The sequence below is a fragment of the Salvelinus sp. IW2-2015 genome, linkage group LG19 (assembly GCF_002910315.2).
Source record: "Salvelinus sp. IW2-2015 linkage group LG19, ASM291031v2, whole genome shotgun sequence".
In the NCBI taxonomy this organism is placed as follows: Eukaryota; Metazoa; Chordata; class Actinopteri; order Salmoniformes; family Salmonidae; genus Salvelinus; species Salvelinus sp. IW2-2015.
Window position 1 is genome coordinate 5,051,915 of NC_036859.1, and position 129,793 is coordinate 5,181,707.

The 129,793-nt window shown below is 42.6% G+C and overlaps 2 protein-coding genes across 3 annotated transcripts in view; both read right to left on the bottom strand.

Moving 5' to 3' along the window:
• Nucleotides 1-6,048: 6,048 nt before the first annotated feature.
• LOC111979653 (zinc finger protein 512B-like) lies at nt 6,049-92,415 on the bottom strand. Of its 2 annotated transcripts, none has more exons than XM_024010269.3 (18): nt 92,160-92,415; nt 91,506-91,674; nt 76,290-76,411; nt 46,973-47,052; nt 46,754-46,882; nt 46,360-46,532; nt 46,016-46,272; nt 38,375-38,446; nt 37,107-37,238; nt 36,739-36,857; nt 24,227-24,319; nt 15,543-15,641; nt 14,536-14,745; nt 13,647-13,940; nt 13,457-13,558; nt 13,196-13,258; nt 12,982-13,080; nt 6,049-12,326 (listed from the first exon to the last, which is right to left on the bottom strand). In XM_024010269.3, exons 3-18 carry the CDS (start codon nt 76,408-76,410, stop codon nt 11,991-11,993), a joined length of 2,379 nt encoding a protein of 792 aa, XP_023866037.1. In that variant the 5' UTR covers nt 76,411; nt 91,506-91,674; nt 92,160-92,415; the 3' UTR covers nt 6,049-11,990. The 2 variants fall into 2 exon arrangements, with proteins under 2 accessions (XP_023866037.1, XP_023866036.1); XM_024010268.3 differs by having other exon boundaries at nt 92,095-92,415.
• A 12,980-nt stretch (nt 92,416-105,395) lies between these two features.
• Nucleotides 105,396-129,793, bottom strand: part of LOC111978946 (sterile alpha motif domain-containing protein 10-like) — a 146,691-nt gene continuing 122,293 nt past the window's right edge. The window contains 2 exon segments of the mRNA XM_024009194.1: nt 105,396-105,780; nt 111,914-112,054. Of these exon segments, the coding sequence (XP_023864962.1) occupies nt 105,758-105,780; nt 111,914-112,054 (164 nt within the window). The 3' untranslated portion in view covers nt 105,396-105,757.

Below are 129,793 nucleotides of genomic sequence, written 5' to 3' on the forward strand. Positions count from 1 at the left end.
AAAAAGAGAGAGATGAATCAACTCCTTTTTGCGCCAAAGAAAAAACAGCCTTGTGCCAGTATAAACCCAAATAACAGCTTGAGTTTTTCTACAGTTCTATCTAATTGTGGTAGCTCAACTTCTCATCCACCCAAACTCCCAGATATTTGTACATTTGATTGTTCTATAGAATGTCCTTCCTAGGTTAGTAATTATCATGTTTTCAGAGTGTTTAGTATTGGAAACCCAATGCATTTTGTTTTAAAGAGGAATTCAGAACGAGCTTCAATCGTACAGATTCTGTTGAATGATGTAAAAGCTGTTTGAGCTTTTTTCAAAAGCAAAGTCAACACGGCGCCTTTGGAATAGAGAACAGTAATCATCCGCATAAAATTGTACATCACTGTCTTAAATATGTTCTCCGAATGTTGTGGATATAGATAATAAAATCAAGGACTAAAATGTACTCCTTGTAGGCACTCCGAGCAAACTTCTACTGTTTGTCGACTTACAACTGTCTGCCTAACACAACTGGGTATAAAGGCATTTGATAGGTAGTTCACAAACCACTCAGAGTGCATGACCAGTAATCCCAACACTCTCTGCAGCAGAAATATGGTCAAGTGTCAAATAATGCCTTTGACAAGTCTATGAATACACGATACACACGCAGCTTCTATCCAGAGTACAGTAACATCATTCAAGCCTTCAAAAGTGTGCTGTGACAGTGCTTTTGGCCAGACTGAAAACCTGATTGCATAGCCTTCAAATATTGTTTTCCTGGAGGTAGGCTTAAACTGCTTAATTGACCAGGACTCCAATACCTTTTCCGGATAGACTATTTAGATATGGGTCGATAGTTATTCATAGAGTGGGAATACTTTCCCTTTTCAAAAGAGGTAGGACCAATGCTGATTTCCACAACCTGGGGATTTCATTGCATTTCTAGGGTGATGGTTTAAAAGATGCATGCCTTTTCTGCAATATAGGGGGTGCTTTTTCAAACGTTAGCATTTATCGTCTCCAAATTAAACTGCCTTCATACTCAATTCTGCTCGTCAATAATGCATATTATTGATTATTATTGGATAGAAAAGACTCCTAGTTTCTATAGCCGTTTGAATATGTCTCTGAAGAACAGAACTCATTCTACAAGCACTTTTCCTGATATGGAGTGAGATTTCAGAAAATGTTGGCCTCTGGTCCCAGGTCAGTTTTAAAGTCCCTGGAAATCCCCTATGAGGATACAAACACTGCCATGCCTTCCTCTAAGATTCAGTAAAGAGGTGACAATTTGAATGGAGTCGATTTGCGCAACTCAGGGCCTGTATAAAGCGAAAGACCGGATGTACGCGTTCTTTTCCTGCTGCGCCTGAAGCAAGAATGACGTCGGACTGGATCTCTTTCCAGCGTTGGTTTAGCCACTTTATATATCGCCGGTATGTTTTTACTCGTTATATGGTTTTGTAAAACATCATAAGGTAGTTAATTTAACGCGTTTTATAGCAACTTTATATCCGTTTAGTTGCGATTTTGAGGGCATTGCCTTGTTGTGATGCACTTTTGAATGCGCCGGGCCAACGTTTCGGGGTCCCCGTCGAAGTTGTAGTGGGCATTTGAGCGGACAAGAGGACAACTTTCGACCAAAAAAGAAGATTAGACACAAGAAGGAAGCATTGCCAAGATACTGATGGAAGAACAGCTCACAGTAAGAACTATTTATGAATGATAAATCGCTGTTCTGTTGAAAATTTTTTTTAAACGCATATATCGCCATTTTTGTTATGTGTAGCTTCGCTTGGCGGACCCGGTATTGCACAGTAAGGATAATTTAGAAATGTAAGTCAGCGATTGCATTAAGAACTAATTTGTCTTTCGATTCCTGTCAACCCTGTATTTTTTAGTCAAGTTTATGATTAGCTATCGATTAGACTAGATCACTCTAAAGATAGTTCCGCACATTTTCAGGCCAGTTTTTGCTACTATTCTCTTGTATAACCACATTTTTTGTGGCTAAATATATGCACATTTTCGAACAAACTCTATATGTATGTTGTAAATGATGTTACAGGAGTGTCATCGGAAGAATTCTGAGAAGGTTAGTGAAAAAATTAATATATTTTGGTGATCATAACGTTATCGCTCCCCCTTGCTTGGATTCATGCTGGGTAACGTTTGCACATGTGGTATGCTAATATAACGATTTTTGTGTTTTCGTTGTAAAACGCTTAGAAAATCTGAAATATTGTCTGAATTCACAAGATCTGTGTCTTCCATTGCTATGCTTTGTCTATTTTTATGAAATGTTTATGATGAGTAAATTGGTAATACACGTTGCTCTCTGTATTTATTCTAGTCGAGTTGTGATGGTGGGTGCAATTGTAAACTATGATTTCTACCTGAAATATGCAAAATTTTTCTACACAAAACTATCCTATACAATAAATATGTTATCAGACTGTCATCTGATGAGGTTTTTTCTTGGTTAGTGGCTATCAATATTTTATTTGGCCGAATTGGTGATAGCTACTGGTGGAGAGAAAAAATGGTGGACAAAGAAAAATGGTGTCTTTTGCTAACGTGGTTAGCTAATAGATTTACATATTGTGTCTTCCCTGTAAAACATTTTAAAAATCAGAAATGATTGCTGGATTCACAAGAAGTGGATCTTTCATCTGGTATCTTGGACTTGTGATTGAATGATATTTAGATGCTAACTATTTACTTGTGACGCTATGCTAGATATGCTATTCAGCTTTTTTACTGGTGGGGGTGGGGGTGCTCCCGGATCCGGGTTTCTGACTCGGTAGAAGTTAAAGGGGGAGCAATGATGTCTGCAGACGGGGATCTAGATCATCAGGGCCAGTTGATATTTTGACATCAATTGCTTTCAGGGCTCTATGGACCTCTGAGACAGAGAAGGGCGAGAAGGAGTGCTCAGGAGTGCAGTTAATTTCACAGGGGTCTTAAGGTTGACCTTTAACCCTATCAAATAATCCACCTGCATCGACAAAATGTTGATTTAAATAGTTCAGAAATACAGGTTCTCTCAGTTACCACCTTTTGAGACAACCAGTTGTCTAAGGAGCTGTGCATCATGTTTGTACTCAAAACTTTTCACTACTCGCCAACATGTAAGAAGGATTATTCAGATTATCAGTAGTAGATTTGAGGTAGTGTTCTGGTTTCAGCTTTCGGGTCATAGCCACGCCCTGATTCCGAAGGCGTTTAAAAGCCATCCAATCATCGGCTGAATCAGACCTTCTACTTAGCCCACAGCATTCCGTTTCCTTATGATTTCAGCTAGTTCATCTGAGAACCAAGGGTTCTCTCTGCCCTTAATTCTGTATTGTTTGAATGGGCATGCTTGTTGCATACATTCTGGAATTCTTTGTGGAAGTAAGAAAAGGTGTGTCAAACAGTGGTGGAAAAAGTACCCAATTATCATATTTGAGTAAAAGTAAATATACCTTAATAGAAAATGACTCAAGTAAAAGTGAGTCACCCAGTAGGAAGGAACAACTCCTTTAAAAAAAATCCTACCCCTTTTTCTCCCCAATTCCATGGTATCTAATTGGTAGTTACAGTCTTGTCCCCTGGCTGCAACTTCCGTATGGACTCGTGAGAGGCGAAAGTCGAGAGCCGTGCGTCCTCGAAACACAACCCAGCCAAGCCCATTGCCCGCTTAACCTGGAATGCAGCTGCACCAATGTGTCGGAGGAAACACCGTACACCTGGCTACCGTGTCAGCGTGCACTGCGCCCGGCCCGCCACAGGAGTCGCTAGTGCGCGATGGACCAGAACATCCCTGCCAGCCAACCCTCCCCTAACCCGGGCACGCTGGCCAATTGTACGCCGCCCATGGGTCTCCTGGTCGCGGCCGGCTTTGACTGAGCCTGAACTCGAACCAGGATCTCTAGTGGCACAGCTAGCACTGCGATGCAGTGCCTTAGACCACTGCGACTCGGGAGGTGGTAGGAACAACTTTGAACGATTAGCAGCAGACCTCTCTATACAGGAAGCCCGTTCACCAAAAGTTAGCTGACACTAACTTTCCTCCTTTTTTTGTGAACAGATAAACATTAGACATACTTGGGTGGTCTTGGACCAAGTTAAGGTAAAAGAAATTGTGAGAGCTGCTATGCATTAACCCCTAAAGCCTTCAAACTCAACTCTGGACAACGAAGCCAGTTCCACTGCATTTTTTCCATGGCTCGCCTCTAAGCAGGGACTGATTTACTCCCAGGTGTGTGTAATTAATTATCAGGTAGAACAGAAAACCAGCAGGCACCGGGCCATGTAGGGTATGATTTGAATACCCATGCCCTAAAGACTATGTGTTCCCAAAATATTATACGGGTGGAGTGTAGATTGGCCTTGGGATGAGAGGTGCGTGCCTGACTGAGTACTGGTAAATACTACCACAAATACCAACTGTGGCTGAACACAAGGGACTGGTCGAGGCTTTAGCTGGTAAAGATTGGCATGAGGTGAAACTGATTGAGGACAGAGGTATAGAGTGTACCGAGTGGCTATGGGAGGCAGAATAGAATGAAGTGAGAAGGACATGGTGAGGGAACACTTCTGTACATCTGCCGCCTGTGGGGTGCGAGTGAAAGCATGAGGAGCAAAATGTATACTTTATTCTTGCCAATCTCAGCAGACAAGCAGCCCCACAGGCTTAGAGCCAGGTCAGTCAGGAGGTGGAAGTGCCGGGTTCTTAAACGAGGGTGGGTGCAGTGGGAGATTTAAGATACTCTTTTAAGAGGTAGGGTTTCAGATGTTTTCGCGAAGATGGGCAGGAACTCTGCTGTCCTAGCTTCAAGGAGAAGCTGGTTCCACCATTGGGGCGCCAGACAGAGAAGAACTCGGATGTGTATCTTTAGGGATTGAATGTAGTAGTATTAGGTTTCAACTGACTATAGTTACTGAAGGAGTCTCTTCTGTCAGAAGGGTCCCATCTGAAACATTCCTGTTCAGTGGTGTAGAAACACCTCCTGCTGTGTTCAAATGTCAAATAATGACTTTTGACAGACCATTAATAACCATTATCAGTTAACATGTCAATGCTTATGTCAATTCCACGAAAGCCAGGTTTCGTCTTGTAGCTGAGGTTATCCCCATTACTTTCTAAATCAAAACACACGTGCACAGGTCGCAGCATAGGATAGCATTCACGTTCAGGACGATGTGACAGTAGTTTCTTTCACAGGCAACTTGATCAAGGGATGTGGATGACCTGCTGCTGGTCTTAGAGGGGTTGGGAAGAGGGCTGAGGAGGACCCTGCTGCTGTGTCTTAACCCTGTGATGTTCACCATGTCATGTGTGTCTTAGAGGGGTTGGGAAGCAGAAGACACTTCATTTTCTTACATAAAAACAGACAATAAAGCATTATTCTACCAACTCCTGAAGGTTCCTACTAATGACAAAGGCATCTTTGGACTGGGTTCCATGTTCGCTGTACCAGGGTGGGAGACCAGCTGTGTAGATAGTCCGTTTGGACCGTTTTCCTGTACTGCTAAGCATTCAAATTGTAACTAGTACTTTTGGGTGTCAGGCAAAATGTATGGAGTAAAAAGTACATACTTTTCTTTAGGAATGTAGTAATGTAAAAGTTGTCAAAAATATAAATGGTAAAGTACAGATACCCAAACAACTCCTTAAGTAGTACTTAAAAGTATTTTTACTTAAGTACTTTAACCACTGGTGGCAGGGAATAAAATATGTGACGGCCCGTATTACTGGTTGAGGTACATGACACTGTCATGCCATGTGATTCAAATATTAAATCAACAAAATCTAATTTCAATGCCTAACTTATAATAAAATGTTAACCTTAAAAGGGATTGTATCAGCTCCAATAATTCTGTCAGTTCACATGATGAACTTTACTGCATGTACAGTTATATACAGTACCAGTCAAAAGTTTGGACACACCTACTCATTCAAGGGTTTTTATATATTTTTACTATTTTCTACATTGTAGAATAATAGTGAAGACATCAAAACTATGAAATAACACATATAGAATCGTGTAGTACTGTATATATAATGGAAACAGTCATAAACTTAGTCAACAACATTTTTATTAATTAGTTGAGGGGTAATAATGCACAGGTAAAACAACACTTAAAAAAACATTTTTTTTAACAGTTCAGATTCAAAAGGTGTGGTGCCTCCCTAGTTAGGATATAGCTTCAGATCAGATCAACTCCAACATAGGAAAAACATTGTCTCATTTAGAACCAAACTAAGTATTCTCCTCAACATAACCAATCACCAAACGTTTTGCATCCACTCTATAACGGTCAATTTTCAAAACAAAGATTTATCGAAAGCTTGTTGAAATTGTAAATGTTTGTAAGATAAAACATTAAAGCGGGAAAATGGAATTTGTGAGAAAAAAAAAGGAAGACAGCTTAGCCTATGGACTTCCCAGGTACAAAAGTCACACCACACACAGTCCAGACTACTAAAAAGCTCCGGCGACAACACTCCTAATTCAAGCCTAGTTCAAGGGGTAGTAAGTGCACTAAATACAGAAACAAACACAGATACACACGCCTCCTTGTTGATCCTTAGATATCGACAAATGGTTTCTCAATAATTGTGTCCTGAAAATCAACATTTAAATGTGCATTATCAAACTTGTTAAAAACAGCGTACTTCTGAGAAAAAATTCAATAACTATTTCTTAAGCAAAGAAACAAAGGGATAGGGTAGGTGAATTTTTTCTCTCCATTAAATAAAGTAAATTAAAACAAAATATGGTGTTAACATATTTTTGCAGTTGCTGCTGTATTCTACGTTGGCTCAAACAGGATGTGTTTTCCACATCATCTCGGAAGACTGATAGGGTGAAGTATGAATATATGGTACCAGTCCATTGTGTGGACACACCAACTGTACTCACTGAAGGGTTTTTCTTTATTTTCACTAATTTCTACATTGTATAATAATAGTGAAGACATCAAAACTATGATATAACACATATAGAATCATGTAGTAACCAAAAAAGTGTTAAATATTTTATATCTTCAAAGTAGCCACCCTTTGCCCGGATGACAGCTTTGCATACTGTTGGCATTCTCTCAACCTGCTTCAAGAGGAATGCTTTTCCAACAGTCTTGAAGGAGTTCCCGCATATGCTGAGCACTTGTTGGCTGCTTTTCCTCCACTCTGCGGTCCAACTCATACCAAACCATCTCAATTGGGTTGAGGTCGGGTGATTGTGGAGGCCAGGTCATTTTATGCAGCACTCCATCACACTCCTTCTTGGTCAAATAGCCCTTACACAGCCTGGAGGTGTGTTTTGGGTCACTGTCCTGTTGAAAGACAAATGATAGTCCCACTAAGGGCAAAATAGATGGGATGGCATATCGCTGCAGGATGCTGTGGTAGCCATGCTGGTTAAGTGTGCTTTAAATTCTAAATAAATCACAGACAGTGTCACCGGCAAAGGCCCTCCACAACATCACACCTCCTCCTCCATGCTTCACGGTGGGAACCACACATGCAGAGATCATCCGTTCACCTACTCTGCATCTCACAAAGACACGGCGGTTGGAACCAAAAATCTCAGATTTGGAATCATCAGACCAAAGGACAGGTTTCCGCCAGTCCATTGTCAATTGCTTCTGTTTCTTGGCCCAAGCAAGTCTCTTATTATTGGTGTCCTTTAGTAGTGGTTTCTTTGCAGCAATTCGATCATGAAGGCCTGATTCACGCCGTCTCCTCTGAACAGTTGATGTTGAGATGTCTGTTACTTGAACTCTGCATTTTTTTGAGCTGCAATTTCTGAGGCTGGTAACTAATGAACTAATCCTCTGCAGCAGAGGTAACTCTGGGTCTTCCTTTCCATTGGCGGTCCTCATGAGAGCCAGTTTCATCATAGCGCTTGATGGTTTTTGAGACTGCACTTGAAATGTTCTATTTTGATTGACCTTCATGTTTTAAAGTAATGATGGACTGACGATTCTCTTTGCTTGTTTGAGCTGTTCTTGCCATATGGACTTTGTCTTTTATCAAATAGTGCTATCTTCTGCATACTACGCATACCGTGTCACAACACAACTTTAATGGCTCAAACTCATTAAGAAGGAAAGACATTCCACAAATGAACTTCTAACAAGGCACACCTGTTAATTGAAATGCATTGCAGGTGACTACCTCATGAAACTGGTTGAGAGAATGCCAAGAGTGGGCAAAGCTGTCAACTTTGAAGAATCTCAAATATAAAATATATTTTGATTTGTTTAAAACGTTTTTGGTTATTACATGATTTCAAATGTGTTATTTCATAGTTTTGATGTCTTCACTATTATACTACAATGTAAAAACAGTAAAAATAAAGAAAAACCCTGGAATGAGTAGGTGTCTCAACTTTTGACTGGTACTGTGTGTGTATAATATATATATATTGTAGATACAGTGCCTTTGAAAGTTCAGACCACTTGACTTTTTCCACATTTTGTTACATTACTGTGATATTCTAAAAGGGATATACACACACAATACAACATAATGACAAAGTGAAAACATGTTTTTAGAATTTTTTGCTAATTTATTAAAAATAACAGAAATACCTTATTTACATAAGTATTCAGACACTTTGCTATGAGACTCTAAATGGAGCTCAGGTGCCTCCTGTTTCCTTTGATCATCCTTGAGATGTTTCTACAACTTGATTGACAGTGCATGTCAGAGCAAAAACCAAGCCAAGATGTTGAAGGACTTGTCCGTAGAGCTCCGACACAGGATTGTGTCAAGGCACAGATCTGGGGAAGGGTACCAAAAAATGTCTGCAGCATTAAAGGTCCACAAGAACACAGTGGCCTCCATCATTCTTAAATGGAATAAGTTTGGAATCACCAAGACTCTTCCTAGAGCTGGTCACCCGGGGGAGAAGGGCCTTGGTCAGGGAGGAGACCAAGAACCCGATGGTCACACTGACAAGAGCTCTAGAGTTCCTCTGTGGAGATGGTTGTCCTTCTGGAAGTTTCTCCCATCTCTGCAGCAATCCACCAATCAAACCTTTATGGTACAGTGGCCAGACAGAAGCCACTCCTCAGAAAAAGGCACATGACAGCCCACTTGGAGTTTGCCAAAGGGCATGTAGAGGACTATCCAGACAATGAGAATCAAGATTCTCTGGTCTGATGAAACCAAGATTGAACTCTTTGGCCTGAATGCTAAGCGTCACATCTGGAGGAAACCTGACACCATCCCTAGAGTGAAGCATGGTGGTGGCAGCATCATGCTGTGGGAATGTTTTTCAGCAGCAGGGGCTGGGAGACTAGTTAGGATCGAGGGAAAGATGAACGGAGCAAAGTACAGAGAAATCCTTGATGAAAATCTGCTCCAGAGCGCTCAGGATCTCAGACTGGGCGAAGGTTCACCTTCCAACAGGACAATGACCCTAAGCACACAGCAAAGACAACACAGTAGTGGCTTCGGGACAAGTCTCTGACCGTCCTTGAGTGGCCCAGCCAGAGCCTGAATCGGATCGAAGATCTCTGCAGAGACCTGAAAATAGCTTGAGAGGATCTGCAGAGAAGAATGGGAGAAACTCCCCAAATACAGGTGTGCCAAGCTCGAGGCTGTAATCATGGATGTAATCACAATGTAATGAGTAAAGTGTCTGAATACTTCTGTAAATGTGATATTTACGTTATTTTGACATAATGGTTAAGATTGGTTGCATAACAGTATGAGTTTAGCACCTGTATTTATAGGACATATTGTAAAGTAATAACATTTCTGGAAAAACGGTCCTGGATGAACAAGCAGAGTAAATTGCACCATGTAACCATAACCTTTTCACAAACTGACACTACTTTCAGACTAACTAGATCATACACACAAGTGATTAGAAAAGAGATCTGCCGCTTTGAGAGAGCTATTCTGCTCTATTGATATAAATACACAGGAAACATTTCATGACATTTTGACTTAAATCAAATTATTACAATTGTTTTGTGAATTCAAGTATCTACTTTAAGTATTTATTATAGACAAAATATTAAAATGAGCTGATTGCACATTAGCATTTTCATAAATTAAAGACATTTCATTTAAACGTAATTTCCTTTTACGCTGAAATAGTTGACTGGCAGCACAGCCTAAAATGTATAGCATTTCTGAGGATCATTTATGGCTTAGTTTGGGTTTTGAATTCACTGAGGGGTGACATTTTTTTTATTTCACAGTCCTGGGTAACAACCCTCCATATAGGAGGTTTAGGTTCGAGTAGGGTGAAGCTGCCCCTTAGAAGCTGATCTATGGTCAGTTTTGTATCTTTACCCATAATTCTTAAGGTAAAAATTTAGGCAGGGCTGATTATAAATCTGTGTCTAAGGGCATCTTCTTCCCGGAGCGGAAAGTTTTTTTTTCTCTTTGCTCTTCATGTGCAAAAAGACAAAACGGACGGGAAGAGAGGAAAGGGGTTAGGGTTAAAGTGCAAGACAAGTCTTTTAATGACCGGGAATATGTCTTTATACATAACAACATCTAAGCCTTCATTTTAGGTTTTTATTTTGTACGTTTCATTAAAGATTAAACTAACTTAAACTTGTATTTAAAAAAAAAATTAACTGCAGCTCCCTTTTCTGAATTATTTAAATGCCCAGTGCAGTCAAAATTCACTTCCTCTTGTGTTTTGTATCATATTGTACCACAGCTGATGAAACTAACACTGTAAATGTGTGAAAACATTTGATCAGTGTTTTTTTCCTGATAGTTACTGGTAGAAAATTAAATCTACACAGAACCTTCTAATCAGCAGGTTTGCATGGGCGGGAGTTTCGGCTTGCTTGGTGACATCACCAGGCTAAATTGGTTAATACAACACTAACAAAGAGAGTTCCAAACCTCTCAGTTTTCCCCTCCCGACTCCGACAGTCCTAGGAAAATTCGAGCTTGAGAATTTTTGTCCATTTTAAAATGGGAACCTATTACTACAACATTCCCACATTTAATTCGGACTATGAGCTCCAATGGCGAAACCTATATTAAACAAAATCTACACATCTTCAAACTTTGTGGATATGCTGTTTACATTGCTTGGGTGTAGATATAGATTTTAGTGTAGAAATGTTTGCGTTAACATCCCCAATCACACGCCCCAAGGTCAAATAAAAAATTCAATAAAATCTCATATCATTTTGTGAAAATGGTGCTAACTTCCTACATTTCAGTGTAATTGAAACAAAGACTAACTACGTAGCTTAGCCAGAGCATCAGAACACAGTAAAGAATTTGATGTATGCGTTACAGTGTGGTCTTTCACTACTTTGAAAAGCCATAGAATACAAAGAGACAAAAACAAATTAGCATATTGCACTGTAGCAGACGGATCAAATAAACATCTCTACTTCGACATTCAGCTGCCACAATAAAAACGAACGAAAGACGCCAAAGTGTAAAACAACAAAAATGAAAAGGAGTGTGATCGCTTTAGACCAAATTTGACCTTCCTGCCTTGAAAGAAAGAGGGATGACGTCATTGCTTTGAGTATATACTGTATGTAGATAGATATAGTATATATACACAGTACACAGTATATCCATAAAAAAAAATCCCTAGCAGTACCTCACTATCCTAATAGAATATCCTTTGAAAAATCTCTCAAACACAACATGAATCTAAAGACATGAAGAGGGAATATGCGAACATTCATTTGAAATACTACTTTTGTTTACAAAAATAGATTTTTTACAGAGTAGGATTATAACTTTGATTACAATGAACCCCTGTTGTCAATAGTTTAACTGAAATGATGCTTGGAAATGGAATGGAGGAAACAAAATAAAATGACTGTCATATCAACATATACCAGTAGACAAACTGTATACAGTATATTTAATGTTAAAACGCAAAGATCTGAGTGCAGTTGTTTTTAGTTTTGTTCTCTGTCCGCCAGTCCTTGAGGTCTCCAAAACATCCTTGAGCTTACTGGCGTAATGTGGATAGATAGACATAGCCTCTCTGGCTCTTGGGTTGAAAGCAGAGCTACTCGGAGGGAGGGGGAACCCACTTGGGCTTACTCCTCCGTGTGGTGGGTTGGTTGGGCTGTCTGTTTAGCGTCAGGCTCCCTGGGTTTCCTGTCTCTGTCGGGACCGGGGTCGGGGCCATGTTCAGGGTGGGGGCTGAGTTTTGGGTGGTGCTGAAAAAAGTGTTTGTTTGGACGGGGGTGGCCTCAGGGGGGCGCTCTTTGGGCTTGCGGCCTCTCTTCTTTCCCATGGTGGCTCCGTTCTTAACCTCCGTTTTCTCGTGGTTGTCTGGCGGTTTGCTCCTGCTGCTGATGCTGCTGCTGGGCACCATGTGGCTGAAGGCTCGGAACCAGTTCTGTAACATGATAATGTTGAGGGGAAAACATTCAACTGCATGTTACTACAAGTGTATGACATCTACATGTGTGTTTTAAAATGTGTGTATGAATGAGTGAACATGTCATCTATGTGTTTTAAAATGTGTGTCTGAATGAGTGAACGTCTCACCTGTGTGTCTGAATGAGTGAACGTCTCACCTGTGTGATTTAAACTGTGTGTATGAATGAGTGAACGTTCTTTCACCTGTGTGTCTGGAAATGAAGTGACGTCTCCACACTGTGGTGTGTCTGATATTTGCCAGTGAACGTCTCACCTGTGTGTCTGAATGAGTGAACGTCTCACCTGTGTGTCTGAATGAGTGAACGTCTCACCTGTGTGTTTTAAACTGTGTGTATGAATGAGTGAACGTCTCACCTGTGTGTTTTACAATGTGTGTATGAATGAGTGAACGTGTCATCTGTGTTTTAAAATGTGTGTCTGAATGAGTGAACGTGTCACCTGTGTGTTTTAAAATGTGTGTATGAATGAGTGAACGTCTCAGCTGTGTGTATGAATGAGTGAACGTGTCACCTGTGTGTTTTAAAATGTGTGTATGAATGAGTGAACGTCTCACCTGTGAGTGTGTATATCAGGCCCACCTGTAAGGGACTGTTTTTGTATGTTCGTCTCACCTGTGAGTGTGTCTTGCTGATGTGGTATTTGACACCACTCTCTGAGCTGAATTCCTTCTGGCACAGTAAGCAGGTGTACTTCCCTGCATCGCCCTCTGCCTGCAGCACACAGAAACATACCCCAGGCAAGTGTAGGTACAAGTTGTCCCTGAACTCAACAGAGTGATACAGGGTCAGATATTTTTTTATCCATTTAAGGTCCTGATGGTCCTACCTGGTTACAGTTGGCTAGATGAGCTTTGAGTCCGGACACACTGGAGTAAACAGCTTCACAGCTCTGAAAACAGAGAGGAACAATAGCTGAGACACAACAATAGTAAACTGTGCCTATAAAACACGAACTTGTTCATTTTTAGAGACTGTTGAGCTCAGAATTTACAGCGCTGAAATGTATAAAAGCAACTGGATAACTTAAAATACCGGATTTATCTGAGATGGGTTTAATGTACAGAACATGTTGGCCAGAGATTCTTACTCCGTTGGAGCAGCAGATGAAGCCCTTCTCCTTGACCTCGTTCTTCCAGCTCTCCAGCAGCTTGGGACTGAACTTGGGAAGACCAGGACGAGTGTAGTTCAACTGGAGGAGGGAGACAGGGACCACATGTTAAATGTGTTTGTTTGTGGGTGTGTGTGTGTGTGTGTGTGTGTACCTGTCTATGTCTTACCCTTTTGCTGTCCGGTACCAGGTCATCTTTGATGCGACGCTTTGTGCCCCAGTCCTTGGCCAGTTCATCCTCTGCTATCTCCTGCAGGTGGAACACTGCTACCTGAGCAGACCGGCGTCTCACCCTGCCACTGGGAGTCCTCTCAAAGTCCTCCCCCAGCCCCTCTCTCTCCCTCTCTCTCCCATCCGTCTCCCTACCCGCAGACAACTCCTGACACTTTTCTTTTTCCTTCCTCTCTCTCTCCACGTGGTTCTGTTCCCTCCTTCCTGCAGGCTGTGGTGACTCTGTTCTCATCTGGAAGAGAGGAGGGACACAGCCCGGTCAGAGACCAATGACAAGAGGATTCACAGCGATTCAATCAATGACTATGGGTGTAATAAAGGACGAGAGGATGGGGAACAGAGAGCAATAGTAACTTTCTGTAGGGATAACTCTGTCACGGCTCGTTGGCCAAAGCCTATGGGGGAATGAATGGTTTCAAAAACAATTGGGATAAATGCAGAAAACAAGGTCTGTGGTCAACACAGGCTCAGGAGATCTTATACGTTTGGTTCTATGAGATAAATCTTCATAAGATAACGTCACTTTCTGTGAATTCGGAGCATTTATTTAATCAAAACAAGCACAGGAAGGCTTCAGAACTCATAAAGGTCATGTTAACTGACTGATATTATCATAGAACAAAACATATCTCCTAAGCCTGTGTTAACCTGACCTTATTTTCGGCTTTCATCCCAAAACCCCATTCTTTCTACGTACATTTCTGCCATAGGAATGGCTGAAACGAACCAGACCTAACTCATTTCCACAATTAACAGCATATATATGAAGTTTCAAGACACACTAGTCATAATAGTTTAATAGTAAACACAAACAGCTCTCCTCTTACCCCTCTGCCGGTGGTATTGTTGGTATTGCTGTTAGTGGTGGTGGTGGGGTGTTCAGTGCGGAGGTGGTAGTCTCTACCAGCCTTGGAGCGGTAGGTCTTCCCACAGTGCTGACACAGAAATACAGGCTTGTCCTCCTCTGATAGCTCTCTGCCACAGCGCTTCTGATGGTACTGGTATCCCATCAGACTGAAAAAATGGGCTGAGCAGCTCTGTGTGTGCAACATTTAAAAAGGGAGAAATAAAACATTCACATTAGACTGGAAATCAGGTCGGTGGAGCGGAGTATGGATTTGTCTAACGAAGGCAACCATCACATTGTGTCTATTATTCATCTAACGTTTTTTTTATTTTTTATATAGTCTAATTAACATAAACATATATTTCTCAGGAGAGATGGCCAACCATTTTTTTGTGGTTGTTTGACATAAGAATGAGATAGAGGTGGAGGAAAGTTTGAACATAAGAATGTCCATGGACGAAGAGAGGTTATTGTAAATGTCTCTGTCTCTGCAGCCCTGCCTCTTCCCCTCGCTGCACTGTAGTGTGAGGAATTGATAACAGAGTGTTGATGTATGTTTGGGCAGACTAACAAGAAAAACAGAGGAGAGGAGGGAGCGAAAAAGGAATGAGAGAAAGAGCGAGAGCGAGAGGGGTAAAGGGAGATGGAGGGGTGTTCAGCAGAAATAGAGAAGAACATTTTATACAATTGGAGAAGATAACAAGAGAAAGAAGTGGGGGTACAGAAAAGAGAGAGAAAGAAAGAAAACTTGTTGAATCAATGTCGATTCCATGTCATTTCAACCTAAAAAATTTGACGTTGAATTAACGTGGAATACTGATTGGATTTGCAAAAAGAAAGGGAAATGTCTTTTTTTCACCCAACCTAAATCCAATGACACGGTGACAATTTTAGTTGATTTAACATTAGTTGACAACTCAACCAAATGGAAATCCAAACTACACATTGAACTGACGTCTGTGCCCAGTTGGAGGAGAGAGTACATACCTCCCGAGGACACTTGATTCGTCCCATCTGTTTGAGTACTCTGCGCAGCCTCTCTCTCTCCTCCTGCCCGTCCCCCATCTGGTCCTCGCTCCCCAAAGCCTGAGGGAGGGGAAAACACAGCGTCGTACCAGTGTCCTGACTCCCCCGCCCCCCCCTCTCCTAAACCAGGCCTGGAAAATGTGATTTCCATCTGAGGCGTTTCGGGCGATGCCAGAATCATTAAACGGTTTCATGGCAATCCCGTTACTCTATGCATGTTATGACAGTTGTCAAACTAATGTTTTCACCAAGGTGTTTATCAGTGCCAAAAACATGCCTGATAAACACAGCAGCTGACTGCACAGCCAGAGAGAGGAGGAAAGGGTAGGGGGGCTACAGATTTGGGCAGTGATTAAGTGCATATGTGACCCGTTTCAAGAAGCTAGGCGTATGTCACATGTCACTACTTCACAAGAGAGGCCTTTAAATGTTTTTTTCATTTTTTATTTGATCAAGATGCGTTTTTTGGTCAGAAATGCCTTCTGGATCATGTGAACCTTCATTTGCCTTAATAACAAACTTGTATGCCGCCTGTAAATACAAATAAAATAGTTCAATTACGAGCCTAGTTGTTTTAGCCACGGGAAATTACAGGAACCTTCCTGCTAGCCATGATTGGCTGAAATAATGGATGGGCTGGACATGCCGAGAGATGAGTTCGGATTGGTCTGCCATGTAGCATGCTTCTGTCTATAACGTGAGCTGGTCAGTATATGTAGATAATCCTTTCTACCCCGGCTGTTTTTGAAAGATATCATGAAGAAGTGTTGCTACTGCTCTCAACATTACTACCCTGAAGTTGTGACAGACTACTTTCTGGAGGTCGGTCGCTGACTCTGAAAATGAATCAGACGATGAGGAAATCCCTGATTTAGGTAAAAACATTTTCACTGAACCAGACATTGTAGGGTCTCCTGATGACAGTGATGGGGAAGAAACGGCGATCAACAGTGTTGTTCACCGAGTTTTGAAATCAATGGAATGCTCGGTGGAAGCAGAGAGATGATTACCAAATGCATAGAGTCGAAAAGAGAACACAGAAGGCTGTTGTATAAAACACCTGACTCCGGATCACATCTTCAAAAAAATGGCAACCATGGCACCCATGACAGAGAGGGAGAAGCATTCATCAATTTATACAGGTAAGAGTCTAGCTGCATTTTCAGATATTATACGTTTCTAATTTAGTCAGAAAGTCATTTTCATTGCAAGTTAAAGCGTACTGTTAGCTAGCTAGCTAAGGTTAGCTGGCTGGCTGGCTAACATTACATGTATGAGCTGTGTAGTAATATTATATCTCAATAGCCATTTGTATTGCTAGTTATAACTTCATGTTAGCTAGCTAACATTGAACCTAGTTGGTTAGCTAGCTAACATTGAACCTAGTTGGTTAGCTTTACTTACCTGCAGATTCATGCATGGTAGTATAGGTTGGGATTATGGGTAAAAACAAAAGATTTCACTATGCAAGTAACCGTTTCACTGTACCGTTTACACTTTCTGTATCCTGTGCATGTGACAAATAAACTGAGATTTTATTTGATATAGTTTGTGTTTATCAGAGACGGTAAGGTGAAGAACAACATGACCTGCACCAAAGTCGGATTAGGAAATAGCCCAAGAACTAGATAGTGTATTTTTACTACTACTTTCTGCTACTACTTTCATCCCCTTTTAGTCTTAATCTTTGATTGTTTGCTACACTACCTTATTCACTCTGTTTAGCACACATGTGAGTTCTTAAAGAGATGGGTGGGGCTAAGGACTAAGAGGGTGTGAACGATGCTAAATGGTTGTAGACAAAGAAGAGCTCTCCAGTAGGTGTACCAAAACACTCATAGGCCATTTTCTGAAAAGTGTATCAACATTCCAAGCAGAATGACTTTCCCATTGTTTCTCAACTGCAGTGTATGATTTGCCATTTTCTAGCTCTGAGTGTATACTTTTATCCAATGTAAAAAACACAATTTCAAAAGTCAGAAGTTTACATACACCTTAGCCAAATACATTTAAACTCAGTTTTTCACAATTCCTGACATTTAATCCTAGTAAAAATTCCCTGATTTAGGGTCACAACTTTATTTTAAGAATGTGAAATGTCAGAATAATAGTAGAGAGAATTATTTATTTCAGCTTTTAATTATTTTATCACATTCCCAGTGGGTCAGAAGTTTACATACACTCAATTAGTATTTGGCAGCATTGCCTTTAAATGGTTTAACTTGGGTCAAATGTTTCAGGTAGCCTTCCACAAGCTTCCCACAATAAGTTTGGGTGAATTTGGCCCATTCCTCCTGACAGAGCTGGTGTAACTGAGTCAGGTTTGTAGGCCTCCTTGCTCGCACATGCTTTTTCAGTTCTGCCACACATTTTCTATAGGATTGAGGTCAGGGCTTTGTGATGGCCTCTCCAATAATTTGACTTTGATGTCCTTAAGCCATTTTGCCACAACTTTGGAAGTATGCTTGGGGTCATTGTCCATTTGGAAGACCCATTTGCGACCAAGCTTTAACTTCCTGACTGATGTCTTGAGATGTTGCTTCAATATATCCACATAATTTCCTCCTCATGATGACATCTATTTTGTGAAATGCACCTGTCCCTCCTGCAGCAAAGACCCCCAACACATGATGCTGCACCCCCGTGCTTCACGGTTGGGATGGTGTTTCTTCGGCTTGTAAGCTTCCCCCTTTTCCTCCAAACATAACGATGGTCATTATGGCATACAGTTCTATTTTTGTTTTCATCAGACTAGAGGACATTTCTCCAAAAAGTACAATCTTTGTCCCCATGTGCAGTTGCAAACCGTAGTCTGGCATTTTTATGGTGGTTTTGGAGCAGTGGCTTCTTCCTTGCTGAGCGGCTTTTCAGGTTATGTCGATATAGGACTTGTTTTACTGTGGATATAGATACTTTTGTACCTGTTTCCTCCAGCATCTTCACAAGGTCTTTTGCTGTTGTTCTGGGATTGATTTCCACTTTTCGCACCAAAGTACGTTCATCTCTAGGAGACAGAACACGTCTCCTTCCTGAGCGATATGACGGCTGCGTGGTCCCATGGTGTTTATACTTGCGTACTATTGTTTGTACAGATGAACGTGGTACCTTCAGGCGTTTGGAAATGGCTCCCAAGGATGAACCAGACTTGTGAAGGTCTACAATTTTTTCTGAGGTCTTGGCTGAATCTTTTTGATTTTCACATGATGATGTCAAGCAAAGATGCCATGAGTTTGAAGGTAGGCCTTGAAATACATCCACAGGTACACCTCCAATTGACTCAAATTATGTCGATTAGCCTATCAGAAGCTTCTAAAGCCATGACATTATTTTCTGGAATTTTCCAAAGCTGTTTAAGGGCACAGTTCAACTTAGTGTATGTAAACTTCTGACCCACTGGAATTATGATACAGTGAATTATAAGTGAAATAATCTGTCTGTAAACAATTGTTGGAAAAATTACTTGTGTCATGCACAAAGTAGATGTCCTAACTGACTTGCCAAAACTATAGTTTGTTAACAAGAAATTTGTGGAGTGGTTGAAAAACGAGTTTTAATGACTCCAACCTAAGTGTATGTAAACTTCCGACTTCAACTGTAGGTCCGAATCCAGGTGGTGGGTCACAGATATTGAGAGAACAACTCTCTGGATTGAAATGCAACTGTGGATACACACTCGGGTGCATCTTAATGGCCTAAATTAGCATCCACCGTTTTGGTTTCTCTTGTGTTTTTAGATCTGGACAGATCTACAGACTATTGAGATTGAGATACATCCTTAGTCTGCGAGGGAAAGGAGGGGGATAAAATGGTAGATCAGAGGAAGACATGTAAGTCCCACACTAAAGCAAAGCAAAGAGAATCATGTCACAGTCAGGCCCTGAGGCTAGAGAACACACACTCCCGCCAGCCTTAGATTCACCAGGGGACACGGCAGAACCACCAGCATTTCTTTTAAAAACCTATATCAGACATGAGAGAGAAGGAAAGGGGTGAGAGAATGAGAGAGAAAGAACGATATGGAAATGTGGTGAGAGAGAAAGAATGAGAGTGGGAAAGAACGATATGGAAATATGGTGAGAGAGAAAGAATGAGAGTGGGAAAGAACGATATGGAAATATGGTGAGAGAGAAAGAATGAGAGTGGGAAAGAACGATATGGAAATGTGGTGAGAGAGAAAGAATGAGAGTGGGAAAGAACGATATGGAAATGTGGTGAGAGTGTGAGAGGAAGAGAGAGAGAGGGAGGGAGAGACTGAGAAAGAGAGGGGGAGGGAGTACTAGAGAGAGGGATAGAGAGGAGAGAGAAAAATCAGGAGGTAGTGTATCACAGTGGCAGTTACAACAACAAGGTCAAAGCCAGCAGGTGACCTCTGTCACTGTGTCATCCTGCTGCTGTGTTTTCCCACGCTGCACTGGTGCTCAGCCATGTGACCAGAGGACACACACTGGGTACAGATTAGCAAGGATGCCACTTCTGCAGGTAATTCAGAACAACACAAACACACACACATACACCCACACAGACACAAACGAAAGTGTTTGGGACATGTTAGTTAATTAATATTTCATTATACTTTTTAAGATAGTCGTTTTGAATTATTCAACAAACTTAATTGGAGAGCCATTCCACTAACAAAGGATAGATATGTCTCTACTGCACCAGAATGTAATGTGCAGAGTCTGAAGACATAAGGTCTTAAACAGTTTTACTTCAGTTGTACAGAGGGCATAACTCCTCTTAGATTTAAACAAATCAGCTATGATGGCAAGGCTGAATGGAACACACACACACAACAGAGACTGTTTGGGACATGTCCGTTCATTAATATTTTATGATGGGGGCGGGAGGAGAAAACATGAAAGTTGTTGGTTCGAATCCCCGCGATGATAGGTGAAAAATCTGTCAAATCAAATCGCCATGTCCACTAAGGTGCTGACTTGTTGCACCCTCGACAACTACTGTGATTATTATTATTTGACCATGCTGGTCATTTATGAACATTTGAACATCTTGGCCATGTTCTGTTATAATCTCCACCCGGCACAGCCAGAAGAGGACTGGCCACCCCTCATAGCCTGGTTCCTCTCTAGGTTTCTTCCTAGGTTTTGGCCTTTCAAGGGAGTTTTTCCTAGCCACTGTGCTTCTACACCTGCATTGCTTGCTGTTTGGGGTTTTAGGCTGGGTTTCTGTACAGCACTTTGAAATATCAGCTGATGTAAGAAGGGCTATATAAATACATTTGATTTGATTAGTGCAGGAGAGAGGGGTTTGTTGATATATTAATGAGCCTCTCTACTTGAGCAAGGCACTTAACCCTAATTGCTCTGGCTACGAGTTTCTGCTAAATGTAAAATGATACCTTTTGAGATTGTAGTTTTGAATTATTCAACAAACTTAAATGGACCAGCATTCCACTAATGCAGGAGGGAGGGCCATGTTGATATCTTGACGAACCTCTCTACTGAGGAAGTTAACGCCATAATGTAATGTGCATCATAACAATCATAACATCAGCTGTGCCAAAAACAACAGTAGAAATCCATCTTTTAGAACAGGGGTGTCAAATTACTTTTGGACCACAGCCGCATTCGGTCTTCACCGAGGTCCGGAGGGCCGCACTTGAAATGGATTACTTCAATTAATAGCCCGAGAGTTTATTCGCTTCAATCCCTGAAAACAACCACCGCTTATAAGAGGCATGCTTCTATTTGAGCCAGGCGTCCATTTCCTTAATGCACCCGACCGTTGCTCAATAAAATGTAGAAAAGACTACCACAATGTTTATTGGGACCAGTATTACCCGTATAAACATAAGAACAAATCTATTGCGGATCAGACTTGCAAAGACTAGGCCGCCTATCATACACCCCCGATTTTAGTTTCAGTACCATTCTCACATTTGTTGCGCCTTGTATCCCCCCCGTAGTTGCAGCGGGATCACTGCAGATAGACTTCGGTGTTCGACATTTGTCCAGGTCCCCAGGACGTCGAGAGATGCCTTCAATACCATCCACTAGGGGCAACGTGAGCGCATATTGCTTTGTGCTTTACCGTCATTTTTGTTTTGTTTTAACAGCTGCTACTTTCACGTCACCAGTAGATGTTCATCCCCCCGACCATGTCAAACCACAGTACTGTCTCATCCGTGGCAATAATGTTTGCTCTCCTTTATCTTCTTTTGCGCAATCTTTACGGTGCTCACTGAAGTTCACTCACAAACAATTCATTGAGACATAACGTTTTTTTTAAACAGCCGTTTATTTGCTGAAATGTGTGCTGATCCCTGGCTATTAAAAAGGGACAGGTGGCTATTTGAGACTTTGCATTTAATTGAAGTTTCACAATATATTTCCTTGCTGTCAAAATTGGCAAAAAAAAGTTATTTATCCAACGCTGTTATAATTTTCGATGCTCCCTGACTGTCTAGCTTTCCTTTTGATGACCGTTGGCAAGCTGGGCAGAGTGACTATAAACGTAGCTCCATAATGTGGGTCCAATATCAGTTTCAAGTTCATTTTAGTCATTTCAATGTTCATTAATAAAACATTTCCTTGATAAAAATAAATAAAATACAAAATAAAAATGTTTTTACTCAACCCACTTGCAGTCCGGATCCGGTCCATGGACGGTATGTTTGACACCGTTGTTTTATAAACATTTTTAAAAAACTTTTTTTTTACCCACAATTATAATTGTTTGGTACATGGCCTTCTCAAGGGACTCTGTCTAAAATTGCCCATTCCTGAAACGATATCCATTCACACAATCAATCACAAGAAACAAGGTGCTTTTTCTGACAGGGGAAACCAGACACAAGCACACGGTAGGGTGTTGAAGTCCATATTGGTCAGAAGTGAAAATCCACTCTAATTTAGGGTCTGGTAGACATTTCGGGCTCTATTTTAACAAACCAAACACAATGGTAAATCTAAGCGCAGGCGCTATAGGTTCAGGGGTGTGTCCGAAATATTTTAGCTATTTTCACAACTACAATTATTGGGGCACTTGGTGCGAAAGGGTTGGGTATTCATGAATAAACAAGTTCTGGGTGTGTCGAGGCTTGGCCCCTCACTGGCCAATCAGATCCTGTTCCAAAGCGCAATATGTGGTTGCTTCACGTTGTGTATTTACGGTCTTATATGCATTGCCATGGAATCAAATCCAATTCCAATGTTAGTCGATTAAAGTTTGTTAAATGGCCTACAGAAACTAAATATCAAAATGTAGACCTATCCCATCTTTGCTAAATACGTTAACTTGAAACCATTTACAGTCCACATTGTTCTAAGTAATTGAATGGCTTCAATAGCATTCACACTGATATAAGGGCTAGGCCTACTGTACATTTCATTTTGGCTGAGCATGGACATGCCAAACATTGTTAAAAAGCCAGATTCAATTAATTAATGATGAGGCCTAAAAAGAGAACAAATAATTTGAATCAAATTCTAAACAAACAAAAACACGTTTAAATACTTTAAATACACTGACATGCCCCATCATTTCTCCCCGTGGGCATATAATATTATACGCAGACTATGGAGGGTTTTACGCACCACCAAACTTTTAACAGTAGCTGGATCCAACACAGATGTCCACTCACCGTTATAAAGTTAGCATGGCTAACATAATGTGGCCCTGCCAACAACGCATAGATTAAAAGGGAATGTCAGCTCACTATTTTGCTCCTCTCAAACGTCATATTTTAATAAAGCTTCAGTGTTTAAGATTTATTTCCAAGCATTCTCAGGAGTCAAACCTTTTATCAACATTCCTGACTACATTGGGCAGGACAAAAAAAAGCCTTCATTGCGAGGAGGGGAGGCAATGCTTGGTTTTAAATCCAATAAAACAAAATAGGATTTTTTTTTTTTTATGTTTCTAAATAAGTATACATGCACTAAAAGAAGATTAGGCTGCTCTTGTTCTATGTGAATATGGGCATTGTGCTAAAACTAGTGCAGCCTGAAATGATCACTTTGGGTTGTGTTTTAAAGGACACACCTCAAATATTTCCACCCCTCCCATGTGAGTGCAAGTGAGCTGATATAAAACAGGTATATTGCTGAACCTTGCATTAGGGCTGGAAAACTGAATGTCCGTTTAATACTTAATTCCAGCTGAAAACAGAGCCCTTGGTGTCGGTTGTTCAGAGGTGTCTATATTGGTCACTCAACAGTTCTAGGTAGGTAGTGGTGTAGTGGGTCACTGGGTCAGAGGTGTAACCTCTTTGACCAGGGCCGGATTACCGAACGGGCATGCAGGGGACATGCCCCGGGGCCCCTTCCTAAAATGTTTAGATTAGCAGGCAGTTACTTTTAAAACGGCTAAACTTTCTCTCAGCTTCATGGCAAAATGTGAACAAAAGCATGAGATGAGCTATAAAACAGCCAAAAAAAGAGAGGTCAGGAGAACAACCCTTCAATTGTCTGCCATGCCACCCACAATCCCAAATCAATCCCTCACGCCTACTTGCTAGGAACTCACAACAGAGCTCCCGCCACTAACATGTTGCAAATTAAACTCCCAACGGTTACTTTCAGATCGAATAGTTTCTGACTAGGGGATCAGAAGATTAATCAACTTTGGTTGTGTGTTCGTGTTTGTTTGTGTGTGTGCGCATGTTTGCATTTGTGTGTGTTTACCTTGCTGCTGTGCTCAGCCATTGTATGGTAGTTGAGTCCAGCCTTGGACCTGAACTGTTTCTGGCATTTCTGGCACTTCAGGGCATCCTGGAGCTGCAGGGTTAAAGGACAAAGGTCACACAGTAACTCAAAGCTCATTCATTCCTACTAGCTTATAAATATCGTGTATCCACTGGCAGTCAAGGTATTGGTCTTTCTGCTCACTGTTCCCCAGCATGACCTTCACATGAGTTAATGACACGGGACCATTTCACCTATAAATGGTCTTTGTCAGGTAATCATCAAGACCAATAATGGGAAAGAAGTCCTTTTAATGAGGAAGCAAATATTGATCTATCTGGCAGAGGAAGAGGTTTTACAGCGACTGACCCCCAGGGCTAATTTTACAGTGACTGACTCCTTAATGGTACAACTGTCACTTTTATAGTGACATTGTCCACCAGGCCATAAGCACCTACTGCCTTAGCTCTACATTACCAAAATAGTCTAAATTGTCTTCTTGTCCTTGTGTCCTTTCCTGATTGTTTTGACCTACCCGGCAGCCTGTAGCCTGCCTTTTCAAATTGGTACAGTTAAAGGAGAGGAAGCTACTTCAGAGTACTGAGACGCAGCCACAGTATAATTCCTCCAGCCCTCCAATCAATACTCTGCGTCTAATGGCCCACTGAGAGAGAAGCATCTAACAGCGTGCCTGACTTATTCTCATCCCCAGAGTACGCTAGTGGCCTGAACCCGATGAACAGGTTACAACTGCATTTAAGAAAGCAGTCCAAATGAATAAATAGCAAATGAAGAGTTTTATCCCAAAACATGATACAGTTGAAGTCGGAAGTTTACATACACTTAGGTTGGAGTCATTAAAACTCATTTTTCAACCACTCCACACATTTCTTGTTAACAAACTATAGTTTTGTCAAGTTGGTTAGGACATCTACTTTGTGCATGACACAAGTAAATTCACCAAACAATTGTTTACAGACAGATTATTTCACACATAATTCACTGTATCATAATTCCAGTGGGTCAGAAGTTTACATACACTAAATTGACTGTGCCTTTAAACAGCTTTGAACATTTCAGAAAATTAGGTCATGGCTTTAGAAGCTTCTGATAGGCTAATTAAAATCATTTGAGTCAATTGGAGGTGTACCTGTGGGGTGTACTTCAAGGCCTACCTTCAAACTCAGTGCCTCTTTGCTTGACATCATGGGAAAATAAACAAAAATCAGACAATACCTAAAAAAAAAAAAAATTGTAGACCACGCAGCCATCATACCGCTCAGGAAGGAGACGTCTCCCAGAGGTGAACGAAGTTTGGTGCGAAAAGTGCAAATCAATCACAAAACAACAGCAAAAGACCTTGTGAAGATGCTGGAGGAAACAGGTATAGAAGTATCTATATCCACAGTAAAACGAGTCCTATATCGACATAACCTGAAAGGCCGCTCAGCAAGGAAGAAGCCACTGCTCCAAAACCGCCATAAAAAAGCCAGACTACGGTTTGCAACTGCACATGGGAACAAAGATAGTACTTTTTGGAGAAATGTCCTCTAGTCTGATGAAACAAAAATAGAACTGTATGGCCATAATGACCATCGTTATGTTTGGAGGAAAAAATGGGAGGGAGAAAATGGGGATGCTTGCAAGCCGAAGAACACCATCCCAACTGTGAATGCAGCATGGGGGTGGCAGCATCATGTTGTGGTGGTGCTTTGCTGCAGGAGGGACGGGTGCACTTCACAAAATAGATGGTATCATGAGGGAGGAAAATTATGTGGATATATTGAAGCAACATCATAAGACATCAGTCAGAAAGTTAAAGCTTGGTCGCAAATGGGTCTTCCAAATGGACAATGACCCCAAGCATACTTCCAAAGTTGTGGCAAAATGGCTTAAGGACAACAATGTCAAGGTATTGGAGTGGCCATCGCAAAGCCCTGACCTTAATCCCATAGTAAATTTGTGGGCAGAACTGAAAAAGTGTGTGTGAGCAAGGAGGCCTACAAACCTGACTCAGTTACACCAGCTCTGTCATGAGGAATGGGCCAAAATTCACCCAACTTGTTGTGGGAAGCTTGTGGAAGGCTTCCCGAAACGTTTGACCCATGTTAAACAATCTAAAGGCAATCCTACCAAATACTAATTGAGTGTATGTAAACTTCTGACCCACTGGGAATGTGATGCAATAAATAAAAGCTGAAATAAATCATTCTCTCTACTATTATTCTGACATTTCACATTCTTAAAATAAAGTGGTGATCCTAAATGACCTAAGACAGGGAATTTTTACTAGGATTAAATGTCAGGAATTGTAAAAAACTGAATTTAATGTATTTGGCTAAGGTGTATGTAAACTTCGACTTTAACTGTATATATAAATTTTCAGAAATGGTGATAAATTGACATGAATTAAAATATGTGAAAGAGATAGATATTATTTCTTCATCATGACATGGCCTAGTGAAAAAACAGACATAATTTTGTTTGAAATATATTGCAAGGTCATTTTATTTTCAAGAGACAAATAATCATGTTTTGTGGCAAAACTCTAAATATCCACTTCAAACAACAGAAGTCCAATAGAAAAAGTATCCCAATTGGGTTTTAAACAGTCACATGTAATAAAGTATCAATACATAAATAATCTATTTATTTCAACAATATTGTGCAAAAATCACATAGCCAATGTATTCTCTGCAGAGGGTGAGCAGTGTATAACATGTGTTTTCGTTTAGGACATTTAAGCAACTTTTGGAAAAATTGTATGTGGGTTTTACAGGTTTGTTCGGTTGGACAAATCTGGGTTTCCCAAACTCGATCCTGGTGCCCCCCCCTGGGTGCACGTTTTGGTTTTGGGGAGGACCAGCTTTAGGAAATCCTGGGATAAATCAAGGGAAGAAGTTTTAGTTTAAATATATAGACCGTAGGAAAGGATTTAAGGACTAATAAGGACATTGAAAGTTTGTCGGAATTCATTTGCCGGTCACGGATGGATTGATTCTTATTTTTGGAGTGACACAGCCCAATATTTGTTTGCAGTGGGTAGGCTATTAGCCTAGGTTGTTTCCCTTCACCTAAGTGTCACTGGATCTAGGCTCTATCCTTGTCATGATGTGTTTGCAGTGGGTAGGCTTCTAGCCTAGGTTGTTTCCCGTCACCTAAGTGTCACTGGATCTAGGCTCTATCCTTGTCATGATATTTGTTTGCAGTGGGTAGGCTTCTAGCCTAGGTTGTTTCCCGTCACCTAAGTGTCACTGGATCTAGGCTCTATCCTTGTCATGATATGTGTTTGCAGTGGGTAGGCTTCTAGCCTAGGTTGTTTCCCTTCACATAAGTGTCACTGGATCTAGGCTCTATCCTTGTCATGAGCTTGTTTAGAAATGCTCCTTTTTGGGCCAACAGGAACAGATACCCCAGGCTCTAATAAACTGTCGATGCGATCCATCATCAAAAGGACCATGATACACAAGAGCTCAAAGCTAACGTAACGCTAGCTAGCCAACGCGAATAGCTGAGAGTGCCAGCTGTCAATCACCACATCTGACCAGGGGTTAACTTAATGAAATAAGGATTTGATTAAGTGTGTAAAATAGAATAATGCAGTGTCATGTAAAAATATCATAATGCCAAAAACGCAATAGCCCAACTCTCTAAATACATGGTTCCGGATATAGCACATTTTGGTATGAAACACATTTTAAAGGGTTCTAGAACACCAGCTTGCTGTAACTGTAAATCTCCATTTTTATTTTGTTCATTTTGGATTGTTGATTTGTGATGGCCTGTAATGCTTGTTGCTCAAGTTGTTTGCAGGTCATTCTATTTCTCTAATGGTTTTCTAACTCTGTTGAATCAGTTGGGCTATGATCCCTGCCTGTCCGGTGCATCCTGTCACTGTGAAAATGTATAAATTCATCATCACCGTCAGATGTCATCACACCATTGCGCACTCTCCCCTTTCAAACATTTCCCAGTCAGTTAAGTAGTACCTTCAGCCGTCCCAAATATATAAAGCTTTGATTGAAGTGACCGGCTAAGCTCGCACCGATGTGACCAATTAAAAATGTAACTCACAGCCGAGCCATAGTGTCACAAAATGCGAGTAAATGGTTGCACTGAGACCTGCTGATGGCCACTTATAGGCTATGTTATTCAGGATCTAACATGATTATACCACAGTAAATGGAGAAATAGGGATTGGAATCTATTTGGTTTGTTGTTGTATATGTCACAATTTAAAATCGACTCAAAGTTCTGTCAAAGTCACCAAACTATTTCTAAAGGTCATTAGCCTACAGCCTGGTGAAAATGACATTTGTTTTAGCTTACCTTTGAAAGATGTCAGCCAGCTTGTTGGCCCTTTTCTCTCCCCTTGCACCTGGCTATCAGGGGGATTTCGGAAGGTTGTGGCTGTTCTTACTTTACGATAACCCGCTTATTGTGGTGACTGTCACAGGGAACATATCCGATTCTCCATTAAACAAACACGCAAGCAATTTAGGCCTAGAGGCTGAGATTCAGCACTATAGATAGTGCCGCGGTTGATCAAATTCTCACCAATCCGACTAGTCAAGGCCATGCACTCGCTTTTGTTATTGTAACATCGTGGAACAATCTTGCAAGTGTCTGTTTCCACAAACGCTCTCGAGGAAATAATGTGTAGGCCTATCAACTGTTTTGTTAACAGTGAGTAGCCTAGCTGCAACTTATATTTGGAGTAGGCTTACCACAAAGCTATAGTTTGGAGATTTGCGAACGTGAGATGGAGATAGCCTTCAGTAACTGTGTAGAGGATAATTGTGGCCTACACATGATAGTCAGCAATGCAATTTCATAAAAGTCATGCAAGTAGGCCTAAGTTAAGGTTTCTATTGGTGACTTTACATGGACTCTGGCTAAATATGGTAGGCTCCTAGCATTGTGGCGACTGGTCTAATGTACACTGCTCAAAAAATAAAGGGAACACTAAAATAACACATCGTAGATCTGAATGAATGAAATATTCTTATTAAATACTTTTTTCTTTACATAGTTGAATGTGCTGACAACAAAATCACACAAAAATTATCAATGGAAATCAAATTTATCAACCCATGGAGGTCTGGATTTGGAGTCACACAAAATTAAAGTGGAAAACCACACTACAGGCTGATCCAACTTTGATGTAAGTCCGTAAAACAAGTTCAAAATGAGGCTCAGTAGTGTGTGTGGCCTCCACGTGCCTGTATGACCTCCCTACAACGCCTGGGCATGCTCCTGATGAGGTGGCGGATGGTCTCCTGAGGGATCTCCTCCCAACCTGGACTAAAGCATCCGCCAACTCCTGGACAGTCTGTGGTGCAACGTGGCGTTGGTGGATGGACATGATGTCCCAGATGTGCTCAATTGGATTCAGGTCGGGAACGGCGGTCCATAGCATCAATGCCTCCTCTTGCAGGAACTGCTGACACACTCCAGCCACATAGGTCTAGCATTGTTCTTGCATTAGGAGGAACCCAGGGCCAACCGCACCAGCATATGGTGTCACAAGGGGTCTGAGGATCTTCATCGGTCACCTAATGCAGTCAGGCTACCTCTGGCGAGCACATTGAGGGCTGTGCGGCCCCCGCAAAGAAATGCCACAACCACACCATGACTGACCCACCGCCAAACCGGTTCATGCTGGAGGATGTTGCAGGCAGCAGAACGTTCTCCACGGCGTCTCCAGACTCTGTCACATGTGAACCTGCTTTCATCTGTGAAGAGCACAGGGCACCAGTGGCGAATTTGCCAATCTTGGTGTTCTCTGGCAAATGCCAAACGTCCTGCACGGTGTTGGCTGTAAGCACAAACCCCCACCTGTGGATGTCGGGCCCTCATACCACCCTCATGGAGTCTGTTTCTGACCGTTTGAGCAGACACATGCACATGTGTGGCCTGCTGGAGGTCATTTTGCAGGCTCTGGCAGTGCTTCTCCTTGCACAAAGGCGGAGGTAGCGGTCTTACTGTGGGGTTGTTGGCCCTCCTACGCCCCTCCATGTCTCCTGATGTACTGGGCCTGTCTCCTGGTAGCGCCTCCATGCTCTGGACACTACGCTGACAGACACAGCAACCTTCTTGCCCACAGCTCACACTGATGTGCCATCCTGGATGAGCTGCTACTACCCTGAACCACTTGTGTGGGTTGTAGACTCCGTCTCAGCTACCACTAAGAGTGAAAGCAACCGCCAGCATTCAAAAGTGACCAAAACATCAGCCAGGAAGCATAGGAACCTAGAAGTGGTCTGTGGTCCCACCTGCAGAACCACTCCTTTATTGGAGGTGTATCTGGGTAATTGCCTATAATTTCCACCTTTTGTCTATTCCATTTGCACAACAGCATGTGAAATTTATTGTCAATCAGTGTTGCTTCCTAAGTGGACAGTTTGATTTCACAGAAGTGTGATTGACTTGGAGTTACATTGTGTTGTTTAAGTGTTCCCTTTATTTTTTTGAGCAGTGTATGATTGAAGCCAGAGAGTTGATATGTCCGGTTTATGCAGTTTTTTGCATGCATATTTTAGATTTTTGCATTACTGCGGCATAATTTTGCTCTGGAAACGGGAAGAAGTTTGGTCGGGAAGTCTGCTCACCGATATTCAACAGCAATATGGAGCCACCCATCCACAGGCCAGAGCCAGCTATAGGCCTAAGCCTATTTATGGGTTGCGTGTTTCCTCACAATATTGTTCTGAACGTTCGTTTTGGACTGATGCCCGACTGAGCATTCTACTCAATGCATTGTCAATGAGCGCTGATGAAGATTTCATCAAAAGTGCATTAAAGTATCTTTGAAATACTATGACGTTCAAAAGAAGGCAAATAATTAGTAGGAACACCTTTTGTCATTTTGATGTTGCCAAATTGAGTTTAGATGTAGTATAACGTTAGCTAGCTAATATTCGGGGGGGGGGGGGCACTGGATTTTAGCTAGCTAACATGAGCATTTCTAGCTATTTTTGACAAACTTTGCTAGCTAATGACAACATTACCATCTGTCTGAAACAAATTTGACGACATGATAATGCCGGCAAAGTTTTCCTACTAGATATTTGACTACTTTAGCAATGTCATCGTATTTCCAGGCACTATCGTGTAATTTCGACTAAATAGTAGTTAGCCACTTTAGGGCACCACTATGGCGGCTTGAGAACGTTCATAAGAATGGCATAACGCGACCGAGTGACGGAGGTACAACCTATGAATAGCCTACTGGAGCGGTAGGTTACTGCAATAATAAAAAGCGACTATTGTTTAGGCTACTCTGCAGTTTAAAAAGGCTTAGCTATATTCTACAATGGACATCAAGGGTTTAATGCAAATACATCTTGCATTTCATGGTAATTTTGATTAATATTGACAAGTGAGAGCTTTCACTCCCTTTACTGCAATCTCAACCCTTGTGTTGTCTTAATGGTCAAAAATGACTCGCCACTATGTTTAACAGCAGAGAAAACCCCCTCAATGATATTTTTTCTACTTGAAATTTGATGACTTTTCCTAGAGTGACCCCAACATTAGAAGAAGTGAAACAACGCCTTTGTTCATATTTCCATGAAAGCTGTACACCACCAGGGTACAAAGATAGTCTTAGGGTCATTTGTGACCCGGCAGTTATAAAATCATTTACACACCACAAAAACCAAAGACACACACACAATGAGAAATTGAGATGTGTTCTACTGATTGAACTCAGACAAAACTAAAACTTTCTTGTGCATGTTCAGCATCTCCCCTCCACGACCCCACACATAACTCAAGTTCACAGACAAAATAAAAACTATTTCAGACTAAATAAACATTTATTGAAATCAGTTTACTAAATGGGGAATGGAGTCAGAGGCTATAAAGGTGCTGCAGATGACAGTCCCCCCAGTTCTCGCTTTGCTGAAGCCATGAGTGCACGTTTCAGTGCCCAACAGGTCGTAGATCAGATTTTTTCAGATGTCCAGGAGGAACAAGAGAACAATGATTTAGAAGAGGAGGAGGTATCTGAAGAAGAAGATGAAGAAATCCCCCGAGCTGAAAGACATTTTTGTCAAAGAACAGCAACAACGATGGCAGCACAAAATGTCATAAGGATGACCCCAGGGCCCACAAGACATGCAGTTGCACATGCCCAGGACAACGTCTCAACATTCTACATGTTCATCACACCAGCCATCGAAAAAATCATCCTGGAGATGACAAAATTTGGAGGGTTTCTGTAAATATGGAGACAACTGGAAAAGGATGGATGGGGTTGACCTGCATGCCTACATAGGGCTGCTAATCTTAGCGGGTGTGTACACATCCCGAGGCGAGGCTACATGTAATCTCTGGGATGCAGAGAGTGGAAGGGCGATTTTCCGTGCCACGATGCCACTGAAAGTTTTTCACACTTTCTCAAGAATACCACGATTTGATAATGTTGAGTCAAGACCTGCAAGATGTGTGAGAGACGAACTGGCGACCTTAAGAGAGGTCTGGGAGAAGTGGGTGGAGCATCTGCCATACCTCTACAACCCTGGGCCTGAAGTAACAGTGGATGAGCAACCGGTTCCATTCAGAGGTACATTTTTATTTTCATATCTGTAAATTAACCATTTTCACTGTTCATTTTATTATGTATTGCAGTAATATAATTGATTTATGTGATTGTTTTCTGTGACACTGATACTAATTACTGATAGTAATCACTTTTGTCAAAAAGTCGCTGTCCTTTCCGGCAGTATATCCCCTGCAAGCCAGCAAAGTATGGCATCAAGATATGGGTGGCCTGTGACGCACAATCCAGATACGCTTGGAAGATGCAAGTCTACAAAGGGAAGCCGACCAGTGGAGGACCGGAGAAGAACCAGGGGATGCGGGTTGTGCTTGATGTGAACGATGGACTGAGGGGGTACAATGTCACGTGACAATTTCTTCACCTCTAATGAACTCAGCCAGCAGCTCCTGAAGAGGAATATCACCATGGTTGGCACAGTTAGAAAGAACAAGCCTGAGAGAGGTCTTCTCATCAAAGTTTGCCTTCACCCCCACCACAACTCTAGTTTCTAACCTCCCAAAGAGGAACAAGAATGTGGTCCTCCTGAGCACACTGCACAAAACGGCTGAGATCAGTGATCGTGAGGACAGGAAGCCAGCCATCATCCTGAACTACAACCACAACAAAGGAGGCGTGGACAACCTGGACAAGGTGATTGGAACTTACAGCTGCAGGAGGATGATTGCCCGCTGGCCCCTGGTCATCTCCATAATATCATTGATGTGTCCTCATACAATGCCTTCGTGATATGGAACAAAATCAACCCTACCTGGATGCCTGATAAGCGGAACAAGAAGAGGGTGTTCCTGGAGCAGCTGTGAAAGGCACTTGGAACCCCACACATTCAAAGAAGGGAGTGCCTCCCTCGCACAGCAGCCTCTGCAGCGCTTGTGAAAGCTGTTCATGGGGGTGAATCTTGTCCTGATCGACCTGAGGCTGCAGCTGGGGCAGGCAAGAGGAGGAGATGCCAATTCTGCACCCCAAAGAAGGACCGTAAAACAAATACTATGTGCTGCACATGTGAGAAATACATCTGCATACTGTCCTACATGTGCTAATTAGAGTTTATTGATTTATGTTCTTCACGTTTTTTTTAATATCTATTATCTTCTTTTATTCTTATTCATCGTTGTTGTTTATACACCTTGTGGGTGGGGGCAATGGTAAAAAAAAATGGGAGAAGACTAGTATTTGGTAGTTGAATTCCTCATTGTACAGTATATAAGAATATATCACTATGTTGTCAAAGAGTTCAAGACTGTTATTGTTTCCCTTCAATAAAATTGCACATTTGTGCTATACAAGTGCTATTTCTTGTACCTTTAGCAATAATAACAATAAACCTCTACCCTCCTCTCTAAAAACGAGTGGAGTCCACTGATTATATGCAGTCTTTCTGCATTGTGAAGAGGGAAAACCCAGATATTCACAAAGTTTGTGATGAATGACAGGTTGTTTCTTCATGAAAAATGGATTTGGTGTTTAAAATTAAATTAAGCTGCTTTATTTTAGAGGTTTACTGAAAACAACCATAATTCATACACATACAGAAGTTTACATACACCTTAGCCAAATACATTTAAACACACTTTTTCACAATTCCTGACATTTAATCCTGGTAAAAATACCCTGTCTTAGGTCAGTTAGGATCACCACTTTATTTTAAGAATGTGAAATGTCAGAATAATAGTAGAGAGAATGATTTGTTTCAGCTTTTATTTCTTTCATCACATTCCCAGTGGGTCAGAAGTTTACATCCACTCAATTAATATTTGGTAGCATTGCCTTTAAATTGTTTAACTTGGGTCAAACATTTTGAGTAGCCTTCCACAAGCTTTCCACAATAAATTGGGTGAATTTTGGCCCATTCCTCCTGACAGAAATGGTGTAACTGAGTCAGGTTTGTAGGCCTCCTAGCTCGCACACGCTTTTTCAGTTCTGCCCACAAATTTTCTATAAGATTGAGGTCAGGGCTTTGTATTGGCCACTATAATACCTTGACTTTGTTGTCCTTACGCTATTTTGCCACAACTTTGGAAGTATGCTTGGGTCATTGTCTATTTGGAAGACCCATTAGCGACCAAGCTTTAACTTCCTGGCTGATGTGTTGAGATGTTGCTTGAATATATCCACATAATTTTCCTTCCTCGTGATGCCGTCTATTTGTGAAGTGCACCTGTCCCTCCTGCAGCAAAGCACCCCCACAACATGATGCTGCCACCCCCGTGCTTCACAGTTGGGACGGTGTTCTTCGGGTTTGCAAGCCTCCCCCTTTTTCCTCCAAATACAATGATGGTGTTTATCAGACCAGAGGACATTTCTCCAAAAAGTACGATCTTTGTTCCCATGTGCAGTTGCAAACCGTAGTCTGGCTTTTTTATGGCGGTTTTGGAGCAGTGGGTTCTTCCTTGCTGAGCGGCCTTTCAGGTTATCTCGATATAGGACTCGTTTTACTGTGGATATAGATACTTTTGTACCTGTTTCCTCCAGCATCTTCACAAGGTCCTTTGCTGTTGTTCTGGGATTGATTTGCACTTTTCGCACCAAAGTACGTTCATCTCTAGGAGACAGAACGCGTCTCCTTCCTGAGCGGTATGACAGCTGCGTGGTCCCATGGTGTTTATACTTGCGTACTATTGTTTGTACAGATGAACGTGGTACCTTCAGGCGTTTGGAAATTGCTCCCAAGGATGAACCAGACTTGTGGAGGTCCACGCATTTTTTTCTGAGGTCTTGGCTGATTTCTTTTGATTTTCCCATGATGTCAAGCAAAGGGGCACTGAGTTTGAAGGTAGGCCTTGAAATACATCCACAGGTACACCTCCAATTGACTCAAATTATGTCAATTAGCCTATCAGAAGCTTCTAAATCCATGACATCATTTTCTGGAATTTTCCAAGCTGTTTAAAGGCACAGTCAACTTAGTGTATGTAAACTTCTGACCCACTGGAATTGTGATACAGTGAATTATAAGTGAAATAATCTGCCTGTAAACAACTTTTGAAAAAATTACTTGTGTCCTGCACAAAGTAGATGTCCTAACCTACTTGCCAAAAGTATAGTTTGTTAACAAGAAATTTGTGGAGTGGTTGAAAAACGAGTTTTAATGACTCCAACCTAAGTGTATGTAAACTTCCGACTTCAACTGTATAAAGGGACCCATGAACATTCATTTCAGATGAAGAAACATAAATATCAGATGACAAAAAAAAAATATATTTTTTGGAATCAAATAAAACCATCAAAACATGATATATTGTCCTTATACACAGCAGCATATATGGTACAGTAACATCTCGATCAAGGGCCGAGTGTCTGCAGGTTTTCACCCCTCCCATGTACTTGATTTATCAATTTAGGTCATTGATTAGTTAGGAACTCCCCTTACCTGAGTGTCTAGGTCTTAACTGAAAGGAAATAACAAAAAAACAGCATACACTCAGCCCTTCACGGAAAGAGTTTGACACCCCTGATCTTGATGTTGCTATAAAAACATATGGCAACTGATATTGCCTCAGAGGGCAAGTCAGTTTTTGCATTCAGCACAATTGTTTGAGTGGGCTAGAATCAAGAACAGATGTGGCATAGTACCAAGTATAATATTATACAGAAAATGGGGCATGTGGATTATTATTTAGGGCAAGTGTCAACTGATATATTGGGGTTTAAGAGTTTCAACACTGACTGTGAAACACAATCCTTTATTTAGAGGAATGAAAGCCAGGATGTGGCACTGTGTCTCGAGTGGATAGAAATGGTGAATAGGGAGGCTAAAGACAGTACACCCCAAATCAAACTCTGTTATGTCAAATGTATTCATACTTCAGAAGTTGAACAGAGACAGTATATTGTGTGGATCCTGCTACAAGCAGGAAGATAAATATATAGGCTGTAATCTCAAATGAAAGGGAAAGATTGGCACTATTTAGACTGCTGGTCCAAACACCCTCTGTTTCGGTTGACTCACCTTTTGGCAGATCTCCATGTGCTTCTTGAGGCCCGAGATGGTCTTCCTGGTGACAGTGGAGCAGGTAGGACACACCACCTCCCCCCGCTCTGAGATGGCATGCTGCCACTGGGCCTCTGCTGGAGTACCAGGAGGATATATCAACCAATCAATGTAACCTTTATTTAACTAGGCAAGTCAGTTAAGAACAAATTCTTATTTACAATGACGGCCTACAATCAACCAACCAATCGATCAATACTTTACATTGTGAAAATGTAATCACACAAAGTGGTCTCACGTGTGTACCAGGGAATCATTTGGGAGATGGAATTTGTCTTGTCAAAAAACATAAATTCACAAGCAGTCCAGAACAGCCATATTAGTACCAGAGGTGAGGGGTGGTAGGTCTCTCCTAGAGGCTGGACCAGGGTGCTTCCTCTGGGGCTCCTCGCTGAACAGAACCCCCTCTAATCTCTTCACACGACCAGCCTTCAACTTCTCCTCTACCTTGTTCATACCTGAAACATACAGAGTGAGTGACTGAGTGTACCAAAGGATGTTGGTGGCACCTTAACTGGGGAGGACGTGGTATTGGTTGGAGAAGAATAGGTGGAAAGGTATCAACAACATCAAACACATGGTTTCCATAGTTTCAATGTTTCTGATGCCATTCCATTTGACCCCAGTGGTGCCCCCAGTAGTGTGTACGTGCGCACACGTGTGTATATATGAGTGCATATGTGCATGGGTCAGGTTCAGTGGAGTGAAAAAGGTCATCAGAGCTCATGACATTTACAGTCAGAGTTCAAGTTAAATAGAACCTGGAACTGGAGAGATTAAGTTAGGCTGAGCAGTATGACACCAGGACAATTAAAGAGTAACACCCTTCATTTATCAGCTGCATTTCATGGGGGGAAATGAGTGTGGATGTAAAATGATAGAGAGGGAGGGAAAGAGAGAGAGGATGATGCTGACTAAGAGGAGTACATAAAGAGAAATGCTGATTCATGAACAAAAAAAATGAACAGAAGAGGGAGAGAGTTGTAACGAGAGATGAGGCTGGGATATGAGAAACATATAGAAAGAGAGAGTCATGTAATGTGCAGTGCTGTGTGAGTCACTGAGCTTAGAGGAAAGTGGTGTTAAGATAGTCTCATACTCTCATTCTGACACATTTTCTGACTCACTGAGTCGTGATATGAATAACTCGACAGTTCAAACACATTAACAGAGAGAGAGGGGCCACTACCACTAAGACAAACAAAGTGGATGGGGGACTCTCAGATGCCTACACTCTTTGAAACAAAGGGTTCCAAAAGGTTTTTGGCTATCCCCATAGGATAACCAGTTTTGTTTCCGGGTAGAAACCTTTTTGGTTCCAGGGAGAACTATTTTGGGTTCCATGTAGAACCCAATGTGGAGAGAGTTCTACATGGAACCAAAAAGGGTTATACCTGGAACCAAAAAGGGTTCTTCAAAGGGTTCTCCTATGGGGACAGTCAAAGAACACATTTGCGGTTATCAATCGCACCTCTTTTTCTAAGAGTGTAGTCAACCAAAATGACCCAGCAGTGGTCTGGTGAGTGAGTTCCCCCTAATTTTATTTCAAGCATGAGTGAGGGAAGCTGTGAGAAGAGATAGGCTGAGGGTCTACCTTTCAGTCCGAACGTCCCCGAGATAGAGGGTTGCTCTCCAGTGAACTTCTTAGGAGTTTTCTGCTTCCGTCCTGGCTCAAGAGGAGAACAGAGAGCAATAAACCGTCAAACACATGGGCCCCCATGTCCACTGGACTTCAAACTTCACCCTCACAATGCAACAAAATCTAGAACCCGACCGATATGGGATTTTTGGGTCCGATAGCGATTTTAGGGAGGCTGACGAGTTTTTTCCTAGTCTCATAATATTTTTATTTATATTCAGGTATATACATTTTTTAATTGTGATTTATCAGGGGGTGCTACTTCCCGCGGATATGCCGGACAGTAACGGCATTCTTTTTGTATCAAGGATAAGTGTTCACTTTGGTGCCAGTCCAGTGTTTGCACTTAAGTAGCACAGATTGCTAGCTAACTAGGCTAACTACCTTGCTGGCTAGCTAGCCAGCTAACGTTAACCTTTTGATGAGTAAGATCTAAATATTAATAACGGCACTTACAGCGCGAGTTATTTTTGCACGCGGTACCAGAATTCTATGCTGCTGTTCTAGAATTTGATTGTTGCATTTTTACGCTATTCTCTACACCCCTCATTGTATCAATACCGCAATGTTTGCTTCATATAAGGCCTTATAAAACTTTCTTCCTATTGTAGTAGCAGTGAGTATCTATAGTATTTTTGAAAATTGTAATTATAATCAACAGTTGAAGTCGGAAGTGTAAATACACCTTAGCCAAATACATTTAAACTCAGTCTTTCACAATTCCTGACATTTAATCCTAGTAAATATTCCCTGTTTTAGGTCAGTTAGGATCACCACTTTATTTTAAGAATGTGAAATGTCAGAATAATAAAAGAGAATGATTTATTTCAGCTTTTATTTCTTTCATCACATTCCCAGTGCGTCAGAAGTTTACATACACTCAATTAGTATTTGGTAGCATTGCCTTTAAATTGCTTAATTTGGGTCAAATGTTTTGGGTAGCCTTCCCACTAATGCTTCCCACATTATAAGTTGGGTGAATTTTGGCCATTCCTCCTGACAAAGCTGGAGTAACTGTGTCAGGTTTATAGGCCTCCTTGCTCGCACACACTTTTTAGTTCTGCCCACAAATGTTCTATAGGATTGAGGTCAGGACTTTGTGATGGCCACTCAATACCTTGACATTGTTGTCCTTAAGCCATTTTGCCACAACTTTGGAAGTACTTGGGTAATTGTCCATTTGGAAGACCCATTTGCGACCAACTTTAAACTTCCTGACTGATGTCTTGAGATGTTGCTTCAATATATCCACATAATTTTCTTCCCTCATGATACCATCTAATTTGTGAAGTGCACCAGTCCTCCTGCAGCAAAGCACCCCACAACATGCTGCCACCCCATGCTTCACGGTTGGGATGGTTTCTTCGACTTGAAGCCTCCCCATTTTCCTCCAAACATAATGATGGTCATTATGGCCAAACAGTTCTATTTTTGTTTCATCAGACCAGAGGACATTTCTCCAAAAGTACGATCTTTGTCCCCATGTGCAGTTGCAAACCGTAGTCTGGCTTTTTTATGGCAGTTTTGGAGCAGTGGCTTCTTCCTTGCTGAGCGGCCTTTCAGGTTATAACGATATAGGACTCGTTTACTACTTTTGTACCTGTTTCCTCCAGCATCTTCACAAGGTCCTTTGCTGTTGTTCTGGGATTGATTTGCGCTTTCGCACCAAAGTACGTTCATCTCTAGGAGACAGAACGCGTCTCCTTCCTGAGCGTATGACGGCTGCATGGTCCCATGGCGTTTATACTTGCGTACTATTGTTTGTACAGATTTTTTTATTTCACCTTTATTTAACCAGGTAGGCAAGTTGAGAACAAGTTCTCATTTACAATTGCGACCTGGCCAAGATAAAGCAAAGCAGTTCAACACATACAAAAACACAGAGTTACACATGGAGTAAAACAAACATACAGTCAATAATACATTAGAAAAATAAGTCTATATACAATGTGAGCAAATGAGGTGAGATAAGGGAGGTAAAGGCAAAAAAAGGCCATGGTGGCGAAGTAAATACAATATAGCAAGTAAAACACTGGAATGGTAGATTTGCAGTGAAAGAATGTGCAAAGTAGAGATAGAAATAATGGGGTGCAAAGGAGCAAAATAAATAAATACATTTACATTTACATTTTAGTCATTTAGCAGACGCTCTTATCCAGAGCGACTTACAGTAGAGTGCATACATTTTATTACATTTTTTTAAATATATATATTTTTTTTTACATACTGAGACAAGGATATCCTTACCGGCCAAACCCTCCCTAACCCGGACGACGCTATGCCAATTCAGTATGCATGGGCAATGGAGCACATGCAACAATGTTGATGACCACAATGCTGTTTTCACTTTGCTTCTAAATATAAATTCACTAGCATTCTATAATGACACTATTAGTTTGTGTTTCTTACATCAGCAAACAGCTCGTTTGTCTTTTCTTAGCAAGTTGCCATAAATCTTGTGAGACGCTAATTGTTAGCCGCTAATGCTAATAGCTAGCTAGCTAATAAATGTACTGAGTAAGTGCAAACGTACTTATCTAATACAGCCTGATAATACCAGAGTGTAAACCTAAATCAGCATGTTGTTTGTGCAACAGTATATTCTAAATCAAAGAGGAATATGCAAAGCAAGAATATGTTAGCTACATGAAGTAGCTAAGAGAAAACACGCAACGTAGCCAAAGCTTATAGGGTCTGCTAGGAAACACATATCAACACTTTATTTCCTACCCTTTCACAATAACTCCTCTCTGGCATTTTAATTCATTGTCATGTCAAACAACACTGTATTTAATGTGCCCACTATTATATTCTAAATATTGAAGTAGAATAGTTATTCTATTTCCATGATTCCAAAAGTTTTGCTCTAATTCTCAAGTCAAATCGCAATTGCAACATTTTGTTAAAAGTAAGTCCTAGATTATTTGCCCATATCGTGCAGCCCTACATGGCAGTGTGGGAATTATCTCAATTGAGCAGTGGTGTAAAGTACTTAAGTAAAAATACTTTCAAGTACAACTAAAGTAAAAATACTTTCAAGAACTACTTCAGTCGTTTTTTTGGTACCTGTACTTTACTATTTTTATTTTTGACAACTTCTAATTTTACTTCACTACATTTCTAAAGAAAATACTATACTTTTTACTCCATACATTTTCCCTGACACCTAAAAGTACTCGTTACATTTTGCATGCTTAGCAAGACTGGAAAACGGTCCAATTCACGCACTTGTCAAGAGAACATCCCTGGTCATCTACTGCCTCTGATCTGGAGGACTCACTAAACACAAATATTTATTTTGTGAATTATGTCTGAGTGTTGGAGTGTGCTATCCGTAAAAAAAAGAAAAGAAAATGGTGCCATTTGGTTTGCTTATCATAAGGAATTTGAAATTATTTATACTTTTACTTTTGATACTTAAGTACGTTTTATCATTTACTTTTGATACTTAAGTATATTTAAAACCAAATACTTTTACTCAAGTAGTATTTTACGTTTACTTTAGTCATTTTCGATTAAGGAATCTTTACTTTTCCTCAAGTACGACAATTAGGTACTTTTTCCACCTCTGCAATTGAGTGCAGGAAATGCAGAAATTATAAAAGTGCTGACATTTGATTTGGTTGAAGTTGAACAGTATAAACCAATCAGAATGGAGAAAGACTCATTGAAATAACTTAAGAGTGTATGTGTTGCCACCCTAGGATCACTCACTACTCATAAAGCAAATGTAGAACTGGCATTATTCCAAAACTAAAAATACAGTCCATTTGGTTTTAAAATACCATGATATAATGTTTTGGCCATATCGCCCAGCCCTACTCTGAACTTATGAGCTCAAGCACTCCAGATTTAATTTGAGAACACAAGTCGAAAAATATCTAACTAGTAATTTGTTGTGCTAACTAGCTAGCAAGAGGTTGCATTGCGACAGCATTAACTTCTGGTAGAGAAGTAGAGAAGGCAAAGAGCAATTACGTTCAACTGAACGTTTGCTAACACTACAATTAGGGTGTGGAAATGTTATACCCCTTAGATATGAATGTAGAATCCTCCAATACTCTTATGCTGTAGTCTACTTCCGACCGTCACGTTGTACAGCTCTACATTTTCTATTCCATCCATCCATTCTCGGAATAGAAACACCATAATATTAATCAAATGAATTAAGCCAAATTTCTTAAAATCAATCCCATATACTATGTTATTACAAAAAATATTTTAAATTCTCTGTTAATGCCAATATGGAAGTCTATTAAATGCTTCTCAAATATGCCCTCTGGTGGTCAAACTAGCACTAACTCGCATCAACAGAAAAAATGGCTGACAAATAAATAACATGCCACAGAATGCTGCAGCAGCCCGCAAGGTGTGCTGCAGTATGATGCAACTTTTAAAAGGAGGAACCACTGTATGTTCTTACAGATAAGGCTAAAGGTTGTTGGCTAGGGAAAATATGATTTGATTGAAATAATCAAATCACATTTTTCCTAGCCAACAACCATTTGGCCAAATGATAAAACATAATTGCGAGAATACATTACAAATCAAGGAATAACAAAAGTTGATTACATAATTTTCTTTTTGTTTTATTTCAGAAATGGAGCCCAGGAGTCCATTTCCAGGGGTTCTATTTTTATTCAGCTTAAAAATTTCTCCTGTGTTTGCCCCCCCATTTACTGATAAATCCCCCATAGTAATATTTCCTCTATCATAACCCTCCACGATACCTTCCCCCATTTCCACCCCCCATGCACCTGAAAACCTTACACCACCACAAACCCCACTAAAATGGTTTCAACCATTTCTGGCAACCCTGTTCCCGCTACAGCTAGGCAGGAGGCTTGTATTTGGGTGATGATCTATGAGGTGATAACACTTTATTTGCTTTGTGATTGGTCAAAAACTGTAAACAACTTGTCAAGTCATGTGCTCCGGTTCTTGTATACACTGTAACAAGCACATTTGTAATATGCTGAAAAATGACAAAACAAAGTTGATATTTTCTGGGCAATGTGTGCAGCCATCTTTGACTTTGTTTATTTCAAATCAAATTTTATTTGTCACATACACATGATTAGCAGATGTTAATGCGAGTGTAGCAAAATACTTGTGCTTCTAGTTCCGACAATGCAGTAATAACCAACAAGTAATCTAACCTAACAATTCCACAACTACTACCTCATACACACAAGTGTAAAGGGATAAAGAATATGTACATAAAAATATATGAATGAGTGATGGTACAGAACGGCATAGGCAAGATGCAGTAGATGGTATAGTGTACAGTCTATACATATGAGATGAGTAATGTAGGGTACATAAACATAAAGTGGCATAGTTTAAAGTGGCTAGTGATACATTTATTACATAAAGATGGCAAGATGCAGTAGATGATAGAGTACAGTATATACACATACATTATATTAAGTGGCATTGTATGAAGTGGCTAGTGATACATTTTTACATACATTTCCATCAATTCCCATTATTAAAGTGGCTGGAGTTGAGTCAGTATGTTGGCAGCAGCCACTAAATGTTAGTGGTGGCTGTTTAACAGTCTGATGGCCTTGAGATAGAAGCTGTTTTCCAGTCTCTCGGTCCCTGCTTTGATGCATCTGTACTGACCTCGCCTTCTGGATGATAGCGGGGTGAACAGGCAGTGGCTCGGGTGGTTGTTGTCCTTGATGATCTTTATGGCCTTCCTGTGACATCAGGTGGTGTAGGTTCACGTGGTTGTAGGTGTCCTGGAGGGCAGGTAGTTTGCCCCCAGTGATGCGTTGTGCAGACCTCACTACCCTCTGGAGAGCCTTACGGTTGTGGGCGGGAGCAGTTGCCGTACCAGCGGCGTGATACAGCCCAACAGGATGCTCTCGATTGTGCATCTGTAGAAGTTTGTGAGTGCTTTTGGTGACAAGCCGAAATTCTTCAGCCTCCTGAGGTTGAAGAGGCGCTGCTGCGCCTTCTTCACAACGCTGTCTGTGTGGGTGACCAATTCAGTTTGTCCGGATGTGTACGCCTAGGAACTTAAAACTTACTACCCTCTCCACGACTGTCCCATCGATGTGGATAGGGGGGTGCTCCCTCTGCTGTTTCCTGAAGTCCACAATCATCTCCTTTGTTTTGTTGACGTTGAGTGTGAGGTTATTTTCCTGACACCACACTCCGAGGGCCCTCACCTCCTCCCTGTAGGCCGTCTCGTCGTTGTTTGTAATCAAGCCTACCACTGTAGTGTCGTCCGCAAACTTGATGATTGAATTGGAGGCGTGCATGGCCACGCAGTCGTGGGTGAACAGGGAGTACAGGAGAGGGCTCAGAACGCACCCTTGTGGGGCCCAGTGTTGAGGATCAGCGGGGTGGAGATGTTGTTACCTACCCTCACCACCTGGGGCGGGCCGTCAGGAAGTCAGTACCCAGTTGCACAGGGCGGGGTCGAGACCCAGGTCTCGAGCTTGATCACGAGTTTGGAGGGTACTATGGTGTTAAATGCTGAGCTGTAGTCGATGAACAGCATTCTCACATAGGTATTCCTCTTGTCCAGATGGGTTAGGGCAGTGTGCAGTGTGGTTGCTTCATCTGTGGACCTATTGGGTCGGTAAGCCAAATTGGAGTGGGTCTAGGTCAGGAGAGTCCTTGACTAGTCTCTCAAAGCACTTCATGATGACGGAAGTSAGTGCTACGGGGCGGTAGTCGTTTAGCTCAGTTACCTTAGCTTTCTTGGGAACAGGAACAACGGTGGCCCTCTTGAAGCATGTGGGAACAGCAGACTGGGATAAGGATTGATTGAATATGTCCGTAAACACACCAGCCAGCTGGTCTGCGCATGCTCCGAGGACGCGGCTGGGAATGCCGTCTGGGCCTGCAGCCTTGCGAGGGTTAACACGTTTAAATGTTTTACTCACCTCGGCTGCAGTGAAGGAGAGCCCGCAGGTTTTGGTATTTGCGTCTTATGCCACGTTCAAAACAACTGGGAACTGTGGATGTGTTCCATAGGACGCTTGAATGATGAAGTTCGCATTTATCTTTTACAATAAACTGTCAAATTGAGGAATAAAGTTTAAGACCTTTATTTTCCATCAGTACAAAAAAATATTTAGATGCTGTTCAGACAACAATGTTTAGATGCGTTTGTTGCGTCATACGTTCTGTTGCTACTGTTCCAATCACATATTTGAGATCGTACGCTGCAGGGACAGCTCAACAGTGATCACAAATATGTGATCGTACGCGTCAAAGGGTTAACTAAGTGAGAATGTGATGAGAACAGGGCTGCTTGCTCGGTGAAGTGTACTTTTTATTATTTACGCATTCAAATATGCTGTCACTGGCTGTGGCAAGCTACTTGTCCCACCTGACTATCTTAAGATGAATGCACTAACTGTAAATCACTCAAAGACAAAAATAAAAAAATGTAAAGCGCCCTCTTCAAGAAACCATTGAAAAATTATAAAAATTACAGCAAATGAGCAGATGTATTTGTTCATTGTATATATATAAAGACTGATACAAATATTTCTGTGTAAGGCTGATATTGGCTGATAATATCGGTCGGGCTCTAACAAAAAGATCCTATTCCTCATCATATTTTAATCTTACTGTGCCTTGTCCTCTCAGGGTCTTCATTGGGGTATGGTGGGGATAGGCTGCTCCCCTCATCTTCGCTCTCGCTGCCCCCTGGGCTGTTGGGGGAGGTGTCAGATGAGGAGGCCTGCTGGTGAGGGGGCTGGGGGTATGGGTGCTGCTTCCTCCCTCCCCTCTGGGGGGCACACTCCCCGTTCTGGGAGGGACTAGACACCTCCTGGGTCTTTTTGGCTTTGAAGAACACAGGCGACGGTGGAGTGTTCTCCATAGGCCTGGACAGAGAAGACACATTGGTACAATCTAAATCAGTATGTAGGTAAGCTGTATGTCTTGCGGTGAAAATCCCTGACCCACGTCACCTTTTCTTGGCGGTCCCCTTCACGGGGGTCTTATGTAGTTTGGGCTCAGCCTTGGTCTCGACGGTAGGCCTCTCGGGGTGGTTCCACAGCTTGTGCTTTTGGAGGCGGACCTTAGTGGCAAACACCGCCTTACAGTCCGGACAGCCATGACTCAATTTTTCTGCTATGGTCACCTGAGAGACATAGAAAGAAAGAGGGAGGAGGTAAAATAGAGAAAGGGAATGATATTGATACATCTAAAGTACAAAATCTAATTCAACAGGTGTACACGTTGACAATAAATATATAGACAACCTCGAAGATAGTGGGGGACAGATGGAAAAGACGGAGGGGGTGAGGAGGGACGATGTGGGGGAGCAGAATGGGCGAGGAGAGAGATGATGTGGTGTCTTACCCCCTGGCAGCGTTGGTAGTGGTATTTGAGGCCGTAGATGCTGGGGAACTCTAACCAGCAGCCTGAACCAGGACACTTTACCCTGGACCTCTTCTTAAACTCCTCCTTCCACTGGACCATCATGTTAGCCTGCAGAGAGGGAGATAGATGATATACACATGCCTTTCACACACACTCCTACATAGGAAGTAGGGATTAGAAGGGATAGTAGATACTTACAGGGATACTCCTGAGCTCCTGCACTTCAGCTCGGGGACGCCCCTTCTTCTTTCCCTCCCCTCTTTCACTACAGGGTGTACCTGAGAGAGAGAAAAAAGAGAGGGATAACAGGGTTTAGTTAGATAACTACAGTGAGGGAAAAAAGTATTTGTACATTTGCCCACTGACAAAGAAATGATATCCGTCTATAATTTTAATGGTAGGTTTATTTGAACAGTGAGAGACAGAATAACAACAAAAAAATCCAGGAAAACGCTTGTCAAAAATGTTTTAAATTGTCTTGCATTTTGATGAGGGGAAAAAGTATTTGACCCCTCTGCAAAACATGACTTAGTACTTGGTGGCAAAACCCTTTGCCACCAGGTTTGCACATGTCTCAGGAGGGATTTTGTCCCACTCCTCTTTGCAGATCTTCTCCAAGTCATTAACATGCTTGGAAAAGACCTACTGAGCAACTCAATATTTAAAAAACAGTGCAGGTACAGCTATGGCAGCAGACTGTTTAGCTGTGTGAGTGTGTGTGCGTATACATGCGTGTCACTGTGTGCGTGCATCAGCGCGCGTGTGTGTGTAAAGGCCATTTGATGAGCCAAATAAATCCCCTATACATCACCACAACCTCTGACAAAGCACACAGAGGATTCTCTCTCTCTCTCGACATATACCGCTTACACCGCTTTCTCCTTATCGCTCTTTTCCCACTCCCGACACTCTCTCTTTACCTCTCCTTCCTTCGCTCTCCCTCTCTTGTCCCCCTCTGCCTAGGTAAGGAGGGCAGGCAGGTTCATTACGTCTCTCCTTTTCTCCACCACAGTTCCATCTCTGCTCTATCAGCCCTCCACTACACCCCATTATGCTACACTACAGTATGAGGTGAGCGGGATGGGGGAGGATGGGGTCGAAGGGGGAGACCTGCACAGTGCACTCTAACAGATACACCACCATTCAGATGGGGAAGAGTGTAGAGAAGGTGAGGGAAGAGACAGAGGGGAGGATGTAGAGGAAAAGGAAGAGAGGACGGAGAATGGGAGACTCTCCTGTCCTGCTTTGTCCATCCAACCATGTCCCAGGCTAAAGATCCTGACAATTACATCCAGTCACCTTGGGCTGGGCGACATGGCCAAAATATCCTATCACGGTACTTTTCACATTTTGGACGGTATGACGGTATTTTATGTTTTTGAATAATACAATTATGCATTTGCTTTATGAGTAGTGTGTGTGACCATTGGAAGGCAACACATATATTCTAAATCATTTCAATGGGTCTTTCTCCATTCTGATTGTTTTATACTGTTCAACTTCAACCTAAAATAATTTCCTGCATTTCTGCATTTCCTGCACTCATTTGAGATCATTTCCACACTGCCACGATATGGGCAAAAATACTAGGCCTTATTTTTAACCAAATGTTGCAATTGCGATTTAGATCAAAACACTTGGGTGAACTTCTGGAATCATGGAAATATAACGTTTATTATAATTCTATAGTTATATATATTCTAAGAGTGGGCACTTTGAATACAGTGTTGTTTGATATGACAACGAATGAAAATGGCATGGACGAGTTGTGACAGGGTAGGAACCAAAGTGATGTTCAGTGTTTCCTAGGGGACCCTATAACCTTTATTTATGTAGCCAACTTTAATGCTTCGCCTATTCCTCCTTGATATAGAAGATACTGTTGCACAAACAACATGCTGATTTGGGCCTCCATCAACACTGGTATCAGGCTGTATTAGCCAGCTACGTTTGCTCTGACTCAGTACTTTTATTAGTTAGTATGCTAGCCAGCTAACTAGCGATTAGCGGCTAACACGATGTAGCTTAACTTGCTAAGAAATTACAAACAAGCTGTTTGCAGAGGCAAGAAACACAAATTAATGTCATTATAGAACGCTTGTGGGTTTACATTAAGATCAAAGTGAAAACAGCATCATTGTCATCAACATTGCTGCATTGACCATGCAGACTAAACGAAAGTCTCGTGGTCAAGCAACAACAAATGCTCTCCTTGAGTGACAGGGGTGGGACTAGGTCTGTGTGGAGAGAGACTTTCGGAGAGCGGAGAGGGATGACTCAAGTAGCGGAGTAAACTATAAAAATGGACGTTACACACGGGTATCACATTTAAAAAACCAAACATTAAAATACTGTTATTGAAGGTAAAAGGAAAAACCCAAACCGGTCCGTGCATCACTACCGGTAWATAGTAAAATACGGTATACCGCCCAGCCCTAGTCACCTATTCAACGTCCACTAGCTTGACAGTCCTGAATCAAAAAAACAGCCCTTGACTGTACTATGGACAGAGAGCTCACATCTAGATCTGGGCCTGTTTCTGTATTTTTTTTATTTAACTAGGCAAGTCAGTTAGGAACAAATTATTATTTACAATGCCGGCCTACCAAAAGGCAAAAGGTGATGGCCGCAGGGATTAAAAATAGCCACACAACATGGCAGCAGCACAACATGGTACACACATTATTGGGCACAGACAACAGCACAAAGTGCAAGAAGGTAGAGACAACAATACATCACACGAAAGCAGCCACAACTGTCAGTAAGAGAGTGTCCACGATTGAGTCTTTAAATGAAGAGAATGAGATAAAACAGGGTTAGAGGATTTCAGTTTCACTGATTTGACTTTATGTGATTATTATTTATACTGAAACACCATTTGATAGCACGGGGATTTTCCTCTCAGTAAACATAAGGTAAGGTATGAGGGATAAACATGTCATCTTTGATTGGGTACTGATGGTAATGATGCAGAAAAACTGATGATATTCTTTGTGCATAAACATTTCCCCATTAGCCCTCTCAACTATTGCTGTCTAATACTGTTTGCACACACACTCTCACTAATATGCAACATACACACCCATTCACGCACACACACCTCACATAAACAGTGTGAAGGGTGTGTATTAATATTCCTCAGACATAAGAAGGACATTGGCCTATTAGTTGTCTCACTTGCAGCAGGAGAGGTGATTCATTCAAATGGTGCAGCTCTTGAGCTGGGAGGAAATTGAGCGTGCATTTTAATTGCTGTCTTGGAAAATAAAGGCCTCTTAAAAAAAAAAGAAGTTATAATTAATGAATTTCATTATTGGGTAAGATATGTTCCTGTTGCTATGGAAATAAGACCCACCTCTCTTAGCTAGTACTACCATTTCCTGATGAAAAACCCCCACACACAAACACACACACACACGTGTGCGCACAAGAACACACGTAAGTATAAATACAAGGACAGAGCTAAAACACACACACTGACATACAAACACACTCATACACACACACTCACCATCTTCGTCAAAACACAATGCCTATTTTCTCTTTGAATCTCCCTCCCCAACATGAGACTGGCAAACACACACCAGACACACACGCAAACACACACACCACCCTCCCAGCTGTCTAAACTGCAGCTGCACATTGTTCAACCTCTCTGGGGAGAGAAGAGAGGATAGAAGAGAAGTGAGGAGAAAAGGGAAGGTATGAACAGACAGGAGGAGGGGAGATGAGAGAAGACAAGATTGGAGTGGAGGAGAAAAAAGGAGTCAGGCCCCAGGAGCATTGCAAGCTGCCTTGTGATCTCAATTAACCCGTGTTTCCCTAGTTACGCCGCCTGCTACCACTTTCCCTGAGCACACACACAAACACACAGGTGTTTGCTTTGACTTGTTACGGTGCAATAAATAATTTAAAACACAGCGACTAGGAAACACACACACACACACACACACACCACAGCAACACTCTGCTACAGCAGAAAGCAACCATTTGTTTCCCCTTTAACACACAGGAGCCTTTGTCTGTCTGGAACTCAGAAGTTTGTAAACAGACACACAGACAGTTTAGAACAAATGCTCACTCCCCAACCCCAGCAAATAGCATATCTGCGACCAATGCATGTACATACAGTATGGTACATTATAATCACATGTGGATCTGCTGTTTCTACAGTACACTCAGTCATTCTCGCCTCATAGTGATGAGGGTGTGTGGAACAGCTGGACCTAACAGTTGTCTTCTCACTCTCTCTCCAGCTGGACACCATTTCTTCACACTCTCACCCTTCCTTTCTTTTTATACACTTCACTTCCTCTTTCTCTCTCTTCTAGCAATCCCCCTCCCACTAGATAGATTTCCGTGAACTTCTCCAGCAAATGTTTGACGTCAACATTTAGAACGTTTGCATAGAAAACAGATGCTACAATTGTCTTCTACGGTGCGTTTCCATTGAACGGCCTCGTGTCGATAAAAAAAGTTGGACATAATGACGTCACACCTAAAAAATAAAAATAAAAATGGTCGAAGTTTTTCCATTTACCATTTAGGAAAATTGCTCGTGAATAAATTGTCGACAGTCTGTACGCCCTCCAAACTATCTGGTTCATGTCTTAGGTAGCCCGTGAAAGCCAGCATGGACAGAATGCAATAAATGACGAATATATGCCATATTCTAATAATTCTCATGTGGCCACGTATCGCCACGTTCCGTGCCATGGTGAAACTTGCGCTCCTGTAGATCAGAAAAAGCCAGGCTAAGCAATTCAGCCATCATTGAAAGTCAGGACAATCCTTGTCCTACAAAGAAACAGGATTTTTATCGTTGAACATTTTTATTTAGCAGTAGGCACTTAGAATGACCTGTGGAGTGGAGCGGAGCTTTGTAGTTCTGGGATAACGTGCCCTGTGTACCTTCACAATTATTTGTCAATCGTCATTTATTCTAAAAACACAGTTTTCATCGTCATTTGTCGCAATAAAGTGCGACAAAAGAAAAATCCACCCGTCGAACGAATAAAAAACTGTGCTCTTTAGAAAATGTCTCCTATATCTGCCGTTTCCATTACACATGTTGCTAGGATTTTTTTTCCGACATTGCTTTTGTCGAATAAACCTGGGTCATGGAAACCTGCCTAGTTTCTTGATCCTCTCTTTCCCCATCTCCTTCCTTTTCCCTCTGAAATATTATAATAATCCTCTGTCTGTCTCCCCCCTCCCGTCTCTCTCTCTCCTTCTCTCTCCTGTCGCTCTCTCTCGTGTCTCTCCCGCTCTCTCCAGTCTCGTCTCTCTCTCCTGTCGCTCTCCCCCTCCTGTCTCGCTCTCCTGTCTCTCTCTCCTGTCTCTCTCCTGTCTCTCTCCTGTCTCTCTCCATTTTGTCCGTGTCTCTCTCTCTCTCTCCCCATGACATCTGTCGCTCCCTGGCCTGTTTTCAGACAGTAGGAACACACTAACATTACAGCTGCTCAGACAGTTGCTTCAGGTAGCCCAGAAACATTCATTTTCCCTTTCCCTCTCTGGCTGAAGGCCCTCTTTAGTTCACACACACACACACACGTTACTTCTCCATTCGATAGCACAAAGTGCACTACAGAGCATTCTCTATGAGCCAAGAATCCACACACAGCACAGCTCAACTGTGGGGGTATCTTGTTACCAAAGACGATATGTCACGCTAAAAACGGCAAAATCAACAGAAACCCAAAACTCAATGATTTCTGCATTCTGAATTGGCTCTTAGGACCTACATTGATTCTAGAGCACTCTATTCCAATGACAGACTGCCTGGTATGCCTCACGTCATTCTAAAGTTTAGAAAGATAGAAAATGTTTATTTAAGTTCTGTTGATTCTATCAGCCTACAGTGTCTTGTGGACTCTACTTATGAGCCGCTTAGGAGCTGTTGAAGCAACAAAAAAAACACATTGCTCTGAGATGGAATTCCTAGACTGTTTACCAAGTAGGCCTACTAGATTATTAGGATCAAGACTAAAAGACTTTAACAAGCTGTTGTTCAGGTTATTATTCATTACATACATAGAGTTGAAGTCGGAAGTTTACATACACCTTAGCCAAATACATTTAAATTCAGTTTTTCACAATTCCTGACATTTAATCCTAGTAAAAAGTCCCCGTCTTAGGTCAGTTAGGATCACCACTTTTGTTAAGAATGTGAAATGTCAGAAAAATAGTAGAGAGAATTATTTATTTCAGCTTTTATTTTGTTCACATTCCCAGTCAGAAGTTGGGTCAGAAGTTTACATATACTCAATTAGTATTTGGTAGCATTGCCTTTAAATTGTTTAACTTGGGTCAAACATTTTAGGTAGCCTTCCACAAGCTTCCCACAATAAGTTGGGTGAATTTTGGCCGATTCCTCCTGACAGAGCTGGTGTAACTAAGTCAGGTTTGTAGGCCTCCTTGCTTTTTCAGTTCTACCTACAAATTTTCTACAAGATTGAGGTCAGGGATTTGTGATGGCCACTTCAATACCTTGACGTTGCAGCAAAGCACCCCCACAACATGATGCTGCCACCCCCGCTTCATGGTTGGGAAGGTATTCTTCGGCTTGCAAGCCTCCCCCTTTTTCCTCCAAACATAATGATGGTCATTATGGCCAAACAGTTCTATTTTTGTTTCATCAGACCAGAGGACATTTCTCCAAAAAGTACGATCTTTGTCCTCATGTGCAGTTACAAATGGTAGTCAGTTCTTTTTATGGCGGCTTTGGAGCAGTGGCTTCTTCCATGCTGAGCGGCCTTTTAAATTATGTAGATATAGGACTTTTTTCTGTGGATATAGATACTTTGTACCCGTTTCCTCCAGCATCTTCACAAGGTCCTTTGCTGTTGTTCTGGGATTGATTTGCACTTTTCGCACGAAAGTACGTTCATCTCTAGGAGACAGAAGGCGTCTCCTTCCTGAGCGGTATGACGGCTGCGTGGTCCCATGGTGTTTATACTTGCGTACTATTGTTTGTACAGATGAATGTGGTACCTTCAGGCGCTTGGAAATTGCTCCCAAGGATGAACCAGACTTGTGGAGGTCTAAAAAAAAATTATGTCTGGGTTGATTTCTTTTGATTTTCCCATGATGTCAAGCAAAGGCACTGAGTTTGAAGGTAGGCCTTGAAATACATGCACAGGTACTCAAATGACTCAAATTATGTAAATTAGCCCATCAGAAGCTTCTAAATCCATGGGATCATTTTCTGGAATTTTCCAAGCTGTTTAAAGGCATAGTCAACTTAGTGTATGTAAACTTCTGACCCACTGGAATTGTTATACAGTGAATTATAAGTGAAATAATCTACCTGTAAACAATTGTTGGAAAAATTACTTGTGTCATGCAAAGTAGATGTCCTAACCAACTTGCCAAAACTATAGTTTGTTAACAAGAAATGTGTGGTGGTTGAAAAATTAGTTTTAATGACTGCAACCTAAGTGTATGTAAACTTCCGACTTCAACTGAAACATATTTTTATACAAAAATATTATTACATAATGGCGGCAGGTAGCCTGGCGGGTAGGAGCGTTGCTGGATTGAATTCCCGAGCCTACAAGGTAAATATCTGTCGTTCTGCCCTTGAGCAAGGCAGTTAACTCAAACAAAAAGTGCTCCCTGGGCGCCGATGATGTGAATCTCGGATTCAGAGAGGTCGGGTTAAATGCGGAAGACACATTTCGGTTTATGGCTTTCCCCTTTCCTATTATCAATGTACCAGACCTGGGTTCAAATACTATTTCAAATATCTCAATTACTTTGACATACATTTGAAGTAAATATTCAGATAGATATCATTCTGAAAAGACAAGTAGTTGAATATTTGAATGTACTTGGAAATACACTTGGAAAGTATTTGAAAATTCTCAAATACACTGACAGAAATACAGTGCATTCGGAAACGTTTTCAGACCCCTTCCCCTTTTCCACATTTTGATAAATAACTGTCACGACTTCCGCCGAAGTTGGTGCCTCTCCTTGTTCGGGCGTCGTTCGTCGTCACCGGCTTTCTAGCTGCCACCGATCCATGTTTCTGTTTTCCATTACAGTTCTCCCCCAAAACAAATATTACCAATCTATAACTCCTATCGATTGTAGCTTTGTGTTCTCACCAGGAAGAGAGTTGAGAGGAGAAAGGCTTTGGGATAGATGAGGGAGAGTAGAAAGAGAGATAATGAGACACAGGGAGAAAGAGAGAGGGAAATATTAAGGGGCAGAAAGAGAGAGAGAGCTGCTAGTAAAGAGATGCTCGGTCAGCAGTGTGGTGGGCTGGAGATGAGGGACTACACCGTTGGTAGCCTGACAGTCCTGTCACTGTTGAACTGCCACCCCCGCATAACCAGCGTCCCACCACACAGGGGGTACCAGACGGACAGACTGTCTGCTCTGGGGCCCAGAAGTAGGGTGATGTGGCCCCTAGACGCTGATCTAATGACAGTTTTGCTTCCCTGACCTTAATGGTTAAGGTTAGGATTTGGTGAGGGAAAGCTGTTCTTAGATCTGTGCCTAAATGCAACTTCTATCCCATAGTCAGGAGACTTAAAATACTTTCCAAAAAGCAGACGGTGCCTTTTAAGGTAATCCTATGATAGCATGTCATCATGGAATTGGCCATACAGCTCTAATGGTGCTACCCGTTTCCCTGGTTAACACCCTATTCCCATGACTCTGGCATGCAGGCACACACACTAGTCTATTCCAGACAGACACCCTCTCTGACCACATCCTGTCCTGTTAGCTGTGTTTCGGGGATGGCCGAGTGACAACCCAACCACACCACTTATTCTCAATGATGAGAGCACCATGCTGCTTCCGTTACTAAATGAATCCCACTTTGTTGTACATGTACAGTATAAAAACAAGAGGAAAACCAGTGGGCCTCTGGGAAAACATAGGAAGTGTATGGAATGTCTCACCCACCCTATACTGCCCTTATGACGTTATCTGATGGTTTGTCCTAAACATTTGTTGACCTGTATATAAATGTGACAGCAGAATCTAAAATGTGTGTCCGGGTAGACTGTATTCGAACTGCTCTAATTCACTTCACAATATCAGTGAAATGTACCAATTCAGTGTGTATCCGGGCTAGTGTCTGGGGACAATAAGCAGTTTGTGAACAGCCACTATAGTAGCTACAGCTGAGAGATCAATGGAAACACTGTTAGGAGCATAACGAGGTTCAATAAACCCCTTCACCTCCAGACATTTACTTGACGCTTTACCTCCACCTGGAGACGGGTTCAATTGGCTTGGCTAGGGTATACAGTAGTGTTCAAGACATGAATACAGTATTATTCTACAGTCCTACTGTATGTCCCTTGGTATTCACAGGACATCTACAGAAACCATGTGGTAACACTATTTTCATTTGACCTTTTATTTAACTAGGCAAGTCCGTTAAGAACTTAAGAACAAATTCTTATATACAATGACGGCCTACCCCGGCCAAACCCGGACGATACTGGGCCAATTGTGCGCCGCCCTATGGGACTCCCAATCACGGCCGGTTGTGATACAGCCTGGAATCTAACCAGGGTCTGTAGTGACGCCTCTAGCAGTGCCTTAGACCGCTTCGCCACTCGGGAGCCCACTGGGTACTTTCAAGCCACAATAAGTGACATAGCCAACATAGGACCCAGGCCTGTTGCTGAAAGACCTATAAAATAACCAATATATAACCACTAGCAGGATGCTAACAACACAGGCCATATACTGGAAGAGCATTGTTACTTACTAGTGAACCACAGCCAAGTTTGTATGCCTTCTCCCTCACAGGACCACAACTGAAATTAAAATTACCCTTTTAACTTTTTCTTTTTTTACCCTTGGTCATTTGGAAGGAATGTACTGTTCTTATCCTATCTGAGAGGTCAGACAGTACCTCAAGAGTTACGGATATAAGCGCATTTTGCATATTAAAATACTTAAAACTGAACCTCACTAGTGTCGCGAGCTTCCACCCCTTCTCTTTCCCTCCCTCCCTCGCTCCTTCCCTCTCTGTCCCATTCTGGCTCTGATTCCCAGTGATGTGGGATAACCAGGTGTGGGACTCTTGTCACAATAATTTGAGCCTGAGGGCTCTATTCTCGGCTAGTGTCAAGCCAGCACTGTTAAAGCCACCGATCTCCAATTTTCAAACCCTAGCGCCAGGATTCGTAATTTACCTGTCTTAAATGCTTGCGCTGAGGTGGGAGTGTTGGCAATATCTGAGGTGTGTCCTTATAAACACATACTAAAGTGACAATTTCTGTATGTGCTGGAGGGGATATTCAAGATCAACTAGTCGTTTATGGCATGGATTTTGAAAATGGAAGCGCAGCCTATCCAGCTGTGACGCACAGTGCCCATTTGCACATGGAACAAGAGATGTGTTTTAGTGTGCCCGTAAACCTTGTATTTAGAAACATAACTCATGTTTTTCCCCCCATTTCTTTCATTTGATTAAAAACCAAGCATAGCCGCCGCTCCTCACAATGAAGGCATTTCTGGGTGGGGAACGACCAATGGGTGGGAAACCCTTTGTTTTTGTTTCACATCCATGGCATTAATAACAATTACATCATTAATAATACTTAAAAAAAATTTAAACAATGGCAACGCTAACTATTCTCTCTTTGAATTTGAAAGGCCTAAACCCACCTATTAAACGTTCCAGCTGTCTTGATAGCCAAGCAAGAAACCATATTGATATAGCAAATGTTACAAGAGACACACCTGCTTCAAAAGGACGAACATAAAATAAAGAACTATTTGTCAAAACGTTCAGCTTTTTCATCAGCCCCAAATAAAATTAAAGGTGTAATCATAATGATACATAAGTAATTACCTTCCTGGGTAAAGGCGAAGACCAAGAACGCATAATCAATTTCCTGAAATGTATCCATAGTGGAAAAAGCATTTCATTTATTAATATGTATGATCCAAATTCATATGATACTACATTTTTGGATTCTCTGAACAGCATATTGTTTGGATTAACTGATTTCCATCTGGTTATTGGGACAGACATGAATGACATGTGGGACAAATGTAATAAGACAAACTACAATCCACATGCAACCAAGGCTCTCCAGCATATACTCTCTGATTACAACCTCATTGATGCATGGCGGGCACAAAATCCATAAGGAAAAGAGTACACTTTTTACTTAAACAGGCATAAATCTTTCACGCTTACTAGTGCCAACTTCAAAATGTCAGAATCTGCTAAAAGAGCCACAAGATGGAGTTTCAATACTACAAAATCCTACATTCTGTGATCAATTTCATATTGAACTAAATTAATTCCTAATGATCAATACAAATTCAGTCAACAACCCTTGGACTCTATGGGATGCCACAAAGGTTTTATAAAAAATAATGCAACTGACAGAGAGCATAATTTGACATCCATCGAATAAGACTCAACCATTACTTCCGTGGTAATCGTCCCACTCATTTACTGGCCAACAAGCTACGCCGTAATGATCAATTAGCCGATATAGCAACTATTTAAGAGTTTTTGAATCAATTCCATGAGAATATTAGTCACATGCACAGGGTACAGTGATATTCTTATGCTCCGAACTCCAACAGTGCAGGTCAAAAGCAAAGAGAAGTGAATGAAACAATAATAAATATACACATTTACAACTGTAGAAATGATAAATGTCCATTGGGGGCAGGGTAAGTGTTCTTGGGGGGAGCAGCAGGGGGGGAAATGAGAAGTGAGTGAAACAATAAGGAATAAATATACACTACCGGACAAAAGTTTTAGAACGCCTACTCATTCAAAGGTTTTTCTTTATTTTTACTATTCTACATTGTAGAATAATAGATGAAGAGATCAAAACTACGAAATAATACAATCATGTAACCATAGTGTTAAACAAATCAAAATATATCTTCAAAAAGCCACCCTTTGCTCAGACCCCAACCAAGGAGCATCAAAAGTCAAATTCTCAGACAACCCAAAGATTCCTTCATGCCCTTCCAGACTCCGACTGCCTACCCTTCATGCCCTTCCAGACTCCGACTGCCTACCCAAGGACTTCAGAGGACAAAAATCAGTAAACCACCTAACTGAGGAACTCAATTTAACCTTGCCCAATACCCTAGATGCAGTTGCACCCCTAAAAACATTTGTCATAAGAAACTAGCTCCCTGGTATACAGAAAATACCCGAGCTCTGAAGCAAGATTCCAGAAAATTGGAACGGAAATGGCGCTACACCAAACTGGAAGTCTTCCGACTAGCTTGGAAAGACAGTACCGTGCAGTATCGAAGAGCCCTCACTGCTGCTCGATCATCCTATTTTTCCAACTTAATTGAGGAAAATAGGAACAATCCAACATTTTTGATACTGTCGCAAAGCTAACTAAAAAGCAGCATTCCCCAAGAGAGGATGGCTTTCACTTCAGCAGTAATAAATTCATGAACTTCTTAGAGGAAAAGATCAATAGAAAGCAAATTACAGACTCCTCTTTAAATCTGCGTATTCCTCCAAAGCTCAGTTGTCCTGAGTCTGCACAACTCTGCCAGGACCTAGGATCTAGGGAGACACTCAAGTGTTTTAGTACTATATCTTTTGAGACAATGATGAAAATAATCATGGCATCTAAACCTTCAAGCTGCATACTGGACACTATTCCAACTAAACTACTGAAAGAGCTGCTTCCTGTGCTTGGCCCGCCTAACATAATAAACGGCTCTCTATCCACCGGATGTGTACCAAACTCACTAAAAGTGGCAGTAATAAAGCCTCTTGAAAAACCCAAACCTTGACCCAGAAAATATAAAAAACTATCGGCCTATATCGAATCTTCCATTCCTCTCCAAAAAAATTGAAAAAGCTGTTGCGCAGCAACTCACTGAAGACAAACAATGTATACGAAATGCTTCAGTCTGGTTTTAGACCCCATCATAGCACCGAGACTGCACTTATGAAGGTGGTAAATTACCTTTTAATGGCATCAGACGGAGGGTCTGCATCTGTCCTCGTGCTCCTAGACCTTAGTGCTGCTTTTGATACCATCGATCACCACGTTCTTTTGGAGAAATTGGAAACCCAAATTGGTCTACACGGACAAGTTCTGGCCTGGTTTTGATCTTATCTGTCGGAAAGATATCAGTTTGTCTCTGTGAATGATTTGTCCTCTGACAAATCAACTGTAAATTTCGGTGTTCATCAAGGTTCCGTTTTAGGACCACTATTGTTTTCACTATATATTTTACCTCTTGGGGATGTCATTCGAAAACATAATGTTAACTTTCACTGCTATGCAGATGACACACAGCTGTACATTCCAATGAAACATGGTGAAGCCCCAAAATTGCCCTCGCTAGAAGCCTGTGTTTCAGACATAAGGAAGTGGATGGCTACAAACGTTCTACTTTTAAACTCGGACAAAACAGAGATGCTTGTTCTAGGTCCCAAGAAACAAAGATCTTCTGTTGAATCTGACAATTAATCTTGATGGTTGTACAGTCGTCTCAAATAAAACTGAAGGACCTCGGCGTTACTCTGGACCCTGATCTCTCTCTTGACGAACATATCAAGACTGTTTCAAGGACAGCTTTTTTTCATCTACGCAGCATTGCAAAAATCTGAAACTTTCTGTCCAAAAATTATACAGAAAAATGAATCCATGCATTTGTTACTTCTAGGTTAGACTACTGCAATGCTCTACTTRCCGGCTACCCGGATAAAGCACTAAAACTTCAGTTAGTGCTAAATACGGCTGCAAGAATCCTGACTAGAACGAAAAAATTTGATCATATTACTCCAGTGCTAGCCTCCCTACACTGGCTTCCTGTTAAGGCAAGGGCTGATTTCAAGGTTTTACTGCTAACCTACAAAGCATTACATAAGCTTGCTCCTACCCATCTTTCCGATTTGGTCCTGCCGTACATACCTACACGTACGCTACGGTCACAAGACGCAGGCCTCCTAATTGTCCCTAGAATTTCTAAGCAAACAGCTGGAGGCAGGACCTTCTCCTATAGAGCTTCATTTTTATGGAATGGTCTGCCTACCCATGTGAGAGACGCAGACTCGGTCTCAACCTTTAACTTTTACTTGGTACTCATCCCGGATCCGGGAGCACCCTCATCAGTAAAAAAGCTGACTAGCATAGCCTAGCATAGCGCCACAAGTAAATACTAGCAACTAAATATCATTAAATCACAAGTCCAAGACACCAGATGAAAGATACAGATCTTGTGAATCCAGCCATCATTTCTGATTTTTAAAATGTTTTACAGGGAAGACACAATATGTAAATCTATTAGCTAACCACGATAGCAAAAGACACAACTTTTTTTTCCCACCATTTTTTTCCTGCATAGGTAGCTATCACAATTTCGACCAAATAAAGATATAAATAGTCACTAACCAAGAAATAACTTCATCAGATGACAGTCTGATAACATATTTATTGTATAGCATATGTTTTGTTAGAAAAATGTGCATATTTCAGGTATAAATCACAGTTCTACATTGCAGCTGCAATCTGAAATAGCGTCGATGCAGCCAGAATAATTACAGAGACCAACGTCAAATTCCTAATTACTCATCATAAATCATTTCTGAAAAATACACAGCGTACAGCAAATGAAAGCCCAACATCTTGTGAATCCAGCCAATATGTCAGATTTTTTAAGTGTTTTACAGCGAAAACACAATATAGCATTATATTAGCTTACCACAATAGCCAGAAACACAACCGCATTTACCAGCAGCAAAGGTTAGCGATCGTAACAATCCAGCAAAAGATATATCATTTGACTAACCTTGATAAACTTCATCAGATGACAGTCCTGTAACATCATATTACACAATGCATATAGGTTTTGTTCGAAAATGTGCATATTTAGCAGCACAAATCGTGGTTATACAATGTGATCAGTAGCAACATTTCAGGCATTCTGGCCGGCGCCATCTTGGAGAGGCACCTAATCTAATCGATAAATAATCGTAAACTTGACTAAAAAATACAGGTTGGACAGCAAATGAAAGATGCATTAGTTATTAATGCAACCGCTGTGTTAGATTTTTAAAATTAACGTTACTAGACATACAGTGTGCGTTACAGCCAGACCAGTGCTGAAATTAATGGCGGACAAATCCTTTTACATTTTTCCACATAAATACGAATTAAATCATAAATAGCTCTTACTTTTGGACGAGCTTCCATCAGAATCTTGGGCAAGTTGTCCTTTGTCCAAAAGAATCGTTGCTCGGTTGTAAAACGTCCTCTTCAACTTTGGAAATAGCAGCTAACGTTAGCTATGTGGCGCAGACATGCCCAAATCTTCAAAACGCAATATACTCGCATAAACTGATATAACTCGGTTTAAAATAACTTCGTTATGATGTTTCTAACACCTATATCGAATTAAATCACAGACGGATATATCTAAGGCCGATAACTTGAGCTTTTCCGAACGCCATGCTGAGGTCCTGCTCTGCGCAATGACGAACAATGAAAAGAGTGCATCCCATATGCCATGGTCTTTTATAAGGTCTGAGATCTGCCTAGAAACTCCATTCCAATTCTCATTGGTTACTGACATCCAGGGGAAGGCGCGTGCAGTTCATGTCGACCCATAGGATACATACAGAGTTTTAAACTGATCCTAGAACAGYGTCAACATTTTCAGATTTTGCAGTACCRGTCAGGAATTTCGCTGCCAAACGAGTTCTGTTTCACTCAGAGAAATAATTCAAACGGTTTTAGAAACTAGAGAGTGTTTTCTATCCAATAGTAATAATAATATGCATATTGTACTAGCAAGAATTGAGTACGAGGCAGTTTAATTTGGGAACGATAAATGTAACGTTGAAACAGCACCCCCTATATTGAGAAAAGGTTAAGTCTTTACTTAAGACTCATCTCTTCAGTAGGTCATTTGATTGAGTGTAGTCTGGCCCAGGAGTTGAAGGTGAACGGAAAAGCTCTGGAGCAACGAACCGCCCTTGCTGTCTCTGCCTGGCCGGTTCCCCTCTCTCCACTGGGATTCTCTGCCTCTTACCCTATTACAGGGGCTGAGACATTGGCTTACTGGTGCTCTTCCATGCCCGTCCCTAGGAGGGTTGAGTCACTGACGTGGTCTTCCTGTCTGGGTTGGCGCCCCCCCTTGGGTTGTGGCGTGGCGGAGATCTTTGTGGGCTATACTCGGCCTTGCTCGGGATGGTAAGTTGATGGTTGAAGATATCCCTCTACTGGTGTGTGGGGCTGTGCTTTGACAAAGTGGGTGGGGATATATCCTGCCTGTTTGGACCTGTCCGGGGTATCATCGGATGGGCCACAGTGTCACCTGACCCCTCCTGTCTCAGCCTCCAGGATTTATGCTGCAGTAGTTTATTGTTCGGGGGCTAGGGTCAGTCTGTTATATCTGGAGTATTTCTCCTGTCTTATCCGGTGTCCTGTGTGAATTTAAGTATGCTCTCTCTAATCTCTCTTTCTCTCTCTCGGAGGACCATGCCTCAGAGACTACCTGGCATGATGACTCCTTGCTGTCCCCAGTCCACCTGGCCATGCTGGTGCTCCAGTTTCAACTGTTCTGCCTGCGGCTATGGAACCCTGACCTGTTCACCGGACGTGCACCTGTCCCAGACCTTCTGTTTTCAACTCTCTAGAAACAGCAGGAGTGGTAGAGATATCCTTAATGATCGGCTATGAAAAGCCAACTGACATTTACTCCTGAGGTGCTGACTTGCTGCACCCTCGAGAACTACTGTGATTATAATTATTTGACCATGCTGGTCATTTATGAACATCTTGGCCATGTTCTGTTATAATCTTCACCCGGCACAGCCAGAAGAGGACTTGCCACCCCTCTGCCTGGTTCCTCCCTAGGTTTTGGCCTTTCTAGGGAGTTTTTCCTAGCCACCGTGCTTCTACACCTGCATTGCTTGCTGTTTGGGGTTTTAGGCTGAGTTTCTGTACAGCACTTTGAGATATCAGCTGATGTAAGAAGGGCTATATAAATACATTTGATTTGATATCCTAGTGTTTTCAATAGGCGATGAGTTGAAAAACGACCAGCCTAATAATTTCCACTTCCTGTTTGGATTTTTTCTCAGCTTTTTGCCTGCCATATGAGTTCTGTTATACTCACAGACATAATTCAAACAGTTTTAGAAACGTCAGAGTGTTTCTATCCAATACTAATAATACTATGCATATATTAGCAACTATGACTGAGGAGCAGGCCGTTTACGCTGGGCACCTCTGTGCACCTTTCATCCAAGCTACTCAATACTGCCTCTGCAGCCATAAGAAGTTAACACAGGTGTGAGTGTTGACGAGGACAAGGCTGGAGATCACTCTGTCGTGCTGATTGAGTTTGAATAACAGACTGGAAGCTTCAAAAGGAGGGTGGTGCTTGGAATCATTGTTCTTCCTCTGTCAACCATGGTTACCGGCAAGGAAACACGTGCCGTCATCATTGCTTTGCACAAAAAGAGCTTCACAGACAAGGATATTGCTGCCAGTAAGATTGCACCTAAATCAACCATTTATCGGATCATCAAGAACTACAAGGAGAGCGGTTCAATTGTTGTGAAGAAGGCTTCAGGGCGCCCAAGAAAGTCCAGCAAGCGCCAGGACCGTCTCCTAAAGTTGTTTCAGCTGCAGGATCGGGGCACCACCAGTACAGAGTTTGCTCAGAGCTTGCTCAGGAATGGCAGCATCTGCACGCATAGTGAGGCGAAGACTTTGAGGATGGCCTGTTGTCAAGAAGAGCAGCAAAGAAGCCACTTCTCTCAAGGAAAAACATCAGGGACAGACTGATATTCTGCAAAAGGTACAGGGATTGGACTGCTGAGGACTGGGGTAAAGTCATTTTCTCTGATGAATCCCCTTTCCGATTGTTTGGGGCATCCGGAAAAAAGCTTGTCCGGAGAAGACATGGTGAGCGCTACCATCAGTCCTGTGTCATGCCAACAGTAAAGCATCCTGAGACCATTCATGTGTGGGGTTGCTTCTCAGCCAAGGGAGTGGGCTCACTCACAATTTTGACTAAGAACACAGCCATGAATAAAGAATGGTACCAACACATCCTCTGAGAGCAACTTCTCCCAACCATCCAGGAACAGTTTGGTGACGATCAATGCCTTTTCCAGCATGATGGAGCACCTTGCCATAAGGCAAAAGTGATAACTAAGTGGCTCGGGGAACAAAACATCGATATTTTGGGTCCATGGCCAGGAAACTCCCCAGACCTTAATCCCATTGAGAACTTGTGGTCAATCCTCAAAGAGGCGGATGGACAAAAAAAAAAACACAAATTCTGACAAACTCCAAGCATTGATTATGCAAGAATGGGCTTCCATCAGTCAGGATGTGGCCCAGAAGTTAATTGACAGCATGCCAGGACAGATTGTAGAGGTCTTGAAAAAGAAGGGTCAACACTGCAAATATTGACTCTTTGCATCAACTTCATGTAATTGTCAATAAAAGCCTTTGACACTTATGAAATGCTTGTAATAATACTTCAGTATTCCATAGTAACATCTGACAAAAATATCTAAAGACACTGAAGCAGCAAACTTTGTGGACATTAATATTTGTGTCATTCTCAAAACTTTCGGCCACGACGGTAGATAATTAAAAATTAAGAAAAACCCTTGAATGAGTAGGTGTTTTAAAACATTCATCGAGGCATTCAGTTACTGTTCGATTAAATATTAGAATGGGTAAAATTACTGACCTAAACGACTTTAAGCGTGGTATGATCGTCAGTGCCAGGCACGCCAGATCCAGTATCTCAGAAACGGCTGCCCTCCTGGGCTTTTCATGCACGACAGTGTCTTGGGTTTTCCGAGAATGCTGCGACAAACTAAAAATATCCAGTCAGTGGCAGTTCTGTGGTCAACAACAGCTTGTTGATGAGAGAGGTCAAAGGAGAATGGCAAAATCGGGCAAGCTAACAAGCGGGCCACAAACAGACAAATAGCAGCACAGTACAACAGTGGTTTGGGGAACAGAATCTTGGGATGCACAACTCATCAATCCTTGTCACGGATCGGCTATTACAGCAGACGACCACACTAGATTGAACTCCTATCAGTTCAAAATAAGAAGAAGCAGCTCCAGGGGGCATGCGATCACCAACGCTGAGTGAAAAAACAACACCTGGTCTGACGAATCCAAGTTCCTGTTGCCTCATGTTGATGGCAGAGTCAGGATTTGGCATAAGCAGCTTGAGTCCATAGACCCATCCTACCTGTGGTCAACGGTACAAGCTGGTGGCAGTGGTGTACCGCTGTCTAATCTGCAGCAACTACTTGATGTCATCATGTCAGCAAGGACCAACATCCCTGTGGAACGTTTCCGACTTGTAGAATCCATGCTCCGAATAATTCAGGCTGTTCTGGAGGGAAAGGGGGGTTCAACCCGGTACTAGATGGCTGTACCTAAAACTGGCCGTTGAGTGTATAGATACATTTGTTCAACTGTAACAAAGATAAATGTCCATTGAGGGGTGGGGGCAGGGTAATTGGGGACGGGGAGGTGGGGTAGTGGTAGAATATCCATAGGGGGAGGAGCAAGTGGGGAGGAGTATGAAGTCCAGGGGGTAGGAAGGGGACAGGAGTGCAGGTAGCTGCCTAGGTGCTATTCCGCAGCCTGATGGTCTGGGGGTAGAAACTATTGACCAATCTGACCAGTTTTGCCATGATACTCCTAGAATATCCGCACCGGAGTGATGGAAGCGGGGAGAACAGGCCGTGGCTCGGGTGGCTGAGGTCCTTGATGATCTTCCTGTAACACCTGGTGTCCTGGAGGGCAAGCAGTGAGCACCCAATGTTGCGTTCGACTGAGAGTACCACCCTCTGTAGAGCCTTGTGGTCAGCGGCGGTGGAGTTGACGTACAAGGCTGTGATGCAGCCTGACCGAATGCTTTCAATAGTGCTCCTATAGAACACTGCGAGGGCCCTCGGGACAGTCGTGGGTAAACAAGGAGTTTAAGAGGGAACTGAGGACGCACCCTTGTGGGGCCCCTGTGTTGAGGATCAGGGTGGAGGAGGTAACGTTGCCTACCTTCCCCATCTGGGGCGGCCTGTCCAGGAAGTTCAGGACCTGGTTGCATAGGGAGTTCAGTCCCAGGGTTGGGAGTTTTTTAATGAGCTTAGATGGCACTATGGTGTTGAAGGTCTATGAACAAATATGCGTTCCTCTTGTCCAGGTGGGTGAGGGCAGTGTGCAGTGCAATGGCGATTACGTCATCCGTCAATCTGTTAGGGTGGTAGGCGAATTGGACCGGGTTGAGTGTGTCGAGGAGGTGGTCCACTTTGCCCTTAATTCTTACAATGTCTTGCCATCTTGATCGATCTGCGTACTGTTTAACGATACAATTGTTCCCAGTCTCCTTGCCATGTTTATAAGCAGCATCTCTCTCCTTCAGTTTCCTAACAAGGCTGCCATCAATCCCCGGTTTTTGATTTGGGTAAGTTTTGAAAGACATCATCTATATCACATTTTTTTATGAATCTGGTGACTGAGTCTGCATATTCAATGATGTTATGCCCTGGAATATATTCCAGTCCATGTGATCAAAACAGTCTTGGAGCATTGATTCTAATTGGTCAAACCAGTGTTGTACAGACCTGACCACCGAAACTTCCCGAGTCTTTGTAGGCGGGGAGGAGCAAAATGGAGTTGTGGTCAGATTTGGCAAAAGGAGGACGGGAAAGGGCCTTAAACCCCTGTCAAAAAGGTGTATAGCAGTGGTCAAGTGTAGAATTTCGGAGTTAGACAGTCAATGTGTTTATAGTAGTTGGGGAGTACGGACCTCAAATTACTTTTGTTAGTGTCCCCCCGCGACAATGAACGCTGCCTCCAAGTATGCGGTCTCCAGTTTGTTCACGGCCCAAAGAAGATCTTTGAGAGCATTTTTGGGTCAGCCTGGGGCGGGTTGTGCACAGCCGCGGCGATAATCCCTGAGAACTCTCTCGGAAAGTTAAAAGGGCGACATTTGATGACTAAGTATTCCAAGTCGGTAGCGCAGAAGCTCGCAAGTTCCTGTACGTTTCCCCCATCGCACCACTTGTTATTGGTAATAAAGCAACTGTATACCCTACTGGTTGTATATAATCTGTTTGGATGTCTGAGGAAAGGAAATTATCAGAAAACCAGAGTATGTAGCAGAATCTGATGTCCTTCTAGAAGGAGATCCTCGCTCTGAGTTTGTCAAGTTTATTCACTAGTGATTCAACATCGAGTAGTATGCTCGGTAATGGAGGACCGGTCGTCCGGCGTCTTAATCTTACTGAGACCCCTCCACATATACCTCTCCATCGGCATCTTCATTTCCTTCTCTCCGGTAGGACTCCAAGGCCATCGGGTGCCTCAACAAAGAGGCTGGACCATTGTTTCACCATCTCTGGGAATTTGGGAATGTTGGATGGACGGTGAGTGCTCAGTGATTCATATCCAAATAGTTCTACCAGATGTATCACGTAATGCAAGAAACAAACCAAGTAAGAACATTTGACAAAAACACTAGAAAAAATACTAGGAAAAGTAGAAACCTGTAGGAGCTCAAGGCGAGGCTACCATGTTCGTGGCCAAGCCCTCGTTACACCTACAACTTGTTTACTCATCAAAACCCAGCCTTTTCGAGCCACCACCAGCTTTTGTGCTCATAAAAAACAGCTGTGAAAATAGCTCAAATATTTCTGACCCACCCCTGGAACGATAGAGCTAGCGCCAGCGCTTAGATTCACTATTGCGTTAGGTTTGTTAAAATAGAGCCGTGTGATTTATATGCAGATGTTTAATGAGCAATAAAGACAGGATCGTATAAACCATGGCACGCTGAGTACTGGGAACATTCCGGGTCTCCATCAGTCAACTGGTGTGTCAGTTACCATTCGTCCAGCCAAAGGAAGTTAAACATTAACTAACCAGTCACGGGAGAGTTAGAGAAACAGAACAGTGCATAACATATAACAACGGGTCAGGAATTTTTCCTGACCATGTGACCTGACCAGGACAAACTCTGGGAACTAGTTATAGACTACAACAAGGGCCCAGGGTTAGATTCCTGGTCAAACTCTGGGAACTAGTTATAAACTACAACAAGGGCCCAGGGGTTAAATCTTGGTTCAAACTCTGGGAACTAGTTATAAACTACAACAAAAGCCAGGTTATATCCTGGTCAAACTCTGGGAACTAGTTTAAACTACAAAAAGGGCCAGGTTATTTCCTGGTCAAACTCTGGAACTAGTTATAAACTACAGCAAGGGCCCAAGTTCTATATGCCTGGTCAAACTCTGGGAACTAGTTATAAACTACAACAAAGGCCCAGGGTTATATTCCTGGTCAAACTCTGGGAAATAGTTATAAACTACAACAAAGGCCCAGGGTTATATTCCTGGTCAAACTCTGGGAACTAGTTATAAACTACAGCAAGGGCCCAGGGTTATATTCCTGGACGTGAGAAACTCATGAGTCCTGACCCTGCACATAGCAACAAGAATAACCTTCTCTTATAAGCTCTCTTATGCACTTTCCACTGTTTTAACTTCCATTCATTGTTATGTTTATGTTGTGTGTTACTATATGTATGCTGCTCTCTTGGCCAGCGCTCATTTGAAAAAAATATGTACATTTCAATTTGACTTTTCTTGTTAAATAAAGGATAAAATCAATTTAAAAAATGAAGCAAATCCACTCTGGTTGACTCAGTAAAGCAACATATAAACTCACTGTCAACTGCGTTTATTTTCAGTAAACTTAACATGTGTAAATATTTGTATAAACATAACAAGACTCAACAACTGAGACATAAACTGAACAAGTTCCACAGACATGTGACTAACAGAAATCGAATAGTGTCGTAAAGTAACAGTCAGTATCTGGTGTGGCCACCAGCTGCATTAAGTACTGCAGTGCATCTCCTCCTCATGGACTACACCAGATCTGCCCGTTCTTGCTGTGAGATGTTACCCCACTCTTCCACCAAGGCACCTGCAAGTTCCCGGACATTTCTGAGGGGAATGGCCCTAGCCCTCACCCTCCGAACCAACAGGTCCCAGATGAGATCCGAGCTCTTCGCTGGCCATGGCAGAACCCTGACATTCCTGTCTTGCAGGAAATCATGCACAGAACGAGCATTATGGCTGGTGCCATTGTCATGCTGGATGGTCATGTCAGGATGAACCTATAGGAAGGTTATCACATGAGGGAGGATATCGTCTTCCCTGTAACGCACAGCATTGAGATTGCCTGCAATGACAACAAGCTCAGTCTGATGATGCTGTGACACACCGCCCCAGACCATGACGGACCCTTCACCTCCAAATCGATCCCGCTCCAGAGTACAGGCCTCGGTGTAATGCTCATTCCTTCAACGATAAATGCAAATCTTCACGACCTTCACCCCTGGTGAGTCAAAGCCACGACTCGTCAGTGAAGAGCACTTTTTGCCAGTCCTGTCTCGTCCAGCGACGGTGGGTTTGTGTCCATAGGCGGCATTGTTGCCGGTGATGTCTGGTGAGGACCTGCCTTACAACAGGCCTACAAGCCCTCAGTCTAGCCTCTCTCAGCCTATTGCGGACAGTCTGAGCACTGATGGAGGGATTTGCGTTCCTTGTGTAACTCATGCAGTTGTTGTTGCCATCCTGTACCTGTCCCGCAGGTGTGATGTTCGGATGTACCGATCATGTGCAGGTGTTACACCTTCGAGGACGATCAGCTGTCCGTCCTGTCTCCCTGTAGTGCTGTCTTAGGCGTCTCACAGTACCGACATTGCAATTTATTGCCCTGGCCACATCTGCAGTCCTCGTGCCTTCTTGCAGCATGCCTAAGGCACGTTCACACAGATGAGCAGGGACCCTGGGCATCTTTCTTTTGGTGTTTTTCAGAGTCAGTAGAAAGGCCTCTTTAGTGTCCCAAGTTTTCATAACTGTGACCTTAATTGCTCGCCGTCTGTAAGCTGTTAGTGTCTTAACAACCGTTCCACAGGTGCATGTTCATTAATTGTTTATGGTTCAATGAATAAGCATGGGAAACAGTGTTAAAGCCCTTTACAATGAAAATCTGTGAAGTTATTTGGATTTTTTGTTTTATCTTTGAAAGACAGGGTCCTGAAAAAGGGACGTTTCTTTTTTTGCTGAGTTTATCATAACCATCATTTGTATTCACTGCTTATTTTAGTATACATTATATTTCCAGGGAGGGGGGGGGTAAGGACATAGCCTCATTCTCAATGACACACACACACAACGCCATCATTACCAACCAAATCCGCTAGCAACAGGGCGCACAACAATTTAGACAACTGATCCAGGAGAGGAATGAATGTCTCTGTTGTAAACCAAGAAGCTTGATCTTGACATCTAGACACTTAGCTAGCAAGTTAGCAAACCAAATGCATAGCGGGAGCCCCAAGCTGATATCATTATTTGACACATTTTAGATTTCTTATAGTTATACTTAACTTATAGTTAAAAGAATGGCCCCCCGGTATACGGTATAAACGGGCTGTATACGGCCTGGTACGGCAACTGCTCCGCCCACAACCATAAGGCTCTCCAGAGGGTAGTGAGGTCTGCACAACGCATCACTGGGGGCAACTACCTGCCCTCCAGGACACCTACACCACCTGATGTCACAGGAAGGTCATAAAGATCATCAAGGAAAACAACCACCCGAGCCACTGCCTGTTCACCCCGCTATCATCCAGAAGGCGAGGTCAGTACAGGTGCATCAAAGCAGGGACCGAGAGACTGGAAAACAGCTTCTATCTCAAGGCAATCAGACTGTTAAACAGCCATCACTAACATCGAGTGGCTGCTGCCAACATACTGACTCAACTCCAGCTCACTTTAATAATGGAAATTGATGGAAATTGATAAAAATGTATCACTAGCCACTTCAAACAATGCCACTTAATATAATGTATATACTGTACTCTATATCATCTACTGCATCTTGCCATCTTTATGTAATACATGTATCACTAGCCACTTTAAACTATGCACTTTTATGTTTACATACCCTACATTACTCATCTCATATGTATATACTGTACTCGATACCATCTACTGCATCTTGCCTATGCCGTTCTGTACCATCACTCATTCATATATCTTAGTACATATTCTTTATCCCTTTACACTTGTGTGTATAAGGTAGCAGCTGTGGAATTGTTAGGTTAGTTACTCCTTGGTTATTACTGCACTGTCGGAACTAGAAGCACAAGCATTTCGCTACACTCGCATTAACATCGGCTAACCATGTGTATATGACAAATAACATTTGATTTGAAACGGTGTATCGCCCAAGCCTAAAAAACACACGCAACACGCACACACACACTCCTCTCTAAATGCCTTGCTTCCATGCCATCACTAACTCCAACGTAAGTGCATATGATCAAGAAAATCTAATTACTACCCAAGACCATACACTACTTTATTGTCATGCTTTCCATTTTTTTACTAATGCTTTGGCTGAAGTTAACAACACACACATAACTTTTGCACGTTACATAGGGAAACAATTTTTCCCTTTCTTTCTTCAATTGTAAATCTGTCCTGCAAAAATTAGACATCTCACATAGGCAAACAGCGTCAGACATAATGAGGGCATGCTCACACACACACAACGGTTAAAACGTTCACATCACAGTAACGTTCGTAGGTAAATATTATTAACACAGAAATGAAATATTCCTAGGACGTGTAGGAGGCTAAACCTGGTGGACTCTCATTGGTCTGGCCTGAGACACTGTGTTGTAGCAACCAAACAACTGGTTCAGATTAGAGAAGGCCTGGTTTTCCAAGTATGTCTTATTGTATTAGCGGTCATCATGATCTTCTGATTTATTAGATTCCACAGTCTACTCCAATCCAGACTTGCTCACTATCCAAACGGCTTGAATTTTTACTGAAGTCAATTATTGCTAGCTATGACAGTTTTGTTGGTATGTTTGGATGGTTACCGACTGATAGAATATCCAAATAGGACCCACGTGAACAAAAATGTTGTGACTTGCCGCAGCTTCACTTGTGGTCAACAACTGTATAAATGTATTAGCACTTCTGAAATAGCTATATAACATATCCGAACACATTCAAATCAACAATATGTATAATGGGGGGGGGGGGAACAACATGAAACTGTACATCTTGAGCAGATGCACCCTTTCACATGAGAACTGTCTTCTTCTTTAAGGTTTAATGGCAGACTACACTTATTGGTGAATTGCCGCCACCTACAGTACAACCCATTATACTTTGTGATACGATAGAACAAAATTGGGAAGAAGGAAAATTACCCTGCCAACTATTAGTCCTAACAAACAAAAACACCACCCCATTCCACCATTTAACCCTCACTAATCCTACTCCAGGCCAACAGTCTGGGAGGACACAACACTACCACTCAACACCCCCTGCAACTCTTCTGCAGTAAAACCTCGCAATCCCAAGTACTTCTCTGCAGCTGCCACCACAACCTCTATTTTCTGTGACTTACGTTCCATTTCTGCAGTACAGTTGACAACCAAAGCTATGAATGCTAAGAAACCCACCTTACTGTAGCACATATGTGGCCCTTTTCAGGAACCTAGGTGTAAGTTGCGGGTCACTACTTCACAGGAGAACCGTTTGAACGTAAACTTTTATCAAAATGCATTTTTTGGGCAGAAATGCCTTCTCGAACATAAACTTTCATGTGCCTTAATAACAAACTTGTATGCCATCTGTAAATACGAATTCAATCGTTAAATTACGAGCCTAGTTGGTTTAGCCACATAAAAAGACACCAACCTTCCCACTAGCCATGATTGGCTGAGATAATGAGTGGGCTGGACATGCCGAGAGATGTGTTTGGATTGGTCTGCCATATAGCACGCTTCTGTCTATTTGAGCTGGTCAGTATGTCTAGGTAATTCAGTCTAACACGGCTTAAAAAAAAAAAGTATAATGTATTAAAACTGCATAAGTGTTTCTGGAGGACCGAGGACCGAGTTTTGAAATCAGTGGATTTCGAATATGATAGATAAGGAGAACACACCTGTCTTCGGATTACATCTTCAAACAAAAGGGCAAATATGGCATCCGACAGATGCGTTCATCCATGAATTATGTATATGGGTGAAATCGTCTAGCTAGCTACATTTTTAGATATTACACATTTCTAATTTGAACAGAAAGAGTCATTTGCATGGCTAGCTATAGCCTAATGTTGCTAGCTAACATTGAACCTGATGGTTAGCTATCTGCAGATTCATGCAGGGTAGTAACGTCATGAGTTGGGATTATGGTTCATTGTTTACCTAGCTGGCTAGCTAACGTTAGCTGCCTGGCTCGCTAGCTACTGTTACATGTATCTTATTATTTGTATCTCAGAGCCATTTGCTTAGCTAGCTATAGCCTAATGTTAGCTAGCTAACGTTGAATCTAGTTGGTTAGCTACATGCAGATGAATGCAGGGTAGTAACGTCATGAGTTGGGATTATGGTTCATCGTTTACCTATCTAGCTAGCTAACATTAGCTAATGTTACATGTATGACCTTATTATTCGTATCTCAGAGCCATTTGCTTAGCTAGCTATAGCCTAATGTTAGCAAGCTAACATTGAACCTGGTTGGTTAGCTACCTGCAGATTCATGCAGGGTAGTAACGTCATGAGTTGGGACTATGGTTCATTGTTTACCTAGCCAGTTAGCTACATGTCTTAGCAAGACTCCACTATGCAAGTAACCATTTCGGGTGCACTCGTAAATTCAGTCTGACCATCTACGCCGATTTCAGAGCCCTCGTCTGAGTGTACCACAGTGCAGAATAACTGATGAATTTACGAACGCTCAACATCCATTGAATAAGGCCGATGTTAGTAAACGTCGTCAAAAAAAGCGTAATTACATTCTTGCAAGCAGCACAGTTACAGTCCAACGCTCTGGATAACATGAAAACAGCCTAACCAGCTCTGCTAGGGCGAGTAAAATGGTCAGAGTGGGGTGTTCTCACATTATGTGTCTGGAAGTAGCTAGCAAGCTAGCCAATGTTAGCAGGTTAGCTTGGGTGCTTGACTTCTGTTGTTAGTACAGAACGCTCGGATCAACCCTTAAAGAGGATGTGTGAGGCTGAAGCTTAAGAGGGTGCGAACGATGCTGAATGGGTATAGACAAAGAAGGGCTCTCCAGTTGTAGTACCAAAAGATTTAAAGGCCATTTTCTCAAAAGTGAGTTTACAAGTTTATCAACTTCCAAAGCAAAATGACTTTCCCTGTAGTGTATGATATACGATTTTGTAGCTCAGAGTCTCTACTTTTATCCAATGTAAAAAAAACACAATTTCAAATTTTGCTACATAAGACCGAATGGAGCCAGTCGGTCACATATTATTCCCATCACTCTCTATTGGTCTCTGCCACTCACAGAAATCCTCTCAGGATCCCTCACCCTGTACCCATCTTCCTCTACCACTCTCTTCAGCATACAACACTTTCTATACTACTCTGAACCTGGCAACCTCAACCTGCCTTTCTCTCATCCGGCATCTCCGATCTCCAGCCACATGGGTAACCCCACATCTAACACACACAACTTTCTCCACCGATACTACATCATTCTTTGTCTCGTGCCCTCCTGCACACTTCTCACATCTAAGAATCCTCCTCCTACACACTCCTGCAACATGACCATAAGCTTGGCACCTAAAACACAGTAGTATTTTCGGGAACAAAATCTCTCAAGGGATAACTGACACATCCTAACTTGACCTTGTCGGGCAAAGACAATGTCTTCTCCGTTTCACCACGCTCTCCACCGGATCTGCGTCGCACCAAACGGCGGGCATCACAGACACCGGGAATCTTACATTTCCGCTGATCCTCCTCAACACTGAATGACACCCCCGTTTACCACTCCTTTCAACAGCGCCCTGCTCCGGAGAGCAATTCACAGTTCTTGTCCCTAGTTCGTGTGGTACAGCGCGCCCTCTCCCTCTGGACAGAAGAAACACAGTAAATCCTCACAAGTTCACTTCCCGAGTTACTTCCACCAACTCAACAGTTCCCAATCTCTTCTCCACCAAACCTGACACCACATATGGATCAGCCAGAATACAAGGATCCATTCTCTCCACAAATCTCACTCCCACTGGACCAGAATCATCCGTGTCATCACCAGGACAAGGCTTGAACTCATTGGTGCTCACCGCAGGTACTTCATCATCACGTTCAATTTCTTTCTCTAGCCCTTCCAAAAGTTCTGTGAGATCCTTACATTCCATATTCACTAAAAACATGTTCCACTTTTCTCCTGTTTTTTCATTGTGCACCTTCTTATCCTCCATCAGATGTTCCAGAAGGCTTGTGCAATCCCCCACTCCATATTTACTCATAATATGTTCCACGTTCCTCCTTTTTTCCCCTGTCAACTCAGCCCTTTTTACCACCCAACTCAGCCCTGTCAATGAACGCCCTTCTCCCTTCCAACCACTCTCATGAGAGCTGCGCTGAATCAAAGCCCATACACAGTAACTGTGCATGGTTGTTTTCAGAGGTCACTTACTGTGTTTGTTGTTCTCAGGGGCTGTGGCTGTTGTCCTGCCAGTCTCCTGGGGGTGGGCCTGTTTTGGAGGACGACCCCTTGATGACAGCTTCGCCAGCCGGGGGATACTGGGGGTCTCCATGCTTGGGGACAGGAGAGGGAGATTAATATATAGTTATGTAAATTATGTTTCAGTCAGACACATCCATGGTCGTCTGCAGTTGACTAGTTGTACTAATCTGTGATCACCGTGTCATAACTATGATATGAAGTTTCAGGAACTTTGGTAGTCTAACTTACAAACGGGGCAATATTAGACACACACTAAACCGAACAAACATCTAATCAACAAATTATTTTCCTTGCTAAAATCATTTTTCTGCAATTCTCTCTCAACATCCAGTGAAATGACTTTTCCAGCCCTGGAAGTGGTATTTCAGTTATCCAGATGGAGGCAAAGCTATCATCCTGGTAAAATGAGAGCATGACCTTCCATGTTTCATTTAAAAATCAATAATTTCAGATACATATGAACTGAACTCCATGGTAAGCCACTTAGAGAAAAGTGGAGTACAGTAGTACAGAGTCAATGTACCATCATGGAGAGAGACAGAGAGAGAGAACTAGCAGTAATAGACACATTTTGATTTCTAAGCACTTCACAATAATAAGTTAGCATTGCGTTGACGAGAAGTCCGAGCATGGGCTGAAATCAAGAATTGCATCGATAAATTATGCTGGAATACCTCATCATTCCACTATCTATAGCTTCTTAATGCATTTTTAATTCTATTTAGAGACCATTAAGTTTAGTGGGCTGGAGTGTAGACTTCATGCCTGGTCCATGTAGTCAGATGAATCAAGTACAGGCTTAACCAAATGAACAACAAAGACGGAATGCAATATGATATTTTATTAAATAGTTTGGGGAATGTCCTGGTCTCTGAGGGAAGATCTTCAGAGCCAGATGATGTACAGTATATCATGTTGATTCTGGCCATCATCACTCCAAAGCACACTGGTTAATGGCTGATGAAATATTGCTGACCAGTGGAGGATCATCCTACTATTTAATTAATTTTTTATTTTACCTGGTAAGTTGACTGAGAGAACACATTCTCATTTACAGCAATGACCTGGGGAATAGTTACAGGGGAGAGGAGATTAATGAGCCAATTGTAAACTGGAGATGATTAGGTGGCATGAAGGCCAGATTGGGAATTTAGCTCGGACACCGTGGTTAACACCACTACTCTTACGATGGGCCATGGGATCTTGAGTGACCACAGAGAGTCAGGACACCCGTTTAACATCCATCCGAAAGACTGCACCCAACACAGGGCAATGTCTCCCAATAAGTGCCCTGGGGCCTTGGGATATTTTGTTTATACCAGAGGAAAGAGTGCCTCCTACTGGCTTTCCAACACCATCTGGTCTCCCATCCAGGGACTGACCAAAACCAACCCTGCTTAGCTTCAGATGCAAGCCAGCGGTGGGATGCAGGGTGGTATATTGCTGGCAATAAAGTGAATTGACTAAGTGAATTTCATACCAATTAAAATAGGGAAACATTGAAAAAGTTATCATTTTTAGAAAGAACTATACTAAATATATTCACTCCACCAAGTAACTGATTAAAACACAAAGTTTTGCAATGAAGATCTACAGCAGCCTCAACAGCACCCTCTTGGAAAGCTCCGTAGCCAGAGGACAACTATTTTCCGTCCTTCTCTGCGTACATCGACTTCATTACAAAACCTAGGAGGCTCATGGTTCTCAACCCCTTCCATATACTTACACAGTAATTATGACAACTTCCTGAGGATGTCCTCCAACCTATCAGAGCTCTTGCAGTATGAGCTGACATGTTGTCCATCCAATCAAAGGATCAAAGAAATAAATATATTACTAAAAGCATAAGCTACAGCTAGCTAGCACTGCAGTGCATAAAGTGTGGTGAGTAGTTGACTCAAAGAGGGAGAAAGACAATAGTTTAACAGTTTTGAACAAATTCATTTCTTCAAAAATGAAGGAGAAGCTGCAGAGAGATGGAGCGCTAGCTATAATGAATTGTATTCTTGTAATTATTGTCTTAGCTAAGTAATTTAATGTTAATGCAGCCAATTTAGCCTACTCAACAACCTGATTTAAACAGAGATGAATGCTATTTATGTTAGCTAGCTGGCTAAGGCTATCCAACACTGCAACTCTTCCAAGTCAAGATAAGCGCCGGTTTTATTAATTGAAAACCACCGAGGCCCGCCGGTGTAACTGCTAAACTGCTTGCTGTACACTGTACTGTGTGATTGTACACATTCATTTGATCGTGGGTTTACTCCCGTGTTAGTTCTAGTTTGTTGACTATAACCTTAATATGGTGACAACAATGTAGGCTGTGCAACGGTTAGCGGCTATGGTATTGAAGGTTTGGCTTGGAGAGATCTTTGCGCCTGGTCACAGTAAATGCGAGAAGGAATTATATAATGAGTAGAGTGATGATGCTGTAGGAGGCTGCTAAGAAAGTGAACTGTAATCAGAGGTCAAATCAAATTGTATGTCACACCCCTTTGCTATGACAATATAAATTGAGCTCAGGTGCATCCAATTTCCTTTGATAGTCCTTGAGATGTCACTACAACTTGATTGGAGTCCACATCTAACTTAACAGCTTGAGAGAAGCTGAAATGAAAAATAGGACGTGCAAAGCTGATACAGACATACCCAAGACGACTCAAAGCTGTAATCGCCGCCAAAGGTGCTTCTACAAAGAATTGACTCAGGGGTGTGAATACTTACCTTACGTAAGTTAGATATTTCTGTAAAATTTCAAAAAACAAGTTTTCACTTTGTCTTTATGGGGTATTGTGTGTAGAAGGGTGAGATACGAAAACTGTGTAATCCACTTTGAATTCAGGCTTTAACACAACAACATGTTGTCAAGGCAATGTATTGTCAGTATCAGTTAAAAATTCAGACACACCTACTCATTCCAGGGTTTTTCTTTATTTTTTACTATTTTATACATTATAGATTAATAGTGAAGACAACAATACTATGAAATAACACATATGGAATCATGTACTAACCAAAAAAGTGTTAAACAATATATTTTATATTTGAGATTCTTTAAAGTAGCCACCCTTTGCCTAGATGACAGCTTTGCAGACTCTAGACATTCTCTTAACCAGCTTCATGAGGAATGCTTTCCAACAGTCTTGAAGGAGTTCCCACATATGCTGAGCACTTGTTGGCTGCTTTTCCTTCACTCTGCAGTCCAACTCATCTCAAACCCCTCAGCTCCCAGCTGTGCCCTGGACACCATATGTGAATTGATTGCCCCTCATCTATCTTCAGAGTTCGTTCTGTTAGGTGACCTAAACTGGGATATGCTTAACACCCCAGCAGTCCTACAATCTAAATTAGATGCCCTCAATCTCACACAAATGATCATCAAATCCACCAGGTACAACCCTAAATCCGTAAACATGGGCACCCTCATAGATATTATCCTGACCAACTTGCCCTCCAAATACACCTCTGCTGCTTTCAATCAGGATCTCAGCGATCACTGCCTCATTGCCTGCATCCGCTATGGGTCCATGGTCAAACGACCACCCCTCATCACTGTCAAAAGCTCCCAAAAACATTTCTGCGAGCAGGCCTTTCTAATCGACCTGGCCCGGGTATCCTGGAAGGATATTGACCTCATCCCGTCAGTCGAGGATGCCTGGTCATTCTTTAAAAGTAATTTCCTCACCATCTTAAAATCAGCAGCATGCCCCTTTCAAAAAATGTAGAACTAAGAACGGATATAGCCCCTGGTTCACTCCAGACCTGACTGCCCTCGACCAGCACAAAAACATGCTGTGGCGGACTGCACTAGCATCGAAAAGTCCCCGCGATATGCAACTGTTCAGAGAAGTCAGGAAACAATACACGCAATCAGTCAGGAAAGCAAAGGCTAGCTTTATCAAACAGAAATTTGCATACTGTAGCTCTTAACTCCAAAAAGTTTTGGGACACTGTAAATTCCATGGAGAATAAGAGCACTTCCTCCCAGCTGCCCACTGCACTGAGGCTAGGTAACACTGTCACTACCGATAAATCCACGATAATCGAGAATTTCAATAAGCATTTCTCGCAGCTACTTGCACAAGCCTCCCAAACTCACCCAAATCCAGATAGCAGATGTTCTGAAAGAGCTGCAAAACCTGGACCCTTACAAATCAGTTGGGCTAGACAACCTGGACCCTCTCCTTCTAAAATTATCCACCTCTATTGTTGAAACTCCTATTACCAGTCTGTTCAACCTCTTTCGTTTCGTCCGCGATACCTAAAGATTGGAAAGCTTACGCAGTCATCCCCCTCTTCAAAGGGGGTGACACTCTAGACCCAAACTGTTATAGACCTATATCCATCCTGCCCTGCCTTTCTAAAGTCTTCGAGAGCCAAGATAAAACAGATCCCTGACCATTTCGAGTCCCGCAGTACCTTCTCCGCTGTGCAATCCGGTTTCAGAGCTGGTCACAGGTGCACCTAAGCCACGCTCAAGGTCCTAAACGATATCATAACCGCCATCAATAAAAAGACACTACTGTGCAGCCGTCTTCATCGCCCTGGCCAAGGCTTTCGACTCTGTCAATCACCACATTCTTATCGGCAGACTCAACAGCCTTGGTTTCTCACCAACTACTTCTCAGACAGAGTTCAGTATGTCAAATCAGAGGGCCTGTGGTCCAGACCTCTGACAGTCTCTGGGGTTACCACAGGGTTCAATTCTCGGGCAGACTCTTTTCTCTGTATATATCAACGATGTCGCTCTTGCTGCGGGTGATTCCCTGATCCACCTCTACGCAGACGACACCATTCTGTATACATCTGGCCCTTCTTTAGACACGGTGTTAACAAACCTTAAAACGAGCTTCAATGCCATTCAACACTCCTTCCTTGGCCTCCAACTGCTCTTAAAACGCTAGTAAAACTAAATGCATGCTTTTCAACCGTTCGCTGCCCGCACCCGCCCCCCCGACAAGCATCACTACTCTGGACGGTTCTGACTTAGTGATTTGTAGTTTTCCACATATTCTAGGTGTCTAGCTAGACTGTAAACTCTCCTTCCAGACTCATATTAAACATCACCAATCCTAAATTAAATCTAGAATTGGATTCCTATTTCGCAACAAAGCATCCTTCACTCATGCCGCCAAACATACCCTCGTAAAACTGACTATCCTACCGATCCTTGACTTTGGCGATGTCATTTACAAAATAGCTTCCAATACTCTACTCAGCAAACTGGATGCAGTCTATCACAGTGGCATTCGTTTTATCACCAAAGCCCCATATACCACCCACCACTGCGACCTGTATGCTCTAGTCGGCTTGCCCTCGCTAGCTATTCGTCACCAGACCCACTGGCTCAAGGTCATCTATAAGTCTATGCTAGGTAAAGCTCCACCTTATCTCAGCTCACTGGTCACGATAACAACACCCACCCGTAGCACACGCGCCAGCAGGTATATCTCACTGGTCATCCCCAAAGCCAACACCGCCTTTCCTTCCCGTTCTCTGCTGCCAATGACTAGAACAAATTGCAATTTAAAAAAATAGAAAAAAATTGAAGCTGGAGACTTATATTTCCCTCGATAACTTTAAACATCAGCTATCTGAGCAGCTAACCGATCAATGTAGCTGTACATAGCCCAACTGTAAATAGCCCATCCAATCTACATACCTCATCCCCATATAGTTTTTATTTACTTTTCTGCTCTTTCAACACCAGTATTTCTACTTGCACATTATCATCTGCACATCTATCACTCAGGTGTTAATTTGCTAAATTGAATTACTTTGCTACTACGGCCTATTTATTGCCTTACCTCCTCACGCCATTTGCACACAATGTATATAGACTTTCTATTTTCTATTGTGTTATTGACTGTACGCATGTTTATTCCATGTGTAACTCTGTGTTGTTTGTGTCGCACTGCTTTGCTTTATCTTGGCCAGGTCGCAGTTGTAAATGAGAACTTGTTCTCAACTAGCCTACCTAGTTAAAAAAAGGTGAAATATATATTTTTTAAAGTCTCAAATTGGGTTGAGGTCGGGTGATTGTGGAGGCCAGGTCATCTGATGCACCACTCCATCACTCTCCTTGGTCAAATAGACCTTGCACAGCCTAAAAGTGTGTTTTGGGTCATTGTCTTGTTGAAAAACAAATTTTATAGTCTCACTAAGCGCAAACCAGATGGGATGGCATATCGCTGCAGAATGCTGTGGTAGCCATGCTGGTTAAGTGTGCCTTGAATTCTAAATAAATCACAAACAGTGTCACCAACAAAGCACCCCCACACAATCACACCTCCTCCATGCTTCACAGGGTAGAAACCGCACATGCAGAGATCATCTGTTCACCTGCTCTGTGTCTCAGAAAGACACAGAGGTTGGAACCAAAAATCTCCAATTTGGATTTCCACCAGTCTAATGTCCATTGCTTGTGTTTCCGGGCACAAGCAAGTCTCTTCTTCTTATTGGTGTCCTTTAGTAGTGGTTTCTTTGCAGCAATTCGACCATGAAGGTCTGATTCACACAGTCTCCTCTGAACAGTTTATGTTGATATGTCTGTTACTTGAACTCTGTGAAACATTTATTTGGGCTGCAATTTCTGAGGCTTGTAAATCTAATGAACGTATCCTCTACAGCAGAGGTAACTCTGGGTCTTCCTTTACTGTGGCGGTCCTCATGAGAGCCAGTTTAATCATAGAGCTTGATGGTTTTTGCAACTGCACCTGAAGGAACTTTCAAAATTGTTGACATTTTCCAGATTGACTGACCTTCATGTCTTAAAGTAATGGACTGTCGTTTCTCATTGCTTATTTGAGCTGTACTTGCCATAATATGGACTTCATCTTTTATCAAATAGGGCTATGTTATGTTTCCCACAACTACCTTATAACAACAAAACTGATTGGCTCAAACGCCAATTAGAAGTCTGAATCACATCCGCCCGTGATTGCGAGTCCCATAGGGCAGTGCACAATTGGCCCAGCATCGTCCGGGTTTGGCCGGGGTAGGCCGTCATTGTAAATGAGAATTTGTTCTTAACTGACTTGCCTAGTTAAAAAGGTTACATTTAAAAAATATATATACACTGCTCAAAAAAATAAAGGGAACACTTAAACAACACAATGTAACTCCAAGTCAATCACACTTCTGTGAAATCAAACTGTCCACTTAGGAAGCAAGACTGATTGACAATAAATGTCACATGCTGTTGTGCAAATGGAATAGACAACAGGTGGAAATTATAGGCAATTAGCAAGACACCCCCAATAAAGGAGTGGTTTGCGGTGTGACAAAGACCTTCTCAGTTCTATGCTTCCTGGCTGATGTTTGGTCACTTTTGAATGCTGGCGGTGCTTTCACTCTAGTGGTAGCATGAGACGGAGTCTCACACCACACAAGTGGCTCAGGTAGTGCAGCTCATCCAGGATGGCACATCAATGCGAGCTGTGGCAAGAAGGTTTGCTGTGTCTGTCAGCGTAGTGTCCAGAGCATGGAGGGCTACCAGGAGACAGGCCAGTACATCAGGAGACGTGGAGGAGGGAGGAGGGAACTACCAGCAGCAGGACGCTACCTCCGCCTTTGTGCAAGGAGGAGCAGGGGGAGCACTGCCAGAGCCCTGCAAATGACTCTCAGCAGCACAAATGTGCATGTGTCTGCTCAATGGTCAGAAACAGACTCCATGAGGGTGGTATGAGGGCCCGACGTCCACGTGGGGTTGTGCTTACAGCCAACACGTGCAGGACCGTTGGCATTTGCCAGAGAACACCAAGATTGGCAAATTCGCCACTGCGCCTGTGCTCTTCACAGATGAAGCAGGTTCACACTGAGCACGTGACAGACGTGACAGAGTCTGGAGACGCCGTGAGAAGCGTTCTGTGCCTGCAAATCCTCTCCAGGTTTGCGGTGGGTCAGTCATGGTGGTGGGGTGGCATTTCTTTGGGTAGCCTGACTGCCATTAGGTACAGATGAGTCCTCAGACCCTTGTGACACACATATGCTGGTGCGGTTGGCCCTGGGTTCTCCTAATGCAAGACAATGCTAGACCTCATGTGGCTGGAGTGTGTCAGCAGTTCCTGCAAGAGGAAGGCATTGATGCTATGGACTGGCCCGCCCGTTCCCCAGACCTGAATCCAATTGAGCACATCTGGGACATCATGTCTCGCTCATCCACCAACGCCACACCACAGACTGTCCAGGAGTTGGAGGATGCTTTAGTCCAGGTCTGGGAGGAGATCCCTCAGGAGACCATCCGCCACCTCATCAGGAGCATGCCAGGCATTGTAGGGAGGTATCAGGCACGTGGAGGCCACACACTACTGAGCCTCATTTGACTTGTTTTAAGGACATTACATCAAAGTTGGATCAGCCTGTAGTGTGGTTTTCCACTTTAATTTTGAGTGTGACTCCAAATCCAGACCTCCATGGGTTGATAAATTTGATTTACATGATCATTTTTGTGTGTTTTGTCGTCAGCACATTCACTATGTAAGCAAAGTATTTAATAAGAATATTTCATTCATTCAGATCTAGGATGTGTTATTTTAGTGTTCCCTTTATTTTTTTGAGCAGTGTATATAATAAAAGGAAAGAAATTATACTTTTAACAAGGCACACCTGTTAATTGAAATGCATTCCAGGTGACTATCTCATGAAGCTGGTTGAGAGAATGCCAAGAGTGTGCAAAGCTGTTCAAGGCAAAGGGTGGCTACTTTGAAGAATCTAAAATATATTTTGATTTGTTGAGCACTTTTTTGGTTACGACATGATTCCATGTGTTATTTCATAGTTTTGATGTCTTCACTATTATGTTACAATGTAGAAAATAGTAAAAATAAAATAAAGTGTCTAGGCAACAGGATAGATAATAAACAGTAGCATGTGATGAGTCAAAAAAAGGGCCATTACAGCTAACTATTTAGCAGTCTTATGGCTTCGGAGTAGAAGTTGTTCAGGGTCCTGTTGGTTCCAGACTTGCTGTGAGGTAGAAGAGAGAACAGTCTGTGTCTTGGGTGGCTGGAGCCTTTGATCATTTTTAGGGCTTTCCTCTGACACCGCCTGGTATAGAGGTCCTGGATGGCAGGCAGCTTGGCCCCAGTGATTTACTGGGCCGTACGCACTACCCTCTGTAGTGCCTTGCGGTCAGAGGCCGAGCAGTTGCCATAACAGACGGTGATGCAACCCGTCAGGATGCTCTCGATGGTGCAGCTGTATAACTTTTTGAGGATCTGAGGGCCCATGCCAAATCTTTTCAGCCTCCTGAGGGGGAAGAGGCATTGTCGTGCCCTCGTCACAACTATGTTGGTATCATGACTGCATGGCCATCATTAAGTTTGCCGACGACACAACAGTAGTAGGCGTAATCACCGACAACGATGAGACAGCTAATAGTGAGGAGGTCAGAGACCTCGCCGTGTGGTGCCAGGACAACAACCTCTCCCTCAACGTGATCAAGACAAAACAAATGATTGTGGACTAAAGGAAAAGGAGGGCCGAGCACGCTCCCATTCTCATTGACGAGTCCCCATGCTTGTCTCAAAGCAGTGCGAAAATGCTGTCCCAATCATGAAATTATGGTTGACCACACATGGCTAAAGTATAAAGCTTAAAGTATTTAAAACGGTTGGATGTAAGTTTCAGTAAAGCAACAATATGATAAATGCCTTCAATGACATTAGCTTACTTTATTCCAATATTTTTGTCATTCAGTGATATTCACTCCCACAGTAAATATTGATCGATCCATCTAGTTGTGGTTAAGAAAACGTGGATACATCGTGGTAGGCTTTGCTAAGTGATGGGCGAATCGACATGCCCCGCAATGTTTAGAACTGCCACGAGGATGGTAACAGCCTAGTAATGGCCGCTGCCTAGAAACCATAATTGTGAAGCATCAAATCTCATGAACGTGCATTGCCAACGCCAGACTTAGCTAGGACTCGTCTTATTTTTGGTTGGTGCAACAGGTGTAAATTCTGATCCCAAAGTCGGACGTAGCTATGCCCGACCTAGCATTTAAGACAAACGTCTGTACGCCCGACTGGTGTAACCGGCCAAAGATCAGCTAGATGCAGGCAGGTGTGTGCAAGGCAGTATTGAATGTGTCAGTTTGTCACCTGGATTACTCCAATTTGTCTCTTGACCTGTGCACCTACGCTGTAAACTTTCATTTGTAGGCTAGGTTGTAGCAACCTCATGATGGGTATAGGGAAAATTTGAGTATCAAGTAGTAGCCTATGCCTATCGATGTAACATTGAGCTGGGTGAATGGAATATGAACTAAAGTCATCCAATATGCTGTAACAGAAATAAACACCGACCGCCACTGATTCTGACAGTGACTAATTATGCTTAGTGAAATGGATTGCTTTCTCAGTGCAGTACGCATATATTCATGTCATTCACCTAATGAATAACTACAGTCATTAGGTGAATGGGTCATTCATGTGGTGGCTCAGGTAACAATCCTTTAATTTAACCTTGTATGGTGGTACCGGAGTGCCAAGTCTAGGACCAAAAGGCTACTTCTACCCCCAAGCCGTAAGACTGCTTGACCCCCCCCCATTTGTTTGTACACTGCTCCTACTCGCTGTTTATCATCTATGCATAGTCACTTCACCCCTACCTACATGTACAAATTACCTCAACCTGTACCCCCGCACACTGACTTGGTATTGGTACCACCTGTATATAGCATCCACACTGACTTGGTACTGGTACCCCCTGTATATAGCCTCCACACTGACTTGGTACTCCCTGTATATAGCCTCCACACTGACTTGGTTCTGGTACTCCCTGTATATAGCCTCCACACTGACTTGGTACTCCCTGTATTTAGCCTCCACACTGACTTGGTACTGGAACTCCCTGTATATAGCCTCCACACTGACTTGGTACCCTGGTATATAGACCTCCACACTGACTTGGTACTCCCTGTATATAGCCTCCACACTGACTTGGTACTTCCTGTATATACCTCCACACTGACTTGGTACTGGTAGCCCCTGTATATAGCCTCCACACTGACTTGGTACTGGTACCCCCTGTATATAGCCTCCACACTGACTTGTACTCCTGTATATAGCCTCCACACTGACTTGGTACTGGTACCCCTGTATATTAGCTCCACACTGACTTCGGACTTCCCCTGTATATAGCCTCCACACTGACTTGGTACTGGTACCCCCCTGAATATAGCCTCCACACTGACTTGGTACTGGTATCCGCCCTGTATATAAGCCTCCACACTGACTTGGTACTCCTGTATATAGCCTCCACACTGACTGGTACTGGTACTCCTGTATATAGCCTCCACACTGACTTGGGTACTGGTACCCCTGTATATAGCCTCCACACTGATTGTACCCTGATAATAGCCTCCCACTGACTGGTACTCCCTGTATATAGCCTCCACACTGACTGGTACTCCTGTATATAGCCTCCACACTGACTTGGTACTGGACTCCCTGTATATAGCCTCCACACTGACTTGGTACTGGTACTCCTGTATATACCTCCACACTGACTTGGTCACTGGTACCCCCTGTAATATTCTCCACACTGACTTGTACTGTACTCCTGTATATAGCCTCGTTATTGTTATGTTCGCTCCTACCAGGTCCTACAGGTCGCTCCTACCAGGTGGGTGGCGAGAATCTGTCTCCGCACCACGTGTCCCCAGGCTCTGTTCTAGCCCTCTCTATTCTCGCTATACACCAAGTCACTTGGCTCTTGTCATATCCTCACATGGTCTCTCCTATCATGCTATGCAGACGACACACAATTAATCTTGCTCCTTTCCCCCTCTGATAACCAGGTGGTGAATCGCATCTCTGCATGTCTGGCAGACATATCAGTGTGGATGACGGATCACCACTCAAGCTGAACCTCGGCAAGACGGAGCTGCTCTTCCTCCCGGGGAAGGACTGCCCGTTCCATGATCTCGCCATCACGGTTGACAACTCCATTGTGTCCCTCCTCCAGAGTGCTAAGAACCTTGGCGTGATCCTGGACAACAACCCTGTCGTTCTCAACTAACATCAAGGCGGTGACCCGTTCCTGTAGGTTCATCTCTAAAACATTCGCAGAGTAACACCTGCCTCACGCAGAAGCGGCGCAGGTCCTAATCCAGGCACTTGTCATCTCCCGTCTGGATTACTGCAACTCGCTGTTGGCTGGGCTCCCTGCCTGTGCCATTAAACCCCTACAACTCATCCAGAACGCCGCAGCCCGTCTGGTGTTTCAACTTTCCCAAGTTCTCTCACGTCACCCCGCTCCTCCGCTCTCTCCAACTGGCTCCGTTGAAGTCGCATCCGCTACAAGACCATGGTGCTGCCTACGGAGCTGTGAGGGGAACGGCACCTCCGTACCTTCAGGCTCTGATCAGGCCCTACACCAAACAAGGGCACTGCGTTCATCCACCTCTGGCCTGCTCGCCTCCCTACCTCTGAGGAAGTACAGTTCCCGCTCAGCCCAGTCAAAACTGTTCGCTGCTTCTGGCACCCCAATGGGGAACAAACTCCCTCACGACGCCAGGTCAGCGGAGTCAATCATCACCTTCCGGAGACACCTGAAACCCCACCTCTTTAAGGAATACCTAGGATAGGATAAAGTAATCCTTCTAACCCCCCCCCCTTAAGAGTTAGATGCACTATTGTAAAGTGGTTGTTCCACTGGATATCATAAGGTGAATGCACCAATTTGTAAGTCGCTCTGGATAAGAGCGTCTGCTAAATGACTTAAATGTAAATGTAATGTTATTGTGCTACTTTTTATTATTCTTTTTTACTTTACTTTATTTGGTAAATATTTTCTTAACTCTTCTTGAACTGCACTTTTGTTTCAGGGCTTGTAAGTGAGCATTTCACGTTAAGGTCTACACTTGTTGTATTCGGCGCATGTGACAAATAAAGTTTGATTTGACTTGGTGTCGGAGAGTTGTGTTGTGTTACGTACAACAACAAAAAATGATCATCACAAAAATGTCTACTTGTGAAACTGATTTTCACACAGACATGCATGCAAACACACACACCACAGGGGAGCCCTGGGCCCTGTGTATTACAAGGCAGTGGAGGTATATGGTTGTCCCACATATTTTACTCCTTCACATCTGTAAGGATACGTGAGCCATGGTGAAAATTCATCTAGATGCAGGGCTGAGAGTTTGATACACTAGGCCAGACAGACAGACAGCCAGAGAGAGACATTATGCACATTCATAGTCCTAAGATATCTGTAACACTTTCTATTGTGTCTTGACTGACTGTCCTGTCAATAACAATGTTGGCACTAAAACAAATTCATTTCTGTTTATTCGTTTATTGATGTACCATGGTTAATTTTTGATTTGCAATACAGTTTTCAATTCAAACTAAAAATATATATTTTATATTCCATATTCACAGTACGGCTGGGCGATATGGCAAATAAATTATCACGATATATATATATATATATTCATTCGATAACGATAATTATCACAATATTAATCAAATAATGTGTTAAAGGTTTGATATCTTCTTCAGGCTCAAGAATGCCTAAAAAAAACAAAGGCATATATTTTGAAGATTCCACTCTGTCAATATAGTGGATAGTGAGGCTAATATAAGGCTCTGACGTGCGACTAGACCACAGATCGGTAGTAGTAGCAAAATACGTCAAATCTGTCTTGAGCTGTTCCTCAACTTTTTCCCCAACACTAGAGTTTAGGCCGTGCGGTGTGAGAGAAATGTTTGCGGCCAGGGAGCACGTACCTGGGACCAATTAAATTGATAAGCCTCTTGAAACCTTCCTTTTTGACTGTGCGAATTGGTAGCATGTCCTTCGCAATGCATAATATCATGTGTGATGTCTTTGTGTCTTTCCGATGTTTGCATAAACGCTGTCAGTGTTGACTGCGTCGGGCGAACATCCCTAGATTGCCTGGTGCTTGAGGGGCGTTCATCAATACCGTGGCGCAAACTCAAACTTCCTGTATGTTCCAAAGAGTGATTTTTCTTCAGATGGGGAAAAAGTTTGTCGTATTACCAGACTTGGTAGCCACCTGTCTACGTCACAATTTGCACCGAACATTGCTCTGCTCTTTGTCCGACTTCAAAAAGCCAAACCACTTCCAAATAACTGAAACAGCTTAACCCTTTTTATCAATCATTTCTTAGTTGGAAGCTGCTCCTTCTCCATGGCTATCACTGACACTGTTTTTGCCTACATTACTCATTTTTCGTGGTTAATAGTGGCTACTCCATCACTCGAGGTGCTAAGTGGTTTTTAGTGGGTGTCTACCTCTCCACGTGCATATTGTCACTTCTCCGCACGTTCCTGCTGCGTCACAGAGGTGAAATGGAACTGCTGTACCTAATTATTCTATATCGACATTATCAAAAATGTATCTAAATGTTTTTATATCGTTATTGAGGGAAGTAAGTACCTCGATAATTATTGATATTGATTTATCGCCCAGCCCTAATTCAGTATAGAATATTCTATATTCACATTTACTTTACACCCAATTGAAGTGAATACACAACGGTCACATGGTCAAGGCACTGTTATGACTACCGGGCATACTTGTGGTGTACCTTGAACACACACTTTTGAGGTGAACACACACTTGATCAAAGGGGAGAAGCCACACACACACAGTTTCTGAGTTATCTGTATTATTGTTATACAACACTTACTGCTACATTGCAACTATTATACTGCTACTTTAGTAGTATTGCCTACATTTGATACCCTACTTTCCAATTCATGACAGTTAGAAACCAGGACATCATACAGCTGGCTGCAACCAGAGTGGAAACCCAGAAGCCTACTATGGAATAAAATTTAAGCATACTAGGGAATTAACAAAAATAACAGCAGCAAAGTGAAAGAGTGGAGCTATTTGGGGAATGTAACACTTACATGTTTGAAGGCTGCGCAGGCACACAGTCAATCAAACATCTAATATAACCTGCCACATTCACCTCTTGGTCCGTAGGAAACATGTGACATATCTGGGTGAAAACGGCAGTTTGAGTTGCGTCTGTTTCACTCTAGATGGTTACATTGTAGCAACACTGTTTGCGTATGGAAATGTGCTACATTGGTGCATTTGAACGCTACTGGCTACAATGTTTACAGTGCTGTTGATGAATATCATCGGGACGTTGGTTTCTAGACCACACCTACCTGGAATGTCGGAGTCACCCAGCACAACCGGCTGGGTGGCCCGGGTCACCCACGTAAGGGTCAGGCGGTTTGGCTGCGCCTTTCCCGGTGTTACATGGCAATCACACCTGCCGTCTTGAGCGAAGGTGCAGGCGGACTGCCAGTCGTCACGGTCGGTCCTTAGCCACCTCTTTGAATCCGAGGAAAGAGGACGAGGGGTCGATGAAGAAGAGGGAACGGGAGGAGGAAAAGGGAATTTTCTATTTAAATCCTAGAGACTTTCACCATTTTTTCCAGCCATCACTTGCCCCCTCGCATGCATTAATATGTCAACCACGAGGCACGTAATTCAACCTCAATCGTCTCGTTGGAAACTCAACACATATGAAATCAGCAGGCAGGAAAGATAGAGACGGCTCCGACTCCTTGGAGATAATATTTTAAATACAAGGTTTTATATAGGCAGTGAAGCAAAATGGCGACTTTAATACGAAGGAGGAGTATAACAAATCATTGCGCTGGCTGGAGCTAAAGGGAGGCACAAAAATATGTTTAGTGCAGTAATTTTCGATAGCTGCAAGAGAGTTAGTTAGAGTAAAAGAAAACGAACCTGAGGAAAAAAGGAACGAAAAGATTCGACCTCGGTCGCATTCGTTGCCGTCTGCGGTTCCTTACCTCGGGATTATTTCGTATTTTTTATACGGATATTATCTTCGCGGCCGTGTACAGTAATATAGTAAGTAGTGTGTTGGGTTATGCGCGTTCCCACTCTACCTTTGACAGTTGCAACTACAGTCGTCAGGCAACTTGCAAACTCTCGCGTTATTATGAATGTTATCGAGCAAGTAATATTCGGGGTTTCTGCCTAATAAACCCGGTACAAAACTGACCGTATGATACGGCTCATCCGACGTAACGCCGTTGGGTCATGACGAAAAGGGGTTAGGCTAAATTCTTAAAACCAGGCTTGATTTATGCGTTTTAATCTGGTACGCCTAATATTACGAAACATTCGGCTTTTATCGTTAAGCGCAGTTTCAGGTAGCCAATTGAACGCTCGGCAAAAATAACCCCTAGATTGTAATGTGTTTTTGTGCTGTTCCGTGGGTATCATGCCAGTCAATCCAAAAAATAAACCACTGCTAGGGTAGCAATCAAAACTTGCATAGTGATACTGGGACAGAATTGAATAGGCTTTTCAGCTCTTATCAGAAACGGATCAATCAATTTGATATAGAATGTGAAATAAATGACGAGATGATATGAAGACTATTATGGTTGAGCATTGCCGAGGTGTCATTTTATTCCAACAAACCAAATAAATTTCGAAAACCAAGGTCACTTGAAAGTTTCGCTTATTTTCCCCGCTAAGAAACGATTATTTATGATGATGATGATTATTATCATCGTCATTATTATTATATTTCTGTTAAAGTCAGCAAGTTTCTGTATGAGTGGCTAAATGTTCCCCATGTTACTCTGTTAATGATATGTAGGTCTAATGTATGTGGCCTGCAGGCCTACTTCTGTATCCACTGAATCATGGTCACTTACAGTGAATGTGGTATCATAGCCACGTACAGTGGGCTCACACAACCAGAGGAGACTTCAGCTCTCTCTCAGGGTGTGATTGGTGTCAGGCAGCATGACCTAATATTTCCTATAAATGGAATCATCAGAAACAATGATGTAATCCGTGGACACTGGCTGTTCCCCTAAACCCCCAGAAGAGGGCAGGGTATACTTATTTTATGGCTGGGCAATATCAGAGCCCAAGCAGGGTTATAGATGGAGAATGTATGCTACTTTCCACCACTCTTTGAAGTAGTTACTGACAGTGGTGGAAAAAGTACCCAATTGTCATACTTGAGTAAAAGTATAGATACCTTAATAGCAGGTGTGATATCCCTCCTCCTCGGGCTAATGTTCCTATCGACTCAGTAAGGCCAGCAGGCTAGTCTCTTTTATTTGTCTTTTTTTATTGGTATGTAACTGTTATGAAAGTTGTATTGTCAATTTTGTTTTGTATTTAAACGCCACTTTAAACATGTACTTTACGTTTAAAAGAACGCCATTAAAATACTACTTGAGTAAAAAATCTAAAAGTATTTGGTTTTAAATACACTGAAGTATCAAAAGTAAATGTGTAAATCATTTAAAATGCCTTATGTTAAGCAAAGCAGACAGCACCATTTTCTTGTTTTTAAAATGTAAGGATAGCCAGGTTCACACTCCAGCACTCTGAGATTGCTGTGTTCTTCACATGTTATCTTGATAAGTGTGTGAATTTGACTATTTTCCTGTCCTGCTAAGCGTTCAACGTGTGCGAGTGCTTTTGGTTGTCAGGGAAAATATATGGAGTAAAAAGTAGATTATTGTCTTTAGGAATGTAGTGAAGTAAAAATAAAAGTTAGCAAAAATATAAATAGTAAAGTACAGATACCCAAAAAACGACTTAAGTAGTACTTTAAAGTATTTTTACTTAAGTACTTTACACCCCTGCTTACTGATGAGACATGACTTGACAGTGAAAGCTATGTGGCGGAGCCCTTATTTTCACCTGTCAATTTATGTTAAATCAGTTAGGCCTGCTTCAAGGAAGGAATTATTAAGTATGCTGTTATAATGTATTCCATCACCTTTCCTTCTCTGCTTCTCTTCTTCTGGACTGATTTGAAATAGTTTGTAAAGTGAAAGTAACATGACCAAAAACCTGCCTCCTTTCATCTGTCAAGGCCTCAGAGCTTTAGAGTGTGTAGCTACATTTAAATTGTTGTCTACCCCATCACATATCTATGAAATATCCAGTGTTGCCTCAATACTGGGTTGTGACACTTGTGAGACTAAAATATAGACAGGCCAGAATATCATACCACTGGAGAAGCGACAGACAATTCAAATCTAGAATTGATTATTGGTTGGTATCTTTCAATCTTATGAATCTTGTCAGTGAGTGTGCTATTTCCTCAGCTCCTCTGACAGACCATTGTTCCATTATTCTTTCCTTTAGTTTTGATAATGACAAGAGATTTCCTAAAGCATACTGGAAATATAACTCTTCTTTTAAAGAATGAGTCATTTTGTTTACAGTCTAAAGCTCTTATCAGAGAGACCTGTCTCGATCCTGCTCTTTCTTATACTAACAAATGGGAAATGATTCAATTCTGACTTCGATGTCTTGCCATCATTACTGGTAAAATGCTAGTTCGGAAAAGATTCTCCAAGCAGATGGATATTATTGTTGATATTAACAGGCTGAGCAATAAACTTGATTTAAATGAAGATGAAGAAGCCAAGCTTGCTAAATGCCAATGTGGCCTGCACGACATATACAACGATCAAACAAAGGGTGCCTTCATCTGTTCAAAGGCCAAATGGATTGACAAATTGGAGAAGTGTAGGCAGACTAGGAATATTATTGCATCCATTTATGTAAATGACACTATAATAGTTCTTATACCCAAACCAAAGAAGGACTCTCTTTACCTGGACAATTGGAGACCAATCACGTTGTTGGCAACTGACTATAAGTTACTAGCCCATGTCTATGCCAATCGGCTGAAACAAGGCCTTGATGATATAAATCAGTGAAAGTCAATCAGCCTTCATTAAAGGAAGGAGTATTCATAACCGTATACGATTGGTATTGGATATTTTAGATTACAGTGAGTTAATGGAAGATGATGGCTTTATGTTGTTTTTCGATTTTTTTAAAGGATTTTGACACTTTAGAGCACAACTTTGTATTTAGAACTCTCTCTACTTTTAGATTTGGGGAGAATTTCTGTAAAGTGATAAGGATGATGTATATTAAAGTTTGGTGGCTATGAGTAATGGGACATCCCTTACTTTCTCTCGCTTGAAGAATTAGACAGTGTTGTCCAATCTCCCCTCTTTTATTTATTTTAGCCACAGATTTACTAGCAAATCTGAGAAAATCTGTGAATTTTAAAGGGATCCGTATTTTTGGTAAAGATATAAATATCAGTCAATTTGCAGATGACACTGCCCTTTTCCTGAAGGATAGGGCGGCTATTCCCTTGGCTATTGACAGAATCAAGACATTTTCTATGGCCTCTGGGTTGACTAACAACCTTAACAAATGTGACCTCATGCCAATTCACTGCTGTGACTGTCAACGTTGCCTCCATACCAGTTAAAAAGGAAGTTAAATGTTCAGGAATTGTTATCACCAAAAAACGTTTCAGATAGAGAATCTTTAAACATCGATAATAGGATTAATTCCATAAGAGTTTCATCAGGTCAGTGGCTGCAACGTGATATCTCAATTTTGGGTCGTATTATTTTATCCAAGACTGATGGTTTATCTAGAATCATTTACCCAAGTCAGTCCCTTTTTCTTTCTTCTAATAACATAAAACAATTCAAATCTGTTATATTTAGATTTATTTGGAGGAATAAAACGCATTATATTGGGAAATTTCAATTAGTGAAAGACTATGATCGTGGAGGTTTACAGGCTATTTATTTTTAGTCGTGCTTTCAGAATTAAATGGTTGAAATAATGTCTGTCTAATCCTACGTCTATGTGGTATCATATCCCTAACAGTCTGTTTAATGAACTTGGTGGACTTGAACATTCCTAATAAAATGGGATTTTGACCCTCCAAGTTTCACCAGCAAAATGTATTTTTATGGAAAATAATATTCCAGCACAATTTTCCCCCCATAAAACATTGATTTGGAATAATAGAGTTATTCAAATGAATAGGAAATCAATTTTCAATTTTTTGGTTTGACAAGGGTATTCGTTGTGTATGCGATTTGTTAGACAACACTGGGGAGTTTCTCCCGTTTGATGAGTTCATTGGTAAATTTCAGGTTAATATTACTCAGAGAGAATATATGAAGGATTGCAAAGCAATTCTACTCCCTTTACTTGGACTTACTAAGAACACTTTGTTATATTATGAGGTTGTTCCCACTTTTCCAAGTTTAGAAATTAATGACTTGAACCTTTTGGCAAAAAAATTCAACAATAAGTGGATACGATTGGCAGTTAAAGAAGACATTTATGGTGGTTATAATTCAATATATTGCTATGGAAGTGACCAACCCATGCTATGGTCAACAGTGACTACCTTTTACCTTAATTGTCCAGTTATCCCAACAGTTAAAGAAAGAAATTTTAAAATATTTTCTTCCATTTACCCTGTTAATGATTTGTTGCACAAAAGGTAACATTTTGACAAAACGCCTTGTGTTTTTTGTTCCTCTAATTCAAAATTTATAGAGCATTTATTTTTTTCATACCGCCATTCTAGTAAACTATGGATTGAAACTCATGAATAGTTGTGTATAAAATCTCTAGAATGACCTATGTTTACCTTTTGATGATGTTAAATGGCATTATGCTTATCCTTGTAATTCTGATCATAACTATTTTATTAACATTGTCATTCTCTTGGCCAAATATTATATTCACACATGTAAATTGGGGTGGAAAAATTCCTTATTTTGTAGTTTTTTTCATTATTCTGTTACAAATTTATAAATCCCTCAAACTTGTGAAACTTAAAAAGTCGGGAAAATTATTAGAAGTGCCTGGTGTTTTATTATGATTTTCATTGTATTCACAGGAATGTCCCTGTATTGATGTTTAATATTGTTATTATTGTTGCAATAAATGTGGCCATGTTGACAGCTGTCCATTGACGAGATGCCAGTCGCGTAAGTAGCCTGCAACAAATTTTCAAAAGACAACTTCCTAAAGTGGCAGGGCGGGATCTCTTGGGTTGCCGTTTGAAACAAACATAGGTGTTTTCCATTAGAATATGGCAGAGAAGAATAAAATAAAAAAGTATTATTTTTATTTCACCTTTATTTAACCAGGTAGGCCAGTTGAGAACAAGTTCTCATTTACAACTGCGACCTGGCCAAGATAAAGCAAAGCAGTGCGACAAAAACAACAACACAGAGTTACACATAAGCAAACGTACAGTCAATAACACAATACAAAAATCTATGTACAGCAATATATAGGCCATAGAGGCGAAATAATTACAATTTAGCATTAACACTGGCATGATAGATGTGTAGATGATGGTGTGCAAATAGAGATACTGGGGTGCAAAAGAGCAAAAAAACTATATGGGGATGAGGTAGTTGGGTGTGCTATTTACAGATTGGCTGTGTACAGGTACAGTGATCGGTAAGCTGCTCAGACAGCTGATGCTTAAAATTAGAGAGGGAGACATAAGACTCCAGCTTCATAGATTTTTGCAATTCGTTCCAGACATTGGCAGCAGAGAACTGTAAGGAAAGGCGGCCAAAGAAAGTGTTGGCTTTGGGGATGACCAATGCAATATACCTGCTGGAGCGCYTGCTACGGGTGGGTGTTGCTATGGTGACCAGTGAGCTGAGATAAGGATGGGCTTTACCTAGCAAAGACTTATAGATGACCTGGAGCCAGTGGGTTTGGTGACGAATATGTAGCGAGGGCCAGCCAACGAGAGCATACAGGTCGCAGTGGTGGGTAGTATATGGGGCTTTGGTGACAAAACGGATGGCACTGTGATAGACGACATCCACTTTGCTGAGTAGAGTGTTAGAGGCTATTTTGTAAATCAAGGATCGGTAGGATGCAGGGTGGTATACTGCTGGCAATGATGAAGTATGCAACAACACCTCTTCAACACAAGGTTCCCACAGGGGTGTGTGCTCAGCCCCCTCCTATACTCCCTTTTCACCCATGACTGTGTGGCCAGTCTATGACTGGGGTGGCTGGGGTCTTGGACAATATTTAGGGCCTTCCTCTGACACCGCCTGGTGTAAAGGTCCTGGATGGCAGGCAGCTTAGCCCCATTGATGTTGGGGCCGTACGCACTACCCTCTGTAGTGCCTTGCGGCCGGAGGCCGAGCAGTTGCAGTACCAGGTAGTGATGCAACCAGTCAGGATGCGCTCGATGTTGCAGCTGTAAAAACTTTTGAGGATCTGAGGACCCATGCCAAATCTTTTCAGTCTCCTGAGGGGGAATAGGTTTTGTTGTGCCCTCTTCACAACTGTCTTGGTGTGTTTGGACCATTCTAGTTTGTTAGTGATGTGGAGACCAAGGAACTTGAAGCTCTCAACCTGCTTCACTGCAGCCCCGTCGATGAGAATGGGGGCGTGCTCGGTCCTCAATTTCCTGTAGTCCACAATCATCTCCTTTGTCTTGATTACGTTGAAGGAGAGGTTGTTATTCTGTCACCACCCGGCCAGGTCTCTGATCTCCTCCGTATAAGCTGTCTCGTCGTTGTCGGTGATCAGGCCTACCACTGTTGTGTCGTCTGCAAACTTAATGATGATGTTGGAGTCGTGCCTGGCCATGCAGTTTTGGGTGAACAGGGAGTACAGGAGGGGACTGAGCATGCACCCCTGAGGGGCTCCAGTGTTGAGGATCAGCGTGGCAGATGTGTTGCTACCTACCCTCACCACCGGGGGGCGGCCCGTCAGGAAGTCCAGGATCCAGTTGCAGAGGGAGGATCCTTAGCGTAGCGATGAGCTTTGAAGGCACTATAGTGTTGAACGCTGAGCTGTCGTCAATCAATAGCATTCTCACGTAGGTGTTCCTTTTGTCCAGGTGGGAAAGGGCAGTGTGGAGTGCAATAGAGATTGCATCATCTGTGTATCTGTTTGAACGGTATGCAAATTGGAGTGCGTCTAGGGTTTCTAGGATAATGGTGTTAATGTGAGCCATTACCAGCCTTTCAAAGCACTTCATGGCTACAGATGTGAGTGCTACGGGTCTGTAGTAATTTAGGCAGATTACCTTAGTGCTCATTAGCAGAAATTGGCAGTCCTCAATCTCAAACATATGGGGAGGTTTTACCCCATCCATCAATCTTCCTTCTCTCTTACAACATACAGGTAACTGACAAAATAAAGGAAACACTTGAGTAAACTAGGTATACAAAGAATATTGAAAGCAGGTGCTTCCACACAAGTATGGTTTCTCAGTTAATTAAGTAATTAACATCTGATCGTGCTTAGGGTCATATATACAAATGCCCAGTTGCCCATTATTTTGGCTACCTTGGTTAGAAGACGAGATCTCAGTGACTTTGAAAGAGTGGTCTCAAAGGAGCATAGGGGGTTTAAAGGGTGTCTGTGTGTCTCAGTCACCAGAATTCAGCCCAATAAAACACTTATGGGAGATTCTAGAGCGACGCCTGAGACAGCGTTTTCCTCTGCCATCAACACAACACCAAATGATGGAATCTCTCGTGGAAGAATGGTGAGTTCCAGACACTTGTAGAATCCATTCCAAGGCACGTTGAAGCTGTTCTGGTGGCTTGTGGTGTCCCAACAACCTATTAAGACACTAAATGTCGGTGTTTCCTTTATTTTGGCAGTTACCTGTATTAGACCACAGTGCTAAGTGATAGCTGTCAATCCATCACGCAGATGTAGAGGAGTGTCCCAGTATTTTAAGCTACCTCCTGCTGTTCCCCTGGCATGGGTTTTATTTCAGTCTAATGAATGGTTAGGGCAGGTTCCTGGTCGACAGACCATAAATGCCTGATACAGGCATTGATTTACTCCTCCCTGTCTCTGCTGAGCAAGCACACGCCTGGTTAATGGCTCATAAAAGCTGTCAGGTGGAGACCTATAAGCCAACGTTTGAAAAAAAACATAGGCGTTGAAATAAGAAAGAGTGAAAAGGTGAGAGAGAAATGAATACATGATCACAGGTTACAAACGCTTTAAGTCCTATCTCCCTACCTACCTGCTCCACAGCTATACGCTCTATCACCTCTACCTCTGCCCATAATGAGACCGTCACACTGTTGACCGGACTTGTTTACCGTAGAATCATCAACACGATAAGAATTTACATGTAATTAGGCAGGGAGATTCTTGATATCACCCAGTAATTGTCTCCCAGCAGTAAACAATGCAGGCATGCAGACAGGATGGTGACAGGGGGAACTGTTTGGTATTCACTTACATGACCCATCCACTGAGTGACAGATGAAGGCACTGGTGGAAGGTGCCTTCGTCTGGATAGGGTGTGATATCCCTCCCAGTCTCTGTTTTTCTCTCTCCCCCCACTTCCTCTCTGTTTCTTTTTTTGCTCTTCATCTATTATATATACATTTTTGTACTTTTACCCCTTTTTCTCCCCAATTGATAGTTACAGTCTTGTCCCATCAATGCAACTCCCGTACGGACTCGGGAGAGGCGAAGGTCGAGAGCCATGCGTCCTCTGAAAAACAACCCTGCCAAGACACACTGCTCGCTTAATCCGAAAGCCAGCCGCACCAATGTGTGGATGAAACACTGTCCAGCTGGCAACCGGGGTCAGCTTGCAGGCACCCGGCCCAGCAGAAGGAGTCGCTAGAGCGCAATGGGACAAGGAAATCCCGGCCGGGAAAACCCACCCGTAACTCGGACGACGCTGGGCAAATTGTGTGCCGCCTCATGGGTCTCCCGGTCATGGCCGGCTGTAACACAGCCTGGGATCGAACCCGGTTCTGTAGTGACGCCTCAAGCACTGCGATGCAGTGCCTTAGACCGCTGCGCCACTCGGGAGCCCCATATCTCACTTATTCTATCCATTCTCTCTCTACCACTCTCCATCTCTCTCTTCCTCTTCTCTGTGTACATATCTCTCCCTTCCTCTTTTTCTGTCCCTCTCTGCTCTAGACACAGCACCTCTAGCCATTATGCATCCCTCATTCTTGTGGCGGGATGAAGGCAGAGAGAGATGAAGTCAGAAAGAAAGGGACAAGGAAGAGGGCTGGGGGTCTTGTCAAAGAAACATGACCATATTCAGAGAACAGCAGAGAACGGGACAAACATAAAACTTCTTTGTTGGCTACATTGTTTGATATCATTTAAGACTCTAGATTTCAGGAAATGGCAGGTACAGTTTTCAAAAATGCTAAATGCTCCAACTTCCTGAGGGGGAATTTGACTGACCCACTCCGGACCTCCCCCCTACTCAACTTTAGGCCTGCATCACCTTACCAGAAAACCCTAGGGAGAGCCCTGATTGTTTATACATTTAAACGTACAGTGAGCTCCAACAGTATTAGGATAGTGACGCATCTTTAGTTGTTTTGGCTCTGTACCCCAGCACCTTGGATTTGAAATGATACAATGACTACATCATTTCATCTGTAACTCTCACATCATTATTCACGATTCATTCAGGATTATCCGTAATCATGGTAGCATCCACATTCATGTAGAAGTGTTTGGAAACATATTCTATTTTTATTTAAATTAAAGTGTCTCCAAAATGAAACAATACATTATTTACCATTCATTTCTATTGGGCACAAAATAATCTGAAACACAACCAAAAAAACAGCAAATGCATCCAACAAATTTGTAGAGTGACACGCTTGATGTAGTCATTGTGTGCTATGAATATAGGACCAAATACCAAACGTTTTACTACTTTAATACACATATACAGTAAGTGAATTTGTGCCAATACATTTGGTCTCCAAACGGGGCGACTATGTACAAAGAAAGTGCTGTAATTTCGAAACGGAATTTCTAAATGAAAGCTGACAGTCTGCACTTTAACCTCATTGTCTCATTTCAAATCCAGGTGCTGAGGTACAGAGCCAGAACAACATCAAAATGTGTCACCGTCCCAATCCTTTTATAGTTCACTGTATTTCTAGTTTGCTAAGAGGAGCCAATTACCAAGTACCCATTCCTACTCTGGCAGTCTTCATTTGCCTATGATTTTAACAGCGTGGGCGTCGCACGCGTGCCATCGTGGTAGCTGGCGCTTCGCCAAAGTGGTTATTCAAGGTTGGCAGTTCTGTGATACCTGTGATAGCGTGGTGGGAGAAGGCTTCTACATAGGTTAGGTCGTTTTGTGTTTCTTCAGCCACTTGCAGACGTCCTGTTGGGTCCAAAGCACCGCTGGACGAGAGAAGGTGTGTATACACTATGTCTCATACAGATAAAGTGAAGGTATGTATAACTGCAATTGTGTGACACTTAGATTACGATAAGCGATGGATGTTCTATAATTATGCATTACTTTATCTAAAAAAACAAACAAGATTCTTCATATTCCATATCTCTTCTTAATATTTGTACAGCAAGCAAATGCATCATATCTTTAAAAACCCTTTTTCCATAACGTGTCGAAAACAAGCAACATATCCATGATATGACAAAGTAAACAGACAAAGAATGCAAGTGTCTGTACACATCTACCGTATGCATTTCCAAAATCCAAAATAAAAGTATAACAGTGCTTTTTCCATTTAACGGTCAAGTTGTTTGATCATTCAGACAGTCAAAGTCAGCTGAAGGGAGGGATAGAGGGAGGAATGGAGCAAAGGAGGGGAGGAGGTGTGGAGAGAGTAGCCTGACAGAGTTTATAAACCCAAGACTTCTGGGGAATGGAGCAAAGGAGGGGAGGAGGTGTGGAGAGAGTAGCCTCACAGAGTTCATAAACCCAAGACTTCTGGAATGGGCAAACGGAGGGGAAGGAGGTGTGGAGAGAGTAGCCTCCAGAGTTTATAAACCCAAGACTTCTGGGGAATGGAGCAAAGGAGGGGAGGAGGTGTGGAGAGAGTAGCCTCACAGAGTTCATAAACCCAAGACTTCTGGGGAATGGAGCAAAGGAGGGGAGGAGGTGTGGAGAGAGTAAGCCTCACAGAGTTCATAACCAAGACTTCTGGGGAATGGAGCAAAGGAGGAGAGGAGGTGTGGAGAGAGTAGCCTCACAGAGTTCATAAACCCAAGACTTCTGGGGAATGGAGCAAAGGAGGGGAGGAGGTGTGGAGAGAGTAGCCTCACAGTTTATAAACCCAAGACTTCTGGGAAATGGAGCAAAGGAGGGGAGGAGGTGTGGAGAGAGTAGCCTCACAGAGTTTATAACCCAAGACTTCTGGGGAATGGAGCAAAGGAGGGGAGGAGGTGTGGAGAGAGTAGCCTCACAGAGTTTATAACCCAAGACTTCTGGGGAATGGAGCAAAGGAGGGGAGGAGGTGTGGAGAGAGTAGCCTCACAGTTTATAAACCCAAAGGCACAAACGCGCAAGGCTTCTAGGGGAAGTGGAGCAAAGCAGACCAGACCAGGGTTGGGGTCAGAGTGCAGCTAAATGAGATAAAATAGATAAGAAAAGGATTCCTTAGTTGTTGATTTTTGTTCATTTAAAGGTACAACCTAGATTCGAGCCAATGTTGAACATGTTACTACACCAACTGTAGTGTTTAATGGCATGAGCTTAGCTAGCCAACGTTGCCATGACATCGCCTACAAGTGTGATCGGGGGATTTCTATTTTGAGAAGCAGTTTCTGCTGCTTCTATCTTCATACTGCACTGTCTTTGGTAGCCTGTTCCTCAGGACAGCTCAGTGCACAACCATCAGCAGGAAGACTGCTTCCCTTTACCATCATTTTGAAACGGGAAACTCAGTTGTGAAACAGAATCACATGTATCGGCAATGCTTCTTTCTTCAAGGGTATCTGTTTACTAGTTAGTTTATGGAGCACAGGAACAGTAGGCTTGTCTGGATGTCTGCATTCACAGTGGACAGGAACAGTAGGCTGTCTGGATGTCTTGCATTCACACGTGTGACAGGAACAGTAGGCTGTCTGGATGTCTGCATTCACAGTGTGACAGGAAACCGTAGGCTGTCTGGATGTCTGCATTCACAGTGTGACAGGAACAGTTCCAGCTCTAACAGTATATACCCTGTTGCTTTCAATGACAAATTGATTACTTGGGCTACCAGGTGTGTGGAACATATCTTAGTGATCAGTTTACAATAACTGTGTGAGAGAGAGAGCAAGGAGAGAGAGAGAGCAAGAGAGAGAGAGAGAGAGAGAGCGAGAGAGAGAGAGGAGAGGAGAGAGAGAGAGGCAAGAGAAGAGAGAGCAAGAGAGAGAGAGAGAGAGAGAGAGCAGAGAGAGAGAGAGCAAAGAGAGAGAGACAGAGCGAGAGAGAGCAAGAGAGAGAGAGCAAGAGAGAGAGAGAGAGAGAGAGAAGAGCAAGAGAGAGAGAGCAAGAGAGAGAGAAGAGAGAGAGCAAGAGAGAGAGAGAGCAGAGAGAGAGAGAGAGAGAGAGCAGAGAGAGAGAGAGAGGCGAGAGAGACAAGCGAGAGAGAGAGAGCAGAGCGAGAGAGAGAGAGACAGAGCGAGAGCGAGAGAGAGACAGAGCGAGAGAGAGAGAGAGATTAAACCAGCGGGATAGGAAGCCCTCAAGGACTAACGTTTTGCACTCCTGATATTAGGGGGAAATACACAAAAAATATGTAGGATAAATATAATTTTTTACACAATAGAGTTGTAACTACAGTATACTATTACTGCATCGTGGGAGATGTAGGCATTTGACTCATACTGATAGAAATGTACCATTCCTTCGGGCCAGCTACACCCTGTTCCGATTATTGCTTTATCAAATACAGCTATGGCAAAAACATTTACACCCAATCATAGCGCGTTCTCTCAATTCCCTCTGTTTACAAAAATCTAAATGTACAGACAGTTCTCCATTATATTCAGCTCTACAGATGATACTACCCTAGAACGTTCAAATACATATGTTTTGTCATAGACGTGGTTCATTGACAGTACAAAGAGATGATCTGGGAGGTGACATTCTGTACATCGTCATGACTTTATAAAAGAAAGGAAGAGAATATGCTTTGGGGAGAGGTGTGCTCATGTAGGCAACGATGTACTTTATACTGTATGAATTAGATCTATCAAAACTATATACACATTCCAAAATGAAAATGCTGAGGGGAAAAGATACATGGTGAACAGGGTTGTGACGTGAGTGTCATACAGAGACATTGACATTCGGTAGGTCATTTCCTTTCCACCCACCTTGGAATAAGCCACCCACTGTAATGTACTACATTGATTGATCAGTAATAACTCTCCTCCCTGCACCCACAATAAAAGACGAAACCAAGAAAGGGGGAATCTCATGTAGTTATAATAATACAAATTGCAAATTCACTTGTCTACAATGTCAACGTCAGTTCATACATCTTTTCTCTATGTAATCTTTTATTCAGCAGTTCATTGTCTCTCTCTTTCTCCAGCTCTCTCTCTCTCACTCCGCCGCGCCTCGTTTAAACCCGTTTGGCCTTGTTGAATGGGAATCCTCCTTCAGTCTGTTTGTCATGGAGAAAATAGACTCGTCTCTCCTCCGTTCTCGCCCCTCTTCAGTTCTCTCCTTTTTACAGCCCAGTTCTGCTGTCACATATCTGGAGCAATACGTCACATACTGGTGACGTATTGTTTCAGCGGAGGAGAAAGGGACCAGGAAAGGGATGAGCTAAGAGAGGTTTCCAAAAGAGGCTGCAGGGAGAGAGATCGAGAGGCAAATTCATTATTTAGGTTTGGATAGAAGGAACAGTGGGGTTAGATGGGCATCACCGGGTGTCTTTCACACCCTGATACCCAATTCCAACACACACACACACACACACACACACACACACACACACACACACACACACACACACACACACACACACACACACACACACACACTAATCCAGAACCCCTGCCTCCGTATGACCTCTCATCAAAACTCTGTCTCGTCTGTCAACAACCTGGTTACATTTAGAATGTAGAATTCTTTCTGAAACAGGAGTCTCTAAAACCATTCTCATATCAAACTCATTGACCTCTATGAACGGTTGCTCTCTGCGACAACTACACTTTTGCCTCCGCCTCAAATGACAACAAAGGACGCTCGGGAAGTTACCTGTCGGAGCAATAAAAAAACAAAAAAGGAGACATTTGGCATTTGAGTTATCCCTCCCCTGATATGGAGGGAATAACAGCCGCCTGTCTCTAAGACATGGCCAAATCTAACATGGCATTGGAATGAAACACACCCCGAGACAGAAAGGCAGACGGGATTGAGGGGGTGGCTTGAGATTGTTCAGGTAAAGAGGTACTTTCTCTCAGATATAAACACATCAGAGACGAGGGAGAAGAGAGGAGAGAGAAAGCGGAGAGGCGGACAAAGGGGTTCCAGAGAAAATGTGTGTTTGAGTAAAAATGTTCTTATTTTTTTTTTTTTGAGCCTGTCATGCTTTCTGCCTCAGTGAATTTACATTTCACCTGCAGTTCCGTTGAGCGTGCAGACAGACAGGCAGCCCCTGGAACTGTGAACAGAACTCCACTTGGACACGGAACATCAGAACATATGAGAATATGAGAATGGCGCTGCATTACATAGCAGCCGTTTTAAATGCTCCTGACCAATTATGCTATTTCGTCTGTTTTTTTTTGTACATATTGTTTCCACCATCGTTTCCTATGACCGAAAATAGATTAGACATCAGAACAGTCAGTATCTGGTGTGACCACCATTTTCCTTTTGCAGCGCGACACATCTCCTTCACATAGAGTTGATCAGGCTGTTGATTGTGGCCTTACTAGAAGTGGCACAGGGTTGACGGAGGGACATGTCAAAATGTAGATTTTTTGCACTTTTTGCAAGCCTTTATTCATATGATAAAATATTTATTGAATTCTCCATGTGGACTATATTAAAGGGCACTTCGTTTCATATAATAAGCTTTTCAAATTCAATATTGGTACACAATTTCTACTTGAAATATCAAGGGATGCAAAAGGCTTTTCATGGAATGACCCAATAGAAGTTATAGGGGTCTGTGCTCAGGGTGATTTGCAATTACAGTGTTGTGAGCATCTGATCCTCCCACAGATGGATTACTCTGCTGCTGCTGTAAGAGTCCAGAGGCTGGAGCAGGAGGCAAGGATGAACATTGAATCAAACACACAATGTTTACTCAGTGCTTTTGTCTACAAACTCCTACCCATGCACACTTGGTGGACAGAAAACAGAAGACAGAAAAAGCGAGAAAAGCAGAACCGAGAGTGTGGCGCTCATTTAAAAAAACACTGGAGGTCAAATCTAAAAACCAGAAAGAAGTTGGGAGAAAGAGCCATGTCTCAGTAGTGTAAACAAACCCCCAAGATCCATTCGGTCAAATCATTGTACCTTAAAAACGACCTCTCTTTAAGTAACAGAGCAATCCATGTTAAATATCGTGTTCATTTCTGTCAGATGAATCTGAAACAACAGTGTATGATACGAGTCGCCAGGCTGAAATCCTCTGTTAAACCTCCCACACTCAATTTTCCTCCCTCCACTTTATCCTGTCCTCAGCCCAACACTCACTATCTCCAACCCCTGCCCCCTTAATCACCCCTCCCTTACCTACTTCCGCTTAAACCCGTCTTCACTTCTATCCCTAATCCCCTTTTCATCTCCTCTCCTCTCTACATCCTTCCACCACCTCTCTCCCTCACCTCTCCTCCCAACCACCCTCTTGGTTATCAGGTGTTTTATGAGGCCACTCAATTAGCTATCTGATAGGACACAGTCAATGCCTGTTGAACTGGAAATTAATAGAAATGTCCGACACAGCATTTTAACTCGCCCCCTGTCTTTCCCTGTATCTCTTCCCCTGTATATCTCTCTCTACTGTCTTCTCCCTCTCCTCTCTCGCTCCTTGCTTCTTCTCTCCCCCTGTCTTTCCCTGTACTCTTCCCCTGTATCTCTCTCTCTGTCTTCCTCTCACTTCTGTCTTGCTCCTTCGTCTCCCCCTGTCTTCCCTGTATCTCTTCCCCTTATATCTCTCTCTCTGTCTCCCTCTCTCTCTGTCTTGCTTCTTCTCTCCCCCTGTCTTCCCTGTATTCTCTCCTCCCATGTAACTCTGCTCTCTGTCTTCCTCTTCACTCTGTCTTGCTCCTTCTCTCCCCCTGTTCTTTCTATCTCTCTCTCTGTCTTCCTCTCTCTCTGTCTTGCTCCTTCTCTCCCCTCTTTTCGTCTCATTCAATTACGAGCTTCTTACTTTGAACACCACCTGTGAGGATCAATCTAAGACATAATAAATAAATCCCCATCAAAAATTTGTCAGATTATAAGATAGAGATATCTGTTTTGCATGGGCTGCGTTCTCAATCCACCACATCAGCCACATGTCGGTCTTTGTCACGCCCTGACCATAGAAGCCCTTGGTTCTCCACTGGTGGTTTGTAAGGTCAGGGCATGACTAAGGGGTGTTGCTAGTCGAGATGTTTCTATGTTTGGGATTGAGTATGAGTTCCCAATTAGAGGCAGCTGATTATCGTTTTCTCTTGATTGGGGATCATACTTAAAGGCTGTCCCTGTTTCCCACCTGCTTTGGTGGGATATTGTTTGTGAATGTGCTTGTCTGCACTTACGTTACTTCACGTTTCGTTGCTTGTTATTGTTTTTGTGAGAAGTTTCACTTTTTAATAAAGATGTGAGAACTCCGATCACGCTGCTCCTTGTGGTCCGTGCCATTATAAACAACAACAGTGAAGCCAAGCAAGGAACAAGCTCGACGTGTTCATGATGGTAAAGGAGTTTTGGAATGGGAGGAGAGATCACTGAGTGGATGCGAGACCCACCTTGGCGGGAGTCGCAGAGGACTCAGAAGGACAGTAACGACGCCGGGGGAACGATTTTTTTGGGTGGGACATGGAGCTGTTGGCTGAGGCAGCGCGAGAGTGCAAGAGCCCCTATGGCAGACGGTGGGGGAATTCAAGAGCGATACCGGAGCGAGGTGAGACGGCGAGGAGTAGGCTGCAGCACAGACTTGCTGAAGAGCGTGGTCATCAGTCGCCGCCATCACTGTGCGGCTCTTCACTCACCAGGCCACCAGTTGCCTCCCCAGCCGGAATGTCCTGTGCCGGTTCTCGCACTCGCCATGAAGAGCGTGTCTTCAGTCCGCTGCCCAGAAACCCTCAACGATTCTTTTTGGCGGGGGGGGGGGCACATGGAGCTGTGCGGCTGAGCAGAGGGAAAGCCAGAGACCGTCAGGGAGGACAATGGAGAAGTTGGAGAGAGAGAGAGAGAGGAGAGAGATGTTCGGTCAAGTGTGTCTGCTCAACATTCGACCTGAGGAGCCTGTCAGTAGTCTGGTGAAACCTGTGCCGGCTCCACGCATCTGTCCTCCCAGTGCGCCTCCCAGTCCGGTACCATCCTGGCCAGCTCCCCGCACTCGCCCTGAAGAGCGTCTCACCAGTCCGGTGCCACCTGTGCCGGCTCCCCGCACCAGGCCTCCAGTGCACCCTTCCCCAGTCCGGTATATCCTGTGCCAGTCCCCCCACTCGCCCAAGAGCGTGTCACCAGTCCCCGTGTCCACCTGCTTGCCGGCTCCACGCACCAGGCCTCCAGTGCACCTCCCCAGTCCGGTATATCCCTGGCCAGCTCCCCGCACTCGCCCTGAAGAGCGTGTCACCAGTTCCGGTGCCACCTGTGCCGCTCCACGCACCAGGCCTCCAGTGCACCTCCCACGTCCCGGTACATCCTGTGCCAGCTCCCCGCACTCGCCCTGAAGGAGCGTGTCACCAGTCCGGTGCCACCTGTGCCGGCTCCACGCTCCAGGCCTCCAGTGCGCCCTTGGTTCTCTATCGCTGCTCTGGCACCCCAATGGTGGAACAAACTCCCCCACGACGCCAGGTCAGCGGAATCAATCACCACCTTCCGGAGACACCTGAAACCCCACCTCTTTAAGGAATACCTAGGATAGGATAAAGTAATCCTTCTAAACCCCCCCCCCCTTAGAGTTAGATGCACTATTGTAAAGTGGTTGTTCCACTGGACATCATAAGGTGAATGCACCAACTTGTAAGTCGCTCTGGATAAGAGCGTCTGCTAAATGACTTAAATGTAAATGTCTATGGTGTTGTAGGTCAGGGCGTGACTAGGGGGTGTTCTAGTCGATTTATTTCTATGTTTGGAATTGAGTATGGTTCCCAATTAGAGGCAGCTGATTATCGTTGTCTCTGATTGGGGATCATACTTAAGGTGTCCCTGTTCCCACCTGCATTTGTGGGATATTGTTTGTGTATGTGCTTGTTGCACTACGTTACTTCACGTTTCGTTGCTTGTTTATTTTTTTGTTGTTGAGAAGTTTCACTTTTAATAAAGATGTGGAACTCCGATCACGCTGCGCCTTGGTCCGTCCATTATAACAAACGTGACAGCCTTCCGCATCTGCAGTGAAAGGTAGCCGAGCTACAGCGGGGTTTCTATGACCACGAGACGTCCCCAAAATCGGTCTTCTCATGAAAACATCTGTAGCATCCGAACGGTTACACTCTAAGGAAAGATGAGATTCTCACGAACACAAAGATATTCTCTGTTTTGCTCTATGACATCCACAAGTGTCAGGGGACTCGTCTGAAGGTAACCTGGTACCAGTTTTTTTTTAAATTGTGGAAGTATTAAGGTAGCTTGGTGCCAACAGAAAAAGGGGGTTAAATGTGTCCAAAAAACAAAAATATTTCCTGAGCTTTCTTAGATCTCCTAGATATAGGACAGACACTTCAAAACCTTATTCCTTATTCCTCTATTTTGCCATTTATGAATGTGTAATTCAATGCATGTCTATGGGCTATAGTAGTAAAGGCCAAGTTCAATATCTTTTCTTTTTATACCTACAGGGTTCCTAAAATTAAAATCAAATAGCTAAATGATCCATGGTATGACCATCTTAAAAAATTCCATATGATAGCTCAGTAGAACCTCCCTCTATGTCGAATGTCCGGCATTGGACAGATCTGGCTACGGACACTTACCATGTACACTGAGTGTAGAAAACATTAAGCACCCCTTTCCATGACATAGACTGACCAGGTGAAAACTAGGATCCCTCATTGACGTCACCTGTTAAATCCACTTCAATCAGTGTAGATGAAGGGGAGGAGACAGGTTAAAGAAGGATTTTTAATGAGGCATGGATTGTGTATGTGTGCCATTCAGAGGGTGAATTTGCAAGACAAAATATTTAAGTGCCTTTGAACGGGGTATGGTAGTAGGTGCCAGGCACACTGGTTTGTGTCAAGAACTGCAATGCTGCTGGGTTTTTCACGCTCAACAGTTTCCCGTGTGTATCACGAATGGTCCACCACCCAAAGGACACCCAGCCAACTTGACACAAATGTGGGAAGACATGGGCCAGCATCCCTGTGGAACGCTTTTGACACCTTGTAGAGTCCATGCCCCGACTAATTGAGTCTGTTCTGAGGGCAAAAGGGTGGGATGTAACTCAATATTAGGAAGGTGTTCCTAATGCTTGGTATACTCAGTGTACTGTATGTCTAATGATGAGAGCTTTTAACATTGTCCAGTTGGTAACAACAGAGAGACAGCAGCCTACTGCTGTGTTCTATCCTGGCTCCAGCAGACTGTCATTAGCAGCTGTATCCAGGTTAGCACATAGTGACTGTAGCTGGCTATTGATGTCTGGATAAGTGTGTTTATGGAACACATTACACACACACACACACACACACACACACATGCACAGACGCACTCACTCACTCACACGTTCACACACTCACTCACTCACTCACTCACTCACTCACTCACTCACTCACTCACTCACTCACTCACTCACTCACTCTCTCTCCTCACCTCTGCTGAGCAGTTGCAGGTTGCGGACCTCTTCTCTGACTTGTAGCTGAAGGACCTGCTGTAGAACCTCCTGTCTCAGTGTCTCCTGGAAGATGCCCATCCTCTCCAACTTCTCCCCGTTCAACCTCAGCAATGCACGACCTGGAGGGAGAGCGGGGAGGGGAGAGCGGGGAGGGGAGAGCGGGGAGGGGAGAGCGGGGAGGGAGAGTGGGGAGGGAGAGCGGGGAGGGGAGAGCGGGGAGGGAGAGCGGGGAGGGAAGAAAGAGAGATAGAGGGAGACTGTTGTAGCACATGGGGATCGCTGATTCCAATCTCTCTTCATCTCTTAAGACATGGTTTTAGAAAGGTAGTGATCATTTTTCATGCAGTATGGAAATGTGTAGGGGGCTCAAGCTACACCTGGGTTGTGCCGAGAGACCACTTTGTTTGGACAAGCTATGTTTTCAAAACTGTAACGTTTACATGAATTCTGATTATTTCCAGGGAAACACAACATCCTGAAATATAGGTATATGTCTTTGTTAGAAATAATACTACATTTCCCTTGATGGAGTGATGCTGAATTTAAAAAATGGCTCAACCTACCCCTCTCCCCTACTGCTTGACTACAGGGAACTGCCAAAATAAAGGAGCAAATGAAGGATACAGAGTATATTGAAAGCTGGTGCTTCCACACAGGTGTAGCTTCTGAGTTAGTTAAGCAATTATCATCCCATTAGGCCGAGCTCCCCATTGGATACCATAGCTAGAACAAGAGATCTCATTGACTTTGAAAGAGGGGTCCCGGAGGAGCACAGGGGGTTTAAAGTGTGTGCAGCCAGGTCACCCGTAATACAAGTCAGTATTCGACGTTCATCCATGTCTGAGGACGCTGGGAGACGACGTGGACACTGGCCACTAGGGGCAACACTGATGTTACCTTCGTGTAAGTTTCGGTTTTGCTAAGGCATCTGCCTCTGATTCCAAAGGTTGCAGTTTGAATCCAGCGATAGAAAGTTGTTTTGACATTTTTAGTTTTAAGCCTATCCCTAACCTTAACCCCTTACCTTAACCATTCAGAGGTTATGCCTAAACATAACATTAAACACTTTGAAAATCGACATTTGGAACAACTTTGAAATTTGAAATTTTAGAAACATGATGAACGTTTAATTCTGAGGTGAGAGCTGGTAGGTGTGTGTGTGTGTCAGTCACCAGATCTCAACCCCCATCAACAAAGCTCCAAATAATGGGATTTCTCTTGGAAGAATGGTATGGCATCCCTCCAATAGAGTTCCAGCCACTTGTAGAATCTATGCCAAGGTTCATTGAAGCTGTTCTGGCTGCTCGTGGTGGCACAACGCCCTCTTAAGATACTTTATGTTGGTGTTTTCTTTATTTTGGCAGTTACCTGTAGTTGTCCCAAGCTTGCTGTACAATATTGAAACCGATTCAGTCTTTCTACAAAGATGCTCTCAAGGTGCTTGATAAAAAGTCCAATAGCCAACACCATTGTAACATCCTCAGAAAGCATGAGCTGGCCTTCCGAGTTGCGCAGTTGTCTAAGGCACTGCATCGCAGTGCTAGCTGTGCCACTAGAGATTCTGGGTTAAGTGGGCATTGTGTCAAGAAGCAGTGCGGCTTTGTTGGGTTGTGTTTCGGAAGACGCACAGCTCTCGACCTTTGCCTCTCCCGAGTCCACACTGGAGTTGCAGCGATGAGACAAGACTGTAACTACCAATTGGATACATACGAAATTGGGGAGAAAAAGGGGTCCAAAATAAATAAATAAAAAAGAATAAAAAGAAAGCATGAGCTAGTGATCTGGGAAAGTCTTGTGAAATACACAGACGCATGTCTTGTTTTCAAGATGCTATATGGCCTGGCTCCCCCTCCACTTAGTGCCTCCATCAAGCAGACCATCCATGGCAGCAGATCCACAAGGTCTGCCCTGAGAGGTGATGGATACTGTAGTTCCCAATAAGAATAAGTCTCTTACACACTGCCTTCAGACACAGGTAACTGCGCTACCTTCCGCGCTTTCACAAACAACCCAAAGACATGGCTAGAGGACAATCAGGTGTGTGAACACAATCTATAGCTGTTTATAGCTGCTTTCCATGTTGTTTGTTGTCTGTAGCTTGTGAGGTGTGTAGACATTGTCTTTTTGTTTGATTGCTTTTTATGTTTATGTTATGCCGTCTGTCTTCAGTCTACTGTACGTATTGGATCGTCAAAAGACACGTCTCAAAACGTATAAATGAGCTTACCACAATCAATTTCAATAGAAAGTTTGAAAAAAATAGATATGATTCTGCAACTATGAACAGGTAAATACTTGTCTATTATGGAAAAATCACATTGATTAACTCTTTGGTCCTATCACCGTTTACTTACTAATGGTGCTGTCTACTGCAGACGATTCATTTGAAAAAAATTATATGAGCCCAAAATATTTCCTTTTATTTGGAATGCTAAGCCAGACATATGAGTTTGGGGTCTAACTGTCACATTCCTGACCTGTTTTCCCTTGTTTTGTATTTATTTAGTATGGTCAGGGCGTGAGTTGGGTGGGTTGTCTATGTGTGATTTTCTATGTTGGGATTTTGTGTTCGGCCTGGTATGATTCTCAATCAGAGGCAGCTGTCAATCGTTGTCCCTGATTGAGAATCATACTTAGGCAGCCTGGGTTTCACGTGTGTTTTGTGGGTGTTTGTTCCTGTGTCAGTGTTTGTGCCACACGGGACTGTTTCGTTTTCGTTCCTATGTGTGTTCGTTCCTGTTCGTGCGTTTTGTTCTCAAGTTCAGGTCGGTTCACGTCGTTTGTTATTTTGTAGTTTATTCAAGTGTTCTTCGTGTTCGTCTTGATTTAATAAATTCATTATGTATTCAACCCACGCTGCATATTGGTCCGATTCTCGCCTCTCCTCGTCCGAGGAGGAGAACGAACGTTACACTAACATGATTAAATATTAAATCTTTAAACCTCTCACTAAAAGCTTCACTCATTTATAAGTTATACTTAAACCCCAACTGGTTCTCCAGTAGATTATTAAGAGGCTCATCCTTTGTTCAAAAATTCCTTTTTGACAATTAACAGAAAAAAATTATCATTTATGACTAATTAAAAATTAAAATGTTGTTAAAAGTACCACTCTTTCTTCAACAAGTCATGCAGAGTTCGTTACGATTTCAGTTTTATCCCCCAGAATAGATGGAAGAAATATGACAACAAATGTTCTGTTTAAACTCAAATATACTGATTAATAAAAAAATATTCTTTATGGATTTTTTATTTTATTTTTTTATTGTATTATATTTACTAATGCTATTATAAATTATGTAGTTATGTCACATATGCAGCTATGGAAAATATATGGGAATGTCTGCTCAATCCAAACTTACAACCAACTGATTGCAGCACTAGCACAAAAATGGAGGAGTCGAGTAGAAAAAGGGAGAAGGTAGGGAACTTGTTCGCCTGCCATATATTAAAGATACAAATTGTCTGAAAGGAACTGGTATAAATAGAAAAATAGATCAGTTTCATTTCAGGACAGAAATGTTGACAGCTGTGCCATACAGGTTGCAAAATAGATGGGAAGAGATTTTCGATGTACCAATTCCATGCCACATGGTTAATGAACTGGTACAAAACAACACTGAGTTTTTCTATTTAAATTATGATACAAAATTCTTGCCACCAACAGAATGCTATATATATATGTGGCATACAACCATCTCAGCTCAGTAGATTTTGCTGTAAAGAGACAGAATCACTAGATCATTTATTCTGGTATTGACCCTATGTAGCTTGTTTTTGGTCACAGGTTCAGGAATGGTTAAAAGAAATCACAACATGCACTTAAAATCAACCTTACAAATAGCAGTGTTGGGCGATTTGGAAAGCCATAGTCAGTCAATAAATAATATAATAATACTGGTCAGAAAGGTTCTAATCTTCAGCTCACATCTGTGGATCTGTGGATACTATCTGTGGATACTATCTGTGGATACTATCTGTGGATACTATACGATTATAAAGTTTCAAAATTATGTAAAACATCACAGCGCAATTGAAAAATATATGGCACGTGGAAACCAAACGAGGGTGGTCTATGGTGAGAGGTGGGATGGGCTGAGAGAGCCTGAGGGGTGGGATTAAAGAGCTGATGCTTGGTAATGTATTATTGTTATGTGACTGCTTATATAAACGTACCATGTATGTCAAATGTGTATGTCAAACATATGTATATCTAGCGGAAAAGCTTGTAAAAAAACCAACAAGATATGTGTCCTCTGAAGAGGGGGGTTAATAAAATCCCAAATAAAAAGTGTTGTTTGTCATCCGTTGCTCTATATGTGCTCATTGTCTGTCTGTATTGACATTTTCATTATTTTTAATCACCTGCCAAGGGACTGCAGTCGAAAATGAGCTGGCTAGATGTGTGAAACTCACTCCTCAGCCTGAATTGTCCCCACTTGCACTGCCAAATAGCTAGCTTTCCTGTGGCGCTGACTGGCAAGACGCTCTGGGAGGGCAGTCCTGTGTGCTAGCATGGCAGAGGTCCTGGGTTTGAGCCTCAGTACCAGAATCAGGAGGAAGTGCTACTTGCTAAGCACACTTGCGTGGCACTTGTTATGTAGGCAGTGCTTTTACTTTGTGTGTGTAATGGAGTGCAGATGCATGTGTTGTCTCTCTCTCTGTGTGTGTGTGTATGCTGTTATCCCTGCTGATTTATAGCTAAGCGTCAACTGTGTTTTCTCTGCTTTTACCCACGAGTCGTTGATTTAATGACAGCGAGCAGGACAGCTCAGTGAGGTTCATTCAGCCAGATGATTTACTGAGGATGTCTCAACCAGAACACCAAGGTGATGGGCTCCCAGGGCCACACACACATTTAACATACCATCAACCACAGTAAGCATCCCGCTTTACACAGGGAGAGAGAGGGGATGACGAACACACACACAGAAACGCAGAGGCCAGAGATGACACGTGCGTTATACACACGCGTGGGCACGCGCTTCCAAACGGTAGGGGATTGTCCTTCAATCATTCCGGGGTTGCGGGAATCCATCATAGCTGTAGCAGCCAGGGTGAGGTCTACATGATAATTAGACATATTACTCATACCGTTAGCTCTCCTAATCAATCCATCCATTTTCATTTACCTCTCTGGACATTGACACAGGGCAAAAACCCAGCATAGACATCCACACAACCGCACACATAGTCACAGGCACACACACGTAGTCACAGGCACACACACGTAGTCACAGGCACACACACGTGGTCACAGGCACACACGTAGTCACAGGCACACACACGTAGTCACAGGCACACACACGTAGTCACAGGCACACACACATAGTCACAGGCACACACACATAGTCACAGGCACACACACATAGTTGCACGCTGGCTTGCGAGCAAGTGACAAAACAAAAACAAGCCTCATCTCAGAGCTGGCAGATACATCCAACTCATCTCTTCTCCTGTTCTCTCCCTCCCTCCCTCCATACCTACTTCTCTCCATTTCAGGAAGTATAGAAGTTATCGGGCTACTTGATAAGATTTCTGTGGTATCCTCCTGGTGACACCACATACAGCAGCTCTCTGTCTACCCCTAACAGAGGAACAAGGAGGGGGAGGCCACTCACTGCTCCTCCAGGGAGAACAAACAAACACACCAACCAACCACCACTCTCCTCTCTCTCTGTCTTATCTCACTTTACACTGGACAAGGCCTTGGGTATCCCCTTGATGACAGCAGCTCCCTGTCTTCCTCACCGTTGTCAGCGTTATACACAAGCAACACAGCCTTTTACTGTTCTACTAACACTCATTCTATAAGGGACCCAAGAGGACAGGCTAGCAGAGCAGGACCAGCCAGACCAGGACAAGACACACATACTGAAGGATGGCTGGAGGGCACACACAATACCTCCAATCAGGGGTCCCCTGTGGCATGCACACACTACACTGAAGAGCTGAATCACCACACTTGAGAGAGAGAGAGCAGGAGCATTGTTTGGCCGCTATGTAACCTCCAGGAAACATTTTCTTTGACAAACAGCAAGGTTACCAGAAATAATACATCTCTCTGTGTGTGTGTGTGTGTGTGTGTGTGTGTGTGTGTGTGTGTGTGTGTGTGTGTGTGTGTGTGTGTGTGTGTGTGTGTGTGTGTGGTGTGTGTGTGTGTGTGTGGTGTGTGTGTTAGGGCCGTTGTTTCTTGCTCTCTGTCCATGTGAGGGATTGTGTTCCTCTTTAAACTACGTATTTTCTGAGTTTAGGTGCTTTCAGCCCACACACACACACACACACACACACACACACACACACACACCTCTCCGCGCAGCCCTCCCTCCCACCTCAGCCAGTGGGTCTCTCCTTCGTGCCCCCAGAAACGTGGTGTCCTAGAAAAGCGCTGCCCTTGGTTCCTTTGTGTACAAATGAGACAAAGCAGATGAAAAGAGCTCCAATCCAATTCCCCTCCGACAGAATTAATACCGAGCATAATAATGGCCTTCAGGGCATAGCCCTCAAATAGAAGGAGAGAAGTAGAGAGAAGGGAAAAGAACACTAAATAGAAGCGTTGTCCCACTAAAACAGTGCCTTTTGCCTCCTTTGATATTCTAAGTAGAAATTGTGCACCGATATTGAATTTAAGCCTGTTATATTAAATTGAGTGCCCTTTATTAATATAGACCACATGGATTATTCAATAAATCTGGAAAACTGAGCAGGTACCTATACGTCTTCCATTCCCCCTGGCAGGAGGGGATTAATGGCTGTCATTAATCATAAATCATTAACTCCGTTACAGTCAACCCTGTTACTTTATTAGGCACTTACTATAGTCATTATTTTAGATGGGAAAACATTTTTGTTAACAAAGTTGAACATGTGACAGAATGTTAAAATCAAAAGTTACACTTCTCAAAAGGCACCAAATTGGTGGAATGACTAAGAACTTTCTTCTGTTTCTGTAGAAACATCTTTGTTCAATCCACCCACACAGTTAATTGGTGATAAAGAAGTTCTGAGGGCAAAAGGGAGACATTCCCGTCATGTAAGCCACAAAAATTACACTTAAATACAAATTCAAGAGATCCTAAAATACCCTGTGTGGCAGCTTCATACAATATCAAACCAGTTGGCCCCTCCCTAAGGCCTACAGATGTAGGATCTTAATTTGACCAGTTTCATCAGGAGTAAAATAATCCTGCAGCATTATAAAAATGTAAAAAAGTGATCATTTCTAACGGGAAATTCGTTTTCATAGGCTACAGCAGGATGTAGTTTAGGTGTGAGATCTAGTGATAGACAGAGAACTGCAGGTTTTCAGTGAATTTATGTTCATCATGAGGATCATTTGAATTTCCTGCAGTGCAGCAATATTCTCTGCAATGACAGAATGATCAAATTAAGATATGACATTTGTAGCCTACTGTACATGAACTACTGTCGGGTTTGAAATGTTTTTGACTGAGTCCGAATCCGTGTCCCTGGTTTGGTAGGCCTATCACACACACAAAACCAGGCGCTCACACACGCACACTGATTCTGTACATCAGGGGTGTCAAACGTATTTCTCTGCGGGCCACATTCAAGGTCCAGGGGTGTCGCACTTGTTACATTTCCTCGCCCTCCAAATTAGCTAAAAATATTTACCATCACTTTTGGAATTTTCTATTAGCAAGCTGGACAGAATGAAGAGACTATAAATAAACGTTCATGATCATTTCTACACAGTATCGATTTCTATTAAGTCATTTTAATGTCGGTTGAGATAGTTTTTTTCCCCAGATTATTTGTTGTTACGGTTTTTACTCAAACCACATACGGGCATTGAGTTTGACACGTGCTGTACATGATTCTGTCACAGACGGAGTGTGAAAATCTAAATCTCACCAGGGCCATGCGGAGGTGAGGTTAGTGCAAGACAGGCGGATTCTGACTTGGCTGGGGATGTGCTTGGTAGTTAGCCAGATTGTATAGGTTTCTGCTACTTCAAATTAATACATCTCTGTCAGTTATAGCAGGCCTATCTACATAGTTACAGTGCTTTCAGAAAGTATTCATACCCCTTGACTCATTCCACATTCTGTTGAGTTAAAGCCTGAATTCAAAATGGATTAAAAAATATATATTCTCCTCCATCTACATATAATACCCCATAATGATAAAGCAAAAAAAATGTTTTTTAACATTTTGCACATTTATTGAAAATTAAATACAGAATACATAAGTATTCACACCCCTGAGTCAGTACATGTTAGAATCACCTTTAGCAGTGATTACCACTGTGAGTCTGTCAGGGTAAGTCTGTAAGAGCTTTGCACACCTGGAATGTACCATTTCTGCACATTATTCTTTTAAAAATTCTTCAAACTCTGTCAAGTTGGTTGTTGATCATTGCTACACAGACATTTTCAAGTCTTGCCATAGATTTTCAAACCGATTTAATTCAAAACTGTAAGTACGCCACTCAGGATCATTAAATGTTGTAAGCAACTTCAGTTTATTTTTGGCCTTGTGTTTTAGGTTATTGTCCCGCTGAAAGGTCTCCCAGTGTCTGTTGGAAAGCACACTGAACCAGATTTTCCTCTAGGATTTCGACTGTGGTTAGCTCTATTCCGTTTCTTTTTATCCAAAAAATTCCCTACTCCTTGCCGATGACAAGCATACCCATAACATGATGCACCCACCACCATGCTTGAAAATATAAAGAGTTGTAAAGAATACTCAGGGAGAAAAAGGTATAGATTCTACTTCTCCGATAGAATTCAGTATGTCAAATCGGAGGGCCTGTTGTCCGGACCTCTGGCAGTCTCTATGGGGGTGCCACAGGGTTCAATTCGCGGGCCAACTCTTCTCTGTATACATCAATGATGTCGCTCTTGCTGCTGGTGATTCTTTGATCCACCTCTACGCAGACGACACCATTCTGTATACCTCTGGCCATTCGTTGGACACTAACCTCCAGCTTCAATGCCATACAACTCTCCTTCCGTGGCCTCCCACTGCTCTTAAACGCAAGTAAAACTAAATGCATGCTCTTCAACCGATCGCTGTCCGCACCTGCCCGCCCGTCCAGCATCACTACTCTGGACGGTTCTGACCTAGAATATGTGAACAACTACAAATACCTAGGTGTCTGGTTAGACTGTAAACTCTCCTTCCAGACTCACATTAAACATCTCCAATCCAAAATTAAATCTAGAATCGGCTTCCTATTTCACAACAAAGCATCCGTCACTCATGCTGCCAAACATACCCTCGTAAAACTGACGATCTTACCGATCCTCGACTTCGGCGATGAAATTTACAAAATAGCCTCCAACACTACTCAACAAATTGGATGCAGTCTATCACAGTGCCATCCGTTTTGTCACCAAAGCCCCATATACTACCCACCACTGCGACCTGTGTGATCTTGTTGGCTGGCCCTCCCTTCATATCCGTCGCCAAACCCACTGGCTCCAGGTCATCTACAAGTCTCTGTTAGGTAAAGCCCCGCCTTATCTCAGCTCACTGGTCACCATAGCAGCACCCACCCGTAGCACGCACTCCAGCATGTATATCTCACTGGTCATCCCCAAAGCCAATTCCTCCTTTGGCTGCCTCTCCTTCCAGTTCTCTGCTGCCAACGCCTGGAATGAACTGCAAAAATCTCTGAAGCTGAAGACTCTTACCTCCCTCACTAGCTTTAAGCACCAGCTGTCAGASCAGCTCACAGATCACTGCACCTGTACATAGCCCATCTGTAAATAGCCCATCCATCTACCTCATCACCATACTGTATTTATTTATTATCTTGCTCCTTTGCACCCCAGTATCTCAACTTGCACATTCATCTTCTGCACATCCTACCATTCCAGTGTTTAATTGCTATATTGTAATTACTTTGCCACCATGGCCTATATATTGCCTTACCTCTCTTATCCTACCTCATTTGCACATGCTGTGTATATATTTTTCTACTGTGTTATTGGTTGTATATTTGTTTATTCCATGTGTAACTCTGTGTTGTTATATGTGTCGAACTGCTTTGCTTTATCGTGGCCAGGTCGCAGTTGTAAATGACAACTTGTTCTCAACTAGCCTACCTGGTTAAAAAAAGGTGAAATAAATAAAATAAATAAATATAAAGGTTAGGGCTGGGTCAGAGTTATGGTTCAGGTTAGGGTACAGGTTAAGGTTAGGGTTTAGGATAGGGATGTCCCATGGATCCTGATAGCACTGACCTACTGTGAAGTCAAAATCAGCTTGTCCCCACCAAAGAAACAAGAATAACAGAACACCACAGTTGAGGTGTCATAATACCAATATAACCTAGTGGTCAAATAGGGAATTGGTTTCAATCATTTTTACATTATTCATTTATCGCATAGAAACACTTCAAAGAAGAGATGTGTTTCGTGTGAGCTTAGCCTGGCGTGATGTTTTGATAACCATGTACATCTTTCTCAGACGAGGTGAAGTTGCGTTTATATTCTGGTTCAGTACACAGTACCAGTCAAAGTTTGGACCCACCTACTCATTCAGGGGTTTTTCATTATTTTTACCATTTTATACATTGTAGAACAATAGGAAAGACGTCAAAACTATGAAATAACACATATGTAGTAACCAAAAAAGTGTTAAACAAATCAAAATATATTTTATATTTGAGATTCTTTAAAGTAGCCACACGTTGCCTTGATGACAGCTCAAATCAAATGTTATTGGTCACGTACACACGGTTAGCAGATGTTAATGAGAGTTTAGCGAAATGCTTGTGCTTCTGGTTCTGACAGCGCAGTAATATCTAACAAGTAATCTAACAATTCCCCAACAACTACCTAATACACACAAATCTAAAGGGGTGAATGAGAATATGTACATATAAATATATGGATGAGCGATGGCCGAGCGGTAAAGGCAAAGTGTAATAGATGGTGTAAAATACAGTATATACAGAACATGTGATATGAGTAATGTAAGATATGTAAACATTATTAAAGTGGCATTATTTAGAGTGCGTTGTATAAAGTGACTAGTGATCAACTTATTAAAGTGGCCAGTGAAAGGGTTTCAATGTAGGCAGCAGCCTCTCCAAGTTCGTGATTGCTGTTTGGCAGTCTGATGGCCTTGAGATAGAAGTTGTTTTTCAGTCAGTTTTGATGTACCTGTACTGACCTTGCCTTCTATTGGTGTGAACAGGCAGTGGTTGATGTCCTTGATGATCTTTTCGGCCTTCCTGTGACATTGGGTACTGTAGGTGTTATGGAGGGCAGGTAGTTTGCCCCCGGTGATGCGTTGTGCAGACCGCACCACCCTCTGGAGAGCCTTGTGGTTGAGGGCGGTGCAGTTGCCATACCAGGCTGTGATACAGCCCGACAGGATGCTCTCGATTGTGCATCTGTAAAAGTTGGTCAGGGTTTTGAGTGACAAGCCACATTTCTTCAGCCTTCTGAGGTTGAAGAGGGGCTGTTGTGCCTTCTTCACCACACTGTCTGTGTGAGTGGACCATTTCAGTTTGTCTGTGATGTGTACGCCCAGGAACTTAAAACGTTCCACCTTCTCCACTGCTGTCCCTTCGATGTGGATATGTGGGTGCTCCCTCTGCTGTTTCCTGAAGTCCACGATCAGCTCCTTTGTTTTGTTGACGTTGAGTGAGAGGTTGCTTTTCTGACACCACAATCCGAGTCCCCCCCCAACTCTTCCCTGTGGGCTGTCTCGTCGTTGTTGGTAATCAAGCCCACTACTGCTGTGTCGTCTGCAATGAGTTGGAGGCGTGCATGGCCACGCAGTCGTGGGTGAATAAGGAGTACAGGAGTGGGCTGAGCAAGCACCCTTGTGGGGCCCCAGTGTTGAGGGTCAGCGAAGTGGAGATGTTGTTTCCTACCTTCACCACCTGGGAGCAGCCCGTCAGAAAGTCCAGGACCCAATTGCACAAGGCGGGGTTGAGACCCAGGGACTATGGTGTTAAATGCTGAGCTGTAGTCAATGAACAGCATTCCTACAAAGGTATTCCTTTTGTCCAAATGGGATAGGGCAGTGTGCAGTGTGATGGCGATTGCGTTGTCTGTGTACCTGTTGGGGCGGTATGGAAACTGAAGTGGGTCTAGGGTGGTTGGGAAGGTGGTGATATGATCCTTGACTAGTCTCGCAAAGCACTTCATGATGACAGAAGTGAGTGCTACGGGGCAGTAGTCATTTAGTTCAGTTCTTGGGTACAGGAACAATGGTAGCCACCTTGACTGGGACAGACTGGGACAGACTGGGATAGGGAGCGATTGAATATGTCGGTAAATACACCAGCCAGCTGGTCTGTACATGCTTTGAGGATGCGGCTAGGGATGCCGTCTGGGCCAGCAGCCTTGCGGGGGTTAACACGTTTAACTGTTTTACTCACGGAGAAGGAGAGAGCGGGGGGGGCGCAGTCCTTGTTAGGGGGCCGCGATGGTGGCATTGTATTATCCTTAAAGCGTGCAAAGAAGGTGTTTAGTTTGTCTGGAAGCGTGACGTCGGTGTCCGTGACGTGGCTGGATTTCTTTTTGTGGTCCGTGATTTCCTGTAGGCCCTGCCACATACGTCTCGTGTCTGAGCCGTTGAATTGCGACTCCACAAGGTCCCTGTACTGTCATTTCGCTTGTTTGATTGCCTTGCGGAGGGAATAACTACACTGTTTATATTCAGCCATATTCCCATACTTCTATCCATGGTTAAATGCACTTTCCGTTTTAGCGCGAATGCCGCCATCCATCCACGGTTTCTGGTTAGGGAAGGTTTTAATAGTCACAGTGGGTACAACATCTCCAACACATTTCCTTATAAACTCACTCACCGAGTCAGCGTATATGTCGATGTTGTTCTCTGAGGCTGACCGGAACAGCTTTGCACACTCTTGGCATTCTCTCAACCAGCTTCATTTATTTTTCATACATTTTTTTACCTTTATTTATACAGGTTTTTCTCATTGAGATAACATCTCTTTTTCAAGAGAGACCTGGTCCAATAGGAGCCGGGGGAACAAAGTTTCAGACATAAACTAACACAACATTAAACAAAACTATAGACACACGTACAGTACAACAATTACATACAGTATGACGTTAAAAAAGACAAAAAAACAGCTGTGCTAAAGACAATTACACTCTTCTATGATATTTACATCGATCAAGTGTTAAAACTCCACCAACGTAACTAGATCATCACATTTTTAAATGTTCAGGAGAGAATTCCAGGACCACGGTGCTGAGTAACTAAAACTATTTCTACCATGACCTGTTCTAATTCTTGGTACTGTTAAAAGCAAATGAGAATGGGACTGTAATTGATATTTATTTACCGACCTGATTAAAAAAGATCAGAGATAAAATAGCATTTTATCCAGTATGGCCTTATAAATCAGTGTATACCAGTGTTTAAGCCTACACAAGGTCAATGACAACCAGCCAACCACGCTGTAGAGATCACAATGATGTGTTAGACGTTTTTGAACTGTAATGAACCTGAGGGCCGCATGATATACTGAATCAAGTGTTCTCAGGGTAGTGGTTGAGGCCTGTATATACACTACCGTTCAAAAGTTTGGGGTCACTTAGAAATGTCCTTGTTTTTGAAAGAAAAGCTGATTTTTTGTCCATTAAAATAACATCAAATTGATCAGAAATACAGTGTAGACATTGTTAATGTTGTGAATGACTATTGTAGCTAGAAACGGCTGATTTTTAATAATAATCTACAACTGAAGTCGGAAGTTTACATACACCTTAGCCAAATACATTTAAACTCAGTTTTTCACAATTCCTGACATTTAATCCTAGTAAAAATGCCCTGTCTTAGGTCAGTTAGGATCACCACTTTATTTTAAGAATGGGAAATGTCAGAATAATAGCAGAGAGAATTATTTTACATACACTTAAGTTTACATACTAGCATTGCCTTTAAAATGTTTATTTTAATATTTTTTATTTCACCTTATTTTAACCAGATAGGCCGGTTGAGAACAAGTTCTCATTTACAACTGCGACCTGGCCAAGATAAAGCAAAAGCAGTGCGACAAAAACAACAACAGAGTTACACATAAACAAATGTACAGTCAATAACACAATAGAAAAATCTGTATACAGTGTGTGCAAATGTAGAAGAGTAGGGAGGTAGGCAATAAACAACGTACAGTCAATAAATCCTTTTCTCAATAGGGGGTGCTGTTACACTTTGTAAAAATGTTGTTCCCAAATTAAACTGCCTCGTACTCAATTCTTGCTCGTACAATATGCATATTATTATTACTATTGGATAGAAACACTCTCTAGTTTCTAAAACCGTTTGAATTATTTCTCTGAGTGAAACAGAACTCATTCTGCAGCACACTTCCTGTCAGGAAGTGAGATTTCTGAAATCGAGGTCTCTGTCTAGGGCCAGTTTATAAATTCCAATGTAAGCTATGGGGCTACATGCACTGCATACGCCTTCCGCTAGATGTCAGTAAGCGGTGAGAATTTGAATGGAGTGGATTGCATCATCTGGGGCACTATAAATCCTCTTGGAACGGAAGGTCCGACCTTTTCAACGGGGGGCCTGACACAGGAGGGACACCAGCATGGCGTCCTGAAAAGCTTTCGTTTGAGAAGTTCTATATCTCCGGCTCTGATTTAATTTGATTTTTGTCTTAAAAACTTCATAAGGTAGTTAATTTAAACCGACTTATAGCAGTTTATACCAGTTTATTGCGATTTTCTGGAATTTATTTGTCACGCGCTGTCGCGTGTTGGACACCTCTCCGGCACATGGCTAGCGTTAGCTGCTAATTCTACAGGACAAGAGGACATCTTTCAACCAAAAGACGATTGTTCTGGACAAAGGACACCTTGCCCAAGATTCTGATGGAAGCTCATCAAAAAGTAAGAAGTCTTTATGCTGTTAATTCGTATTTATGTTGAAAAAAGTTACACAATAATTCCGCCATTCATTTCGGCACGGTCTCGCTGTAACGCACGCTGTGTGCCGTAGTAACGTTAATTTTAAAAATCTAACACAGCGGTTTCATTTGCTGTCCAACCTGTATTTTTTAGTCAAGTTTACGATTAGTTATCGATTAGATTAGGTGCCTCTCCAAGATGGCGCCGGACAGATTGCTTGAAGTTTGGCTACAATTCACATTGTATAACCACGATTTGTGGTTATACAACCACTGATGTTACAGGACTGTCATCTGATGAAGTATATGAAGGTTAGTCAAAAATTATATATCTTTTGCTGGTTTGTTAGGATCGCTAACCTTTGCTGCTGGTAAATGGCTTGTGTTTCTGGCTATTGTGGTAAGCTAATATAATGCTATATTGTGTTTTCGCTGTAAAACACTTAAAAAATCTGAAATATTGGCTGGATTCACAAGATGTTGGTCTTCCATTTGCTGTATGCTGTGTATTTTTCAGAAATGTTTTATGATGAGTATTTAGATATTTGACGTTGGTCTCTGTAATTATTCTGGCTGCTTCGGCGCTATTTCAGATTGCAGCTGCAATGTAGAACTGTGATTTATACCTGAAATATGCACATTTTTCTAACAAAACATATGCTATACAATAAATATGTTATCAGACTGTCATCTGATGAATTTGTTTCTTGGTTAGTGACTATTTATATCTTTATTTGGTCGAATTTGTGATAGCTACCTATGCAGTAAAAAAATGGTGGGAAAAAAAAGTTGTGTCTTTTGCTATGGTGGTTAGCTAATACAAATACATATTGTGTCTTCCCTGTAAAACATTTTAAAAATCAGAAATGATGGCTGGATTCACAAGATGTGTATCTTTCATCTGGTGTCTTGGACTTGTGATTTCATGATATTTAGATGCTAGTATTTACTTGTGGCGCTATGCTAGGCTATGCTAGTCAGCTTTTTTACTGATGAGGGTGCTCCCGGATCCGGGATTGTGTGCAACTAGAAGATAACACAATAGAAAAATCTGTATACAGTGTGTGCAAATGTAGAAGAGTAGGGAGGTAGGCAATAAATAGGCCCAAGAGGCAAAAATAAATACAATTTAGCATTAATACTGGAGTGATAGATGTGCAGATGATGATGTGCAAGTAGAGATACTGGGGTGCAAAAGAGCAAGAGAGTAAGTAATAATATGGGGATGAGGTAGTCGGGTGGGAAATTTACAGATTGGCTGTGTACAGGTACAGTGATCGGTAAGCTGCTCAGACAGCTGATGCTTAAAATTAGAGAGAGAGATATAAGACTCCAGCTTCAGAGAATTTTGCAATTTGTTCCAGTCATTGGCAGTAGAGAACTGGAAGGAAAGGCGGCCAAAGGAAGTGTTGGCTTTGGGGATGACCAGTGCAATATACCTGCTGGAGCGCGTGCTATGGGTGGGTGTTGCTATGGTGACCAGTGAGCTGAGATAGGGCGGGGCTTCACCTAGCAAAGACTTATAGATGACCTGGAGCCAGTGGGTTTGGCGACTGATATGTAGTGAGGGCCAGCCAACAAGAACATACAGGTCGCAGTGGTGGGTAATATATGGGGCTTTGGTGATAAAACGGATGGCACTGTGATAGACTACATCCAGTTTGCTGAGCAGAGTGTTGAGGGCTATTTTGTAAATGACATCGCCGAAGTCAAGGATCGGTAGGATAGTCAGTTTTACGAAGGTATGTTTGAAGGCATGAGTCAAACTTGGGTCAAACGTTTCGTGTAGCCTTCCACAAGCTGCCCACAATAAGTTGGGTGAATTTTTGCCCATTCCTACTGACAGAGCTGGTGTAACTGAGTCAGGTTTCTAGGCCTCCTTGCTCGCACACGCTTTTTCAATTCTGCCCACAAACTTTCTATGGAATTTAGATCAGGGCTTTGTGATGGCCACTCCAATATCTTGACTTTGTTGTCCTTAAGCCATTTTGCCACAACTTTGGAAGTATGCTTGGGGTCATTGTCAATTTGGAAGACCCATTTTCGACTAAGCTTTAACTTCCTGACTGATGTTTTGAGATGTTGCTTCAATATATCCACATAATTCTCCTCCCACATGATGCCATCTATTTTGTGCACCAGTCCCTCCTGCAACAAAGCACAACACCATGCTGCCACCCCCGTGCTTCACGGTTGAGATGGTGTTCTTAAGCTTGCAAGCCTCCCTTTTTTCCTCCAAACATATCGATGGTCATTATGGCCAAACAGTTCTATTTTTGTTTCATCAGACCAGAGGACATTTCTCCAAAAAGTACGATCTTTGRCCRCATGTGCAGTTGCAAACCGTAGTCTGTMTTTTTTATGGCGGTTTTGGAGCAGTGGCTTCTTCCTTGCTGAGCYGCCTTTCAGGTTATGTCGATATAGGACTRGTTTTACTGTGGATATAGATACTTTTGTACCTATTTCCTCCAGCATCTTCACAAGGTCCTTTGCTCTTCTTTTGGGAATGATTTACACTTTTCGTACCAAAGTACGTTCATCTTGTGGGAGCAAAACTCATCACTATGATAACATTTCCATTATTAGCAGCATCTAGGCTGTCCACTTTGAAGAGCTGAGACAGAATGGCCATATAAGGAATGGAACATATATGACCAGGGCCCTGCTACCATTATAACCTATACAGCTGTCAGATGTGGGCGTTAACAAGCAAGAACTGAGATGGAAAGATCGTGATGGAGAAAGGTCAAGGGAAGCTATTTTCATATAGAGGGAGGGGACTCTATACGTTATGCAAAGACAGAATCCTATAAAGGCAGGACTCTGTAATATGAACATTTTGTTTTTTCCATGGAGAGCTTGGCTTTGTTACGTTTGTAATTGAGTCTTTCCATGGAGGGACTCGGCTTTGCTACTTTGTATTTTAAGTCTATTTTTCAATTCACAAGTTCTAGTAAGAGTGTTTTATTTCTGAGTCAATATT

Coding starts and splice junctions, on each gene's coding strand:
- LOC111979653 (XM_024010269.3), bottom strand. CDS start 76,410: ATGGAGACCCCCAGTATCCCCCGGCTGGCGAAGCTGTCATCAAGGGGT. Junction 13,941..14,535: donor ACAATACCACCGGCAGAGGG/GTAAGAGGAGAG, acceptor CCTCTCTTCCAG/ATGAGAACAGAGTCACCACA. Junction 12,327..12,981: donor TCAGCAAGACACACTCACAG/GTGAGACGAACA, acceptor ATCATGTTACAG/AACTGGTTCCGAGCCTTCAG.